Source organism: Chlorocebus sabaeus, chromosome 16 (assembly GCF_047675955.1).
Source record: "Chlorocebus sabaeus isolate Y175 chromosome 16, mChlSab1.0.hap1, whole genome shotgun sequence".
Lineage (NCBI taxonomy): Eukaryota > Metazoa > Chordata > Mammalia > Primates > Cercopithecidae > Chlorocebus > Chlorocebus sabaeus.
The window spans coordinates 6,988,601-7,104,136 of record NC_132919.1 but is presented as its reverse complement, the minus strand read 5'-3'; the positions used below and the strand labels follow the sequence as shown (position 1 = coordinate 7,104,136).

Genomic DNA, 115,536 nt, shown 5'->3' with positions numbered 1-115,536 from the left:
TCAAAAAAAAAAAAAAAAAAAAGAAAGAAAAAAGAAAATTTGTTGAACAGTGAATGAAAATATTATTTATTTGCAATTTATTCATTCATTCTTCAAATATTTATTGGTGATAAAACCCAGACAAATCTCTACCCTCTTGGAGCATACAGTACAGTGGGGACATTGATACTGAATAAATAAGCACATAAAGTAAATATAGTATTTTCCAACTGTGAAAAGAGCTTTGAAAGCAAAGTACTGGTAGCCGTGAGAGTACTATGCAGATGACCTGACTCAGTTTGGGGTGGGGTGGTCAGGCCAGGCTTTCTAAAAGAAGTGATATTTGAGGGATAGCTGAAGGATGAGTTGGTTAGCTGGATAGAGGAAGGTGGGTGGGAGTGGCTGGAGAAGAGCTTCCAGACCCAGAGAACAGACTGTACAAAGGCAATTCAGTTGGCAGAAACAGAAGTGTGGTTGAGGCCGTCAGGTCAGCCATGGTGTGGCACTTACTGGCGAGAACACGAGTGTCACTAAAAGATTTTAAACAGGAAATGACAAAGCTCTGAGTGGATAAGAAGCGGTCACTCCAGAGAATAGAGTTTAAAAGGATCAGTGTGGAAGCAGGGAGATCAGTTTGGAGGCAGTTGCCGTGTCCAGCCTTGGGCTGGTGTAGGGTGGCAGCAGTGAGTTTGGAGAGAAGCCGCATATAGTGATGACAAACATTTTCCTTAGAGCTCAAAGGAAAATGTTCAAGAAAATCTCAGCTGGTCTGAAGGTAGTGAATTATTTCAATTGATTGCTCACAATCAGTTACAAATGGAACTTCTTTTTCTAGTCTTGTCCCCTTCTCACTACTGCACCTGACATGTAATCCCAGCACTTTGGGAGACTGAGATGGGCAGATCACGAGGTCAGGAGATCAAGACCATCCTGGCTAACATGGTGAAACCCCGTCTCCACTAAAAAAATACAAAAAAATTAGCCGGGTGTGGTGGCGGCGCCTGTAATCCCAGCTACTCAGGAGGCTGAGGCAGGAGAATGGCGTGAACTCGGGAGGCGGAGCTTGCAGTGAGCCAAGATTGAGCCATTGCACTCCAGCCTGGGAGACAGAGTGAGCCTCCATCTCAAAAAAAAAAAAAAAAAAAAAGGAAAGTCGGTTGCGGTAGCTCATGCCTGTAATCCCAGCACTCTGGAGGCTGAGGCAGACAGATCACTTGAGGTCAGGAATTTGAGACCAGCCTGGCCAACATGGTGAAACCTCGTCTCTACTAAAAATACAAAAAATTAGCTGGGCGTGGTGGCGCGCGCGCGTGTAATCCCAGCTACTCGGGAGGGTGAGGCAGGAGAATTGCTTGAATCCCAGAGGCAGAGGTTGCAGTGAACCAAGATCGTGCTACTGCACTCCAGCTTGGGTGACAGAGCTGACAGAGCGAGACTCTGTTTCAAAAAACAAACAATGCCAGAACAATGATGACACACGGCTGTAACTGCAGCTATTTGTTGGCGGGGGGCGGGGGGAACATCCGTTGAGCCCAGGAGTTCAAGGCTGTAGTGAGCTGTAATTGCACCACTTCACTCTAGCCTGGGCGACTGAGTGAGACTCTGTCTCTAAGGGTACATTAATCCAGAAAAGTCCATTAATCCAAAAATACAACAATAAAAATGAATAACAAAGAGTTCATGGGTGGGAGTGGTGGCTCACGCCTGTAATTCCAGCACTTTGGGAGGTCGAGGTGGGTTGGGATCACCTGATGTCAGGAATTCGAGATTGGCCTGGCCAACATGGTGAAACCCCATCTCTACTAAAAATACAAAAACTGGCTGGGCGCGGTGGCTCACGCCTGTAATCCCAGCATTTTGGGAGGCCGAGGCAGGTGGATCACGAGATCAGGAGATCGAGATCATCCTGGCTAACACAGTGAAACCCTGTCTCTACTAAAAATACAAAAAATTAGCCGGGCATGCTGGCAGGTGCCTGTAGTCCCAGCTACTCGGGAGACTGAGGCAGGAGAATGGCGCGAACCCGGGAGGTGGAGATTGCAGTGAGCCAAGTTCGCGCCACTGCACTCCAGCGTGGGAGACAGCGAGACTCCGTGTTAAAAAAAAAAAAAAAAATTAGCCGGGCGTGGTGATGGGCACCTGTAACACCCCAGCTACTTGGGAGGCTGAGGCAGGAGAATCACTTGAACCCAAGAGGTGGAGATTGCAGTGAGCCGCGATCACGCCATTGCACTCCTGCCTGGGTGACAAGAGCAAAACTCTGTCTCAACAACAACAAAAAAAGAGTTCATGAAAGTCTTCATTTTATACAAAAGCAGGTCAATTAGCTTAGTGTAAGGGAGACTTTAATATGTTTAGCGAATAAATGAAGGAAGGAGAGAAATGTTTGAGAGGGCAAAAAAATAAAAATAAAAAACGTGAGAGAGTTGAGGTAAAACACGGAGAGAGGAAAATGAAATGAGACAGAGCCAGAATAAACAGGGTATGTGAGAATCTGAGAAGTAGGAGGAGGTTGGAGGGTAGTAGGAAGATTGGGAGGAAACTGGGCAGGGTGGGTGGGGAAAGTGCAGCGTGCACCTAAGAAGGGGAAAGAAAGAGTAATTGCTGATGCTGGGTTCCAAGGAGACTGGAGACAAGGCACAAAGGTAAACGAAACGACAAGGAGTGGGCTGGGTGCGGTGGCTCACGCCTGTAATCCTGCACTTTAAGAGGCGGGGATGGGGGGATTGCTTGAGTTCAGGTGTTGGAGACCAGCCTGAGCAACACGGTGAAACCCCTTCTCCACCAAAAATACAAAAACTTTAGCTGGGCGTGGTGGTGTGCACCTGCGGTCCCAGCTACTGGGGACGCTGAGGCGGGGTGATCGCTTGAGCCCGGGAGGCGAGGCTGCAGTGAGCTGAGATTTGCACCTCTGCACTCCAGCCTGGGTAACACAGACCCCTCCCCTCTCAAACAAACAAACAAACAAAAAGACAAGGAGTAAAATAGGAAGCTCCAAAGCAGGAAAGGCAGGAAGGGGAGATGTCCAAAGATGAAGGAGGAAGGAGCAAAAGGCTGGAAGGGGTGCCAGGAGGAAGGAGGGAGCAACGCTTTGGGGAGACAGAGCAAAACTGCAGGGTGAGGGACCATGGACGACCACCTTAGAGAGCCAGATTATAGGGAGGACGGAACAGTGAGGGCGTGAGGGTGTGCACAGCAATAGGCAGTGCTCGGGAGGGAAAGAGAAACGGGCGAGTGTGGGGGAGGGGTGGGAAAGGTGGAGGATAGGTCTGAAAAGACTCAAAGGGAGGGGAACGATGGGTGTGGCCAAGACTCTGACCTAGCCCTCACCCCGCTCCCCACCCTCGGCCGGCTTTCGGTCCCAGTGGTTTCTTCCTCCAGTTAGGATCCTTGATGCCGGAGGGGCTAGTGGTAGGTGGGGAGGTTGAGTGCAAAGGGTTCAGGCTGTAAGTCATGTCGGGTTGGAATGGGGGCACAGGAAGGTGGGGCTGTTGGGGAGCCACGCTCAGAAGTCGGGTGTCTGTAGCAGAGCCAGAGAACCGGGACAGTGAAGCGGGTGCTGAAGGGGGCGACTCTCAGAGATCCGGCCAGGGCCCCCGAAGGTGGAATCGACTAGGGTAGGAGACAGAAGAAAAAGGAGAGCAGCGGGTGGGGGCGAAAGCAGGACCGGGGAGAGAGCACTTTGGACAGAACCCGGCGGGGAAAGGGCGGCGCGGAGGCTGGTCAGGGGCTCCCCGCAGCGTCCCAGGCGCACCTGTTGGGAAGAAGGGAAGGGGCATCCCGGTGTTCGAGGGAAATCCAGTCCGGAGGGGCTGATTCGGAGCTTGGGACTCCCGGGGAGCCACCGCCTCCTCCCCAGCGGCGGTCAAAACCGGGCAAGCGAAGGGGCGTGACCCTGGTGCTCAGGTTTCTTCCTCCTCACCTGGGCAAGGAGGGGTGGGGGCCACGACTTCCGGTTCAGGTGAGTGTCCCTTCGGTGACGTCAGGTCACCCTCGGCCGCCCCTCCGGTCCCGCCTTCCCCTCCCGCGCTCCCGGGGCCCGCGGGCCGCGCCCCCGACGCCCTACATATACTCAGGTGCGCCCCACCTGTCCGCCCGCACCTGCCGGCTCGCCTCCGAGCCACCCCTGCTGCGCACCGCAAACTCGGACTAACAGCCCAGGATACTTTGGGACTTGCCGGCGCCCAGAACCGCGCCCAGACGGCCCCTCCACCTTTTGTTTGGCTAGGGTCGCCGAGAGCGCCGGAGGGAACCGCCTGGCCTTCGGGGACCGCTTTTGTCTGGAACCACCCTCCCGGCGTATCCTATTCCCTCTGCTGCGAGGCCTTCGCTTCACTGGAGGGGTCGATTTGTGTGTACTTCGGTGACAAGATTTGCATTCACCTGACCCAAACTCTTTTTGTCTGTTTGGGTGACCGGAAAACTCCACCTCAAGTTTTCTTTCGTGGGGCTGCCCCCCAAGTGTCGTTTGTTTTACTGTAGGGTCTCCAGCCCGGCGCCCCCAGTGTTTTCTGAGGGCGGAAATGGCCAATTCGGGCCTGCAGTTGCTGGGCTTCTCCATGGCCCTGCTGGGCTGGGTGGGTCTGGTGGCCTGCACCGCCATCCCGCAGTGGCAGATGAGCTCCTATGCGGGCGACAACATCATCACGGCCCAGGCCATGTACAAGGGGCTGTGGATGGACTGCGTCACGCAGAGCACGGGGATGATGAGCTGCAAAATGTACGACTCGGTGCTCGCCCTGCCCGGTAAGGCCGCGGGACCGACGGGGCGGACGCGCCCCGGACCGAGGTGGCGGGGTGGCGCGCGTGGGAGAGCCGAAGCCCCACGCTGGGCGCCCTGGGTTGCCGTGGAGCTGCAGGACGGGGAAGTGGTCGGGTGGGGGCGGCGAGGCTGGGCGGGAGCGGGCCGGGGTTCTGGAGGCTGCACGTGGGCGCGCACCTCGGTCGCCCACGATCCTCTTCCGCCCCCCAACCCAGCCTAGTCCCTGGCTCCGAGCAGCGGTTCTTAGGCCAGAGCCGTCCCCTCCCCAATCCCTGGGCAGGCCACGGCCTCCGTCATCTCCCGCCCTTTTCTCAGACAGAAACGACCCCGGGACGCGGAGCACTGGGCGCGCCGAGGGCCGAAGGGCGGTGAGGCTGGTCACAGTGGGCCGCCGCCTGCGGCCTCTAATCTTATCGGCCGATTAGCCGAAGCCACAAACCCGGTGGCCTCGATAGCGGGCTCAGAGCAGGGCCGCCGGCTGGCATGTGCGCCGCGCGGGGCTCGGGCCACCGTCTCGGCTTCCCTTCGTTGCCCCTTTCACCCTTCCCCCTATACAGGGCAGTTTCACCGAAACCCCGGCGCCCCGGGCGGATCCTTAAGCGGAGAGGGCGGGGCGGGAGCAGGAAGGCCGCGCTGTTGGGAGGGGCGGGGACCTGCCCGTTTGGCCCAGGCCTCGGACACCTGGGCGCCCCTGGCCCGCGGCAGAACACGGCGCCGGACAGACGAGGTCCAGGGGTTAGTGGGCGCGGCCGGAGGCACGAAGGCTGGAGCCACCTGCATTTCCAGCAATGACGGTGCCCTTTCCCCTCGCCCGCAGCGGCTATGCAGGCCACTCGAGCCCTAATGGTGGTCTCCCTGGTGCTGGGCTTCCTGGCCATGTTTGTGGCCACGATGGGCATGAAGTGCACGCGCTGTGGGGGAGACGACAAAGTGAAGAAGGCCCGTATAGCCATGGGTGGAGGCATAATTTTCATCGTGGCAGGTGAGCCCCAAGGTTCTCCCATCTGGGACGAGCGAGGCTGGGCAAGGTGCCCGTTTGGGGACCCACTATACCGAAACCCTCATTCTCTCTCCAGGTCTTGCCGCCTTGATAGCTTGCTCCTGGTATGGCCATCAGATTGTCACAGACTTTTATAACCCCTTGATCCCTACCAACATTAAGTAAGTCTGGGAACCCTGCCTCCTAAGGGGACAGGTCTGGGGTCCGGGGATAGGGAGGAGGGCAGAGGCAGGTCAGGGTTTCTAACCACCCCTTTCTCTTCACAGGTATGAGTTTGGCCCTGCCATCTTTATTGGCTGGGCAGGGTCTGCCCTAGTCATCCTGGGAGGTGCACTGCTCTCCTGTTCCTGTCCTAGGAATGAGAGCAAGGCTGGGTACCATGCACCCCGCTCTTACCCTAAGTCTAACTCTTCCAAGGAGTATGTGTGACCTGGAATCTCCTGGCCCCAGCCTGACAGGCTGTGGGCGTGTCTAGATGGCTGAAAGGGCCTGGGGCTGAGCTCAGCCTGTGGGCAGGGTGCCGGACAAAGGCCTCCTGGTCACTCTGTCCCTGCACTCCATGTATAGTCCTCTTGGGTGGGGGGTGGGGAGGGTTGGTGGGAGAGACAAAAAGAGGGAGTGTGTGCTTTTTGTACAGTAATAAAAAGTAAGTTTTGGGAAGCAGGCTTTTTTTCCCTTCAGGGCTTCTCCTTTCCTCCCTTCTGGATCCTTGCAGGGAGCTTGGAACCTTACTGCACCTACTTCAGTTCAGAACACTTAGCGCCCCCGTGGCCTGCACACCATTCCTGGCCCCCAGACTCCATTGACAATAGACTAAAAGATGCAGGTGCTTGTATCTTGACATCCATTCCCACTTCCCTTATTTAAATAGCTACCAAAGTATTTCTTTTTTAATACAAAAATAAAGATTTTATTAGGTACGGGGATGTTCTACTCTCACATTATCCCGTGTCTTCATCCTACCTTCTGTCCTGATGAGACGCTGCTTCCTGGCTCACAGAGCAGGGATCCATAGACAAGGGGAACCAAGGTGGGGTAGGGACAGGGTAAGGCTAACACAAACAAGAGAAAGATGGTTCTGGGCCCAAAGTCTTCCTGCGCCCCCTCCAATGACAATCTAATCAAATCTGACCAGTCAAATATCTAGGTCGTCATCTGGGTCTTCTTGGTCCAGGTCATCATAAGCATCTGGCTCATAGAAAATGTGGCTGGTAGCCTGGCCTGGCCTAGGCCGCAGGAGAGCCTGCTGTCTGAGAAGGGAAGATTTGGTGCTGGTGAGGGTAGCTGACAGGTTGGGTCTGGATACTTTCTTCCAGGTGACTGTGACTCTCATTGAGGCAACCTGTTAGGCCTCCATGTCATTTTCTTGGTCCAAGTCCCTTTCTCTCACCTCCATGTTAGAGCTGAAGCACCATTTGGTACTGGAATAGATACCCTTGTACTGCTCTCCTAATAAAACCGTAAGTTCCTAGCAGCTTGGGGGCAAGGATCTTGTAGTCTTGCTTCATCCACCCACACACTGGGCACAGAACAGCAGGCATGCACTAAGCTCTTGTTAACCAGCCTTTGCCACGCCCATATAGCCTTCTGTCCTCCTAGCACCACTGCCTAGGGATAGGGCCACCTCTCAAGGGTCTGGTCTGGCTCAGCCCAGGCCCAGGGTGCTCTGGGGACAACTGGAGCTGTGACCCAAGGGTCTAAGGGAGAGAAAAGAGACATAAAGGCCCTCGGCCATTGTAGGGGGAATGGGTGGATCAAGAACTTGGACTTGTCTCTGGAGGTGGACTTCAGCCCCTATAAAGTCAGGTTAATCAATAACCTGCTGTTGCCCCACCTCTCCGTGGCCCAGATGCTGGGCTCTACTCAGGGATCCATGTACCCAGGTCCCGACCTTACTTTTCAGAGCTGAACTGGAAGGGCAGGATCAGGCTATCTCTGGCTTCTCTCTCTTTCTTGGACAGTTGAAGGTTAAAGGTCAAATGAGTTGTGGGATCCACCTGTAGGTACAAAGGATGCTGCCACTCTGCCCCATCCCTAGAATCCCTGACCCCACCCCCAACCTCTGCAGCTTTTATTCTCTCCCCTTTGACCAGACCCTAAACTACATTTCCTTATTCTGGCCCTGGCATTCTTAGATACCGGGGGTATATGAGGATCGGAGCAGGGCTGGGACTCTACAGAGGGTCCCTCTTGGAGATCCAGGCTGAAGTCTGGAAGTATGGAGAACCACTGAGTCTGGAGAGAAAAAAGAAAAGAGTTTTTTCATCTTACTGAAGAAACTAGAGAGACTCTAGGACCTCACATCCTCAGCCCCCAGTCACCTATTTCACTGCTTTCAGCCCCTGCCCTCAACTTTTAATTTTTTTTTGAGACAGGGTCTGGCTTTGTTGCCCAGGCTGGAGTACAGTGGCGTGATCTTGGCTCACTGCAACCTCCACCTCCCAGGTTCAAGTGATTCTCCTGCCTCAGCCTCTCGAGTAGCTGGGATTACAGGCACGTGCTACCACGCCCAGCTAACTTTTGAATTTTTAGTAGAGATGGGGTTTCTCTGTGTTGGCCAGGCTGGTCTCGAACCACTAATCTCAGGTGATCTGCCCACCTCAGCCTCCCAAAATGTGGGGATTACAGGTGTAAGCCACTGTGCCCAGCCTCTATTTTATTTTCAAAAGTGAAAGCAAGTTTATTAAGGAAGTAAAGGAATAAAAGGATGGCTACTCCTTAGGCAGAGCAGCCCCACTTACTCTTTTTTTGAGACAGAGTCTCACTCTGTTGCCTAGGCTGGAGTGCAGTGGCATGTTCCTGGCTCACCTCCACCTCCACCTCCCAGGTTCAAGTGATTCTCCCACCTCAGCCTCCCGAGTAGCTGGGACTACAGGCACCCACCGCTATGCCCAGCTAATTTTTGTATTTTTAGTAGAGACGGGGTTTCATCATGTTGGCCAGGTTGGTCTTGAACTCCTGACCTCAGGTGATCTGCCCACCTCTGCTTCCCAAAGTGCTGGGATTACAGGTGTGAGCCACCTTGCCCAGCCCCACTTACATTTTTTTTTTTTTTTTTTTTTGAGGAGTCTCACTCTGTTGCCCAGGCTGGAGTGCAGTGGCATGATCTTGGCTCACTGCAGCCTCTGCCTCCCGGGTTCAAGCGATTCTCTTGCCTTAGCCTCCAGAGTAGCTGGGACTACAGGTGTGTGCACCATGCCCGGCTAATTTTTTTTTTTTTTTTTTTTTTTTTTGAGACGGAGTCTGGCTCTGTCGCCCAGGCTGGAGTGCAGTGGCCGGATCTCAGCTCACTGCAAGCTCCGCCTCCCGGGTTCCCGCCATTCTCCTGCCTCAGCCTCCCGAGTAGCTGGGACTACAGGCGCCCGCCACATCGCCTGGCTAGTTTTTTGTATTTTTTAGTAGAGACGGGGTTTCACCGGGTTAGCCAGGATGGTCTCGATCTCCTGACCTCGTGATCCACCCGTCTTGGCCTCCCAAAGTGCTGGGATTACAGGCTTGAGCCACCGCGCCCGGCCGCCCGGCTAATTTTTGTATTTTTAGTATAGATGGGATTTCACCATGTTGGCCAGACTCGTCTCAAACTCCTGACCTCACGCAATCTGCCTACCTTGGCCCCCCAAAGTGCTGGGATTACGGGCGTGAGCCACCTTGCCTGGGCCCCACTTACACTTTATAATCTTGGTAAGTGACTTAAATTTAAACCTCCCTGGGCCGCGTGCAGTGGCTCACACCTGTAATCCCAGCACTTTGGGAGACCAAGGCCAGAGGATGGCTTGACCCCAGTAATTCAAGACCAGCCTGGGCAACAGGGTGAGATCCCACCTATATAAAAAACTAACAAGCTGGCTGGCTGTGGTGCTACGTGCCTGTGTTCCCAGCTCCAGCTACACCAGAGGCTGAGGCAGGAGGATCACTTGAGCATGGGAGGTCAAAGCTGCCGTGAGCTATGATTGCACCACAGCACAGCAGCCCGGGCCACAGAGTGAGACCTTGTCCAAAAAAAAAAAAAGAAAAGAAACAAGGAAAAAAACCCCTCCCTGTATTGGCTTTACCACCTGAAAAACTGTGATAATAAAACAATCTACCTTACACCATAGCTGAGAAGATTAAATGAGGTAAGTGATGGAAAACACTGAGAGATACCCAATCAGCTTTTTTTTAAAAAAGGTCTCCCTGAGGGCCGGGCACACTCACTCACATCTGTAATCCTAGCACTTTGGGAGGCTGAGGTGGGAGGATCACTTGAGCCCAGGAGTTTGAGACCACCCTGACCACCACAGTGAAACCCCATCTCTAAAAAAAGTTTGTTTTTAGTGTCTCCTTGAAATATCAGCATTTTCATTGTTCTTCCCATCGTGCCACTCCTTTCTCTGCCCCCAATTTCCAGTCCTTCCCTGTTGGTTCTTCTGACCTGGTCAGTTGGGCGCTGTCGGGGCCTCCGACACAGGATGTGGGCCGAGGCCTGGCCCTTTGTACCGCCCAGGGTCACCTCAGTCTGCGCAAGGCTGCTGAGAGCTCCCACAGGGCCTGGTCCGTGAAGCTCTTCATGTAGCAAGCCCAGCACACTCACTTTCCCCGCCGGGGAGCTGTCACCTAGAGACGGACAAGACATGTAGGATAGTAGGGAGCATTCAGGTTGGTGGCCTGGGAGCAAACAGTGAAGAGAAAAGGAGAGAGCCCCACAATTCCATCACAGTGCTGCCAAAATCCTGACTTCCCTTGGCCAATCTCACTACCGTGCTCTGAGCCTCCTCCAGCCCACACCTTAATCTCCTCTATTATCCCCGTGTAAAGCTGATCAAGGCACCGCTCTAACTTCTATCCTTCAGCAGCTCCTCCGCCTTCAGGATGGAATGAACACTTCTAGCAGGTGGTGTCCACTTACTTTCTAGCCTCATCTCTTACACACGGAAGTACCTGTAGTTTCTGGAACTTCCCAAGATCTCAGTCAGTGCCTTTAGAGGGTGTCAGGCGCTATGCTAAATGCTTTAACACAATGTTTGAATCCTTACAAAGGTCAGCATTTTTAGGTTAAACCATATGAAATCACTGACATTTAACAATTTTTTTCTTTTTTTTTTGAGACAGAGTCTTGCTGTCACCAAGGCTACAGTGCAGTGGCGCAATCCTGGCTCACTGCAACCACTGCCACCCGGGTTCAGCAATTCTGCCTCAGTCTCCCGAGTAGCTGGACTACAGGCGCGCGCCACCACGCCTGGCAAATTTTTGTATTTTTAGTAGAGACGGGGTTTCAGCATCTTGGCCAGGCTTGTCTTGAACTCCTGACCTCATGATCCACCTGTCTCGGCCTCCCAAAGTGCTGGGATTACAGGCGTGAGCCACCGCGTCCAGCCGAGAGTGCCCTTCTTTAAGGTACCCTGTGCATGTCCTATATCATCATGGCCTTTATCAGACCATCTTGTAACTGCCTGTTTACTTATCTCCATCTTTTATGGGACTTTGAGCTCCTGGAAGGCAAGGACCCAGCTACAGTCAGTCTGTATTTTGCCATTATCTAGAATTGTACCTGACATATTATATGTATTTACTATTGATTTGTTAAATAAATGAATGAGTGAAACAAATGAGTAAAAAAATAACTTGGAGGAAAAAAAGCAAATGGTAGATGGCATTAAGGGGAAGCAAAAAAAAAAAAAAAAACAGACAAAAAGTTCAAAAAAATGAAAAAAGGTCTGACTGGAGAACCCAGACGTTTCTTCTAGGGTAGAAAGGAAAAGGGGCACACTCCTTGGCAGAGGGAGATACATGAGGGGAAACAATGAAGGAGAGGTCTCACCAGGACAGGAGTCCTGATGGCTCACAGCATGCAGGGCCTGGCAGACTGTGGTGCAAGGAAGGTGAAGCAGCAGCCAGCTGAGTGAATCGAGAGCAATGGTGACAGGACCGGGATCTGTCCTCTTGCATATGGCTCTCAAGGCTCCCAGCGGCCCCCCAGGAAGGGCCTCCTCAGTTTTTGACCAGTTGAGAGGGTCTCTGAAGAAGTCATGGTAAACCAGCCTGCAAAGGGAAAACACGACACAATATAATATTGCTCCTTCCCCCCAGAGGATCACAAAGTTCATCCTCTGATCTTTGTGGTTCTGTTTTCTCCATTTTCATGAATCTCCTAAATATTAGTGAAAGAGTATTACTGAGAGATAGCAATGATTGAGAGCACAGACTTTGGTGTCTGACAGCCTGACCTCCAAGCTTGCCTTTGCGACTTGTTGCCCAAGGTCAGCTAAATGATAAATTATCATTTAGACTCAGTTGCTTCATTGGTGAACTGAGATGCCAACCTCTAAGCACTCAGCACAGTGCTTGACACATAGTGTATGCCTCATAAATGTTAGTTATCACCATCATCACATATTTCCTGAGTGTGGCACCTAAAGTTTATCACTCTGGATAAAAAATGAGAAAGCAGAGGACATGAGACTTGGTTCCTGCCTGTAGAACAGCTTAAAGAAAGTAAAAAATTAAGTCATGGAGTACCAACTACAGAAAAAAATAACAGCTCAGAAAAGGTAGACCAGCAAAGATAGCAGAACTTTTTTTTCCCCCAGATATCTCTTGTTTATCTTCTGGTTCTCTTGTGGAATGCCCTCCTTTTTTTCTTGAGACAGAGTTTCGCTCTTGTTGCCTGGGCTGGAATGCAATGGCGCGATCTCTGCTCACCACAACCTCTGCCTCCCAGGTTCAAGCGATTCTCCTGCCTCAGCCTCCCGAGTAGCTGGAATTATAGGCATGTGCCACCATGCCCAGCTAATTTTTTGTATTTTTAGTAGAGATGGGGTTTCTCCACGTTGGTCAGGCTGGTCTCGAACTCCCGACCTCAGGTGACCCACCCGCCTCAGCCTCCCAAAGTGCTGGGATTAAAGGCGTGAACCACCACACCTGGCCATGGAATGCCATCTTAACATACACCACCACCTCTATCACAACAATGGCTGATGCAAAATTAGATAAGATGTAAACTACTATCATTATCCACTGAGTTGCCCAGACTAGGAAGTAGAAAGCATCCTACTAATGGTTCTTAATGTCTCCTGATCAGGCATATGGCTGGGTTTAGGGACTTCCTTATCTTTTTTTTCTCCCCCACATTAGTCAATAAATCCTGGAAATGCTACCCACTAAAGTCCTTTACATGTGTTCTAAACTTTCCATCTCTAATGCCACTGCCTTAAACCAGGCCTCTATCACTTTCTACCATTATTCCCTAAAATTCATTAGGCCAGGAACAGGTCTGTCTCATTCACTGCCAGCTCCAGTATCTTGCACAGCACAGGGTTTATAGTTGGTGCTCGGTACATACGAACCTTAATAGTGAACCTGGATTAATGGATTACTGCAATACCCTTCCCACATGTTCTCCCTATCTCCAGGCTATTTCTCTCTCAACTTCTATGATCTTTGCTTTGGATTCCCCAAATATTCATCACTCCTCATTACTCCTCTTACTAATTCTTGCCTCCTGAAAGACCCATATCTAATTCTTCAATGAATATTTAAGGAACTGCTACTATATACTAGGTTCTGCGCTTGTTATAAATAAATTTCCTTAGCAATAGACGTCTCCAATTTAATCAAATCTTTTCCAACTGGTACTTACCGATTGTTGATATCAGAGTCAAAACCTTCACGAAACTCTTCCTCGCTCACTTCACAGCCCAGGATATGCACTTGCTCCCCACTAAGGCAGAGATGAGGGGGGACTGTCAAAGAGTGGGCACAGGTTCTCTATCCAGGGTAGGCTGAGGAGACACCGTGGGATACTCACCACAGTGCAGATTTCTTGACAAGCGCCTTCAAGAGACTGCGCCCCTCCCACTCCACGGAATCTGCACAGCGAGGGACGGATAGAGTGTGAGGGCGCTAGGATTACCACCTTCGCGAACCCGTCGCGATCTCCACACCTAGCCTGTGACCCATGGCCCTCCTCTCCACTTCCGTCCCTTCAGCCAGACCCGAACCCCCCTGTGCCGCTGGCTCTCACCCCGAAGCAGCACCAGGCCGCCCAAGGATAACAGCGAGTCCAACATCCCCAACTCGCGTCCGGTCCCTGCTCTGGCGCCCTCTGATAGCGTCACGACCCACTGTCCCGCCCCCTCGGGGTGAAACGGGCGGGGCACTCGGGCATCCTCCCACCATTAAGACCTAACATAGTCTGGAATGAGAGGTGATTATGTTCACTATTCCCAGGGGGGGCGCTCACGAGGAGGGCGCCCCTCCCCGAGCCCTGGCGCACAGTCGTACGGACAACGACCCCTTCTACATTTTCACTGTGACCGGGACAGGAAGAGCAGTTGGGGCAGTTGTCAGTGGGAGGGGGAAGAGGACCCACAAACCCCCCGCGAGGGTCCTAACTGCGGGGACAAGTGACGGCCTCCGCCCCGCCCACGCAGTTCGAGGCGGGGCCTGCTTTGCCTCAGGCCCCGCCCCGCGGCCACCTTCTGCGCGTGCGCAATACTGCAGCCTCGTTCGGAGTGCTTCTGACTTTCCTTATACCTACCCCCATAGACCGCGCAGGGGGAACTTAGTCCCGGTGAACCGAATACACGTCACCACCGGAAGCAGTGTCAAAGGGGAAGAGAGGGGGAAAGACAGGAGGAGGGAGTCCTTTGGGCGGTAAAATGGCGCCTGTCAGAGTGGGAAACCCAGCTGCAGAGGCTGCAGCCCCGCTCCCCAGCGGCTAAAGGACCCCCAAGCTCGGGGAGGGGGAGGCCGCTCCGGCCAGTGCTCCGCGCCCTTCGGCTCCCCCTCCCCCTCCTTCCCTGCTCCTTCGCTCTGCAGGGCCGTTCTCCGCTGCCGCGGCCCTTTGCGCGCCACTGCCCCCGCCCTCCCCGTTCCTGCGGGCAGCCCCCTAGCGCGCCTGCGCAGCGGGCCACTCTCCGCTTTCCCCCTTCCCCTCCCCCTCCCTTTTCCCTTCCTCCCTTTTCCCTAGCCCCCTCCCCCACTGCCCCCTCCCCCAATTATCCTTCCCCTTCCCTCCTGGTCTCGGAGGACCCCATCCTAGCCCGACCTGTCTCGGCCCGCAACCTCCCCGAAGCCGTCGGTGCCACTCCCAGCCCATGTGGGCCCCCGCGGGCTGCCCACGCCTGTCCCCCAGCTCCCCGTTCCGCTGGGCTTTCCCCTCGCCAGGGGTGGCTTTCTGAGCCGCCCGCTCCGTGCCCCTCTCTGCAGCCTCTCCTGCCACTCGGGGCCCCCGTTCCCCCTCCCGGCGGCGGGGGGCTGCCCCCGGGGGGCTGGCGGAGCTGGGCCGCGGGGGCCCCGGGGCCGGCGGTGCCGGGGTCATCGGGATGATGCGGACGCAGTGTCTGCTGGGGCTGCGCACGTTCGTGGCCTTCGCCGCCAAGCTCTGGAGCTTCTTCATTTACCTTTTGCGGAGGCAGATCCGCACGGTGAGCCAGGGTGGGCGCTGGCGGTGTTGGGGACGTCTGTCCGTGGTGGTCAGGGGTTTTCGGAGTGTCGGGCTTCTGTTTGGGCCTAGGAATGGAGTCCTGGCTGGGGCTTTTCTCGCCAGAGAATTGGGCACCCTAAGCGGGGCTTGGGCTGGGGAGGACGGAGACCCTTGTAATAGAACCCAGCCTTTGGGGGTTTTGATGGGGCTAGATGGGTCAGGATTTGGTAACTCTTGGGGGCTAAGGTGGTGGGTGGGGCGCTCTTTTCAGAAAGCTGGAGTTGTTGCTAAAGAAACCGAGAGGCGGGGAACACCTGTTTGATGACAGCCAGATCTGTTGATGTGGGCTTGTGAAAGACCCTGTTTGGAACCTCGGTGTTTGGTCCCATAACAAGAGACAGACAGACTTGTGTGTCAAGGGTGGAGGTGGGTGGGAGGACTTGTTACAAACAAGGACTGGAACTTGGCCCTGGGTGTGAAGGAGAAACCCGAGGTTCCCATTAAGAGAACTCTTCCAAAAAGACTGAAAATTTATTTCATAGTGTGAGTGTAGGTATCTGGATTTATAGAGGACTAAAGCAGATGCTTTTATGATGGGCCTCTTTAATTGTGGGAGGAAGTTCAAGGTGGGTGCTGTGCCCACCATTAAAGTTTGGGTGTCAGAGAACAGCACTGGTCAGTTGTAAGGCTTGAATCTGAGGACATGTTTGCTTCTCCAGGAGAGCCTAGCATTCTGAGGGATACTGTCTGGATGGACCCAAGCATCTCTGGGTCCCCTCCCCCTTAGCTTTTCTCCAAGGTCAGAGCTCCTTCAGCTAACAGCACTTTTAAATGAATGTGCTCTTGTGGTCTCACCACCACCAGGGAGAATCCTCGGAAGGAGTCTGGGGAGAATTTAGTAAGCAGAGATAAAGGTTCTGGGTCTGTACTCTGGTCTGTATCCCTTAGCATACCTCAATACAGTTTGAAAGAATAAACCCAGGTTGGGGTGACCTGGGGTCCAGGGAATTTCCAGAAAGCCCTCAGTGGTAGTGGTGGTTGACTTAACTGATTTGGGAGAATGGGTCTGGTCTTGGATTCATTCTCTCCTTTACCAGTCTGCTTCCACTTCCTGATTTAGGGCGTGAACACTACAGGATGGTTGTGTCTCTAGGTTGTGGCCCGGAGACAAGAGCTAGGAGCCAAAAAAAATTTAGAGTCAGAGATGCTGGGATATATGTGGGGCTATCTCCTGGGGTTTTCTTTTCTTTTCTGAGACAGTCTCGCTCTGTCGCCCAGGCTGGAGTGCAGTGGCGCGATCTCGGCTCACTGCAACCTCCACCTCCTGGGTTCAAGCGATTCTCTTGCTTCAGCCTCTTGAATAGCTGGAATTACAGGCACCCACCACCACACCTGGCTAATTCTTGTAATTTTAGTAGAGATGGGTTTTCACCATGTTGGCCAGGCTGGTCTCAAACTCCTGACCTCAAGTGATCTGCCCGCCTTGGCCTCCCAAAGTGCTGGGATTGAGCCACTGTGCCCGGCCTCTTGGGGTTTTCTTTATGGGTTGACTGCCATCTTCTCTAACGTTCTCGCTCTAACACATCAGTTTTCTGGGTATAGGGAGTGGTGCTTCAGCTCATCCACAGGTTACTTCCAAAATTGCTCTCCTTTGGGCAGCACTGACCCCACAGTCTTTTGTCCTCCCTTCCCTTCCAATCTGGTTTCTTTCCCCACCCCCTTTCTGGCAGATGCTTGGAGCATTCCCCACATGCCCAGCATATGCAACCCGAGATAGCAAGGCTGGACACCGGAGCTGTTTCGGACCTCATCATGGCCCAGGGAGAAAAGAAGGGCAGATCTTGACTAGCGGGACAGAGCCCTTTGGGTTTACAAGGGAGAGCCTGGTTCTGGTGTGGCTTGGGGCCTAGGTATGCACTGAAGAGGCTTTGTGCCTTTGAAGAAAAGTGTGGAGGAGGGAATTGCCAGGCTTTGCATAGGGAGATGTGCGTATTAGGAAATAGGAACCCCTAGAGAAGGCTTGGAGAAGCAGAGCTGGAAGGATGAAGTGGTGACGTCCTTGTCCCTTATTCACCTCTCACTTACGGCCCTGACTTCACTCTGGCCTTCTCCAAACCCTGCCAGTCAGCCTGGCAGGGGCTTTCCAGTGTTCTTTGCCTCGCCCTGGGTACCAGGATAAGGGGACTGTTCAGAGGGCTGAGGTTCTCTGAACTTGTGACTTGGCTAGAAGAGACAGAAGTGGACAGGTGGCTGGTTAAAATAGGCCTGGTGGCTTCTAGCCAGAGGAACTTAGCTGACCTGACAACCTCTGGATTCCCTTATTCTATATTCCCATTAAGGACCCAGGAATCTCCTCCTGACTCCTACTCCCTGTGCATAGGGAGTCTGAGGCTCTCAGTTCCCAATGTGAGATGATGGTAGTTGCTACAAATAATTCTTGGGGTGAAGGTTGCATTGTGGGGGTCATTTCTTTGTTCAGTGTAGCAGGATAATATCATAGTTAAGAGGGCAGGTTCAGCCGGGCCAGGGGTTCACACCTGTAATCCCAACACTTTGGGAGGCCTTAAAACAGGAATAACAGTAGTATTAGGGTTGTTTTGAGGATTACATGAAAAAGGCCAGGCGTGGTGGCTCATTCCTGTAATCCTAGCACTTTGGGAGGCCAAGGCAGGAGGATCACAAGATCAGGAGGATCACAAGGCAGGAGGATCACAAGACCAGCCAGGCCAATATGGTGAAACCCCATCTCTACTAGAAATACGAAAATGAGCCAGGCGTGGTGGTGGGCGCCTGTAGTCCCAGCTACTAGGGAGGCTGAGGCAGGAGAATTGCTTGAACTCGGGTGACGGAGGTTGCAGTGAGCCGAGATCGCGCCACTGCACTCCAGCCTGGGCAACAGAGCGAGACTCCATCTCAAAAAAAAAAAAAAAGAAATAATCCTAAATTACATACACAGTACCTGTGGTAAATGTTCAGTATGTGCTCCTTGTTACTGTTACTGGGGAAGACTTCCTTATCAAGGGTTTCAATCCTCTTTTGTGCTATTTGTAGGTAATTCAGTACCAAACTGTTCGATATGATATCCTCCCCTTATCTCCTGTGTCCCGGAATCGGCTAGGTAAGTATGTGGTGGGAAGCCTCCTTTAGGGTGAAGTAGGGGCCAGCTTTGGGCCAGAGGTTGGTCAATATTATTCTTCCCCACTGTGGTTCAGCCCAGGTGAAGAGGAAGATCCTGGTGCTGGATCTGGATGAGACACTTATTCACTCCCACCATGATGGGGTCCTGAGGCCCACAGTCCGGCCTGGTACGCCTCCTGACTTCATCCTCAAGGTGTGTGGTGGTGGGGAGTGATGAAATGGTTCCATCTGTTCCTCTGCCCAGACCTGGACTCCCTTTCCCAGTCCCAGAGCATCTGTCTCCATCCACTGGCATCAGTGTCAGTCTGGAGGAGGGAAGCAGGTAGGTGGGGCATTTTCTAGGCCTGGGTTGTGGTGGTCATGACTTCCCCCAGCCCATCTGTTCTTCTATAGGTGGTAATAGACAAACATCCTGTCCGGTTTTTTGTACATAAGAGGCCCCATGTGGATTTCTTCCTGGAAGTGGTGAGTTTTGGAGAGCTAAAGGGGGCTCTGTAATGAAGGGATGGTTTTAGGGCTCTGGGGATTCGGAGGATTTGGAGGAAGGCGTGAGGAGAAATGGGTAAGAGCAGTTTTTGAGAGGGGAGGATGTGGAATGGTGGGGAAGTAGCTTTCAGTACTTGGGGTTCATCTGTTGTGCTGATGTAATTCTTTTCTGCCAGCATCTTTCTCTTTTGCTTGCATTTCTGAATCTTAAGAGCGTAGGATGCCTAACACTGAGTTTGGAGGTTTGGGTTGGGGGTTCAGAATTTCATGTTCTCCGAGACATTTGATGTTGATGGAAGGCCTGAAGGACTATGCTGTTGCCCTTCTGAAAGATAACTATGTCTAAAGGAATCATCACCTTGTATGGCATCGCCCTCTCCCCTAATCTATTTCAGGTGAGCCAGTGGTACGAGCTGGTGGTGTTTACAGCAAGCATGGAGATCTATGGCTCTGCTGTGGCAGATAAACTGGACAATAGCAGAAGCATTCTTAAGAGGAGATACTACAGACAGGTAAGCTAGAATCCCAGTCTAAGAGTGTGACTTGGGAGGGAGGCCACCAGGGAGGGATCTGGGTTTGAGGAAAGTATCCTGGAGAGAGGCCTACTACATAATCCTCTGCCTTCCAGCACTGCACTTTGGAGTTGGGCAGCTACATCAAGGACCTCTCTGTGGTCCACAGTGACCTCTCCAGCATTGTGATCCTGGATAACTCCCCAGGGGCTTACAGGAGCCATCCAGGTACGGGGGAAGGTGGTAAGGCTGGCAGGACCAGAACATGGTTCTGAGAAGGTATTTTCCCAGGAGACCTGGGCTTTGGTCCTTGAGAGCCGGGATTGCCTAGATCATCCCTAGTTTGCGAAAAGTCCAAATGCAAGTTATTTTTCTGTTTCAAGTGAGATACCATATATGTCCATTTCATAAGTCAGATTTCTTATATCATTTTTTTCTTTTTTAAAATTTATTTTTGGCCGGGCACCGTGGCTCATGCCCGTAATCCCAGCACTTTGGGAAGCCAAGGCAGGTGGATCACCAGGTCAGAAGTTCGAGACCAGCGTGACAAACATGGTGAAACCCCGTCTCTACTAAAAATAGAAAAAACTAGCCAGGCGTGGTGGCATGTGCCTATAATCCCAGCTACTCGGGAGGCTGAGGCAGGACAATCACTTGCACCTGGGAGGCGGAGGTTGCAGTGAGCCGAGATCGCACCATTGCACTCCAGCCTGGGTGACAGAGCGAGACTCCGTCTCAAAAAAAAAATTAAAAAATAAATTTTTTAATTTTTGAGATAGGATCTCACTCTGTTGGCCAGGCTGCAGTGCAGCATCATGATCATAGCTCACTGCAGCCTCGATCTCCCAGACTCAAGTGATCCTTTTGCCTCAGTCTCCACAGTAGTTGGAACTATAGGCGTGCACCACCATGCCCAGCGTTATTTATTTATTTATTTATTTATTTATTTATTATTTACCAGATGGAGTCTCGCACTGTTGCCTGGGCTGGAATGCAGTGGCATGATCTCGGCTTACTGCAACCTCCGACTCCCAGGTTCAAGCGATTCTCCTGCCCCAGCCTCCCACATAGCTGGGACTACAGGCACCTGCCACCACGCACAGCTAATTTTTTGTATTTTTAGTAGCGACGGAGTTTCACCATGTTGGCCAGGCTGGTCTTGAACTCCTGACCTTGTGATTCGCCCGCCTTGGCCTCCCAAAGTGCTGAGATTACAGGCGTAAGCCACCACCCCGGCCAATTTTTTGATTTTTAGTAGAGGAGGGATCTCATTGTGTTGCCCAGGCTGGACTCAAACTCCTGAGCTCAAGTGATCCTCCCACCTCGGCCTCTCAAAGTGTTGGGATAACAGCTGTGAGCCACTGCGCCTGGCCAAGTGTGTTTCAAGTGAGGCACAATGGCAGTTAGTTTGACTAGAAGCATCAATAAGTATGAGACCTGGTGATTAAAACTTAATATTGGAGCATAAATCAGGAAAGTTTTACTTAGGTTGTTGACTTCCAGTAGTGGGAAGTATATGTTTTTAATAATAATTTCTCCTTCCCTCCAAGAAGATAAAAACACCCAGTCTCTTGAATTCTGTTTCTCCTCATCTGCATTTTCACCCACCCTAGACAATGCCATCCCCATCAAATCGTGGTTCAGTGACCCCAGCGACACAGCCCTTCTCAACCTGCTCCCGATGCTGGATGCCCTCAGGTAAGGGAAGTGGGCTCTGGACACTTGGATATCTGAAGAAAGGAGGAGGTGGGGGATCCTCAGAGGGAATAAAAAACGTTTGTCCTGTTTTAACTCTCTTCCCTTAAGAATTTAACATTTGGAACCAGGTCTTCTTACCTAAAAGCTCATCACTTTAGCGAGTAGGCTGTCGGCAAATTGAACCTATCTAATCATGAATATGGTGATAATTTAGGTCCCACATCTCCAGTGATGCCGCCTTACATGAATGTTGTGAGGGTATCAACTATAAGGTACTCTACCAATGCAAGTTATTGTCACCCCAGGTTCACCGCTGATGTTCGTTCCGTGCTGAGCCGAAACCTTCACCAACATCGGCTCTGGTGACAGCTGCTCCCCCTCCACCTGAGTTGGGGTGGGGGGGAAAGGGAGGACGAGCCCTTAGGATGCCGTCTGATGCCCTGTCCAATGTGAGGACTGCCTGGGCAGGGTCTGCCCCTCCCACCCCTCTCTGCCCTGGGAGCCCTACACTCCACTTGGAGTCTGGATGGACACATGGGCCGGGGGCTCTGAAGCAGCCTCACTCTTAACTTCGTGTTCACACTCCTTGGAAACCCCAGACTGGGATACAGGCGGAAGCCTAGGAGACCGAATCAGTGTGTGTGAAGAGGCAGGACTGGCCAGAGTGACAGACATACGGTGATCCAGGAGGCTCAAAGAGAAGCCAAGTCAGCTTTGTTGTAATTGGATTTTTTTTAAAACTCTTGGACAAAACTGATCTAATTCTTCACTCCTGCTCCAAGGGCTGGGCTGTGGGTGGGATACTGGGATTTTGGGCCACTGGATTTTCCCTAAATTTGTCCCCCCTTTCCTCTCCTTCTATTTTTCTCTCCTTAGATTCCCTCAGACCTGTAACCAGCTTTGTGTCTTTTTTCCTTTCCTCTCTTTTAAACCATGCATTATAACTTTGAAACCAAAGCGGCCCCAGGTCCTTCTCTGGGGTTTTGGGAAGTGAAGGGAGGGAACTTTGTTTACATGCACCCTTTCCCCCGGGCAGAGGGGGAAGAGACTGCTGTTGGACTCAAGGGGCAGGGGGAAAGGTGGTGTTGAGTATGGGCATGCAATAATGAATGTGGCCACCAGATGCTTTGGCGGGAAGGGCCGAGGATGTGCGCGCTGGTGGGGAGTGGAAGGATACCTTCGGAGCAGCAGGCTAGAAAGCAAGAAAGGAGAAACCTGGACGGCCAAAGGGCGTAGAGCTGGAGAAACGTCGGGCTTCGTCTGGGGTACTGACGTGGACAGGCTAAGCGGGCGCTGGCCCCACTAGGCTGGCGCCCCGACCTCCGCTGTCCGGAGAGGCGTCGGTCCCCACTCTCCGCCGTCGCCCAGCCGGCCCCGCCTCCCCGGCGCCCTCCCAAGCCGGCCCTACTTCGCGCACCCGCCACGTGACGCTCCGCCCTCTTTGAGATCACATGATTACACTCAGCAACCCTGCGGTGTTCCTCCGCGCTGGCGTAGTCCCTACCCCTCCAACCTCCTCTCCAGTCCCTATTGGTCTACTCATTCTTGGCACTTAAGCGTTCTGTACATCTCTCCAAACATCTGTTTTCTTTTTGACTTCTTTCTTCTGGAGATCATCTCCGCTACTTGGGTACTACTTTGTTTTGGTGTCAACGGCCGCCTTCAGCGTAGCAATACGGTTCGTGAATAGCTAACCTTGTAATTGTCTCTGCTGTTCCTCTACGTTGTTTCCGAAAGGAACTTGGAGAAGCAAGTCTCGTATGATGATTACCATATCTTACTCCTCTTCAGCCCCAGCTTCGTTGAGGGGAAGGTTGGGGAACAGGTTTAGAGTTATTTTCGATGACCAAAAGCCAACCGTCTTTGCTACGTCACCTGCGTAGCCCACAAATTGATTCCAAAGCGATTACGCTAATGGCGTGAGGGGGCCGGTCAGTGGGTGGTGCTACGCTAGCAGCGTTAGCACCGCTGAGGTAGTGGCGTATCTTAGTGGGGGGGCCGTCCCCGATAGTCAGGGGCGGGGTTGGTGAATAGGGAAGTGGCGCAAATTCGTGGATCGCTCCGCTGAATCCGCCCGCGCGTCGCCGCCGTCGCCGCCGCCCCCCGTCCCGGCCCCCCCGGGTTCCCTCAGCCCAGCCCGGTCCAGCCCGGTTCCCGGGAGGATGAAGTTCGTGTACAAAGAAGAGCATCCGTTCGAGAAGCGCCGCTCTGAGGGCGAGAAAATCCGAAAGAAATACCCGGACCGGGTGCCGGTGAGGACAGAAGCCAGGGCCGAGGGCGCGGGACGCTTACGCTGACGCCACAGCCTGGCCTTGGATCTGGGACGGGCAGCGTAAGGATCAGGCTGCTGGCTGTGTTGGGGTTGGGAGCGAGCCTGAAACTGCTGTCTTTGGGACCGAGGATGAAAGGAGTGGGGTAGTGATGGACATGGGGTTGAGAGGGATGTGGACAGGAGAGAGAAACCTTAGCATTTGTGTGAGTGGAGGCCTTAGAGAGTTTGACAGCCTGAGCCTCAAATGGCCATACCCCCAACTAGCTAAGGTTGCGAGATTGAATCACTAGTGGACCCAGACAAGTCATCTCCGTCTGATTAAGATAGTTGTTTATGGTGACGCCCTATTCGGTGGATGGATCTTGGATATTTAAATAAGCTCCAGTCAGTGAGGTCAGGATCTCTGGGACTCAGTGCTGCACCGCGTGTACAAAGACAAAGAGATGAGTCTGGGGTAGATTTAGGTACTAGGAATATTGTTACTTGAGTTCCTGACAGGTGCAGCTTTGGCGCTGCATTCCTTCTGTCTGCTAATTTTCATCTCTTTATCAGGTGATAGTAGAAAAGGCTCCCAAAGCTCGGATAGGAGACCTGGACAAAAAGAAATACCTGGTGCCTTCTGATCTCACAGGTGGGAACCTGACCCAAGGCTCAGGCTTGCTTCTCGTGGGTGGGAGTGCAGTCTCTGCGGGAGAAGGCTCCACCTAGCAGCTGTTCTTTTGAGGGCATTTTTGATCTCTGTGACTTTCTTGCACCTTGTATCTTTTGCAGTTGGTCAGTTCTACTTCTTGATCCGGAAGCGAATTCATCTCCGAGCTGAGGACGCCTTGTTTTTCTTTGTCAACAATGTCATTCCACCCACCAGTGCCACAATGGGTCAGCTCTACCAGGTATGGTGACTGGGAAGTGGTGGAGGCTTTGGAGAGGAATCTTGGAAGAGCGTGAGGGGAAGAAAGTGTTGTTACATCAGTAGTTTTGGACTAGCTTCCTCGCTTGCCTTAACATTTCATAATAGCCGTGGTTTGGGGGTTGGGACAGAACAGTAGGAGCAGAGAGAAGGAAAGAGAACAGTGAGCTAGAGAAACTGTTCGGGACTCTTCCCAGTCTCCCTCCCCATTCCAAAGCAGCAGAAAACAGTTTGAGGCCTTTTTTGCCCAGGACTGCAGAGATTATATTGCTCGTGTGCTAGGCCTTGGAGTCAGTGAAGGAGTCGGGCACTGGTTTCTGGTTCTAGAAGAAAGTGTCTGGGTCGTGGTTGGTTTAAGTAACTGGAGCCCTGTTGCTGAACAGTTTTCTGCCTTCATCCCAGGAACACCATGAAGAAGACTTCTTTCTCTACATTGCCTACAGTGATGAAAGTGTCTACGGTCTGTGAAGCTGCTGTCCCTGAGCTGGAGGGGGGTCTCATTCTACAAAGAGAGAGGTGGCCCCCTTTTCTTGACCTCCTCCTCCTTCAAGCTCAAACACCACCTCCCTTATTCAGGACGGGCACTTCTTAATGTTTGAGGCTTTCTCTCCAGCCTCTCTTAGGAGGGGTAATGGTGGAGTTGGCATCTTGTACCTCTCCTTTCTCCTTTCTTCCCCTTTCTCTGCCCGCCTTTCCTATCCTGCTTTAGACTTCTTGATTGTCAGTCTCTGTCACATCCAGTGATTGTTTTGGTTTCTGTTCCCTTTCTGACTGCCCAAGGGGCTCAGAACCCCAGCAATCCCTTCCTTTCACTACCTTCTTTTTTGGGGGTAGTTGGAAGGGACTGAAATTGTGGGGGGAAAGGTAGGAGGCACATCAATAAAGAGGAAACCACCAAGCTGAACTGAATTTTGCCTTGTGTTGCTCCCCTCGTCCCGCTGATTTTTAGTCTTTCCCAGGTGTCAGTGGGTTTCAGTGGTGGGGAAAGGAGTATTGGGTACAAGCTGGAGGAATAGAAGTATATTTTGGTTTATTCTGTCCATGTTGGGCTTTTCCCTGTCTGCAAAAAGAGGGTGCTTTTTTGTGATGGAATGGAATACTGAGGATTATTTCATGAAACTTTAGTTTTATAACATGTATGTGAAACTGAATGTTAAAAATGCTCAGGTAAAACTTTTTTTTTTTTTTTTACTGTGGGTTCCTGTGGAGAAAGTTCCAAAGTACCTGCTTTAGGTGAACATCCACATTTGCTAGAACATTCTAATTAAGGAAGATATTTTCATGTGTGTAAGCTAGTAAAACGGCTGTTCTCAGTTGCATGTCACTTGGCTAGACTTTTGCCGGTGTGTGGGATTCGGCAGAGTGGAATCAGGGAGGGAGAAGACTGGGACGGGGAGCCATTATCGCCAGGAATACTTCATCTCCCAGCAATCATTTCTCCGGCAGGCCGGAAGTGGGGTGGTCCCTCGGGGGAGAAAGAAGCTGCAGAACGAGGCAGTATGGTGGCCGAGAGTTCTAATCCCTTCTTCCTCTTCTTTCTTGGTCCCGCCCAGCCTACATCTCCCAGGGGCCTGCGCGCGCACTTCCGCTCTCCCCTCTGGCTCCCGGTCTCCCCGCCACTCCCCGGGGGAGGGGAGCGGCTTGGTGCGCCTGCGCCAGCCTGTGGCTTTCTGGGAATCAAAGTTCCGGAGGCTCATGCGGTCCCTTTTCCGCTGTCCCTGGACGGACTACAAAACCCTTGGTGCACTGCGCCTCGGCGCCGGCGGAGGGAGGAGGGAGAGAAGAGGAGGGAGGGAGGAGAGAGGAGGAGGAGGAGGAGGAGGAGGGAGCAGGCGGCCGGCGGCGCGGGGGGAGGGGGCCCGGTCCGGGAGTGCGGGAGGCAGTGGTAGAGGGAGGTGGCGGCAGCGGCTAGCGGACTCGAGTCTCAACCGGGCTGAGGCGGACACTTCTGTGGAGCGAAGCAGTGGGAGCATCGAGCACTAGAGGCGGCACCGGGATCCCCGGCTCCGGGGAGGGGGGCGCCGGACCGGGAGGAGGGGAGGGGGCGATGCTGGAAGCCATGGCGGAACCCAGTCCCGAAGGTGAGCTTTCGACCGGCGCGGAGCGCTGAGCCGGCGGGGGGGCGGACGAGGAATCAATTGGCAAACTTGGAGGTCGAGCCCCGAAGCCCAGCGGGGGAGTTCGGGGAGGGGGTCGGGAGGTTGGCCCTGGAGGTGGGAGAGCGACGAGTTGAGAGACCTTGGAGAAAGAGGAGTGGGAGACTGGGCTGGGGTAGTTGGAGATCAGACGGTGTGGGGGTGCGGGGGATAGGAGCTTGAAATCCGGAGCCTCGGGGGTTAGGGCCCGAAAGGGCCACCGGCAGATTGGGGCCCTGGAACTGGAAGGTTGGGGAAATCCAGTGGCCGGGAGTTGCTCAGGAGGGAGGACGTAGAAGAGGCTGAGTGAGGGGCCCGGTAGTTCGCCGAGGTGGGGTAGTTTGTGGCGGTGGTACGGGAGCTCCGAATAGTTGCCGCCGGAGAATGCCCGGTGATTGTCGGAGGGGTGGGCAGGTAGTTGTGGGGAGAAGAGGGGGTCTGGGTATTGTCTACGGCAGACGGACCTGTACCGGGGGGTAGTTGTGGAGAGAGCGAGCCAGGAAGCGAGGCGAGCTGGGTAGTTGTAGGGGGTGGTGGGGCGGGGTGGGGGGGTTAAGACCGGCGACTTGCGGGGGGGTTAGGGTTGGTCCGCGAGGGTTAGAGCCTGGGAGTTGCTGAGGGTGAGGGGGGCATCGGTGGCAGCAGCGGTGGCTGCTGTGGAGAGAGAGTGGCTGGTTGGGGGGAAGGGGCTGGAGTTGAGGGTCCATAGCCTAGTGACTGGGTGGTGAGTACGGGGGCGGAGGGGGGGCGGCGGCGGCCGGAGTGGGCTCGGAACAGGGCCGGGGGGCCCGGCGGGGAGCCCGGGGAGCTCGAAACGAGGAGGGGCCAAAGCCCCGGATGGGGGCGGAGGGACGGCGAAATTGTGGGGAGCGCGGTATGGGGGGGGCAGGTGGGGCCGCGTCCGGGTTAGAGCTCCCGGGTCTGTCCCGGCCGTGAAGTAGCGTTGGATGCGTGTGCCTGTGTGTGTTTGGGGTGGGGGTGAGGGGCGCGCCGGGCCGCGTGCTCGAGTAGAAGGGGCCGGAGGGCGGGGAGCGGTTCGGCGTGGTCATCCTGGACCCTGGGGGCCGGCGGGCGGCGTGTGCGGTCTCGGAGGGCCTGAGGCGGTGGAGCGCGGTCGGGTAGGAACTCGGGGCTCTGGACGCATGTGAAGGACGGGGGCGGCGGGCGGCGGGCGGCGGCCCGGACGCGGACCCGGGAGCGGTAAGGTGGGGTGGGGCGCTGAGGGATCCGAGTAGACTAGAGTGGAGAGAGACCGTGAGTTGGGGGGGGGGGGCGGGGCGCCGGGCCTCCGGTTGGGGGAAGGGGAGCGCTATAGCGAGGCCTCAGAGGGCGCCGCGCCCAGGCTCCGCCCCTCGCGGGGCGGAAGGGGTAGCAGGGGCGGATCCAACACAGCTGGGGGCCTGCTGGCCGGGCAGAGGGACCTGGGAGAGCCGGGGGTTCACTTAGGAACAACAGGGTTTAGAGGAGGAATTTTACACAGACTGTTTCCTAGTGTCTTGACTCAGCTTTTATTGCTTTTCCAGATCCACCTCCGACCCTGAAGCCAGAGACTCAGGTGAGATTTCCCTGATCTTTGCAGCCTAGTAGCCTTGCCTGACAACGCCCCCGCCCCCCTTTTCTAGACGCCTCACTTGGGGACTGTGTCTCTGGGAATGCCCTTCTTAAACTGTGTGGCTTTCCATGTGATCCATGTCTCCTTCCTTTCAGCCACCAGAGAAACGGCGGAGAACAATTGAGGATTTCAACAAATTCTGCAGTTTTGTTTTGGCATATGCTGGTTACATCCCCCCTAGCAAAGAGGTAGGGGCAAGAGAATTACTGACTTGAGGCTGGTGTCGTGGGACTAGAGAGTGGCTGTTGTTCAAATAGAACTGTATTGCTTTAGAGGAGGAGGCCCCTAGACATATGTAAGACTAGAGGGAAGTTGGAGATTCTTAGGACTGTGGTAGGAAAGCTGGTATGCAGGGAGTGGATGGCAGGGCTAGCTAGCTTGAACAGCAGTGAAAAAGCAAGGGGGATCTGGAGTTGCTGGTCGAGATTTTGGCAGCCTTGAGGTGCTGTGAATAGGTGTTTATGGATAAATTTTAGGGAGATGAAAATGGTAACAAATGAGGCTACACAGAAAAAGAGCTAAGGACATACGGCTCTGGTCTGGGGGACACCGTGTTCCACAGGCCCTGGGCGGGGCAGCGGTGAAATATCAAGACTCGAAGGTGGAGGTAACACGGAGTGGTCACGAGGACATGCTGATGGGAATTGGGGTGGGGAGAAGTTTTGGGAGTACAGTGGGATTTAGTGGTTGAGGTAGACGACATTTTGGGGTAAATCTAGTCACTCCTTTTCAAGCTGGGTTTGTGGAGGGGCTGAGATGACACGGGTTCCGCTGACCCTGGTCTCTTTCCCCTTTTAAGGAAAGTGACTGGCCCGCCTCTGGCTCCAGCTCTCCATTGCGAGGAGAGAGTGCGGCCGACAGTGATGGCTGGGACTCGGCCCCCTCAGATCTTCGAACCATCCAGACTTTTGTTAAGAAAGCAAAGTCATCCAAGAGAAGGGCAGCCCAAGCAGGTCCCACCCAGCCAGGACCCCCAAGGTCCACTTTCTCTCGTCTGCAGGCCCCCGACAGTGCTACCTTGCTTGAGAAGATGAAGCTCAAGGACTCTCTCTTTGATCTGGATGGGCCCAAGGTGGCATCTCCTTTGTCCCCCACATCCCTGACACATACCTCCCGGCCCCCTGCTGCTCTTACCCCCGTGCCCCTTTCCCAGGGGGACCTCTCCCATCCTCCTCGAAAGAAGGACCGAAAGAACCGAAAGTTGGGGCCAGGAGCTGGGGCTGGCTTTGGGGTGCTTCGGAGGCCTCGGCCAACTCCTGGGGATGGGGAAAAGAGATCTCGAATCAAGAAGAGCAAGAAGCGGAAGTTAAAAAAGGCAGAACGGGGGGATAGACTCCCACCTCCTGGGCCTCCCCAGGCACCCCCCAGTGATACAGACTCTGAAGAGGAGGAGGAAGAGGAGGAAGAGGAAGAAGAGGAAGAGATGGCAACAGTGGTAGGGGGTGAAGCCCCAGCCCCTGTGCTCCCAACACCCCCCGAGGCTCCTAGGCCCCCTGCCACAGTGCACCCTGAAGGAGTCCCTCCTACTGACAGTGAAAGCAAGGAGGTGGGCAGCACTGAAACAAGCCAAGATGGAGATGCCAGCTCCAGTGAAGGCGAGATGCGGGTCATGGATGAGGACATCATGGTAGAATCAGGTGAGAGGTTTGGGCTGGGGCGAGGGGTTTGAGGGTGTTGTGGATCCAACAACTGCTCAGGCAGAATACCAAACAAACCTTTTTTCCCCAGGTGATGACTCATGGGATCTGATCACGTGTTACTGTCGAAAGCCCTTTGCAGGGCGGCCCATGATTGAGTGCAGCCTGTGTGGGACGTGGATCCACCTCTCCTGTGCTAAGATTAAGAAGACCAACGTCCCTGACTTCTTTTATTGCCAGAAATGCAAGGAACTGAGGCCAGAGGCCCGGCGGTTAGGGGGGCCTCCCAAATCTGGAGAGCCCTGACAGCACCAACTTTAGCCTGGAACTTCCAAATGATAACATGATTTGGGAACTGAGTCTCAGGGTCCTCAGCCTACCCCCTGGAGCTTGGATACTGTCCGCACTTCAAGGCAGGAATTCCCAAGGGAGACTTGTTTGAAAATGAGTGTCTCACTTTCCTACCCTATCCGTCCTCCCCACTCTGAACTTGAAATTGAACCCATTACGGTTGCGGGTGGGAGGCTGTGTCTCTAGACACCTAATCTCTGTCTCTTGGACCTGCCACCATCACTTTCTGGGTCAGGATTGGAATTGGGATGGAATGGGACAGTTGTCTATAAAACTCTAGTGTAAATATTAGCACTCCCCTCCCTCATCTTTTCTTCTATTTCACTCCCCATTTATTTTCTTCTACACCGGTTGTATTTTTAATTTTGGACTTCCCCTACTGGGCATGGCAGCTCAAAGGTGGAGTACTAGAGCCTGGCCAAGCAAGGAAGGAAAGCAGAAAGGTGACGATTCTCACTCACCTCTTTTGTTTTTAATAATATTGGCCGCTGTTTGTACAGACAGCCTGCGTGTTGTAAATAAAGCAGAGTGGGCTCTTTTGTGTTGATAGCCCTCACTGTCCTGCTTGGGAGGGAGGCTTTGGTGGCTGAAGACTAGCTGGACGTGGTGCTGAAAGCCACCTCTCACCGTCCAGTCTAAAGATGGCACAGCACTGGGCCTCTCCCACCCCAAGATACTTGAGTAAGCCACCTCAGAGCTTCCATTGTATTTGGCCCTCCCCACTCGAGTCTAGGAACCCCCACAATCCCCACCTTCACTCCCTGCACGCACACTTCTGCGGGTCAGAGTTGCTTGGCGCTCCCGCCGGGGTGGGGTAAAGCCGGGTGGGAGCCGACTGTCCGCTTCTTGAGGGCACAGGCCAGCTTAGCCTGGGTGCTAGGAGGACCTCGGCTGGGGTACACCTTTGGGGGCTGGGAGACCGTTGCTGAAGGCAGCGATCACGTGGCGGGGGCACTAGGAGGAGTCACGCGGTCACGTGACTGGGAGGTGGTCACGTGACGGGGGCGGCTGAAGAGCGCGGGGTGGGCGGGTTTAGGTCACGTGACATGAGGAGAGGTGGGCGGGGATCTGGAGGACGCTCGCGTTGTCGGTAGCGGTGGCGCGCGGCGGCCGCTGAGACCGCGGCTTTGAGTCGCACCTCGCGGCCCGCCCCCCGCCGCCACCCTTGCCGACCCCTGCTTTTTTCTCTTTGCTTCTCTCCAGTACTGGGTCCGTCCTGTCCGCGCTGGCGCGTCGGTTTGCGGGTGTGCGCAGGCGCGGCAGGGGCCATTAGCCCCTTGGGTGGGCGGTGGAGCCCGGGAGCGCGCGGGCGAGACCATGGCGGGCAGCAGCGCTGGGGGCGGTGGGGTTGGGGAGACGAAGGTGATTTACCACCTGGATGAGGAAGAGACTCCATACCTGGTGAAGATCCCTGTCCCCGCCGAGCGCATCACCCTCGGCGATTTCAAGAGCGTCCTGCAGCGGCCCGCGGGCGCCAAGTACTTTTTCAAGTCTATGGATCAGGATTTCGGGTGAGCGCAAGGCCTAGATAGGACCGACGGGGTCTTTGCTAGAGTGGATTGGGCGACGTGGAGGGGCACACATCTACTTCGGGCCACACTAGGATTTTCTGGCCTGTGGTGGAGCAGATTGTACCATGCTGAGGTAGGTTGACTCTCCCAGGGTGGACAAGGTTATGCTTGGATAGATTGAGGCACACGGACAGACTAGGATATCCTAAACCAGATTAGAGAAGATTAGGCTCTACTGGAATAGGTGGGGGCATACCGGTTAATTTTGGAGTGTTCTAGACTGTACTGAGTAAATTCATCTATCGTCTGGTCGTTTAGTACGTTCTCAGGAGTCCTGTAACGCCTGTAATCTCAGCACTTTGGGAGGCTGAGGCGGGCGGATCACGAAGTCAGGAGATCGAGACTATCCTGGCTAACACGGTGAAACCCCATCTGTACTAACTAAAAATACAAAAAATTAGCCGGGCGTGGTGGCGGACGCCTGTAGTCCCAGCTACTTGGGAGGCTGAAGCAGGGAGAATCGCTTGAACCTGGGAGGCGGAGGTTGCAGTGAGCCGAGATCGCGCCACTGCACTCCAGCCTGGACGACAGTGCAAGACTCCATCTCCAAAAAAACAAAACAAAACAAAACAAAACAAACTTGGGCCATTATGGACTCTACTGGGCTGTATTGGTTAATCCTGGTTTCTCTTGGGGCAAGACATGGTTTTATTGGAGCACTCAGTATGGGGGCAGACAAGGCTGTTGGTGCCCATGCTAGTACAGGTAGCTGTATTGGGGTATTCTAGTCTATATTGGTGCAGACAGCTGCGTGTGGGGACATTGTAGGCTGTGCTAGAATAGATTGGGCTGTCCTAGGGTAATTTGGACATTAAGGGCTGTCTTGGACTAGATTGGCATGTAAATAATGCAGAGAAAACCCTTTTGTGTTTATGGTTTTTGGGGCTGAGCCCTCTCTGGGTCCTCAACTTCCGCTTTTTTTTTTTTTTTTTTTTTTTTTTTTTTTTTTTGAGACGGAGTCTCGCTGTATCGCCCAGGCTGGAGTGCAGTGGCCGGATCTCAGCTCACTGCAAGCTCCACCTCCCGGGTTTTTACGCCATTCTCCTGCCTCAGCCTCCCGAGTAGCCGGGACTACAGGCGCCCGCCACCTCGCCCGGCTAGTTTTTTGTATTTTTTAGTAGAGACGGGGTTTCACCGTGTTAGCCAGGATGGTCTCGAACTCCTGACCTCGTGATCCGCCCGTCTCGGCCTCCCAAAGTGCTGGGATTACAGGCTTGAGCCACCGCGCCCGGCCTTTTTTTTTTTTTTTTTTTTTTTTTTTTTTTTTTTTTTTTTTTTCTGAGACGGAGTCTCGCTCTGTCGCCCAGGCTGGAGTGCAGTGGCGCAATCTCGGCTCACTGCAAGCTCCGCCTCCCGGGTTCACGCCATTCTCCTACCTCAGCCTCCCGAGTAGCTGGGACTACAGGCGCCCGCCACTGCACCCGGCTAATTTTTTTCTATTTTTTAGTAGAGACGGGGTTTCACCATGGTCTCGATCTCCTGACCTTGTGATCCGCCCGCCTCGGCCTCCCAAAGTGCTGGGATTACAGGCGTGAGCCACCGCGCCCGGCTTTTTTTTTTTTTAAAGACAGAGTCTCGCTCTGTCGCCCAGGCTGGAGTGCAGTGGCTGATTTTCGGCTCACTGCAAGCTCCGCCTCCCGGGTTCACGCCATTCCCCTGCCTCAGCCTCCCCAGTAGCTGGGACTACAGGCGCCCACCACCACACCCGGCTAATTTTTTGTATTTTTTAGTAGAGACTGAGTTTCACCCTGTTAGCCAGGATGGTCTCGATCTACTGACCTCGTGATTGGACCGCCTCGGCCTCCCAAAGTGCTGGGATTACAGGCGTGAGCCACTTCGCCCAGCCCAGCCTCTGCTTTTTTGAAGGCAGGCTGGATTAAGTTGAGATAGCATGGGTTTTAGAAGAACTGAACAAACTGGACTCTAGCTAGAAAGATTGTTTGATATGAGAAGGGTGATACTATCTTGGGAGTTATCTTGGCTTTAAGTCAAGGTTCTTCTAGTCAGCAATGCAATCTTGGACAATTAATTTAAATTTTGTGTCTTGATCTCGTCTGTGACATGGAGAAAATCACAGAATGAAATGGTTAGTTCAGGTGTGGGGTACATGGTAAATTCTTGGTGAATGGTAATTGTCATTAGTATTGAGGCTGACTACTCTATAAAGGTTATGGTGATACAGAGTAATTTGTCTTAAGAGTGGACTGAGCTATGCTGAGATTGTGTTATGTTGGGAAGAATCCTACATGATGCTGAGACAGATTGGTAGTGACTGGGCTGTGTTGTCACACTGACAGCAAATGGATTAAGTTGATATATATCCTGGCTCTTATGACCATATTAGGCTAACGGGTTAATTAGACAAGGTGTCCTAATTTGGCGGCAAGGGTGTGTGTGGAAAGAGAGAGAAACAACCCGGGCAGAGAGTCTGATGCTTTATACGTTTATTCATTTAGTTGACAGTATTTGTTAATGCCTAAGTGTCAGTGTGTGGTGTGTGGCCAGGACATGGTGTTGATCAGAGCAAGTGTTCATGGTTTGATGTCGTGGTCAAGAAGAAGGGGCAAGTCCAGTCCACCACAGGGAACCCATTGGAGAGATGACCCCAAGGCTGGGCTTTGGGATCTGTCAGGCTGAGCAGATTGCTTCATGCCGAATTTTGTGCCAGATGAGGCACAGGGGAATGGGAGCGCCACCTTGCTCTCTCCTTGGGAGCTTTCAGTCTAATGAGGAGCTTCCATTGTTTGTTTGATCTAATGGGTGGTTTTGTTTTTTGTTTTTTGTTTGTTTGAGGTGGAGTCTCACTCTGTCACCCAGGCTGGAGTGCAGTGGCGCAATCTCGGCTCACTGCAACCTCCGCCTCCTGGGTTCAAGCGATTCTCCTACTTCGGCTTCCGGAGTAGTTGGGATTATAGTGTGCACCACCGTGCCTGGCTAATTTTTGTATTTTTAGGAGAGACAGGGTTTCATCATGTTGGCCAGCTCCTGGCCTCGGGTAATCCACCCACTTTGGCCTCTCAAAGTGCTGGGATTACAGGTGTGAGCCACTATGCCTGGCCTCTAATGGGTGTTTTTACTCAAGAAAGGACAGTCTTCTGGAAATGAATTAGTGAAAACTAAAGGAAAGTATAAAAGTAGAGACTTGGTTGAGGACCGAAGCCTTTTTTTGGAAGGTTTTTTTTTGTTTGTTTTTGTTTTTTGAGACATTCTTGCTCAGCCGCCCAGGCTGGAGTGCAGTGGCACAGTCTTGGCTCACTGCAACCACTGTCTCCTGGGTTCAAGCGACTCTCCCGTCTCAGTCTCCTGAGTAGCTGGGATTATAGGCACCCACCATCATGCCTGGCTAATTTTTGTATTTTAGTAGAGACGAGGTTTCACCATGTTGGCCAGGCTGGTCTTGAACTCCTGACTTCAGGTGATCTGCCCACCTCAGCCTCCCAAAGTGCTAGCATTACAGGCGTGAGCCACCGTGCCCGGCCTTTTTGGAAGGTTTGTAAGGAACAGGGATGGGGTTGAGAGGAGGCTACCAGCCAGTCTCATTAGATAGGTATCTTAGGCAGCTGCATCAGCATAGGGGATTGCCTTCGAAATTGTACTGAGAGGTTTGAATCAGACTCAATCAAGTCTTTGGAGCAGCACTACACCCCTGAGGGTGCGTTAGGGAGAGGAGAAATAAGGAAAGGGGATTGAGTTTGGAGATTTCTTAGGTGTCAGAGTGAGTTCTTTCAGTGTAAGAGAAGACCTGAACAGGGTGGGAGAAAGTCAGCATCCTGGAGCCGGGTGAAGATTGGGAGGAACTTTGATGGGGGTGGGGGTGGGGGTGGTTGGTCCAGCTCACTGACCTCCACCTTGTCACTTGGCAGAGTGGTGAAGGAAGAAATTTCAGATGACAACGCCCGCCTCCCCTGCTTCAACGGAAGGGTGGTATCCTGGGTAAGAGGTGCAGACGCCGAGGGCTGGGTCCCCTCTGCATTGCCAAGCTTCCCCAGGCCTCAGTCTGTTTCTGTAGCCCTCTCCCAGGCCAGGTATTAGCAGCCCTGGCTCTTTACCTCCTATCTGTTTGGAGAGCCAGCGAGAGGCCCTCAGCCTTCTCCTTCTGGAGTCTCTAATACTTGCTAGGTTATTTTGCTCTTCTCCAGCTCTCTGAGGCCCTTTCTCATTCTTTCACTTACTGCAACCGGTCACACCCCGACTCCCAGGTGAGCCACTGTTTATTGTTTGCACCCTTCTAGCTGGTGTCCTCAGATAATCCCCAACCCGAGATGGCTCCTCCAGCCCACGAGCCTCGGGCAGAACTGGCGCCTCCAGCCCCACCTTTACCCCCTTTGCCACCGGAGAGGACCAGTGGCATTGGGGACTCAAGGCCTCCATCCTTTCAGTGAGTCCTTCTGATTCTTGACTTCGAGGGAGGGAAGTGAGGAGGGAACCCAGGCCTTTTGGTAGGGTACGCCTGGGATCCGGAACCCTGTTCTCCTGATGTGGATTGGAAACCATCTCTGCCTGTCCAGCCCTAATGTGTCCAGCAGCCATGAGAATCTGGAGCCTGAGACAGAAACCGAGTCAGTAGTGTCACTGAGGCGGGAGCGGCCTCGCAGGAGAGACAGCAGTGAGCATGGCGGTGAGGGGCAGGCCTGGGGGCCGGGAAGGGCTGGGCCAGACCCCAGCCTTGGTGGGGTGAGCAGGGGGAAGCTTGATTCCTGAGCTTCCTGTCCATATGCAGCTGGGGGCCACAGGACTGGTGGCCCCTCAAGGCTGGAGCGCCACCTGGCCGGATATGAGAGCTCCTCTACCCTCATGACCAGTGAGCTGGAGAGTACCAGCCTGGGGGACTCGGACGAGGAGGACACCATGAGCAGGTAGGGCTCCGCACAGCTCTCCCCAGCGCGCCCAGCCCCCTTTCTTCTCCTCCAGTCAATCCTCTCGTTCTTTCTCTTTGCCCCGTGACCACTTTGACCTATGTTTGCTTTCCTTCCAACCTCCTGGCAGGTTCAGCAGCTCCACGGAGCAGAGCAGTGCCTCCCGCCTCCTTAAGCGCCACCGACGGCGGAGGAAGCAGCGGCCACCCCGTCTGGAGAGGGTGAGGGGTTCCCACGGGAAGGCTGGTGCTGGGAGAAGGTGGGGCATAGGCTTTGGTTTGGGTGGTGCCTGGACACTGGCAGCACCCCAGGGTTGACCCTGGGTTATTGAAGGGCACTCTAGCTCCTTCTTTTCCCACCACAGACATCGTCCTTCAGCAGCGTCACAGATTCCACCATGTCTCTCAATATCATCACAGTCACGCTAAACATGGGTATGGGGAGAGCCTGTGGCTAGGGCGTGGGGAGGGCCTGGTCTCTAGGGTTCCAAGGGTCCTGCGGCTGGGGCTCCTCTCCTCACATGGCCTCTCTCTCTAGGGTTCTGGGGGTCCTGCCGCGGGGGCCTCCTCTCCTCACATGGCCTCTCTCCACAGAGAAGTACAACTTCCTGGGTATCTCCATTGTGGGCCAAAGCAATGAGCGGGGAGACGGAGGCATCTACATTGGCTCCATCATGAAGGGTGGGGCTGTGGCGGCCGACGGGCGCATTGAGCCAGGGGACATGCTTTTGCAGGTGTGCTGGGGTACGGCCACCGAGCTGCCCTGCACGGGAGCCCTCAGCCTCTCCCACCATGCCTCTGACCCACTTCCCCTGCTTCCAGGTGAATGACATGAACTTTGAGAACATGAGCAACGATGACGCCGTGCGGGTGCTGAGGGACATTGTGCACAAGCCTGGGTAAGTTGCCAAGCAGGTTGCAGGTCCTCAGTCCTCTTTTTTTCTCTTTTATGTTTTGTTTTGCAATTTTAATAAGTAGTAAGGCGCAGTGGCTCATGCCTGTAATCCCAGCACTTGGGAGGCCGAGATGGGTGGATCACCAGAGGTCAGGAGTTCGAGACCATCCTAGCCAACATGGTGAAACCCCTGTCTCTACTAAAAATACAAAAATTAAGTGGGTGTGGTGGCGAGCGCCTGTAGTCCCAGCTAGTGAGGAGGCTGAGACAGGACAGTCACTTGAACCCCAGGGGGCAGAGGTTGCAGTGAACCGAGATCACGCCGCTGCACTCCAACCTGGGCGACAGAGCGAGACTCCGTCTCAAAAAAAAAAAAAAGTGCTAAGACATAACGTTCAAAGTACGTGAAACAAATGCGTGACGTATCAAATACTACTAGAGTGAATATCCGTGTCACTGCCACCTAGACCATCAAATAGGAGATTGCTGATACTCTAGAACTTCCTCCCCAGATGTCCCTTCCTGCTCCCAAATGCCTCCCTCCCCCGGGGGTGGTCACTCTCCTGACTTCTTTGGCTATCACCATAATAGAGGAGAGCTTTGCCTCTCTCGATAGTTACCACTCTCCCGTGTATCCTTGAACAGCACGGTTTCATTTTACCTGTTTTTGGTCTTCCTGTGAATGGAATTGTACAGCGTGTACTCTCTTGTCTCATTTGGCAGTATGTTTTTAAGAGTTTTCCATGTTGATGAGTCATCCGCATTGTGGTGCCTTCCACCCTCACCTTCTCTAGCCCAGCCGCGACGTGCTTGCTTCTCCCTCTCTTTGTGTCTCTTAATCCATCCTTGCTTCAGGCCCCGACTCTCCTGAGGCCTCCTCTTCCCCTGCGCCCTTGACTGGACTTCTCTTCCCCGTAGCCCCATTGTGCTGACTGTGGCCAAGTGCTGGGATCCCTCTCCTCAGGCCTATTTCACTCTCCCGCGAAGTGAGTGACACTCAGGGAGGGGGCCTGAAGTTGGGGGTGGGGGCTGGCCAGGAGGCTGGGGCTGGACCTCTGGTCATGGGGAATGGGTGGGAGGAGGGTCCAGGCAGAGGTGGAACAGGAGGCTGAGTCAGGGAGGGACTGGGCTGGCTTTTGGGGACTGAGAATGGGTCATTTTGGTGCCATCTTTGTCCCAGATGAGCCCATCCAGCCAATTGACCCTGCTGCCTGGGTGTCCCACTCTGCGGCTCTGACTGGCACCTTCCCAGCCTATCCGGGCTCCTCCTCCATGAGCACCATTACATCTGGATCCTCTTTGCCTGATGGTGAGCCACCAGCCCACCGCATCCCACCCTGCCAGCAGAAGGCTGTCCTGCAGTGGTCTGACCCATTGCCTTTGTGGGAGTGATCCCTGACTCTGATTCCCTGTGGTCTCCTCTGCCAGGCTGTGAGGGCCGGGGTCTCTCCATCCATACGGACATGGCATCGGTGACCAAGGCCATGGCAGCTCCAGAGTCTGGACTGGAAGTCCGGGACCGCATGTGGCTCAAGATCACCATCCCTAATGCCTTTCTGGGTACGACTGGGTCCTGGGCAGGTGGCTGGAGAAGGGGAGGAGGAGGCAGCCAAAGCTGGGAGTGGCACAGGCAGAGGCGAGAGCAGGAGTTGGAAGGAGAACCTGAGGCCTTTTTCCACTGTGGATGCTCCCAGGCTCGGATGTGGTTGACTGGCTCTACCATCACGTGGAGGGCTTTCCTGAGCGGCGGGAGGCCCGCAAGTATGCCAGCGGGCTGCTCAAAGCGGGCCTGATCCGACACACCGTCAACAAGATCACCTTCTCTGAGCAGTGCTATTACGTCTTCGGAGACCTCAGTGGTGGCTGTGAGAGCTGTGAGTCCCTCTGCCCCAACTCTGGGAGTGTGGCTTTGCCTGCCTTGTTCTGCCTCTCCAACCCTAGACCTAGCCCAGAAACCGCAGCCAGGGCCACCATGGATGGTCGAGCAGCATGTGTCCCACACTAGGTCCTGCACTGGCCGAGGATGGGGGCTGGCATCCATCCATGCGCTGCTGGACAAGCCACGCGCCAGGTGCAGGACTGTGTCCACCGGGGGAAGGTGCACATCCTCCTGAGTCACACAAAGACTTGGGCTAGTGGTGGCCCTGGCTGTGCCCCTGCCCTCATGGCAGAAGTAGATGGGAGTTTCCTGTCAGAGACCCCTGTGAACCCGTTTTGAGCCCCATCGTGGGTGGGTCTGGGAGAACTTTCCAGTTCTTCTCCATTCGGTGTCTTGGGGCCTTAGCCTCTTGAAGCAGTGATTTCTTCCTCGCTTCCCTTGTTTTCCAGACCTAGTCAACCTGTCTCTCAATGACAACGATGGCTCCAGTGGGGCTTCGGACCAGGATACCCTGGCTCCTCTGCCTGGGGCCACCCCCTGGCCCTTGCTGCCCACTTTCTCCTACCAATACCCGGCCCCACACCCCTACAGCCCGCAGCCCCCACCCTACCATGAACTTTCATCTTACACCTTTGGTGGGGGCAGTGCCAGCAGCCAGCACAGTGAGGGTAAGTCATCCCCACATACCTGTACGGCCAGGGTCTGAGGGTGGATCAGAGGGGAGCCAGGGAGGAGCCTGGGTGAGGACTCAGTTGCCCCTCCCCTCCCTCCACAGGCAGCCGGAGCAGTGGGTCGACACGGAGTGATGGGGGGGCAGGGCGCACAGGGAGGCCCGAGGAGCGGGCCCCCGAGTCCAAGTCCGGCAGTGGCAGTGAGTCCGAGCCCTCCAGCCGAGGGGGCAGCCTTCGGCGGGGTGGGGAACCAAGTGGGACTGGCGATGGGGGGGGCCCTCCTCCATCCAGAGGCTCAGCTGGGGGTGCCCCTAATCTCCGAGCCCACTCGGGGCTCCATCCCTATGGACCACCCCCTGGCATGGCCCTCCCCTACAACCCCATGATGGTGGTCATGATGCCCCCACCCCCACCTCCAGTCCCTCCAGCAGTGCAGCCTCCGGGGGCCCCTCCAGTCAGAGACCTGGGCTCTGTGCCACCAGAACTGACAGCCAGCCGCCAAAGCTTCCACATGGCCATGGGCAATCCCAGCGAGTTCTTTGTGGATGTTATGTAGCCCACTGTGGGGCCAGGCTTGGCCTGGCGCTCCTGGTGTGTGACTGGGTGTCCTGGCCATCATGTGCTTGCTCTTACAGTGCCTGGGCTCAGCCTAGCAGCTGCTGCCATACAGGAGATTGTGGCCACTGTGACTCTCACCAGCAGTGCCTGGTTCCTCCCCCTTCCCTCGGGTAGACAAGGGACCTTTGATTATTTTTAGCTTTGTTTTTTTTTATAAGTCTTTTTTGGGGGTTAAAATAGAGTTTCTTACATTTTTGGGACTTTTTAAATAGGCATTTTCTCTTTTATATGAAGAATCCCGTCCGTTGGGCCCCTTCTAACCCCAGAATGTGACCTCCTCCTCCAGTTACCCATAGCCCTGCCCTGTGCAGGTTTGGGGGTGGTCAGTGGTACCCTGGGGTTAGGCACCCTAGACAGCAGCCTGAGGAAGCTGGGAGATTTGGGCCATGTAGCTGCCTTTGTTACTCTATTTATTTTAGTCACTTGTATAAAACACCAAATAAAGCAATAGAGGCAAACTCCCCACGCCTCTGGCTCCTTTCTTTGGGAGGGAGGCAGGCAGCAGAGGGAAAGAACGGACACACAGGAGCAAAGCATGACTGGTTAGAAATTTTTATTATTTGCGAGGCAGTAAGTGCTCTTGAGAGCAGGCACAGTCCTGGGAATACTAGGCCCCCTCCAGGACAAACCAGGGCCCTAAGGAGAGGGGCTTTGGCTTGAGGGAAGGCACATAACCAGGCCAGGCCCTGGCCAGGAGTATTCAGAAGCCAAGTGGGTTGCTGGTGACCACACCACCCCGCTCCACCAAGGCCTTGGAGATGCTTTTGAAGTTGCGGTAGAGCTCATGCTGCCGGGGGTCAGACTGCAGGGCGGCCATGCCCTCTCGGATCCGGGCTGCAGCCTGGGGAGAGGGAAGGAGGATTAGGCCTGCACCTCTAGCCCTCACCTGAGCTTGGCAGCCCCGAGTCTCACCTCGATACACCAGGTGTCACAGAGCATTTTCTCATGCTGGGCCGTGGGGTGGCCCTCACTCAGGGATCTTGAGGCCCTGGCAGGAAGCAGGAGATGAAAATAAATCTGGGCTGGCTGGGATCCAGGCCCAGGCTCCCTGTGGCTCAGGCATTCCCCGCCTGCCTCCTCACCTCGAGAGAACCACCACCATGGCATAGAGGTCGATGGCCCCGTCTGCCAGCCGCTGCAGCAGAAACTGCTCATCTGCCGGGTAGGTGGGGTGGGGGTGGGGGCATTAGTCTCAAGGAGAGGAAAGGGAGGGGCAGAAGGGTGTAGAGCTCACTCACTGACAATCCCCTTCTTGTATTTTATCAACTTGGCCTCCACCACAGTGGCAAACTGCTCCAGAGCCTGTACTGCCTGAAGAGATGGGGACAGTGCAGGGCTCAGAGGGGCCGTCGGCTACAGTCCCTGTCGCAGGTTCTCCTGGACCCCTGGCCACTTACCAGCTCACCACTCCGACTCAACTCTGGGTGGACAATTCCACTGAGACTCAGGCCGCTGCCCAGCCCTGCCCGCCTGAGAGGAAGAGGGAGAATGACTGGTTAGTTGTCATATACCACCCTGCCCTCCCCTGGCCCTGACCCTAAGCCTACCGCCTTAGCTGTTTGCCTGCCTCTCCCAGCAGGAGGCCAGCATTCCCAAAGGGGTTCTTTAGAGCACTGCCAAGCCCAGAGAGCTCCTTTCCTTTGTCCTATGGGGGAAGAGGGTCCAGCAGTCAGGACTCACTGTCCTCCCCACCTCTACCCCCACCCAATTCTCCCTCTTACCATACAGCCCTGCAGAGCCACAAACAGCCGAAGGATGTCATTTGTCCCCTCAAAGATCCGGAAGACGCGAAGATCTCGGAGCACACGCTCTACTCCAGGTTCCTAGCACAGGGCCACACAAATTATATGCCCCTGCTGAGATGTGCCTACCCACCCCTGGCCCAACTGAGGCTCAGAAGACCGTCCTGTACCTTCATGAAGCCCATACCCCCCATGATTTGGATGCATTCATCTGTCACCTTCCAGGCTGCCTCCTAGGGACAAAGAACAGATGAGACTGGTTTTGGGAGCTGAGCTCCCAAACTGGACTCCCTCCCAGCATGCCTGGGACCTCACCGAGCCAAAGATTTTGCTGATGGCGGCCTCTATCTGGAAGTCCGTTGATCCCTGGTCCATGTTAGCACTCACCATGTAAGCCATGGACTGAGGTTGCATGGTTGGGACATGGGAAGGAAAATTGCAAAGGGCTTTGTCAGACTTGGCTTCATCACCCAGATCTCCAAGATTAGGGATGACCTAGCTTGTTAGGTTAGGCAAATAGTTGTTCTGGGTCAGTTCATCAGGCGCTTCCAGGTATTTGTTTTTTTTTTTTTTTTTTTCCCCGGAGTCTCGCTCTGTCACCCAGGCTGGAGTGCAGTGGCCGGATCTCAGCTCACTGCAAGCTCCACCTCTCGGGTTCACACCATTCTCCTGCCTCAGCCTCCCGAGTAGCTGGGACTACAGGCGCCCGCCACCACGCCCGGCTAGTTTTTTGTATTTTTAGTAGAGACGGAGTTTCACCGTGTTAGCCAGGATGATCTCGATCTCCTGACCTCGTGATCCGCCCACCTCAGCCTCCCACAGTGCTGGGATTACAGGCGTGAGCCATCGCGCCCGGCCGGTATTTGTTTTCTTAAAAGGGGTGGACGTAAGGGATGGGGTAGAATTAACTTCTGGTACTGCTGGCAGGCACCTGAGGAGAACATCATTGCTCTCTTCCTTCCGCAGAAGCTGAGCTGACTATGCCTCCCCGCATCCCCTAGGGCATTGGTGTAAAGCTGGAGACCCACTGCCCCAGGTGCTGCTGGGGGTTGTAGTCTGACCCAACTGGGAAGCAAGCCCCAGGGCTCCAGGGAGAGGGGCTTGGGAGGCCCTCACCTCAGTTACATACTGCAGCATAACCATCCGGGCCAGCTTCTCCTGGATCAGCCCAAAGTTGTGAATTTTCTCCCCAAACTGGATACGATTAGTGGCATAATCTACCTGGAAGAGGGTCCATGTATTCCACTTTGGTTCAGTGTGGTTCTGCAGTCTCCCTAGAGAGGGGCTGGGCTTGCGCCACAGGGATGGGCTTTGCATACAACCAGAGTTCAGTCTATGCTGGATGGAGACCTAAGCTAACAAGTGTGGGGCTGCTGGTAGGGGAGAAGTTTCTGGTGTAGGGAGTGCCTGCAAGTGATCAGGGACACACGGCAAGGGGGACAGTGAGACTACTGTTCAGGTTACCTGGGGACTCAGGCAGGGTACTCACCGCCTTAGTAATGATGCCTCTCATGGTACCTGCCAGGGCTGCAGCCATGCCAAACCTTCCATTGTTGAGGATGTGCATGGCGACCTTGAAGCCACTCCCAACCTCACCCAGCACATTCTCCGATGGCACCCGTACTCCATCAAAAAACACCTCTGCTGTGTTTGAAGCCTTGATGCCCATCTTCTTCTCAGGGGGCCCACTGTGTCAGGGCAGTGTGGGAAAGCAGAGGTGTGTTCAACAGGTTGTCAGTGGGGAAAAACTGCTCCTTCGCTCTTTATGCACTAGGGAGGAATTACAACTCCTAGACTATTAGAGGCTACAGCCAACACTTACCCCGGCCCTGAAGGCTAAGGAGGCCTGGCTATGTCTTATTTTGTGTTGGACTTGGTTGCTGGAGCCAGAACTTTAGCTCAGTTGCATACATATTAGTCCCAAAGGCCACAATCAGTCCACCTGCTTTGGCTTTTGCACACATCCCCGGGTGACTTGCAACAGCCATCTGCCCAGGAACCCAGTCCTGCCCCTCAGTTCTAAGCTCTCCCAACCCAAATTCACTCACTGGGTAACACCCCCGAAGCCCCTCTCCACCACAAAAGCTGTGATCTTCTCCTTCACGGCCCCCGTGGCTGGATCTGTAACTGGTGTCTTGGCAAAGACTGTGAAGATGTCTGCCAGGCCCCCATTACTATGGAAGAATGAGGGACATTCAGGGCATGGAGGACGGGGAGCAGCGGGGTCTGGAATTGGGCGGAGGATAAGGGGAGAAATGGGAGGCAGATTGCCTGATCCAAAGCTTGCTTCCATTGAGGGTATAGTATTTTCCACAGGGGCTGGGCACAGCAGAGGTTCGGATGGAGGCTGCATCTGACCCGCTTGAGGGCTCGGTTAGACAGAAAGCGGCCAAAGTCTCCCCTGTTGGGGAGAGAGCTCCTTTACCCCAAGTTCTGATGAGCTTCAAAGTCCCCTTGGCCCACTTCCCCATCCCTCCAGCAGGCAGTTCCCCTTTAACACCTGGGAGTATCCAGTTTTCTTTTGCATGTCCCAACCAGCACACCGTGATGCCTCCCCAGAATCTTCCCCCGACTGAAATGCCCAGCCATCTGATAGTCTGAGTGCCAACTGGCCTAATCTGTGCCAGGCTCAGTATACCCCCCAATCCTTGGGTCTCCTAGGGTTGCCTCACCAGATGCCAGTTTGGGGAGGTATTTTTCTTTCTGGGCCTTCGTTCCAAAGAGTAGGATGCCTTTGAAACCGATGCTCTGATGGGCCCCCAGGGTAATGCCCACGGCAAGGTCATGCATGCCCACGATCTCCACCAAACGGGCGTACTGGAGGGGAAGCAGGGATCTGGGGCTGTCACTGGCTGCAGAGGGACCTGACCTTAACAGGAGAGTGTGGGCAACAGGGCAGTTCCTGACCTAGGGCAGTGCCTGACCTGGGCCATCCCCAGTGTGTGGAAAGGAAGTGGGGCGTGCAAAGGGCACAGAAGAGAATGTTGGTCTGTCTTAGGTTTAGGTAGGACAGCGACTTGCTACTAGTCTATTGTTAGGCAATCCCCAACTTAGTGATTTGTAAGGACTTGGGAACCAGGGTGAGGCCCATGGTTCAGCCCTAGGGGACTGCATGTAAATTGTGTTATGTTTGGAGAGTTAACATCCATCCCACAGGCACCCAGAGCAGATGCTTAGAAGAGACCTTGACCCTAGAGATGGCAAAGGAGCTGAGTCTGCCAAGCTGGAGTATGAGATACTGGGATGTGGCGATGGGGTGCCCTCACCTGGGTGTTGCAAAGGCCCACACCACCCAGCTCACTGGGCACTTGCAGACCGAAGGCCCCCAGCTCCTTGAGGCCCTGCAAAGTGGTCTCCTCCACCATCTCCAGAGTGTCATTCTTGGCAGGATCGTTCACTTCCTGAGGAAGGCACAGGATCCCACATCCAGGCTCCTTTTGAGCTTAACATCTCCATCCACCCCACCAGGGACCATGCCCCGAGTCATTCCTTACCTCGAAGAAACGGGACACAGGCTCCACCAGCTCTTTAAGAAACTCTGTCTGCTCTTGGTTGAGCACTGGGGTGGGGGACAGGCTGGTCAAGCCAGGCTGGCAGGGGAAACCACCCTGGCCCCACCCAGCTCTGATTACCCCTTCCCTTACCGGACGGGTATGGGAACACCTGATCTGTGGTGAGCTGGCCTTTGAACATCGCCACAGCAAAGGACTTAGATTCCTGGGCAGAGAGAGGCGAGTTTCAGGACTCTGGTTGGGGCTGTGTCTCTGGCTAAGGCCCACCTGGCCTTGGGGGTACCTACCGCTTTGGCCGGTTTTTCCTTGTTCAGAGCGTCAGAGAGGTGGGAATCTGACTTGTCCAGAGCCAGCTGGGAAAAGAGATGGTTAGCAAGTCCAGGGAAGGGACTTCCGCTGTGCCAAGGGGAGCACAGGCGAGACCACGCGGGGAGGCGGCGCGAAGCGGTGACCTTTCCCCTAGTTTCGCCCTAGGGCACCCTGGATTGCCCTTTCCCCTACTTTCGGCGACAGAGCCGTGGGCAGGTGCCTGGCACCAAGAGGGAGACCCCTGCCGACGGCGGGAGGTGGGCGCCTAAGCGGACCGCTGCTCCCACACCCCCTTGCCAAGGCTGCCGCGACTTACCTGAGCGGCACCTCCGGCATAGGGCCGCCGGGCAGGGCCGGGCCGGGGCTGCCCCAGGAGTGCCGTGGGTCGCGAGCTGTGGGGAGTGGGGGTTCAGTCCTGGCCCGGTGCCCAGGGCCGCTGCCCCCCAGTCCCTCTTGTCCATACACAGACCTTCCGCCCCCGAGCCTCAGCAGCTGCCGCCCCAAGCTCGGGGCTATCCGAGCCGCCTGCATCTCCGAGTCTCTCCGGGCGTCGCTGGACGGAGCGCTGACCCAGCTCTGGCGTCCTGTACGCCCAAGTCCTGGAGCTCCTAGCCCTGACTCATCGTCCAGAGTGCACCGGGCGGCGGCGGTTGCGGGCCCCGGGGCATGCTGGGAGCTGTAGTTTCCTGGAGCCCGGCCCTGCGTTCCGCTGACCTGGGGGGATCTCCAAGCGTCTCTCGTCTCCCCCAAACTCCTTAATCCCGCCCGTCCGAACTAGAGTCTAGTCCTCCGACGGGGTGATGGGATAGGATCCTCCGACGGGGTGATGGGATAGGATGAGACAGAAGAGGAAGGGGCTTAAGTCACTGCAGCCAGAGGGATGGAGGTGGACTGAAGGGAGGGCTTCTCCAGTGGGGTTAGAAGAGAGAAGTAGAGAAAGAGAAGTGTAAGGTAGATGGCAGAAGTAGAGGCACCGAAAGACAGACTCTAAGGTTCCTGATGAAATCTGTCTCGGCCAACACAAAAGGGAGGGCACGGTGGGCGGAGGGCACCCAAGCTAGGGTGTGAGTGCCCTAAGTGTATTCTTCTGAGACATAAGCCATTTCACTAACTCTTGAAGCAGCTACAGTTTCCCAGTGGGAAGGCCCTGCCAGGTTCATTGCGCTTCCCTTAATAAAGCCTCTGAGATCTTCCTGAACATTCTCTTCTGTCTCTGCCCTCTGTTACTTCCAGAGACCATGTGCCCAGGCAGATGGAATCCTCCCAAGCCTGAGAGGAACTGCAGGAATTCTCCTGCCTCTTACCTGTGAAACCCCAACTTCTCTAGCCCTAGGTCAGGAAGTTCCGAACAATTTCTATCCCTCTTTCTGCAATTCTCATTGGGGTGAGAGGAGGCCTTGGAGGAGAGAGAGCTGGGGTCAGCTTCTTTTTGAGCTGCTGGAGCCCTCTGTGAGGAGGCCCTCTTTGCTGGCTTCTCAGGAGAGCCTGGCTAGGTTCTGCCTGCCTATGGGGAGACGGGCCAGGGTGTGTGCAGCAAGATGGTGGCGGCGCTGGTGCCTTGGGACCTGGGGGAATGGGACAGCTGGTCGGTTCAGAGATGGCCTACTTTACTCACAGCTGGAATTTAGTGGGGAGAAGCAGCTCAACTCCAATCCTGGAGGATTAGGGAGATTAAAGTGAGAGAAGAGAGAGATGTCCCAGAGACCAAGAGGTGAAAAACAGGGGTCCTTGTGGAGGGGAGGTCTGGGATTGAAGTGGGGGGCTGGGGCTCAGGGATCCTTCTCCCCGAATCTTTCCATAGGGCTTGGGGTGAAGGGCACAGGCTGGGGAGATGAAGTGACAGTGTGTTCGTCTTCCTGTGTTGGCCTCTTCCCTGTCCCAATTCTCCTTGCATCGCACTAGCTCCCAGGTCAGCCCTCTGGCTCCTGGCACCCCCACTGCTGCGGTGGGCACCCCCCCTCCTCACAGTGCTGCATAGCGACCTCTTCCAGGCCTTGCTAGGTGAGTAGCCCGTTTTCTGAGGGACCTGGGCCTCCAAGGGCTGTCCGTTACTGAACTTCGGGGGCTGTTTGGGAGCCTGGAAATCATTTGGTCCAAGCTGGAGCCCCATGCAGGGTCATGCCTATGGTGTCCTCCATGAGTGTGGACCAGCCTTGGCTGAAAGGGCTCCTCCCTTGCCAGCCAGACAGCAGCGGTGATGACAGGGGTGATGTGTCTGGAGAGGCCTGGGATGGGGAGGTAACTCAGTTCTGTTCTGTGACAGACATTCTGGACTATTATGAGGCTTCCCTCTCAGAGAGTCAGGTAAGGAGGTGGGGGCGAGCGCCTTACTTCCTGAGGGGCAGGCAGGGCTGGAGGGGGTGAAGCAAATATTGCTAATATTACATGGAAACTTGGGGGCCCTGCTGACGAAAGACTGAGTCGGTGGCCCAGGGACATGGGGCACCGAGAATGCACTCTCTGTGGTTCTGTGCCCCCTCTCCCTTTCTTCCTCCTTTTCTTTGGCTGCCTCAATTTCAGGCACTAAAGAGTCTAAAGCTTTTTAGGTTTCCCCCTGAGAAACCTGAGGGAGAACTAGGCCCCCAGGGATTGCCTCCTGCAGCCCCTCCCTCATACCCGACCCCCTACCGCCTGCCGTGGCCTCCCTCCCGTATTCAGATAACCATGGGTGCTCCCAGCCCAACTATAGGTGCTTCCTTCTCTAAGAAATGAAATCCAGCCTCATCGTCTTTGCTGTCATCGCTGGTGGCTGGCCAGGTCTCCATGTTTGCCTCAGGGCCTCTGTGCTTCTGCTTCTATCTCCTTTCCCATTATCCGGGTTCCTGCCAGCACGGAAGGAGTTAACTCTGCCAAGGCACCCCCCCCATTCTGGCTCCTAGCTCCCTCCCTCCCTCCCCCTGCTTCCTCTCTCCTCCTCTCTCCCCTTCCCTCTTCGGCTCCACGGCTCCCTCGGCCGCTGCCGTTTCCAACCCCCCCACCCCACTCCCCCGCCACGGCCCCTAGCCCCTGGCCGTTTGGCAAGACCCCCCCCTACCCCGGGGCTCCCCGAAATCCAGTTCCCCTCCCCCACCCCAGCTCATGCCCCAGCCCCCGAACTCCGGGGCTGCCAGCCCCCGGTGCCCCCGCCCCTCCTGAGAATCGGGGTGTGCTCCCCAAGCCCCCTCCCCTCCATTGGGGAGCCCCTTTTAGGGCCCCCTTCCCTCCCCTCCCACGCTCCCCTCCCCTTCCCTTCTCCAACCCCCTCCTTCCCCTCTCACCCCTCCCCCCATCCTGGCCCCCCCTGCAAAAGTGGGGTGCGGAGGGGGGAGGGGTGAGAACCCACGGAGGGGAGGAACGAAACTCCGATGAAGTCAGAGCCCCTTACCCGCCGCCGCGGCCAGGCCCCCCAACATGGACTGTCTCTGTATAGTGACAACCAAGGTAAGCATGATGGGGGGGCTATAAACTGGGGGGAGGGCATGAGTTTGTGGGGAGGGGTTAGTAGGCCTTATCTGGGACTGGCGTCCCTGGAGTGGCAGCATCAGAAGTAAGATGTATTTGGGGGTCTTCATTTAGTTTTGGGGTTCACATCTGAGAAAATGCTGGATTTGGCCACAGGTGCCCCCTGGAGTGATCCCTTTGTACCTGTAGGGAAATGGAAAATTTAGGATATTCCATGGTTTGGGGGGCCTGGCGGGTTTCAGGGTTCACTAGCGCTGTTTGAGGGAGACTTATTTAAGGAGAAGCCTGGCTCACAAGGAAGTCCTGCTGGTGTATGTGGGAAGGTGGGCTATGCTGGGGGGGGTTCCTCTTTCCTCCCCAGGGAAAAGCTGGCTTCCAAGGGCCTTGTCCAGTTTTGGGGGGCTCCTGGCATGGGGTAAAGGTTATTGGTTGTGAGTGCCTGACTGGTCTGGGGTGTTAGCTGGCAGGGAAGGGGTGGGCCTTCAGACTCTGGAACAAGCATCTTGTGGTGGCTGCATTTAGGGATGCTCTCTCAATTTGAGGGAACTGTTAATTTAGGGTTCAGTCATATAGAATGGAGGTAGTTAGAAGTTGTCAGAGGGCTGGGGCCCTGGCATGGGATTACCTGAGGGAATGGACCAGGTGAGGCAAGGATGTGGGGGTATTCCCATAGGAGGCAGAAGATTGCAGCAGCCGAGCTTGCCAGCCTCTGAGGAGGAGGATGAGAGGCTTAGGGAGAGAGGGGATTTGAGGAGGGGGACCGGGTGGGTGGTGCACAATTTGGGGGTGGCCCAAAGGCAGGTGCCCAATGTCCCCATCTCCTCCCACACTGTATCTAGCCCTGGTCAAGAAAGAGGGAGAAGAGCAGATGGGGGGACTGTTCCAGATACCCCTGACGCTTGGGATCAAGGTGGGGGAGGACACCAGGATTTAAGGGTCCCTGAGGACTTATGACCGAGGGTACTGAGGTTACCGGGGTGAAAAGGTGTAGGAGGAGGGCAGGGCTGGCAGCCGTGGGGATCTGTGCAAGAGTGTCCCTCTGGTTGGAGCCTGGCAAGATCTTGGATGGAGCACAGGCGAGCTCCTGGTGGGATGCGGATACCTAGGCTCTGCTTGGAGACTCTGGGACTGGAGAGCTGGATGCCTGGTGTGTGGAGGGAGGCTTGGGCGGGTGGCAGGCAGCTGGGGGCTGGGGGGTGGGACAGGAAGTGGGGGCCGGGGGAGGCGGGGTCCGGGTGAGTCACAGGCTGGGGAGGGGGTTATATTTAGTGGGAACTGCAGCTTTTCATGGGAGGGAGCTGAGGACAGACATGTTCCCTACCACAAACTCACACATGTGTGTACACATGCATGGTGCACGTGTGAGGATGGTTGGAAGAGATTGGGGGCTGAGGACCTTTAGATTTGGAGCCCCCACACTCTCTCCACCAGGGCGACTTGCTTGTCCCTCATTCTGTGGGCTTCGGGCTTTTTCCCAGGCTGCCTCTTCCCCACATCCCTGTAGTTTCGGTGGATTTTTATGCCTCAGTTTCTCTGGCCTGGTTTCCTCTGTTCCTGCTGTCTCCTGCCCTTAGGCCTGCCACTTGGCCTTAGGCTCCGTGGCTGTAGTCCCCTGTATCCAGGTGTAAATAGAAAGCCCGCTGGAATGTGTGGGCTCTGCTTCCAACACGTGAACACACAAATGGGAGCGAGGGTGAGGGGCTTGCCTGCACTGGCAGCTATTCTGGGTGGGTGGGTGGCCTTATTTCTTACCCACTCCAGACTCCTACTTCTTCCATGGAGCCCAGGGTTGAGCATCCCTGAAGGAAGGAGGCTTACAGAGCAGATCATGCATTTGGGGTTTACAGAGGCGTGGAGACCCAGGCTTGCCACATTCGTTGGCTGGAAAACTTGTCAGCCTCGGGATGACGGGGACTCCAACTCCCATAAGGCCCTGAGGCACAAGATCCCTCAATGTTAGAGGGTTGCTGCCCATGGCGATGTTGGGAGTTGTGGTTCATCTCTATCCAGGGCAGCCAGCGGAGGATAGCCCAAGAGGAGCCTGCAGGGGGCACATGGCTCCTGCTTCCCCAAATGCTGGATGGGGTAGGGAGTGCTCAGGCTTTGCGGTCGTTGAGCTCCCCAGCTCTGCCTGAGTCTTCCATCTTTCATTGCCTATATTTAGACTCCTGCCGCAGTAATTTAAGGAACATTTATTGAAAGCCTACTATGTGCTAGGCCCTGTGTTGTATGCAAACTCCACTCTACAGCGATCACTTTGCCTTTCTTGGTGCCTTTATCTCTGCCAGCATCTCTTGTCTCTGAGCATCTCTTTCTCCCACTCCGCCCCCGTCCCTCCCCCTTTCCCCGCGCTGCTGCCGCCGTTGCCATGGTAACCGGCGACGACTGAAGCTGCGTGGCGGGCTGGAGGGCCGGGCGAGGGTGGCGGAGGGCGGAGCAGAACAAGTGGGGGTGGGGATACAGTGGGGGAAAGACTGAGGCTATTTGCCAGAGCCCCAGGAGCGAAGCGGTTAAACCCTCCGGGTGGTCCTTATTGGGCAAAGCCGAGATGCCGGGGGCGGGGCAGTGTGGCCGACGGCCTCATTCATTGGCCGGCAGGGGCGTGGCGGAGGGACAGTGTGGGCGAGGCAGGGGGACCGAATGGGCGGGAAGTGGACGGAGGCGGGGCCTCCCGGGCAGGTGGGCGGAGTCTGGCTTACTCCTATCGAGGGAGGCAGTAACCCTCGGAAAGAGGAGGAACCTTGGGGCTGGGTTACCTGACCGAAATGAGGGCGGGGCTGACCCGGGATGGGCGTGGCGTGGTCCCCCGTGCGTAAAGGAGACAGGGTTTAAGGAGCTATTGTCCAAGTAACTTCAGGGCGCGGGGGTCCTTGGAAAGGAGAATCCGGGGGTTGGGAAGTCTGACGTCTCAATTTTCCTAAGATGGAGGTCTGTTCAGATTTCATCAGAGCACCCCTCCTACCTCAGCTCTGTGTTCCCAGGAGACGGTTGCTAGGCGACAGCAAAGTCCTTGATTGCTGCGTTGCCAGGCAACAGAGAAACGGAAAATGGAGGGAAAAGGGAAATGGGGGATGGGGAAGGGTCTTTATGGGCCATAGCGCCCACTGGTGGATAAGCAGGGCCTGTTAAGTTTTCTATTCTATAAGGAATTTTGAGTCCAGCCCCTTCTGCACTGACTCCTTGGATCCTCTGGTGATCCAAGCCTTCCTACCAGATATGAAACTAGGACATTGGGGGTCATCTTGGGGGCGCATGTAACAGATGCCGATCAACGGGGTCAATCTCGCTTGGGTGAGATTCTAGGGAAGTCGTCATTTCTACCATGTGTGAGCATTTTATAGAAGTCAGCCGATTTGAGGAGACCCCTCACTGGGTTTTAAGAGCTGGAAAGGTGGGCCTTCAATGGGAGAACTGGGCGTTCAATTGGAAGAGAGGCTTTCAGGTTAAGTTGTTTGGGAGAAAATGGAAATCTCTGAAGAGAACTGAAGGAGGAGGTTGGGAGTGTTCTGGACGACTTGTGGGTAATTGCAAATTGCCGGCCATATCTTTGGTGTGTATTTTTTGAGGCCTGAGTGTGGAGAAGATATATTTGGGAGCAATCTACCGACAAAGTTGGAATTCAGAATCGTGGAGGAGATGTTCTGGGTAGCCAGAAAAGGGTGTAATCTATGAACCTCAGGGTTAAAGAAAAGGAGAGGAGGGGCCGGGTGCGGTGGCTCACACCAGCATTTTGGGAGCCCGAGGCGGGCGGATCATGTGAGGTCAGGAGTTCGAGACCAGCCTGGCCAACATGGCGAAACCCCGTCTCTACTAAAAATACAAAAAATTAGCCGGGTGTGGTGGCGGGCGCCTGTAATCCCAGCTACCCGGGAGGTTGAGGTAGTAGAATCACTCGAACCCGGGAGCCAGATGTTGCTGTGAGCCGAGATTACACCATTGCACTCCAGGCTGAGTGACAGAGCAAGAATCTGTCTCAAGAAAAGAAAGACAAAAAAAAAAAAAAAAGGAAAAGGAAAATACTTTTAATTAATTAATTAATTTTTGAGACCGAGTCTCACTCTGTCGCCCAGGCTAGAGTGCAGTGGCGCGATCTCGGCTCACTGCAATCTCTGCTGCCCAGGTTCAAGCGATTCTCCTGCCTCAGCCTGCCGAGTAGCTGGGATTACGTGCATCTGCCACTGCGCCCGGCTAATTTTTGTAGTTTTAGTAGAGATGGGGGTTTCACCATCTTGGCCAGGCTGGTCTTGAACTCCTGACTTCGTGATCCACCTGCCTTGGCCTCCCAAAATGCTGGGATTGCAGGGATGAGCCACCGCGCCGGGCCAAATTTTTTTTTTTAATTTTTTTTTTAGAGGTGGGATCTTACTGTGTTGCCCAAGCTGGTGTTGAGCGCCTGGCCTCCAGCGATCCTCCCGCCTAAATTTCTTTTTATAAGGGTTTTGGAAAAAAATGACGAGATTGCAATTGAATTTGGAGGATCTGCTTTAAAGTAGATTAAATATTTCGTGAAATTGGGTTCTGGTGTGGAATTGGAGACTGGCACATTAGGAAGTCATGAGTATCTTACTAGATTCGGGGGTTTGGACAGGGTATCCCAAACAAATTGGAGGACTTGTTATTTGGATATTTATATTAGAGCAAGAGTAATATTTGCACTAACTGCAAGGTCCCTGTTAGTGGATTGGGGGATAGATGTGATATGAAAAGGGATGATTTAGCATATACCAATTTGGGGGCACAACAAGGATCTGTGGTTCTTTAAACTTTTGAAGAATCATGGGCTGCCTATCAGGTGGGGCTGGACTGCAGGGGAGAACTATGCTGGTTAGAATAGGAGGTGCCTTGGAATCTGAGGAGATTGGGGGGTTTGGTGGGAGAAGCAGTGTAGATCCCTTGGGGGTTCTTGTGAGAGAAGTGCTGTTTGCTTCCCTGGACTCTGAGAGTCCAGTAATGACGAGATGCCCAGTGAGGTTTCGGAATGGTTAGGGGTCTCGCGATGTTGGCGTTGGGGCATTAGATGGGATGGAATAAGGAGTCCCCGAGAACTAGAGAGAGAAACTGGCAAATTTAAGTCTGTCTCTATTTGTAGAGGGGTCAGAATAGAAGTACAGTGGAAAGTGAAGTCCACAGAGAAACAGTATGAACCAGGGGAGTTGGTGGCTAAGAGGGTCTCCCCTCACCCCTCTCTCTCCCAACGTGACGCTCTCCCTTACTGCGCAGGCGCCGTTCCCCCCCTCCGGCCGCAGCCTCCTGTCGCCGCGGCCGCCGCAGCCCCCGCCCCTCTGCCCCTCCCCCTCCCCCAACCCCGGGACCCTTGATATTCCACCCACCCCCTTCCCTTAGTCCCCCTCCCCTTCTCCATGTCGGCTCGGAACAGATTCGCCTCCATGTGTCTCTGCGTGGTACGTGCCGCGATATGGGCTCCGGCCCCGCTCCCCTCTTCCCGGACCCCCGCAAATATCAGGGTGCAAGCTTCAAGCGCTGTCGCTCTTCCTTCTGCTTGGTGCGGGGTCTCTGGGTTGCAACTTCTTGCGGACCGGCGCTGTGGGTCGCCCCTCTTATCATTCACTTTGACTCACACCCCTATGTTTTGGGGGTGCAAGCCTCGGTTCCAGGTCATTCTGTGCAACTGGGGCTCCGGTGAGGAGGGGGCCAAAGGGGAAGGAACAACAGCGACTCCGTCCGTGTCCCCCATTCCCCAGGCGTTTTACTTGTCTTAAGCCCTAATATATTGGGGGTGCAGACATGTCCCAGTAGCATCTGAGTTGTCGTGGGTTAGGGCCCTGAGTCCCAGTAGGATAAAGGGTGGGGGGGGGGTCCTCCTTTCCCGTCCTGCTTTAATTGCCCTGTAATCCAGGACTGAGAGGTGCTGATCCGCCACCTCCCCAGCCCCCAGTATGCAGTTTCAGAATTACTCTCCCCCACCCCGACCCCTCCAGACGTTTCCCCACCCCCCACACGTACGTCGAAAATTTCCAGAGACTGAACCTAGTCCCTAACCTCTTCCAGCCACATTCTGGAAACCCTGGTACCCATTTCTTGTTCCCCATTTTCCCCATGTTGCCTCCCAATCCTGAGGAGCCTTTTCCTCAGTGCCAGACACCACCCTCCCTCCATGGGGGTGGGGCAGGGAGAGATACTGGGGGCTGGCTGAGATGTAAGTTTCCCTTCATTTCCTCCCTAGAATAAATGATGAAATGGCCCTCCTCATGTTTCCATTTTCTTCGGGCGCACGCTGACATTTCCTCCTCAGATTCAGGAATTTTCTGAGGTGGAGTGAAGATAGAGGTGCACTGGACTCAAACCCTACCCCAGACTCCAAAACTTGGGGCTTTGGTCCTAATTTACCTTGCAGGGAATCGGAGGCCTTGTGAAGAAAGAGTGGATAGCAGAGAGTGGCTTCCACCCCTTCCCCCAGGTCTCCTCAATTCTGGGGCTTGCCCCTCAGCTTGTGCACTGCCCAGGTAGAAGACCACCTTCTCAGGATGTGGAATGACCATTCTCTGTCGGTTCATAGAACTCCTTTATTCAAGACAGCTCAGCCTTTGAGCAGGGCTATTTTGTGTGTTCTATTTTCCTTCTCTACTTTTTGTGCCCATCGGATTGAAATCTGGAGTTCAGGATTCCCTCTCCAAGTCTGTGGCCCAGAGAATAGACTCAATCTTGCTGAGCCCCTGTTTTCCTTCTTTAAGACTCTTTAAATGTATCAGGGTGCTTCTTGATTCGCGTTGTCTCTGTCTTCTGGGTTTGAGAGTTTTTGTGCTGACAGGACCACTTCCCTTCTCCCATTCTTTTATTGTACCCTTACTCTACAGCCAGAGTTGTGTTATATTCTCAGCCTTGATTCATCATCCTTAACATTTTCAGAATCATACTCTAGGATTGGCCATTGACCTTGATAAGCTTCCTCCCGTTTGATCTCGCAGCTGCTGCCCTCTAAGTATTAGGGCACTCTCAGCCTCTCAGAAACTTTTGGGAGGGAAATTCTGCTCTCTCTCTCTGTCTCTCTCTCTTTTTTGTTTTGGAGATGGAGTCTCGCTCTGTCGCCAGGCTGGAGTGCAGTGGCATGATCTCGGCTCGCTGCAACCTCCGCTTCCCAGGTTCAAGCGATTCTTCTGCCTCAGCCTCCCATGTAGCTGGGATTACAGCCATGTGCCACCACACCCAGCTAATTTTTGTATTTATAGTAGAAATGGGGTTTCACCATGTTGACCAGGCTGGTCTCTGACCTCAGGTGATCTGCCCACCTCGGCATCCCAAAGTGTTGGGATTACAGGCATCAGCCTCTGCTCCTGGCTTCTCTGTCTTTTTGAGACACGGTCTTACTCTGTTGCCCAGGCTGGAGTGCAGTGGTGTGATCGTGGCTCACTGCAGCCTCCAGCTCTTGGGCTCAAGCAATTCTCCCACCTCCGGTTCCTTAGTAGTTGGGACTACAGGCGTGTACCACCATGCCTGGCTCATTTTTGTATTTTTTGTAGACGGGGTTTCACCATGTTGCCCAGGCTAGTCTCCAACTCCTGGGCTCATGCAGTCTGCCCGCCTCAGCCTCCCAAAGTGCTGGGATTACCGTGCCTTCTCTTTTTACCCATGTGTGCTGGGCGGTGCATTCTGTCTTCTTCAGTCCTTGAGGGAACCCTGCATGTGATACCTTCCCCTTCCTGAACCTGAAGCTTGGAGGGTCTGTCTCTGTGGAGGCCCGTTCCAGAGGAGAGGAGAAGGAGAGGGCAGAGGCGGACGTGGAATGGCCCAGGCAGAATCGCTGTCTTCTTCTGCTGTCTCCATCTGCCCTTTTCCTCCTTCTCTGGCCCCCAGTTAATCTCATTTTACTGTTGTCCCTATTAAGCTAGCACAGGAGGCCCTTGGGATGGCAGCTGATTAACTGGGCAGGGAATCAGGGGCCATGTTGGACCTTTCACCCCAAAAGACCAGAGGGAGACCAGGAATTCACTCTGAGGCTCAGCATGCTACCCTCCTCTCCAACCAGGGAGGCTGGCACCCATTCTTGCCCCTGTCCTGAGCCCTGCTGTCTCTCTTCTTCCCCTTCCTTCCCCAGCCCGTGCCCTTCTAGCATATCCGGATTAGCTGGCTGGGCTGTGGGCTGTTGTAGGGGTAGGGCCAGACTCCCGGGGCCCCTCTGTTGACTGCTTGGAAACCAGCAAGGGCAGTGAACTGGACAGGTTTAGCCTTGTCCTATCTTGGGGGCTGATGCCAAGTACCTTCTGGTGGAAGGGGCTGACTTCAGTCTTTGCCTAAGGAGTGCAAGGTAAAGGAGAGCCAATCACCTGTGGGGTAGAGGCTGCAATGGGGAGACTGAGGCCATGGAGGTGGGGTGCGGGGAGGATGCCATGCAGAGTAGGAGCAGCCAGAGGGGTAGGGGAGGGGAGGCTAGAACAAGAGTGAGTTTGAGATGGTGAGAGAAGCAAGAAAGTGGGGGACTGGATGCAGAGAATGGAGGTGTGAGTGTCGGGGGCTAGAGCTCTGAGAAGCTGGAGGGACCTGAAGATGAAGGTGGCAGGGAAAGGGGTGAAGACACAGATGCTAGAGGGGCTATGCCCGCCAGAAGGCTGGTGTCCCAGGATGTGAAGAGTAGGAGTTGGGGGATAGGATTAGGACCTGGGATTGATTGGGACCTGGAATTGATGAGAGGTGCTGAGGCCCTGGCGGGAGAGGGGGCTGTCGGGAGAGTGGAGAGAGGGGAGCCAATGGACTAGAGGAGAGGGAGGGGGAGGAGCTGGTCAGGCCCCAGGGCCTTCCGCACTGCACTGGCTGGGGGAAGAGGCGGCGGCCACGGCGGCCAGCCTGGAGCCTGAGGCACCGGGCCGGCCGCAGTGACACCTCCGTCCCCATCCCCAGAAATACCGCTACCAAGATGAAGACACGCCCCCTCTGGAGCACAGCCCGGCCCACCTCCCCAACCAGGTAAACGCCCCCGAGCTGGTGCACGTGGCGGAGAGGAACTTGTCCCACCTCGAGGCTGGCCACGGGGTCGTGGGCCACGCCCACCTCTCCCCCTTCAAGGTAGGAGACCCTGGTGGCCCCCTCCCCAGTGCGGCCCTCGGAGCCTCGGAGCTGCAGCAATCCCCAAGGGCCGGTAGGGTGAGAGAGAGCCGTGGGGGGGGTGGGGGGGATGCTGGAACTGGGGGTGGGGGTTTGGGACGTGGGCTCCTGGGGCCTGGGGGAGGGGGCGTCTGGGGGGCTGGAAACACCTTGGTCCCACAGAGGAGAAACAGGCCAGGCCAATGGGAGTGGATGTCAAGCCTAAGGCAAGAATGTGTGTGTGCACGCGTGCCTGTGCCTGTGTGCGTGTGCTGTATGTGTGTGTGTGCCTGCGCGTGTGTGCACGCGTGCGTGCCTGTGCGTGTGCGTGTGCTGTATGCGTGTGTGTGTGCGTGCGCTGTATGCGTGTGTGTTGAGGTGTGTGCATCCCCCAGGAAACCCCCCACGCCTGGGACCTCCTCATTCCTTCACACTCCCAACCTCCGTTTCCATTTTCTGTGTCCAGAGCTCTGTTCCAAGCGCCTGCTGCCCTCATTTGCTCTTGTCCCTTCCCCGCCTCCTCCCCCTACCTCCGCCTCTGGGCCTGGTTCGCCCTGTCCCCGAGTCTCCAGCCCTTTCCATCTGTCTGGCCTGAGACTTCACATGGTGGGGCCTTGCTGCCTCGTCCCCTGCCCCAGCCTTTGCTCCACTCCTGAGCTCTCTCCCCGCTCTGCAGCCTTTCCTCCCTGCTGGCTGACTGGCTGGCTCTTGATGCTGTCTCTCTCTTCCTCCCACGCATTCTCCTCTCCCTCTTCCTGATCCCCAGCTCAGGCCGCTGCGGCCTGATCAGTCCTTTCCCTCACCAGTCCTCTCCCTCCATCAGCCAGCTCCCCTTTCCCATGTTCCCTCTTGCCTATTCATCTTCACTTTCTCTCTTTTCCTCCTCCCCTCTCTCATCCTCTTGGGTTCTCCCTTCTGCATATCTTCTTTCTGTCCCCCTCTGCCCCCTCCATCATCCCCCACCACCTGTTTCCCTTTCTCCTCTCTGCTCACAGCGTCCTCCTCTCTCCAGCCCTGGGAGGCCTGGTTTCTGGGAACTTCCATCCTCCAGGCCACTTTCCATCTTCCCCTTCCTCCGTCTCCTCTTCTGGGGACACAGGATGGGGAGGACTGGAGAGCACCAGGCAAGCTGTGAGATTGAGAGGACACCGTGGGGTCAGGGTGGGGATTCTAGGATGTTGTGGGATGCTCTGGGAAGGGGGAGGTTGCTGACATTTCACCAAGAAGATGGATGGGGAGGAGGTCTCTGAGCCTAGGGAGCGGGCAAGCAGGTTCTGGAGTGAGAACTGGCAAGACAGGAGTTGGGGAACAGGAAGGTAAGAGGTCCTGGGTCAGGGGCCGGATAGGGATAAGACTGTGAAATCAGGGTGGTGAATGGAGCTGACAGAGCAAGGAAAGGAAGGCCCTGGAGACAGGGATGGTACAGAGTGTTTGTGTGAATTCTGTGGATGCTAGGAGTGAGGGAAAGAAGACTAGAGATGCTTTTTGTAAGGCAGGGCCATTAAATCCCTGAGCAGGGGGAAGAGGAGGTAGGGAGCCTGAGGGGTGGTAGTTAGTACAGAGCTACTGTAGATCAAAGCTTAGGAGCAGAAGAGGGTGGAGGGAGAGAGTGTTGGAGGCCATAAGCATGGGGTGGAGGTCTCAGGACAAGGCCTCACCTGGGGAACAAGAGAAGCCCCAATTTTCAGAAGAGAGGGGGAGTTGATTGAGAAGTGTAAGATTGTTACTTGAGAATAATCTTGAGGGTATGAAGGAAGGGTAAGGGAGAATGGTGATACACTCTCTGGGGAATCAGAAATTGAGATGGAGTAGCTGGGTGCAGTGGCATGTGCCTGTAGCTACACAGGAGGCTGAGGTGGGAGGACTGCTTGAGCCCAGGAGTTCAAGGCAGCAGTGAGCTACGATCACACCATTGCGCTCCAGCCTGGGTGACGCAGCGAGACCCTGTCTCGGGAAAAAAAGAAAAAAAGAAATTGGGATGGAGGATGAGGCCACGACATTGGTAAGGGATGGGGCTGGAGGGTGTGATAGGGCCAGGGAAGCGGATGGAGAATGGAGGCTGGAGGCTAGGGTTGGAAGATGGATGTTGAAGGGCGAGACAGGGATGGAGATGGAGCGTGTGGGATGTGGGCAGAGACAGGGATGGGAAGTAAATGAATGTCGTAGTGGATGAAGGTGGGTGTGCTGGGAAGGAGGTTCCAGGATAGGGATGGGATGGGGATTGAGGATAGGCTATGGGATGGAGGATGAACACGTGGATGAGATTTTGGCAGTCAGTGGCTGTTGGTTGGACAACAGCATTTGCTGAGATGTGAAGGGTTGGAGGGTGGTGGTAATCGATTTATGGGTGTGAAATCTGTGATACAGCTTGAAAATGGTTGGTAGTTTGTAGGCTTGGGAAATAGCAGTAGGAGAGGGGAGGGACCCCTTTGGACGGGGAGAGCGGGAAGGAGACTGGGGAATCCTTGCGCTTGGGCTACTGCAAATACATGTTTCTTTAAGGAGGAAGTAGGTTGGGGACCCCGGAAGGAGGCTCTTGGCGGCCTCCCCCCATTGCCATAGAGACGTGGCTTCGGTTGCCCTGGCAATTGGGGAAGCCCCTAGGACCGGCCTAAAGCTGGCCCCGCCTGGGAGTCTAGAGACCAGGCGATTGACGTCAGGGACCTGGGCACGCCCCACTTTAACCCCTTCCCGAATGAAGTTGGGGGAGGGAATGGATGAGCGGGATAGGACCCGGATGTCTTTCACCACTCCCCCTTCCTGACGTCCTTTGCACTGCGTAGGGTGAGGGGCGTAGGGGAGCGAGGAAGGCAGGTTATTCAGAATGCGCTGCGCCCACCAACCTCTTCAGCCCGGCCTCCTCTCGGCCTGGCTAACGCTGGGCGGGGCCCAGGGCAGAAGAGGCGGGGCTAGCGGAAACCTGCGCTCAGGAGTTTGGTCGGCCTCAGGCCACGCCCCACCCCCCTGTTGTCCTGACGACGGGGCCTCCTGGAGGTGGGTCTCCCCGGGTCTTGGTTGGTCCTAGATACCGTTGCTAGGCAACACGGTCCCTAGAGGAAGGGGTGAATTGGACGTCTGGTTGGTGAGACCAAGGGAGGGGTCTGCAGCTGGGGGAACCCCGGATTCCCGGGGTGCAGGGTTTAGGGCAAATGTGTGTGAAGGTGAGGGACAAGTCTAGGGGAGGGTTATGAAAATATCTGGGTAGATACGGGGGGATTGGGGGGGATGGGGCAGGAAGTGGGTACCAGGACCCGGTGGACATGATCCCTGGGTTGTCCATGTGTAGCACATAAGGCATGTAACACCCTGTGGTGTTACATCCGGTGAGAAGCTCCCTTCCCCCAAGCCTACCCCCCTCTCCCCACTCTTTGCCATCTGCTGCTCCCCTCTCCGTCTGGCTGTCTCCCTTCCCGCTTCTCCTACACCTCCTTCCACATGCAGGGGGCCCCGGGCTGGGCAGAGTTAGATCCATGTGCTTGTGCATCTGTGCGTGTGTGTGTGCGTGCGCATGTGCACGCGTGTGCGTGTGTGTGTGATGTGGAGTGAGACTGGGCCCTTGAGCAGCTCTCAGCGTGGCAGAGTGGGCTTGGCTAAGAGGCTGAAAGGGTAGCCACGCTGATGGGACCCTCCGTTACGGGCTCCCTCTCGAGTCAAGGCTCAGGTGGCTTTTTGTCTCTTGTTTCCCCAAACAGGCCAATTCTCCCCCTGTGATTGTCAACACAGATACCCTAGAAGCCCCAGGATATGTGAGTTGTTTAGATTTTGGGGCTAGGGCCATTGCAGAAGGGAGGAGGGAGTAAGGGAGGGCAGCAGATGACGGGCAGGTTGTGAGGCAGGAATGTCTGTCTCACTGCTTTTGTGTTTCTGTCCCGTGCTGGAGTTGCAGGTGAACGGGACCGAGGGGGAGATGGAATACGAGGAAATCACATTGGAAAGGGTGAGCAGGCTCCTCCATTGGCAGTTCCCTTGGCCCCCCATCTGTACCTTTCTTTCTGCCCATGTGGTCTGCGTGGCCAGCCCCTCACCCTATCCCTTCCTGCTCTGGCTGCTCCAAACCATTTCCCACCCCACTTGCCTTGCCAGACTAGGGCAGTGAGGGGAGCTGACCCTCTTCCCCTCCTTCGCCCAGGGTAACTCAGGTCTGGGCTTCAGCATCGCAGGTGGCACTGACAACCCACACATCGGTGACGACCCGTCCATTTTCATCACCAAGATCATTCCTGGTGGGGCTGCGGCCCAGGATGGCCGCCTCAGGTGAGGAGAGGATACAGGGGTTAGGATGCTTGGTCCCTGGAGACGGAGGGCCAGGGCAGCAGGGAGCTCTTGGCTCAGGCCCACCTTGCTGCTCCCAGGGTCAACGACAGCATCCTGTTTGTAAATGAAGTGGACGTGCGCGAGGTGACCCACTCGGCAGCGGTGGAGGCCCTCAAAGAGGCAGGCTCCATCGTTCGCCTCTATGTCATGCGCCGGAAGCCCCCAGCTGAGAAGGTCATGGAGATCAAGCTCATCAAGGGGCCTAAAGGTAGTAACTCATTTTGTTCCCACCCCCATCCCAACTGTCCTGTGCCCCCAAGCCTGCTTCCTGGGCACCTGGGCACCCACCTCTGGCCTCCCCTCCATCCAGGTCTTGGCTTCAGCATCGCAGGGGGCGTAGGGAACCAGCACATCCCAGGAGATAATAGCATCTATGTAACAAAGATCATCGAAGGGGGTGCTGCCCACAAGGATGGGAGGTTGCAGATTGGAGACAAGATCCTGGCGGTGAGGACCCCATCTAGCCCATTTTCTAGCCCAAATCTGGGTCTCACCTACTAGCCCTGGCAGGCGCAAGTTCATCACTTCATCCCAGTCCATCTGTCTTGGGCCATTTGTGGCTTTGTCTGAGCTTTGCTTTCCTTGACTCCAGGTCAACAGTGTGGGGCTAGAGGATGTCATGCATGAAGATGCTGTGGCAGCCCTGAAGAACACGTATGATGTTGTCTACCTAAAGGTGGCCAAGCCCAGCAATGCCTACCTGAGTGACAGCTATGCTCCCCCAGACATCACAACCTGTGAGAGCCCTTCAAACGCCAAAGCTCCCCATGACCCATCCCGTTTAACCCATGACATGCAGTCCCATGACATCCCTGTAGCTGTCCCTCTTCAGATATTCCCCATGAAAGAGCCACAACCTCTGATCCTTGCTGTTGTCAGAGAAGAGAGGGAAAATCAATTACCATAAAAGAACTAGAAAAGATCATCAATGATCTCTCCTATGGAAGGCACAAAACCTGTTTGGTTTTATGGCTAATTTTATGAAATTCTCAAGGAATAGTTAATTCTTCTGCTCTTCCAGAGTATAGGAAAGATAAAAGATTTCACATTTCATTTTATAAGGTCAGTTCAAATGGTCACAAGGATAACGTAAAATAAGCAGAGTATAGACCTGTTTTGCTTCTGAATAGAGATACAAGACTTTATAATAATATAGTAACAAACCAAACATGGCAGCATGTTAAGGAAATAACATAGGATTTGTTTCAGAAAACTAAAGATGGCTCAATATTAGGAAATCTCTCAATATGATTCATATATTAAAACGTTAAGGGAGGCCAAGTGTGGTGGTTCATGCTTGTAATCCCAGCACTTGGGAGGCCAAGGTAGGAGGATTTGAGACTAGCTAGGGATTTGAGACCAGCCTAGGCAACATAGCGAGATCCTGTCTCTACAAAAAATAAAAAAAATTAGCACGCGCCTATACTCCTTGCTACTTGGGAGGCTGAGGCTGGAGGATCGCTTGAGCCGAGAGGTTGGAAGCTACAGTGAGCCAATGATTGTGCCACTGCCCACCAGACTGGTGAGAGAGCGAGAGGAGAAAATGATACGATCATCTCAAATAGACGTGAGAAAGGCATTTGGTGAAATTGACCATCTCTTTTGGATGAAAGCTTTCAGTAAACCAGGAACAGAGGAATTTTCCTTAAGATGGTGAAGACTAGTTATCAGGAACCGGTAATGAACATTTTATGATACAATTTTAGCAGTGTGTCCATTAACTTATTTTTACATTTAATTTTAATTTTTATTTTGTTCTTGAAATGGAGTTTTGCTCTTGTTGCCCAGGCTGGAGTGCAGTGGTGCGATCTCGGCTCACTGCAACCTCTGCCTCCCAGGTTCAGGTATTTCCGCCGCCCCAGCCTCCCAAGTAGCTGGGATTACAGGCACCTGCCATCACGCCCGGCTAATTTTTTTTTTTTTTTTTTGAGATGGAGTTTCGCTTTTGTTGCCCAGGCTGGAGTGCAATGGTGCGATTTTGGCTCACCGCAACCTCCGTCTCCCAGGTTCAAGTGATTCTCCTGCCTCAGCCTCCCGAGTAGCTGGGATTACAGGCATGTGCCACCACCCCAGCTAATTTTGTGTGTGTGTGTATATATATGTATGTATTTTTTTTTTTTTTTTTTTTTTTAAAGACAGAGTCTTGCTCTGTCGCCCAGGCTGGAGTGCAGTGGCACGATCTCAGCTCACTGCAAGCTCCACCTCCCGGGTTCATGCCATTCTCCTGCCACAGCCTCCCAAGTAGCTGGGACTACAGGTGCCCACGCCTGGCTAATTTTTTGTATTTTCAGTAGAGACGGAGTTTCACCATGTTAGCCAGAGTGGTTTTGATCTCCTGACCTCGTGGCCCACCAGCCTTGGCCTCCCAAAGTGCTGGGATTACAGGCATGAGCTACCGTGCCCGGTGGGCCAAACTAATTTTTGTATTTTTAGTGGAGGCAGGGTTTCACCATGTTGGCCAGACTGGTCTCTGGTGCCTGACCTCAGGTGATGTGCCCTCCTCGGCCTCCCAAAGTGCTGAGATTACAGGTGTGAGCCACCGTGCCCAGCCTCTGTGAACTTACGAAGAAGGCAAGGATGCCTCTTCCCACTGCTGTTATCCTTCATTGCTATAGAGCAGGGTTTCTCAATGTTACTCCTGGCATTTTTGGACCCAATAACTATTCATTGTTGGGGGTTGTTCTGTGCCTTGTGGGATATTAAGCGGCATTTCTGGCCTTTATCATATGACAGTGGTACTCCTCCCCCTCAGTCATAGCAATAAAAAATGTTGTGACAGAATTGCCCCAGTGAAATTATGGTAGTTGAGAATCACTACTTTAGAGATTTCAGACAGTGTAACAAGACAAGAAGAATAGTTACATTTGGAAGGGAAAAAAAAAGTTATCTTTATTTGTAAATTATACTACTGTGCATCTAGATCAAAATGTAAGTGAATTAACTGAATACATATGGGAAGTTAAAATGTGGCTATTTGTTGGCGGGCGTAGTGGCTCAGTCCTGTAATCCCAGCACTTTGGGAGGCTGAGGCGGGTGGATCACCTGAGGTCGGGAGGTTGAGAACAGCCTGGCCAACATGGAGAAACTCTGTCTCTATTAAAACTACAAAAAAAAATTAGCTGGGTGTGGTGGTGGGCGCCTGTAATACCAGCTAATCCTGAGGCTGAGACAGGAGAATCCCCTGACCCTGGGAGGCAGAGGTTGTGGTGAGCCAAGATCGTGCCACCGCAGTCCAGCCTGGGTGACAGAGTGAGACTCCATCTCAAAAAGAAAAGAAAAAAATAAAAGACCAGGTGCGGTGTCTCACGCCTGTAATCCCAGCACTTTGGGAGGCCAAGGCTGGTGGGTCACGAGGTCAGGAGTTCAAGACCAGCCTGGCCAACATGGTGAAACCCCGTCTCTACTAAAAATACAAAAATTAGCCGAGTGTGGTGTACATGCCTGTAATCCCAGCCACTCGGGAGACTGAGGCAGAGAATTGCTTGAACCTAAGAGGTGGAGGTTGCTGTGCGCTGAGATGGCGCCACTGCACCCTAGCCTGGGCAACAGAGTGAGACTCCATCTCAAAAAAAAAAAACAAAACAAAACAGGCCGGGCGCGGTGGCTCACGTCTGTAATCCCAGCACTTTGGGAGGCCGAGACGGGTGGATCGCCTGAGGTTGGGAGTTCGAGACCAGCCTGACCAACATAGAGAAGCCCTGTCTCTACTAAAAATACAAAATTAGCCAGGCATGGTGGTGCATGCCTGTAATCCCAGCTACTCAGGAGGCTGAGGCAGGAGAATTGAACCTGGGAGCTGGAGGTCACGGTGAGCTGAGATCGTGCCATTGCACTCTAGCCTAGGCAACAAGAGCAAAACTCTGTCTCAAAAAAAAAAAAAAAAAAAAAAGGAATGTGGCTCTTTGTAAGATAAATAACAGGAATTAGTAACTTCTCAGCAATAAGAAGATGTAGTGAATAAAAAGACCCCTTTTGCCATAGAAAAAAATTCTATAAAATTATTAGAAATAGAAACTTGACAAGAAATGTAAGATTTATATGAAGAAAATGGCAAGACTTTACTGAAAGACATAAAACAAGAGTGGAAGGGGTGAAGAGTCACACTGTGTTTCTGGATGGAAAAACTTAATATGCTAAAGATCCCAACCGGCTCCAAATTAATCTCTACATTCCATTCAATCCTAATCAGAATTTTCATGTTGTTTCCCTGCTGGGAACTTGGAAGGTTGATACTAAAATTCAACTGGAAAAATTTGTGTGGGGGAAAAGCTAAGACATTTTGGAAAAGAATAATGAGGTGTGGCAGCCCCTACAAAATATGAAATAATACTGTAAAACCATATTAAAATCACATGGTACTGTTCCTAAATACCATAACCTACCAAAAGGAACCTGGGAGCGTCGGAAGAAGGGTCAATTTAAAATCTTTGGCAATAAATGTATAAGATGAGCTTCTAACTTCTTTCATACTAGAGAGCAAGGAAGGTATCCAAGACTAATAGGTTCTCAGCAAAGACGCAGGATCCAAATTGAAGAGGCTTCTACTGGCCAGTGAAAACTCATTAAATATATTAAAATCGTTAAGGTAATAATAATACTTAAAAATATTTTGGCCGAGCATGGTGGCTCACGCCTGTAATCTCAACACTTTGGGAGGTCGAGGCGGGCGGATCACCTGAGGTCAGGAGTTCGAGACCAGCCCGCCCAACATGGCAAAACCCCGTCTCTACTAAAAACACAAAAAATTAGCCGGGCGTGGTGGCGGGCGCCTATAATCCCAGCTGCTCGGGAGGTTGAGGCAGAAGAATTGCTTGAACCTGGGAGGCAGAGGTTGCAGTGAGCCGAGATTGCACCACTGCACTCCAGCCTGGGCAACAGGAGTGAAACTGCGTCCCAAAAAAAAAAAATTTGTTTTTGGAGGATGCTAGGCAATCTCATTCATTCTGAAATTGGTGAATAAAGGGAGAGAGGCATGCATTTATCCTCCCTTTAGTGTGCAGACTACCTCAGAGAGTAACCAATAGGTTGACAGGGCTGGGTTTTTTTTTGTTGTTGTCGTTGGAGGCAGGTCTTTCTTTGTCACTCAGCAGGCTAGAGTGCAGTGGTATGATCTTGGCTCACTGCAACTTCCGCCTCCTGGGCTCAAGCGATCCTCCCACCTCAGCCTCCCGCGTAGCTGGGATTACAGGCGAGTGCCATCATGCTCAGGTAACATTTAACTTTTGTCTTTTGTAGAGATAGGGTTTCACCATGTTATCTAAGCTGGAGGAATTTTTTTTTTTTTTTTTTTTTTTTTTGAGAGAGTCTCGTTCTGTCACCCAGGCTGGAGTGCAGTGGCACAATCTTGGCTCATTGCAACCTCCGCCTCCTGAGTTCAAGCAATTCTCCTGCCTCGGCCTCCTGAGTACCTGGGATTATAGACATGAGCCACCACGCCCAGCCAATTTTTGTATTTTTGGTAGAGACGGGATTTCACCATGTTAGCCAGGCTACTCCTAACCTCAAGTAATCTGCCTGCCTTGGCCTCCGCAGTGCTGGGATTACAGGTGTGAGCCACTGTGCCTGGCTAAGATTTTTCTTTTTTTAAAGAAGAATTCCCACTAATAAATGCTCCCCACTCCAAAGAAACAAAGAAGTAGAATATCATCATTTTGCAGTCCCTGATACATATCAGAACCAGGCGGTGATTGTCAATGTGGCTAAAACTCACCTGAAAGGCTGATGGGGCGCCATATAATGGATGGACAGGGCTGACGACCCTGAACCTACCATTAATCTTACCTGACAGAAAGACAACCAGACATTGTATCCTGTGGTGATGCCGTAGGAAGAACATAGCGCTACCTATTAAGTATACAGGACTTACTAAAAAAACCCTCTGAATTGAACTTGAAACTGATCAAGCCTCCAGGATGAACTGCCAGTTTACAGGAGATGCAGGGTCAGAGGCATAGGCTAAACAAACCACAGGAGGGTAAGCAATAATTTCCCTGTTAGAATTTCCCTCATAGGGCCGGGCGCGGTGGCTCACGCCTGTAATCCCAGCACTTTGGGAGGCATAGGCGGGTGGATCACGAGGTCGGGAGATCAAGACCATCCTGACTAACACGGTGAAACCCCGTCTCTACTAAAAATACAAAAAAATTAGCCGGCCGTGGTGGTGGGTGCCTGTAGTCCCAGCTACTCGGGAGGCTGAGGCAGGAGAATGGCGTGAACCCAGGAGGCGGAGCTTACAGTGAGCTGAGATCGCACCACTGCACTCCAGCCTGGGTGACAGAGCAAGACTCCGCCTCAAAAAAAAAAAAAAGATTTTCCCTCATAGGCTGGTCAAGGTGGCTCACGCCTGTAATCCCAGCACTTTGGGAGGCATAGGCGGGTGGATCATTTGAGGTCAGAAGTTCAAGACCAACCTGGCCAACATGGTGAAACACCATCTCTACTAAAAATACAAAAATTAGCTGGGTGTGGTGGTGCGCGCCTGTAATCCCAGCTACTCGAGAGGCTGAGGCATGAGAATCGTTCAAACCTGGGAGGCAGAGGCTTCTGTGAGCCGAGATCACGGCACTGCACTCCAGCCTGAGACTCCTTCTCAAAAAAAAAAAAAAAAAAAGAATTTCCCTTATAAAATGTGGGAAATTCTTTTAGAGAAATGACCTAGTTTTTTTAAACAAATGGATGGCAAAGAGTTGGGGGGGGAAGAGGAAGAAGAATTTTATGGATTTAAGAGATTTGAGTGACACAGGAACCAAAAGAAAACTCCCAAAGCGTAATATTAATGTTCCCTTTGACTTCCCCGTCCCTGGCATACTGAGGACATATAATGTTTAAATTCTTTATCCCCTAGGACAACCAGCCTGTGATGTCACCTCTAAATTCCTGAGCCCTGACGTCCCTGTGATCTGATATCCCCTTACCACCCCACCCCGGCGTCTCTGAGAGAACAACTTCCCTTCCACCTGACTTTGGCTCTCCTGGCACCTGGGAAGAAGGTTGGGTGGCGGATGCTGTTTCCCTCCAGGCACTTTCATCTCTGCCCTGTGTCTTCCTCAGCTTATTCTCAGCACCTGGACAACGAGATCAGTCACAGCAGCTACCTGGGCACCGATTACCCCACAGCCATGACCCCCACTTCCCCTCGGCGCTACTCCCCAGTGGCCAAGGACCTGCTTGGGGAGGAAGACATTCCTCGAGAACCGAGGCGAATTGTGATCCACCGGGGCTCCACGGGCCTGGGCTTCAACATCGTGGGTGGCGAGGACGGTGAAGGCATCTTCATCTCCTTTATCCTGGCCGGGGGCCCTGCAGACCTCAGTGGGGAGCTGCGGAAGGGGGACCAGATCCTGTCGGTGAGGGAAGGCCTGCCCCTACCTGCACCACCCCCTCCCCTCAGGGCAGAGCGCAGAGCTCTTGGGGAGGGGCCTGGGTGGGCTGCAGCCGAGTCCTCTTGCGGGACCACTCCCTGCTCCACCTGGACCCAGAAGTGCTGCCTTCTGTCTCTGGTGACACAGCCTGTCTTCCTCTCTCTAGGTCAACGGTGTTGACCTCCGAAATGCCAGCCACGAGCAGGCCGCCATTGCCCTGAAGAACGCAGGTCAGACGGTCACGATCATCGCTCAGTATAAACCAGAAGGTACCAGGCCAGAAGTCCTGTCTTGTGAGCTAAAATGGCCCTTAGAACTCTGCCTCCTCAGCTGATGGCTTCAGTAGGGGAGGACAGGGGTGGCAGTAGGATGGGGACAGAGCTCAGGAACCTCCCTGTCCTTCCTCAGAGTACAGCCGATTCGAGGCCAAGATCCACGACCTCCGGGAACAGCTCATGAACAGCAGCCTGGGCTCAGGGACTGCCTCCCTGCGGAGCAACCCCAAAAGGGGTTTCTACATCAGGTCAGAGGTTCCCTGGGCTGGGCTCCTCAGCACCTCTGCGTTCCTGGGCACTCTGTGCCTGGCCCGGGCCTCAGCCGCTCCTCCTCTCTACCCTGCCTGCTCTGACTCCCCACCCCAGGCCTGAGGCGCAGCGGGGGTTCATGGGCTTCGCTGCACAGGTTAACGTTTGAAATACTCCCTGTCGATGAGCAAATAGCCTCTGCCCCAAGTATCCCAGTTGCCTTCTAGCCCCTGGTCATCCCAGCACTTCCTCGGGACTCCCAGGCCACCGCACAATTTGGCATCTCGAAGGTGAATGCTTGGTGGAGCGTGGTCCTCTAGGGTATTTGGAGTGTTGCCCCAGCCTTCACGTCCCTGTGGGCAGTTCCGGAGAAGGGGGCTGCCGCTCTGTGGGGCCTACCCCCGTCTCTCCAGTGGCATTTTCTCCCCTCTTAGGGCTCGTCTCCATTGACTCTTTTTGTGGCTTAGGTTTCTGCCAAAGCACATCTCCGTCCTGCCCCCGCGGGTCACCCCCCACTTCTCTCCCCGTCTGGCCCTGTGGCTTGCATGGCCTCGTCTGCCACTCCGCTCTGCAGATGTCTCTCGGAGCTGTTGGCCCTGGCTGACCTCTTTCTGGAGGTCAAGACCTGCACTTTTGGCCATCTGCTTTCTGGCTATCTCCACTGGGATGTCCCACAGGCATCCCACACTCAACATGTCCCACGCTGAGCTCACCATCCTGCTGTGGAACTGTGTTCCGTCCTTCTGTGCCAACAGTTTCCCTCTTGCCGAATGGCATCACCGGCCACCCGGACGCGGGCTCCCACCTGAGCCCTTGCTCTGCCCTTCCTCCCTGCTTGGGGCCAGTTGGTCCCCAACGTTGTTCTGACTCCCAGTGACCACAGGGGTTGTGTGGTGGCTCCCAGGGGGAGCATCATGTGGTTGTCACACTCCCAGGGGGCCCGGGGTCTCCTCCCTCCTCTCCAGGCCCATTGCTTTCCTCCGCATCTTCATTCCTTCTCTGGTTCTGACCCCAGGGGTTGTGACTTACTGATAGAGATTTGGTACTGGTAAGGGTAAGCATTAGTTGGAAACACGGGACCTTTCTTTTCCTTATGAATTTGGGCAGATTGAAGGTTACCCTGTGACTTTTTTTTTTGAGATGCGAGTCTCGCTCTGTCACCCAGACTGGAGTGCAGTGGCGTGCTCTCCGCTCACTACAAGCTCCGCCTCCCGGGTTCACGCCATTCTCCTGCCTCAGCCTCCCGAGTAGCTGGGACTACAGGTGCCCGCCACCACGCCTGGCTAATTTTTTTGTGTGTGTGTATTTTTAGTAGAGACGGGGTTTCACCGTGTTAGCCAGGATGGTCTCAATCTCCTGACCCCGTGATCCACCCGCCTTGGCCTCCCAAAGTGCTGGGATTACAGGCGTGAGCCACCACGCCTGGCTGTACCCCTGTGACTTTATGACGTGCATGTGTACTGCAAGCTGCTTTCTTGAGAGGATTGAGTTCGAGCCCTCCCTCTGCAAACTGGACTCCGTGTGGACTGAATGATGGCTAACAGTTGTGGTGATTATGAGTGATAGTCAGCGTTTGGTCCCCACACAGTTTTGGGTTCCTCGGCATCCATTGCACTCATGGGAGGGCCATCTGCAGACCTCTGTCACCGAAGGGTGACTGGGGCATCCTTCTTGGAGTCTTCAGCTGGGCTCTGACCAATAGCCACTTGCCCTCCAGGGCCCTGTTTGATTACGACAAGACCAAGGACTGCGGCTTCCTGAGCCAGGCCCTGAGCTTCCGCTTTGGGGACGTGCTGCATGTCATCGATGCTAGTGATGAGGAGTGGTGGCAGGCACGGCGGGTCCACTCTGACAGTGAGACCGACGACATTGGGTTCATCCCCAGCAAACGGCGGTGAGGCTTCTGGGCTCTGTAGCCTTCTTGCCACAGGCACTGAAGTTTCCAAGGTCCCCCAGGGTGGGCAGCCAACAGAGGATGGGTTTGCCCTCTGAACTCCTAGCGGTTTGTCTGCTGGGCCCTCCTGGGGACCCTGGCTCCCATGAACCTTTGGGAAGGACAGCTCCTCATTGAGGAGCACAGTGCCCAGTGCTGTCAGCTGGCCTGGAGCGTGGGGGCAGCAGGGTTCCTCACTGGGCATTCCCCTACCCGCCTATCTCTCCATGTATCCCACAGGGTTGAGCGACGAGAGTGGTCAAGGTTAAAGGCCAAGGTAGGTGGAGGAGGGCGTGAGCCTGGGTGGAAGCGTGAGGGCTCATGGAGGTGAGCTTGTAACTAACCCCGTGGCCTGCTTTTTCTTCCTAGGACTGGGGCTCCAGCTCTGGATCACAGGGTAGGTAGTGTCAGTTCGGGAAGATGTGGGTGAGAGAAGCACTGAGCTGCTTTTGATACCCTCAAGGGGGAGACAGGGCTCCAGGTCCCCTGTTTCAGAGCCCCTTGCAGATGCGCCACCTCCCACCAGGTCGAGAAGACTCGGTTCTGAGCTACGAGACAGTGACGCAGATGGAAGGTGAGCCCTGGCCCCTGCCTTGACCCCAGCTCCTGCTGCTCCCCCATCCCTGTGCTCGGCCTAAGCCAGGCTCTCTCCGCAGTGCACTATGCTCGCCCCATCATCATCCTTGGGCCCACCAAGGACCGCGCCAACGATGATCTTCTCTCCGAGTTCCCCGACAAGTTTGGATCCTGTGTTCCCCGTGAGTGCTGGGGCCTTGGATGGAGGAGAAAGTGGAGGTGGGGGTGGGACGGAGGAGGCCCATCCCTGGGGCCATAGGTAGAGCCTTTGGGGGATTGGTGTGTAGGGGGATACAGGATGTCTGCAAGAAGGGGTGCTTCTCAGCCACCCTCTCATTTCACAGTACCCATGCCCAGGCCAGAAACTTGGAGGCCCTGGAGGGTGCTAGGGGAAGCGGTTCTGGCCCTCTGCAGTCTTGGTCTCCCTGGAAGCTCCCTTTCACCAAAGGACCAGCTGGGCACTGTGGGGATTTGATTGAAGTAGGCAGGATTTAAGCTAGAGGGATGGTGGTTAGATCTTCGGGGGGTGGGGTGACTTCCTGGCAGATACGACACGGCCCAAGCGGGAGTATGAGATAGATGGCCGGGATTACCACTTCGTGTCATCTCGGGAGAAAATGGAGAAGGACATTCAGGCGCACAAGTTCATTGAGGCCGGCCAGTACAACAGCCACCTCTATGGGACCAGCGTTCAGTCCGTGCGAGAGGTGGCAGAGCAGGTAGGACCTGGCGGGCACCTGGTCCTCTTCCTTCTCCCCTCTCCCCACCCCACTACCTCCCTCCAGCTCTCTCTAACTCTCTCTCTCTCTGTCTCTTTCCCTGCTGGGTCTCGACTCCGCTCCTCCACCTCCTTCTCCTCTTGGGCAACTCTGACCGCCTGCTCTCTGCCCCTGCTCTCTCCCCCGCCTCCCTCGCTTCCTGACCCCAAATTTCCCATCACCATCTGGCCTCTTTCTCTCCCCACTCCCTCCTCCTTGCCCCATTTCTCCTCTCTTCCCATGGCCTTGTCTTTGGTGGCTTGGCCTTCCCCACTGGGTCCCTCCCTTTTTCCTGACTCCCCTCTGGTCCTCTCCCCTGCCTCACCCTTTCCTGGGGCCCCGCTCCCATCTCCCACTCCTCTGCTAACTCCTTTCCTTTCCCCACTGCTCCCCACCCTGCCCTCCCTCCCTCCACGGTTCCTTTCTCCATCTGCCTCCCTCCCTCCCATCTGTCTCCTTGTTCCTTCCATCTGTCTGTCCTCTGTCCGTCCTCCCCTCCCTCCTCCCTCTATCCTACTTCCTTTCTCCTTTTTCTTGGCTTTCCTTCCGGCCCGTGTCACCTCTGCCTTACACACCCCGCCCCACTCGCTGCTGCCCCGGCTCTGCCACCATCTCTTGGGTCCCTGTCTGCCTGGTGCTCCTCCCTTCCTCCATTCTGTCCTGTCCCTGCCCTTTCCCCGTGCTCTCCATCTTCCCTTTCCTTTCTCTGTCTTTTACTCTGTCCCTGTCCTCTTCCTGCCTGACTCTCTGCCCCCGTGTTTCTTGACATCCATATCACTCCCCTTCGGCCAACCTCCCATTCGCCACCTCTCCCTCCGGCACTGCTGTCTGTCCTTTCCCGCCACCTGCTGGCCCCCCTCCGCCCACCCTGCCTGCCCCCAGGGGAAGCACTGCATCCTCGATGTCTCGGCCAATGCCGTGCGGCGGCTGCAGGCGGCCCACCTGCACCCCATCGCCATCTTCATTCGCCCCCGCTCCCTGGAGAATGTGCTGTGAGTATGGTCCTGGGGGCCTCCCCTCTGCTCCCCCAACACATGTGGCTCTGGGCCTCACAAGGCCTCTGCAGTCAACTCTCCCTTCAGAACGCTGGACAGCGGTTTCAGCAACCCCAGAGGGGGATTCCTGAAACCCAGCAGAACCTGGAATCCAGGAGACCTGGAACCCAGAGGATGCGGGGAATCGGGCCTTTCCCCTCCTCTCCTGCCTTGGGCTAGACGGGACTACATCTCCCAGCAGCCCCTGGGGTATACCAGCTGGGGCGAGTCAGGGCCTCCAGGGCTGTTGGGAGTTGGAGTCCGAATCCCATCTCTGGGGCTGAAGGCTGGAAGGATGAAGCTCTGGAAATGTCCCTGGAGTAGCCACACCTGGCTGGGGTGGTTGCGGGTGGGGGTCTCATCTGTGGCCCCAGAGGATACTGGGAACTGTATTTTTTTTTTTTTTGCTATGTGCTCCAAATAGAAGAATACTAGTTGTAACTTAACATTCCTAGATAGAGGAGGTAAAAGGTAGGGTCAGGTGGGCCCAGTCTCAGGCCTGCTCTCCCTCCCTCTTCACAGAGAGATTAACAAGCGGATCACAGAGGAGCAAGCCCGCAAAGCCTTCGACAGAGCCACCAAGCTGGAGCAGGAGTTCACAGAGTGCTTCTCAGGTGAGGCCACAGCAAGGCTGTCGCCAGCACGTAGGGTGCCTTTGCTCGGATTAGAAAGAGCTCCCCCGCCACTCCCAGTGGATGGTTTAGAAAGAGGTGCCCCTGTGGGCGTGGCATGGGGGCTCACGCCTGTAATCCCAGCACTTTGGGAGGCCAAGGCAGGTGGATCACCTGAGGTCAGGAGTTCAAGACCAGCCTGGCCAACATGATGAAACCCTGTCTCTAGTAAGAATACAAAAGTTAGCAGGGCGTGGTTTCGGGCACCTGTAATCCGAGCTACTCAGGAGGCTGAGGCAGGAGAATTGCTTGAACCTGGAGGCGGAGGTTGCAGTGAACCGAGATTGCACCACTGCACTCCGACCTAGGCGCTAAGAGTGAAACTCAGTCTCAAAAAAAAAAAAAAAAAAAAGGTGCCCCTTTGGGCGAGTACAGCCTCATGGCTCATGGCTTGGAGAATTAGAAAGAGGTGCCCCTTCCTCTGGGCTGGTGCCACTCCCTTGGCCAGGTGTCCTCTGGCCCTTCCTTGGCCTTACTCCCTGCTCCACCCCACTCCCAGCCATCGTGGAGGGTGACAGCTTTGAGGAGATCTACCACAAGGTGAAGCGTGTCATCGAGGACCTCTCAGGCCCCTACATCTGGGTTCCAGCCCGAGAGAGACTCTGATTCCTGCCCTGGCTTGGCCTGGACTCGCCCTGCCTCCATCACCTGGGCCCTTGGTCTGGACTGAATTGCCCAAGCCCTTGGCTCCCCCTGGCCTCCCTCCCACCCCTTCTTATTTATTTCCTTTCTAACTGGATCCAGCCTATTGGAGGGGGGACACTCCTCTGCATGTATCCCCATGCCCCAGAACTGGGCTCCTGAATGCCAGGAACCTGGGCTCTGGGGGGGAGCTGGGCTCCTGGTTCCGAGCCCTTGCTCCTTCGGATCCCCGCCCCCGCCCGCCCCCAATGCACACACAGACCCACCGGGGGCCACCTGCCCTCCCCCATCTTCTCCCACACACATTCCAGAAGTCAGGGCCCCCTCGAGGAGCACCCGCTGCAGGGATGCAGGGCCACAGGCCTCCGCTCTCTCCTGAGGCAGGGTCTGGGGTCACCCCTGCCCTCATCGTAATTCCCCATGTCCCTTGATTTCTCATTTATTTTTTCCACTTTTTTTCTTCTCAAAGGTGGTTTTTTGGGGGGAGAAGCAGGGGACTCCACCGTCGGCCCCTGCCTTCCACACGCCCCCACCTTTTTTCTTTGCCGGTTTGCATGAGTGGAAGGTCTAAATGTGGCTTTTTTTTTTTTTTTTTTTTTCCTGGGAATTTTTTTTGGGGAAAAGGGAGGGATGGGTCTAGGGAGTGGGAAATGCGGGAGGGAGGGTGGGGGGCAGGGGTCGGGGGTCGGGTGTCCGGGAGCCAGGGAAGACTGGAAATGCTGCCGCCTTCTGCAATTTATTTATTTTTTCTTTTGAGAGAGTGAAAGGAAGAGACAGATACTTGAAACTCGGTGTGTGGCCTGGTTATTTGGGACCCGGGTGTGGAGGGAGACGGGTGCAGCAGAGTCAGATCCTTCTTCATTCCAAGCCAGAGAGGTTAGTGGTCTAGAAAACGGGCCATGGAGGTAACTGGCAAATCAAGGAACCCGAGCTGGTGAAGACTGGACCTGGGAAGGTCTGGAGCTCTGTCCAGAGTCATGACAGACCAGAAAGGGGAGGCTGGAACTTGTCTGGGGTCCTGCAGACTTAGTCCAGCTCTGATCCCCGCTGGGCTGTCTCAGGCCTGTCGGGTAGCACAACAGTCCCTAAAGGAAAACAGAGAGGAAACTTCATTCATTCATGTTCATGGAGTTGTGGACAGAGCTAGGCTCTGGAAATGATTTTTTTTTTTTTTTTTTGAGACAGAGTCTTACTCTGTTGCCCAGGCTGGAGTGCCATCGTGTGATCTTGGCTCACTGCAACCTCCGCCCCCTGGGTTCGAGCGGTTCTCCTGCCTCAGCCTCTCGAGTCGCTGGGATTACAGGCGCCTGCCACCACGCCTGGCTAATTTTCATATTTTTATTTTTAGTGGAGACGGGGTTTTGCCATGTTGGCCAGGCTGGTCTCGAACTCCTGACCTCAGGTGATCCACCCGGCTCGGCCTCCCACAGTGTTAAGAGTACAGGCATGAGCCACCGTGCCCGGCCTTTATGCCTTATCTCTATGGGAAAAATCTGAGGCAGCTTTTTAAATAATGAGGGTAGGAAAATAAGAATCTAAATGCCAAAGATGAAAACTGGAGAAATGAATAGGAGCCATGAGGGTAAATGTGATCTCTGAGCTTCCTGATAGCCATGGCAAAAAAGGAAATTATCAATTACCTAGTTCTTTATTATAAGGGAGAAAGAATTTTAGTTATTTTAGGGAGTCATATTTTCCTGGCCATAAGTCCTAACTGAAGCTTCTCAGATCCTGCTATGTAGAATGGTGACTCTCAGCTTTCTGCCTTCTTCATGTGTTTGGCAAGCTCTCAGCAGGAAGGCCTCAGCTGTGGCACACATGAACCTTGGAGGGCACCTGCTGGAGTACTATTCCTTTCTCTCTCTGATTTTCAGGGGCTCCAGTGGGTAAGGCTGAGGCAGAGGGCCCTAAGTTGTGGTGGTTAAATCCCAAACAGTGCAAAAGGGCATTTTTTGTAGCCACTCCGGACTAAAGTTGAGAGTTGCATGCAATAGACCAGCCCAGGGGTAGTGATGTGTGGATGGCGTGGCTGTCCAAGCCTAAACTGGTCCAAGAATAGAGGCAGAGATCGCTGAAGGGGTGTCACTTCAACCAGTAGCCATGGATTGCCCTGCAGAATTTTCTATGCAAGACCGAGTCCAACAGGATCCTGGGGATGGGGACCAGGGGTCGGCATTTCTGGAAAGCTCCCAGGTGATTTTGATGTCTCACTGGGTGGAGAAGCACTGCTTCAAAGGATGCTTTTCTTTCCTTTTTTTTTTTTTTGAGATGGAGTTTCTCTCTTGTTGCCCAAGCTGGAGTGCAATGGCACGATCTCGGCTCGCTGCAACCTCCAACTCCTGGATTCAAGTGATTCTCCTGCCTCAGCCTCCCAAGTAGCTGGGATTACAGGCGCCCGCCATCACGCACAGCTATTTTTTTTTTGTTTTTTGTTTTGTATTTTTAGTAGAAATGGGGTTGCACCATGTTAGCTAAGCTGGTCTCAAACTCTTGACCTCAGGTGATCCGCCTGCCTTGGCCTCCCAGAGTGCTGGGATTACAAGCGTGAGCCACCACGCCTGTCCCTGGATGTTTTTCAAATAATCCTTCTCTTAGCTTGCTTCTGTGTAATAGCAGATGGCTTGAGGCTGTGATAATGTTCCCTATCGTGAGCAGAAGGGAGAAATCTAGGAGCTGAGGAAGGTATGTGTAGGTAATGCATCTGTGTGTTAAACTAGAAGGGGCAGAATCACATAGTTGACCTGGAAGGGGTAGAATCACATAATTTTGCATGTATTATTATTATTATTAGAGACAGAGTTTCACTCTTGTTGCCCAGGCTGGAGTGTAGTGGCACGATCTCAGCTCACTGCAACCTCTGCCTTCTGGATTCAAGCGATTCTCCTGCCTCAGCCTCCCGAGTAGCTGGGATTACAGGCGCATGCCACCACACCTGGCTAATTTTTTGTTTGTTTGTTTGTTTGTTTGTTTTGAGACGGAGTCCCCCAGGCTGGAGTGCAGTGGCGCGATCTCGGCTCACTGCAAGCTCCGCCTCCTGGGTTCACGCCATTCTCCTGCCTCAGTCTCCCAAGTAGCTGGGACTACAGGTGCCTCCCACCATGCCCGGCTAAGTTTTTGTATTTTTAGTAGAGACGGGGTTTCACTGTGTTAGCCAGGATGGCTTCGATCTCCTGACCTCGTGATCCACCCGCCTCGGCCTCCCAAAGTGCTGGGATTACAGGCGTGAGCCACCGTGCCTGGCCTAATTTTTTGTATTTAGTAGAGACAGGGGTTTCACCATATTGGTCAGGTTGGGCTTGAACTCCTGACCTCAGGTGATCCACCCGCCTCGGCCTCCCAAAGTGCTGGGATTACAGGCATGAGCCACCGCACCTGGCCTGCATGCATTATTTTGTAAATTACAATTAATACAAGTACCTGACAACAATTCAGATAAATATAGAAATACATATTGTTTTAAAAAAAGTTCCCTCCCTGTTTCCCTCCACACATTATTCCTCAGGGGAAGCACGGTTGCAGCTGGGGCTGTATTCTTCCAAGGCCATGGGAACTCTTCCCTGGCCGCTTGAGAAGGCAATGTAATATAGTGCACTGGAGCCCCAGGCTCTCAAACGACGTCAGTTCAAATCTTGGCTCCTCTACTCCCCACACTTTTTATTTCTTTCAGTAATTACTTACTTGGATGTTCCTTGGAACTAGGCAGTGTTCTAGATGCTGGGAAGGCAACACCCTGTCCTTAGGGAACTTTGGGTCCATCCAGTGGAGATGACAGACTATATAGGGAGTAAGTGAACACAGAGCGTTTAGACAATGATGGGGGCTATTATGCAAAGAGAGTGATGGCCCTTGCTCGTTTAGACCGGGCAGTCAGGGAGGCCCCTTGCAGCAGCATTTGGGTTGAGGCCTGAAGGACAACAAAGACTGGGGTGGTGAGAGTGTGCCAAGTAGAGAGAGGAACAGTCTGGAAGGAATAAATTTGAAAGGTTGAAGGATAGAAGGAGTCCACTGAAGTGGAGTAGGGTGGGGGACAGAGAGAAACAGAAGGTGTGTCAGAGAAGTCAGAGAGGCCTGGCACACAGGACTTTCCGTGGATTTATTCAGAGTGGCATAGAAGCTGCTGGAGGGCTGTGAAGGGAACACGGGTTTGTCCCTGAGCAGGTTACTCTGGGTGTGAAGGGGAATATACAGCAGGGGGCAATGGAGAGCCAGCTAGGCTGTTGCTGGGGTTAGGATAAGGGATGATGGTGGAGTCACTGTCACTTTGGGGAGAGCTTAACCTCTCTAAGCCTCAGTATACCTAGCTGTAAAATGGAAATAACTACCTACCTTGCTGGATACCTGTGAGGAATTAATGGTAAAGTACATGTAAAGCCCTCAGCACAGTGCCTGACGCAGAGTAGAAAATGGTAGCAATGATCGTCATTGGCCTCTTGGTCTATTTTCAGATATGGATAAACCCAAAAGTTAAAGCCTGGAATCATTTGGAGGTTTTACAAGTTTTACCCTCAAAAAGTAGGAAAGAGGCAGGCCAGGCATGGTGGCTCACGCCTGTAATCACAGCACTTTGGGAGGCTGAGGTGGGCGGATCACGAGGTCAGGAGTTCAAGACCAGCCTGGCCAACATGGTGAAACCCCGTCTCTACTTTAAAAAAAAAAAAAAAGCTGGGTGTGGTCGCAGGCGCTACTCCAGAGGCTGAGGCAGGAAAATCGCTTGAACCCGGGAGGCGGAGTTTGCAGTGAGCCCAGATCGTGCCATTGCACTCCAGCTTGGGCGACAGGGTGAGACTCTGTCTCTAAAAGAAAGTAGGAAATAAGTGTAGAGAGGGTCCTGGGTCAGAGAATCCTGGCTGTCCCAAGGTTGAAACGGTGGGTATGCCTGGGGTGGACAGAGTGGTGTTGAGGACAGAGACCCTGCTGGAGATACGGAGCTTGGGCACCCATTTCTGCAGGCCAGCTTCTTGTCAACTGCAGAGACGGGATATTGAAGCTCTTGGGGTGGGTTGTGTCAGCTCAGATTTAAACTTGTGTGCAGAGGCCTGTCTGCTCCTCTCAGCACTGGTGATCCCGCACTTCCCTTGCCCCAGTGCACAGCCCTCCAGCCGGAAAGGTTGGAGGACAACCTTCCTTTTCCTCACCCTCCCCTGCTTCATCTCAACCCAATTGCTGCTCAGCCTTTTCTAGATACGGGGCCATCGGCTGCCCTCTCTGGGAAGTTCGTGAAGAGCCCCTGCTTTGCCCCTCCTGCCTGTTTGTTCAGGTGCCTCTTCTTCAGCTCTGCGGATGTTAGACTCCCTGCAGGCCTGGGAGGACGTCTAGCTTCAGCCCTTGGGTGCACAGGCCCATCCCAACCATGAGGCTGGAAAGTGCTCCGAGAGGGTTGGCAGTGACTGAGGGAGCTCAGAACCCTCCTTCTCCATAGCAGGGGAAGGGACCCTCTCAACTCAGACAACCTCCGGGCTACCAGCTCTGTCCCAGCAAAGTTGCTAACTACCCTCCGGGGTGTGGGGACAGACATCCTCTGCCATCCTGATCCCAATCTTCCCCCTTTTCTCCTCCTCCCACACTGGAAGAGGCCTTGGAGGTCTAATGCAACTCGTGGCTGTGTTGCTAATGAGAATAATGAAACTGAAATCAGCTAGCGCGTGCTGAGTGCCTGGTGGGTGCCGGCACTGCGCTAGGTGCTTTTCACTCATTATCCCGTTTAACCTTGATGAGCACTCTGAGCCGGGCATGAACCCATTTTCCAGATGAGGGCAAGGTGGGGCAGGTCCGGCTGATGGAGGGCCTCAGGCTGGTTTTGCAGCACAAGCATCCTTCCTGGAGCCTCAGGCCTTCAGCAAGCTTCCTGCTCGCTCAGCAGCCAGAGGCCCTCTTGGTTCCAGCCCTTCTCCTCTGTTCACCAGCTGCTCAGGCCTCCCCCAACCTGCAAATACTGCACTCTTCCTGATTTACCCTCATGGGGAGTTCATTTTATTATCTCTCCCTAGCAATATGTGTATATATATATTTGGCTGGGCGCGATGGCTCACGCCTCTTATCCCGGCACTTTGAGAGGCCAAGGTGGCTGGATCACAAGGTCAGGATATCGAGACCATCCAGGCTAACGCGGTGAAAACCCATGTCTACTAAAAATACAAAAAATAAATAAATAAATCAGCCAGGTGTGGTGGCGGGCGCCTGTAGTCCCAGCTATTTGGGAGGTTGAGGCAGGAGAATGGCGTGAATCCGGGTGGCAAAGGTTACGGTGAGCTGAGATCATGCTAACCTAACCCTTACTCACTCTCTCTCTCTCTCTCTCTCTCTATATATATATATATATATATATATTTTTTTTTTTTTTTTTTGAGATGGAGTCTCGCTCTGTCACCCAGACTGGAGTGCAGTGGCGTGATCTTGGCTCACTGCAACCTCCGCCTCCTGGTTCAAGCAATTCTCCTGCCTCAACCTCCAGAGCAGCTGGGGCGCCTGTAGGCACCCGCTGCCACGCCCGGCTAATTGTTTTGTATTTTAGTAGAGACTTGGTTTTACTGTGTTGCCCAGGCTGGTCTCCAACTCCTGAGCTCAGGCAATCCGCCCACCTCGGCCTCCTAAAGTGCTAGGATTACAGGCGTGAGCCACGGCACTCGGCCTCCCGAGCAATATTTAACTTGGTACTCGTAGTCCCCAGAGCTGGCCCTGACGCTTGGATGACTGGCAGTCCTGGGTGCTTCCTCCTGCTTCTCCCACTGGCAGGGACTGTGCTCGGCTGCTTTCTTTCCACTATGCCCTGTCACGGGGCGGGGTCACCACGGGGCACTTTGCCACACCTGGACCTTGCCCACTCTGCTTTCAGAGGCTCCTGCTCACAAGTCTCTTCAGACTCCAGATCCATCTACAGTAGCCTCTGGACCCTGGGCAGCTGTGCCACTGTCCCCCACCTCCCTGGTCTCCTCCTGAGTGCACATTTAGTAGCTACCAGGTCCACGTCATTCCTCTACTGAAGTTCTGCTCATCTGGCCCTCCCCATCTGGCCTCCAGCCTCACATTTTCTCACTGAGACCAACGCAGCAGCCTCCTGATCATCTCCCTGCCTCTGGGCAAACCATCTCTGAGCCATCACCCACCCCAAGGCCAGGCTGTTGTTAAGCTCACAGATCTGACCTCGCCACTGCCCTGACTGCAACTCTTTATGGGCCTTTGTTATCAGCAATACAAAATTAATACATGAGACTTTCTCCACAAGGAAAATCCAAGGTCCATATCCTTTAAAATTCTTCAATATTTGAAAACATTATTAATTTTTATTAAAGAAAATATTTATTTATTTATTTATTTATTTATTTATTTATTTATGTATGTATTCTGAGACGGAGTCTCGCTCTGTCACCAGGCTGGAGTGCAGTGGCACGATCTTGGCTCATGGCAACCTCTGCCTCCCAGGTTCAAGCCATTCTCCTGCCTCAGCCTCCCGAGTAGCTGGGACTACAGGCACGTAGAGAAAGGGTCTTGGTCTGTTGCCCAGGCTGGAGTGAAGTGGCACGATCTTGGTTCACTGCAACCTCCGCCTCCCAGGTTCAAGCGATCCTCTCACCTCAGCCTCCAGAGTAGCTGAGACCACAGGCGTGCACCACCACACCTGAATAATTTTTTGTATTTTTGGGTAGAGACAGGGTTTTGCCATGTTATCTAGGTTTGTCTTGAACTCTTGAGCCCAAGCCATCTGCTTGCCTCAGTTTCACAGAGTGCTGGGATTACAGGCATGAGCCACTGTGCCTGGCCAAAATATTTATTTTATTTTATTTATTTATTTATTTAATTTATTTTTTGAGACAGAGTCTCACTCTGTCGCCCAGGCTGGAGTGCAGTGGCCAGATCTCAGCTCACTGCAAGCTCTGCCTCCCGGGTTTACACCATTCTCCTGCCTCAGCCTCCCGAGTGGCTGGGATTACAGGCGCCCACCACCTCGCCCGGCTAGTTTTTTTTTTGTATTTTTTAGTAGAGACGGGGTTTCATCGTGTTAGCCAGGATGGTCTCGATCTCCTGACCTCGTGATCCGCCCGTCTCGGCCTCCCAAAGTGCTGGGATTACAGGCTTGAGGCACCGCGCCCGGCTATTTATTTATTTTTTGAGACGGAGTCTCGCTCTGTCGCCCAGGCTGGAGTGCAGTGGCGCAATCTTGGCTCACTCCAGGCTCCACCTCCTGGGTTCGCGCCATTCTTCTGCCTCAGCCTCCCAAGTAGCTGGGACTACAGGTGCCCACCACCACGCCTGGTTAATATATATATATATTTTTTGTACTTTTAGTAGACATGGGGTTTCACCGCGTTAGCCAGTATGTTCTCGATCTCCTGACCTTATGATCCGCCCACCTCGGCCTCCCAAAGTGCTGGGATAAAAGGTGTGTTTTCCTGTCACCCAGCCAAAAAATTTATTTTCAAGAAAGGCATTCAAATTTATTAACATACACAGGGATAAACCACAGAGTGGTTACCCTAACCAAGGTATATAATTTTTTTTTTTCCTCCCAAGACGGAGTTTCGCTGTGTTGCTCAGGCTGGAGTGCAGTAGCTGGATCTCGGCTCACTGCAACCTCCACCTCCTGGGTTCAAGTGATTCTCCTGCCTCAGCCTCCCCAATAGCTGGGATTATAGGCGCCCGCCACCATACCTGGCTTATATATATATATATATATATATATATATATATATATATATATATATATTTTTTGTATTCTTAGTGGAGATGGGGTTTCACTATCTTGGACAGGCTGGTCTTAAACTCCTGATCTCATGATCCACCCACCTCGGCCTCCCAAAGTGCTGGGATTTCAGGTGTGAGCCACCGTACCTGGACTATAATCTTTAATTTAATTAAATTAATTTATTTACTTATTTTGAGACAGGATCTCACTCTATCATCCAGGCTGGAGTGCAGTGGCACCATCATAGCTCACTGTGGCCTCAACTCCTGGGCTCAAGTGATCCTTCTACCTCAGCCTCCCAAGTAGCTGAGACTACAGGCACGATGGGGTCTTGCTATGTGGCCCAGTGTGCCTCAAACTCCTGGCCTCAAGCAGTCCTCCTGCCTTGACTTCCCAAAGTGTTGGGATGACAGACGTGAGCCACCAGAGTCGGCCTAACGTGTTCTTAAAGGAATAAATGTAAAGGATGCGTGAATTCTCAGAGGGCATTGATCTACTGCCATTGTGGCGTAGTTTTGTTTTTAGCTACTTTTTCGTTTTCAGTATTATCTCTGGTATTTTGCAGAGGGCCTGGAAGTTAGTGGCCTGGTACATGGTATTATTTGTTTCCCTTCCATCTCTGACTTCCGTTCTAAAGTTACTTGCTTTGCCAAGTGTGGTGGCACGAACTTGTAATCCTAGCTACTCAGGAGGCTGGGGAGGGAGGATTTCTTGAGGCCAGGAGTTTGAGATCAGTCTGGGCAACACAGTGAGACCCTCATCTCTAAAAATAATAATAATAATAATAGAATAAATGTTATTGGCTTTGGAGGGTGTTTTTTAGCACTGATCCAAGCCCTGCCCCCTAATCAATGAGTTTGGGGAATGAGGGTTATAGAGTAGAAATCAGATTTGAAAGTCTCTTACTCCAGTATAATGTGCAAACAGAAAAATGCGCATATCATAAGTGCACAGCTTTCTGCAGTTTTGCAAGCTGAATACCACCATGGTGTAACCAGCATCCAGACCCAGGAGCTGAACTTTTCCATCATCCCCAAGCGCCTCTTGTGCTCTCGGCTAGTCACTATTTCTGCGAGGGAGGCACGGTGGTGGGCACCTGTAGTCCCAGCTACTTGGGAGGCTGAGGCAGGAGAATGGCGTGAACCCGGGAGGTGGAGCCTGGAGTGAGCCAACATTGCGCCACTGCACTCCAGCCTGGGCGACAGAGCGAGACTCCATCTCAAAAAAAAAAAAAATTTTTTTTTTTTTTTTTGAGATGCAGTGTTTCTCTCTGCGCCCACGCTGGAGTGTAGTGGCACGATCTCGGCTCACTGCAACCTCTGTCTCCCAGGTTCAAGCATTTCTCCCACTTCAGCCTCCCATGTACCTGGGACCACAGGTGCCTGCCACCATACCTGGCTAATTTTTGTATTTTTAGTAGAGACGGGATTTTGCCATGTTGGCTGGGCTGGTCTCGAACTCCTGACCCTCAGTTAATCCGCCTGGCTCGGTCTCCCAAAGTGCTGGGATTACAAGCATGAGTCACCGCACCCAACTAGGTGACCACTATTCCGACCGAAATAATGTAGGTTCATTTGCCTGAATAAGCCAGATTGTAAGTGATTATATTAGAGGATGTTTAATTAACAGCCCAACAGTCAACAAAATCATTGGCCATTGTCCCAGCACATGTAAATGACACAGTGGTTGTCAGGACACAGACAAAGGAGGGCACACACGGAGCTGTCATATTTTATGCAAGGGATGTGTTCCTGAATATCTCACATCATTGAAAATTCTCAAAATTCAAGCCTTGTTTTCTCACTGAAATAACTGTAAAGTAGGATTTGGATGACTTCACATTTGGACCTAAAGTGAGACTTATTACCTTTTTTTTTTTGAGACAAAGTCTTGCTCTTGTCACCCAGGCTGGAGTGCAATGGCGCGATCTCAGCTCACTGCAACCTCCGCCTCCCGGGTTCAAGTGATTCTCCTGCCTCAGCCTCCCGAGTAGCTAGGATTACAGGCCTGCACCTGCCTAATTTTTATATTTTTAGTAGAGACGCAGTTTCACCATGTTGGCCAGGCTGGTCTCAAACTCCTGACCTCAGGTGATCCGCCCACCTTGGCCTCCCACAGTGCTGGGATTACAGGCATGAGCCACTGTAGCCAGCTTAAACTTATTATCTTTTTTTTTTTTTTTTTTTTTTTTGAGATGGAGTCTTGCTGTCACCAGGCTGGAGTGCAGTAGCACGGTCTCGGCTCACTGCAACCTCCGCCTCCTGGGTTCAAGCGATTTTCCTGCCTCAGCCTCCCGAGTAGCTGGGATTACAGACATGCACCACCATGCCTCACTAATTTTTGTATTTTTAGTAGAGACGGGGCTTCATCATGTTGGCCAGGCTGGTCTTGAACTCCTGACCTCAGGTGATCTGCACGCCTTGGCCTCCCACAGTGCTGGGATTACAAGCGTGAGCCACTGTGCCCAGCTGAGATTATCTTTAATACTGCCTGATTTCCAAGTGAGCATAATTCAGATTCACATGGCTCTCTCTGAAGCTCCGTGGGACTGTAAGGGACCATGGTTTAGCATCTCTGGGACACTGGAGCCCAGCTGTGTCAACCGGATGGGATCCTGGTTCTGGGTGTAGTTCTGGGGCCTGAACGCAGTGCCTGGAGTCAGGCTGCTCAGGTTCTAGTCTACCCTTTGCTGCGTCCTTGCAGCATGACCCTGGCAAGCTCTTACCTTGTAGGGCCCTAGCTTTCTCATCTGTGAAATGTGATGTGCTCTGGGGATAATGAGAGAAGTTCATGAACGCAGTGACCTGAGGCACAGAGTAGCAGCGAATGGAGGTTTGTTGGCACCAGTCCCAGCGGAGGCTCCCCTGCCTCTTCCGGAACCAAACCGGCCCTCATGCTGCTTGGAAGACTTTACTCCCCAGGAGAGGGAAGCAAGTCAGGCCAGAGCTGGGAAGCCTGGGGCTCGGCCCTGCAGGAAACTGGGGCCTGCAGCTCATGTGCCAGGGTCACAGGCCTGGATTGGGCAAGAGCAGAGAACCGGTTCCTCTGATCCTGTTCAGGGATATTTGGAGACAGCAATAGTTCTGGGGAATTTAGAGGCAGGAAGCGAAACGGGGAGGGAGGGGGGATATGGCAAATCCCACCCCAGCGCCTCCTGGCCTGGCACCCCTCCCAAACGGTGCATGGAAGAGTAGGGTGACTGGCCTGTGTGGTGGCAACATGATCCTCCTCCCTGGGGAGGAGAGCAGAGGCAACCCATCCCCCACTCCCGCCCCCACACTCCCCTAAGTCCCAATCCATTTCCACCTCTGTTTACTGTCCAAAGTCCCGGGCACTGGAGATGCCACGTTTGGCGTGCTTGGACACACAGACACGCAGACACAGAGACACCGGGGCCCAGGGCCCTCCTATGGACCCTGCCCGCTCCCACCCCATCGTCCACGGCTGTCCACCCACCCCCATTCTCCAAGCTTCAGCCCCCCTCCTTAGTCCAGCATCTGCACAGCACTGAAGAACCTGGGAGTCAGACCCTGAGACCCCGAGCAAGTAAAACGGGAAGAGAGGTGGCGGGAGGCTGGTTGGGGGTGCAGGGGTGTGGAGGAAAGCCAGGCTGTGTTGGGGGGTGCTGGTGGGAAACATTAGAGGACAGATTCTGGATGTCAGGCCTGGGGGTGGATGGAGGAAAGAAGAAAGGTCTCGGCTGGGCGCGGTGGCCCACACCTGTAATCCCAGCACGTTGGGAGGCTGAGGAGGGCGGATTGCCTGAGCTCAGGAGTTCAAGACAAGCCTGGCTAACACGGTGAAACCCTGTCTCTACTAAGATACAAAAAATTAGCTGGGTGTGGTGGCGGGCGCCTGTTGTCCCAGCTACTCGGGAGGCTGAGGCAGGAGAATCGCTTGAACCTGGGAGGCAGAGGCTGCAGTGAGCCGAGATCGCCCCACTGCACTCCAGCCTGGGGACAGAGCAAGACTCTGTCTCAAAAAAAAAAAAAAAAAGAGAGAAAGAAAGAAGAAAGGTCTCCATGGAGCCGTCAATCAGATGGGAGTAAAAAGATGGGCCCCTCATTCCAGCTCTAGTCCTGGTGAGCCCCCACCTCAGCCCCAGCCTCAGCCTTGACTCAGTCCCAGCTCCAGCACCAGCCCTATCATGACCAAGGAGTATCAGGACCTGCAGCATCTGGACAATGAGGAGAGTGACCACCATCAGCTCGGAAAAGGTGATGGCCGCCTTGCCCTGCCTCTGCAAGGCAAGAATTTGGCGGTTACTCCACCCCCCAGCCACAGCTCCTACTCTTGCCCGTGAGCCTGGCTCTCTCTGCGTCTGTCTCCCTCTCCCAACACTGAGAAAAGTGTCGGAGCTGCCCCTCTCAAGAGAGGGGCAGGGTGTGGAGTTGGAGTCCCTTTCTTGGTGACAGCTGCCCAAAGCTTTCCTGTGCCTCCTGGCACTCGGGGGTGGACCCAGGGGGTGTGGGAACAGCTGGAAGTTGGAGAGGTCACTGTTGGCTTTCTATGACGAAGTCAGGCCCCTCTTCCTTTCCCCTTCCAACACCACCCAGGGAGCCCTGGTCGTGCGTGCGTGTGTGTGTGCGCGCGTGTGTGTGTGTGCGCGTGCCTGTGTGTGTCAGTGATCAGTTTGGTGAAGTGGGCAAAGGTTTCTGCGAAGGGTCTGAGGATTCTGTGACGGGGGATGAGGGATCTCTGACCTGAGGGAGAACGACACCCTCTTGCTTCAAAAGCAAATTCCCCTTGACCCATTTCTTTGTCCTCCGAGCAGGCGCTTGTTTAGGCTGGGCAAGGCTGAAGTTCTTGGGGGATGGGGTGCAGCGCGCTTTGACGGAAGGAGGGTCCGCAGCGGAGGAGAGCGGGCAGGGAGAGCCCCGGGAGGGTCCCCCACCCTCCACCTCTCAGGACACAGGGCTAACGTGTCTCTTCCCCCTGCTGGGTGGAAGGCTTGAGGGCCTGAAGGGTAGCTATTGCACGTTCTCTCCCTGCACGCAGCCAAAGACCAGCGGAATTCACGGACAGAGAAAGAAACCTCCCGCCTTTTCCCACTTTCAGGGGAAGCAGCGGCTCCGAGGCGCGGGAGGAGGGGATGGACTGAGGCTCCTGGATTGGCTGCAGTGACGCAGTCATGCCATTAGGTGTCAGCAAAAGCTCAGGGCCTCGGTGGGATGGGGCGGCTCAGCGCTTAGCCCCCCTGCCCAGCCCTCTTTTCTCCCCGATTTCCAGTTGCCTCTGGCCCTGCAGGGTCGCGCACCGCCCGCATTTTTTCATGTACGTGGTTCCTCCTAGACTACTAGGGCCGCCTTAACTTGCTCCCCTTTCAGGACCCCGGAGCTGTGCCAGGCTCCCCTCTGTCCCCGCGCTCCTGACACCCCCTCCTCTCGCAGGGCCACCTCCTCCGCAGTCCCTCCTGCGGCGCCTCTGCTCCGGCCCTCGCCTCCTCCTGCTCTCCCTGGGCCTCAGCCTCCTGCTGCTGGTGGTTGTCTGTGTGATCGGATCCCAAAGTGGGTGCCCCAGGGGTGGGCAGGGAAGGGGGCAACATTGGGGGGTGTTGACGGGGTACCGTGGCGAAGGAGTGGTGGGTGCGGTGGTGGTGGACACAGCGCTCCCATTTTGTTCTCTCTGCACCCTCTCCTGGCCAGACGCCCAGCTGCAGCAGGAGCTGCGGGGCCTGAGAGAGACGTTCAGCAACTTCACAGCGAGCACCGAGGCCCAGGTCAAGGGCTTGAGCACCCAGGGTGAGGGCGCTGAGGCGGGGCTGGGGCTGGGGCGGGGGCTGGGGGGCTGTCGGGACGCTGAGCGAGTCTCTCCCGCAGGAGGCAATGTGGGAAGAAAGATGAAGTCGCTGGAGTCCCAGCTGGAGAAACAGCAGAAGGACCTGAGTGAAGGTCAGACAGGGAGAGAGTGTGTGTGTGTGTGTGTGAGAGAGTGTGAGAGGGAGTGTGTGGATGTGTGTGAGAATGAGAGGGAGTGTGTGTGTGAGTCTGTGAGTGTGTGTGTGAGAATGAGGGGGAGTGTGGATGGGTGTGTATGAGAGCCTGTGTATGTGTGTGAGAATAAGAGGGAGTGTGTGAGAGAGTGTATGAGAGTGAGTGTGTGGATGTGTGTGAGAATGAGAGGGAGTGTGTGTGAGTCTGTGTGTGTGTGAGAATGAAAGGGAGTGTGTGTGAGACTGAGAGGGAGTGTGTGTGTGAGAATGAGAGGGAGTGTGTGTGTGAGTCTGTGACTGTGTGTGTGAGAATGAGGGGGAGTGTGGATGGGTGTGTATGAGAGCCTGTGTATGTGTGTGAGAATGGGAGTGTGTGTGTGAGAGAGTGTATGAGAGTGAGTGTATGGATGTGTGTGAGAATGAGAGGGAGTGTATGAGAGAGTGTGTGGATGTGTGTGAGAATGAGAGGGAGTGTGTGAGTCTGTGAGTGTGTGAGAGTATGAGTGTGTGGATGGGTGTGTATGAGAGCCTGTGTATGTGTGTGAGAATGAGAGGGAGTGTGTGTGTGAGAGAGTGTATGAGAGTGAGTGTATGGATGTGTGTGAGAATGAGAGGGAGTGTATGAGAGTGTGTGGATGTGTGTGAGAATGAGAGGGAGTGTGTGTGTCTGTGAGTGTGTGTGTGAGAATGAAAGGGAGTGTGTGTGAGAATGAGAGGGAGTGTGTGTGTGAGAATGAGAGGGAGTGTGTGTGTGTGAGTGTGTGTGTGAGAATGAAAGGGAGTGTGTTTGAGAATGAGAGGGAGTGTGTGTTTGAGAATGAGAGGGAGTGTGTGTGTGTATGAGTCTGTGAGTGTGAGAGAATGAGATGGTGTGTGTGTGAGTGTGAGAATGAGATGGTGTGAGTCTGTGTTGTAAGAAAGAGGGAGTGTGTGTGAAAGAGTCTGTGTGTGTGAGAATGAGAGGGAGTGTGTGTGAGTCTGTGTGAATGAGAGGGAGTGTGGATGGGTGTGTGCGAGTGAGTCTGTGTGTTTATGTGAGTGTGTATCAGTGTGTGTATGTGTGTGAGAACGTGTGTGTGTTAGTGTGTTGCGTGTGTGTGACTAAGTATATGTGTAAGTGTACGTGAGTGTAAGTATATGTGTGTGAATGTGCATGTTATGTGTATGTGCGTGTTGTGTGTAAATGTGAGTTGTGTGTGCTTGTGTGAAAGAGTATATGTGTGTTGTGTATGTGGCTGAGGGTGTGTGTGTGGTGTGTGTAGTGGGTGAGGGTGTGTTGTGTGTGTGTTGTGTGAATGTGTGTATGGTAGTGAGGGTGTGTGTGCCTGTGTGAGGGTGTGTTGTTTTGTGTGTTTGGGTGAGTGTGTGTGTGTGGGTGTGTGTGTTGTATGCGTGTGTGAGAGTGTGGGTGAAGGTGTGTGTTGAGGGTATGTAGGTTAGGGTGTGTTCTGTGTGTGTGTGAGTGTGTGTGTTGTGGGTGTTTTGTGTGTGAGTGGGTGTGTAAGGGTGTGTGGTGTGTATGTGGGTTAGGGTGTGTCTCTGTGAGGGTGTGTTTTTTGTGTGTTGTGTGTATGTGGGTTAGGGTGTGTTATGCGTGTGTTGTTTTGTGTGTTGTCTGTGTGTATGTGGGTTACGGTGTGTGTGTGAGGGCGTGTTGTGTGTGTTGTGTACGTGTGTGTTGTGTGAGTGCGTATGTGGGTTAGGGTGTGTTGTGTGGCTGTGTATGTGTGTGAGGGTGTGTTATGTGTCTGTGTTTGAGTGTGTTCTGTGTATGTGGGTTAGGGTGTGTTGTGTCTGCGTGTGTCATGTGTTTTGTGTGTTGTCTATGTGGGTTAGGGTGTGTTGTGTGTGGGTGTGTTGTGTTTGTTTTGTGGATGTTTGTGGGTTAGGGTGTGTTGTGTGTCTGTGTGTGTTGTGTGTTGTGTTTTGTGTGTTGTGTTTTGTGTGTGTCTGCGGGTTAGGGTGTGTTGTATGTGTTGTGTTTTGTGTTTCGTGTGTTGTCTGTGTGTGTATGTGGGTTAGGGCATGTTTGTGTGTGTGTGAGGGTGTGTTGTGTGTATTTGTGTGTTTTGTGTATGTGGGTTAGGGTGTGTTGTGTGTTTTGTGTATTGTCTGTGTGTATGGGGGTTAGGATGTGTTGTGTGTGTGTGTGTGTGTATGGGGGTTAGGATGTGTTGTGTGTGTGTGTGTAAGGGTGAGTTGTGTGTCTGTGTGAGTGTGTGTAAGGGTGAGTTGTGTGTGTGAGTGTGTGTAAGGGTGAGTTGTGTGTCTGTGTGAGTGTGTGTAAGGGTGTGTTGTGTGTCTGTGTGAGTGTGTGTGTATGGAGGTCTCTCAGGCCAACTCCGCTGCTGTTTGTGGCACTGCGATGGGTGTTCGGGTCCCAGCAGGAGGATGTGGGGCTGACCTCGTTTCCCTCCCCGCGGGTCCCACATCTCCTCTGGCTCCTCTCCGCCGCGTCTTCCCAGATCACTCCAGCCTGCTGCTGCACGTGAAGCAGTTCGTGTCTGACCTGCGGAGCCTGAGCTGTCAGATGGCGGCGCTCCAGGGCAATGGTGAGGAGGCCAGCCCGGCCCGCTCTCTGCCTCCCGCGCGCTCCCAGGCAGCGCCTTAGCCCCTGCGCCCGGTTTCTCCCGCTCAGGCTCAGAAAGGGCCTGCTGCCCAGTCAACTGGGTGGAGCACGAGCGCAGCTGCTACTGGTTCTCTCGCTCCGGGAAGGCCTGGGCCGACGCCGACAACTACTGCCGGCTGGAGGACGCGCACCTGGTGGTGGTCACGTCCTGGGAGGAGCAGGTGAGGACCCGGAGGGTCTGGGAGGCTGGCTGGCCTCGGGGAGAGATCACCACCCGCCTCCTCTCTCCTCAGAAATTTGTCCAGCACCACATAGGTCCCGTGAACACCTGGATGGGCCTCCACGACCAAAATGGGCCCTGGAAGTGGGTGGACGGGACGGACTACGAGACGGGCTTCAAGTGAGTGCGCGCCCTCCCTCGGCCTGGGTCCGGCCGCCTTCCCGCCTGGGGCCCTGGGCAGAGGGGTCTGGAGCGACCTGGCCGCGGGTGCGACCTCCTGGGGCCCACAGCTGGCTCTGTCCCCAGGAACTGGAGACCGGAGCAGCCGGACGACTGGTACGGCCACGGGCTCGGGGGAGGGGAGGACTGTGCCCACTTCACCGACGACGGCCGCTGGAACGACGACGTCTGCCAGAGGCCCTACCGCTGGGTCTGCGAGACAGAGCTGGACAAGGCCAGTCAGGAGCCACCTCTCCTGTAATTTATTTCTTCAATGCCTCGACCTGCCGCAGGGGTCCGGGGTTGGGAATCCGCCCATCTGGGGGCCTCTTCTGCTTTCTCGGGGATTTTCATGTAGGATTTTAAGGGAAGGGGAAGGATAGGGTGATGTTCGGAAGGTGGGGGGCTTGAAATCCGTGGCGCTTTCTGCAGTTTCCACGTTATCATTGTCAACTTTTTTTTTTTTTTTTAGAGTAAAAAGAAATATACCTAAACGTTCTATGAGTTATCTGGTTATTGGGGGTTCGGAAGCAGGAGTGGGCTGGTTGGCATTAGGAAGGCTTGGCGGGCCTTGTAGCATCATGATAACTGTGTGGGCTTTGGGCCAGAATGGCCAGACTTTATTATTTAGAGATATGTGAGTTTGGGCAAATTATTCTGTTCTCTGTGTCCCAGCTGTAAACAAGCCATCTTACTGGAGACCATCCTACTTGGAGCAATACCCCCAGGAACAGAACCACCCGAATTTTTTTTTTTTTTTTTTTTTTTTGGTGAAATAGTCGTGCTCTGTTGCCCAGGCTGGAGTGCAATGACACGATCTCAGCTCACTGTAACCTCCGCCCCCCGGGTTCAAGTGATTCTCCTGCCTCAGCCTTCCAAGTAGTTGAGATCACAGGAGTGCACCACCACACCCAGCTAATTTTTGTATTTTTAGTAGAGATGGGGTTTCACCATTTGGCCAGGCTAGTCTCGAACTCCTGACCTCAGGTGATCTGCCCGCCTCAGCTTCCCAAACTGCTGGGATTACAGGCATGAGCCACCATGCCTGGCAGAACCACCCGAATTTGTTGAGTGCCTCAACAACTTTGAATGAAACTCACTGGTGTCCTTTGCATTCATTGCAGCAAACAGAAGCAGCGTTCACAGACATGGAATTGTGAACAAAAATTGCCGAAGTATTCACCCATAAACAAGACCTCAAGTGATTCCTAAAAGGAACAATGCTCTGACCACAGTAAAATAAGGTTAGAAACGAACATGAAAGTACAGCCAAGAAGAGATCTATCAACATATAATTTTCTCACCGTCTTTTTTTGTATTACTTCCTAAGTAATTCTGAGTTTTTAAGAGAAAATCAAAATGAAAAAGTCAAGCGATTTAGAAATGAACTACAAGAGTACTGTATATGCTGAAACCGTGAGGTGGTCAAAGTAGTTATCGGGAGAAAATGTAGGTAGAGATAAGCACTTTTATTTTTTATTAATTTTCATTTTTATTTTTTATTTTTTTGAGATGAAGTTTTGCTCTTGTTGCCCAGGCTGGAGTGCAATGGCACGACCTCGTCTCACTGCAATGTCCGCCCTTCCAGTTGAAGGGATTCTTCTGCCTCAGCCTCCCAAGTAGCTGGAATTACAGGCACCTGCCACCACGCCCAACTAAGTTTTTATATTTTTAGTAGAGACGGGATTTTTACCATTTTTGTCAGGCTGGTCTCAAAGATAAACACTTTTATTAAAAGCAAGAAAGGCTGACTTGAAATATGCTGTTTCAACTCAGGAAACTTGAAACAAAATAAGATAAATCCCCTAAAGTAGAAGAAAAGAACTTACAAAATTATAAGCAGAAATAATGAACTAGAAAAAATGTACATATGGTCAATAAAAGTAAAATTTGATGCTTAAAAAAGGCAAATAAGGCCGGGCGTGGTGGCTCACACTTGTAATCCCAGCACTTTGAGAGGCCGAGATGGGCGGATTGCCTGAGGTCAGGAGTTCATGACCAGTCTGACCAACATGGTGAAACTCCATCTCTACTAAAAATACAAAAAAATTAGCCGGGTGTGGTGGTGGGTGCCTGTAATCCCAGCTACTCAGGAGGCTGAGGCAGGAGAATTGCTTGAACTAGGAAGGTGGAGGTTGCAGTGAGCCAAGATTGTGCCACTGCACTCCAGCCTGGGCAACAAAGCAAGATACTGTCTCAAAAAAAAAAAAAAAAAAAAAAAAAAAAAAAAAGGCAAATAAACTAAATATGAAGGAGAAAAAAAGGAGACACAGACATAACTTTAGAAAGGAGAAAGATTACATAAGTAGAGACATAGGGGATATAATTACATAACACTTCCCGATTTAAAACAGTAAAGCAAATACAGTGTTTTTCCTGCCATTATTGTAATTTTTAGGCAAATCTCTTAGAAGCCGGGTTATAACTTTCAAACTTATAAGCAGGAAAAAACGAAGAAAAAATATTAAAGGAACAGAATAAAGGAGAAAAAAACTCAGAAGAGATAGATAAGAAAAAACACAAAAGGTTGGTTATGAATCCACGTATGTTGCTGATTTTATTAAATGCAAAATACCAAGTTATCTTGTTAAAAGACAAAAAAACTTTCCAGACAGACTACAAAATAAAATCCAACTATATGCCCAAGAACCACATCTGAAACAGGCTGGAAGCAAAATGATGAAAGACACATTGGTCAAATTCCAACCAAATGACTATCATATGAAGCACACTTTATTTTATTTTTATTTATTATTATTATTTTTTTGAGATGGACTCTCTGTTGCCCAGGCATGATCTCGGCTCACTGCAACCTCTGCCTCCCGGGTTCAAGCAATTATCTGCCTCAGCCTGCCGAGTAGCTGGGATTACAGGCGCCTGCCACCACGCCTGGTTAATTTTTGTATTTTTAGTAGAGACGGGGTTTCACCATTTTGGCCAGGCTGGTCTTGAACTCTTGATCTCATGATCCACCCACCTCGGCCTCCCTGAGTGCTGGGATTACAGGCGTGAGCCACCGCACCCAGCCATGAAGTACACTTTATGACAAAAAGTTTTATTAGAGATCAAGAGGATTGGCCGGGCGCGGTGGCTCACGCCTGTAATCCCAGCACTTTGGGAGGCTGAGGCGGGTGGATCACAAGGTCAGGAGATCGAGACCATCCTGGCTAACACGGTGAAACCCTGTCTCTACTAAAAAAAATACAAAAAATTAGCCGGGCGTGGTGGTGGGCACCTGTAGTCCCAGCTACTCGGAGGCAGAGGCAGGAGAATGGCGTAAACCCGGGAGGTGGAGCTTGCAGTGAGCCGAGATTGCGCCACTGCACTCCAGCCTGGGCGACAAAATGAGACTCCGTCTCAAAAAAAAAAAAAAAAAAAAAAAAAAAAAGAGAGATAAAGAGGATCACTTCCTAATGATAAAAAGTTCAATTCAACAGGAAGATACACCAGTATTAAATATGCATGCACTGAATAACATAGCCACAAAAATATGTGAAACAAAAATTTTAGGGGTATAAGAAAACCGACAAGTTTACATTCATAATAGATTATAAAATATCTCTCTCAGTAATTGATAGATCAAGCAGACAAAACAATAAGGACAAAGATGTTTTGAATCCCAGATTGAACTATTATGATCTAATGGACACATTTAGTACACTGTACTCATCAAATACAAAATACCCCCCCTTTTTTTTTTTGAGATAGGGGTCTTGCTATGTGGCCCAGGCAGGTCTCAAACTCCTGGGCTCAAGCGATTCTCCTGCTTTAGCCTCCCAAACAGCTGGAATTATAGCCATAAGCCCCCATACCCAGTGGAATACCTGTTCTTTTCAAGTATACTCAGACATTCTCAAAAAATTTAGCAAATACTGGGCCATTAATCAAGCTCTAACAATTTCCAAATGGAGGCTTTTCATTATAATGACCAGGAATGTAAAATTCTATTTTTTTTTAAATTGAGACAGAGTCTTGCTCTGCTGCCCAGGTTGGAGTGCAGTGGTGTGATCTCAGCTCACTGCAACTTCTGCCTCCCAGATTCAAGCAATTCTTGTGCCTCAGCCTTCCGAGTAGCTGGGATTACAGGGGCACACCCTCATGCCCGGCCAATTATCATTATTATTATTATTTTTTGAGATGAAGTCTCACACTGTTGCCTGGGTTGATGTGCAGTGGTGCAATCTCTGCTTGCTGCAACCTTTGCCTCCCGGGTTCAAGCTATTCTCCTGCCTCAGCCTCCCAAGTAGCTAGGATTACAGGCACCCACCACCACGCCTGGCTAATTTTTTATATTTTTAATAGAGACAGGGTTTCACTATGTTGGCCAGGCTGGTCTATTGCAGGATCTGGCCAGCAACCCACAGTGCAACGGAACTCTTTCATTGTTCCCAAATGGATTGGCAGGTCGAGACACACACAAGATAGTGAAAGCTGTGTCCAGGGAGTCACTGCCTTCTGGTCCTGTGATGCCGCAAATGCACTGGATATACCAGTATTTGTTATTAAGTTTAGTGAGGGCAGGGGTAGGTTGGTGAGGGATTTAGGGTCATTTGATTATGAGGTGAGATGGTCACATGGGGATGAAGTAATTCTTTAACATAACATCTGTATGCAGAAGTACAGTATACAGAGAAAATAACTTACAATATAGTGTGTGTGTCAGTAATTTCTAACAGAGCCTTAAAACAGAAACACAGTCTATCCCTAACCTATGATGAGCAAGATATTAATCAGCAATAACAGATGCAGCAAAAGCTGGTTGCAAACAATCAATAGAAACAGGACGTGAAGCTAGACAACCGGTTAGACCAAAAATTCTCAGGAGTATGCCTTAATGCTAGAGACCTAGAAGAGCTGTGGCAAGATAAGGGCGTTTATAACCCTATCTTATGAATATGAACAGGCGCCCCTCACGCGTCCGTTTATAGGCTCTACACAAGGGTCGCATTCCATTCCCAGAGCTATGAACATCTGCTTTTCTGGAATAGGAATCTTGGTGATGTGAAACCTCCCTGACTGCGCGTCCATTCATAGGCTCTCTGCAGGGGGAAGCACATCACGCACTGTTGGCTCATTCTGGCAGCCCAACCTGGCATTGTCTTTACACAATCCTGCATGCAATTTTGTATTTACAGTAATCAGGAGCATTTCATCTTTATTCTGTAGCAGTAGTTTCAGGGAATCTCCCTACATTGGTCTTGAACTCCTGACATTGTGATCCACCCGCCTCGGCCTCCCAAAGTGCTGGGATTACAGGCGTGAGCCACTGTGCCCGGCCAATTTTTGTGTTTTTAGTAGAGATGGGGTTTTGCCATGTTGGCCAAGCTGGTCTCAAACTCCTGGCCTCAAGTGCTCCGCCTGCTTGGATCTACATTCAAGTGTTGGGATTACAGGCACGAGCCACCACGCCCGGCCTAAAATTATTTTATCAGATATTAGCCTATCAAATCAAATGCAGCATTAAAAAAGAGAACATGGCCAGGCGTGGTGGCTCACACCTGTAATCCCAGCACTTTGGGAGGCTGAGGCAGTCGGATCACGAGGTCAGGAGATGAAGACCATCCTGGCTAACATGGTGAAACCAACTCTCTACTAAAAATACAAAAAAAAATAAAAAATAAAAAAAAATAGCTGAGTGTGGTGGTGGGCGCCTGTAATCCCAGCTACTTGGGAGGCTGAGGCAGGAGAATGGCGTGACCCCTGGCGGCGGAGCTTGCAGTGAGCCAAGATCGCGCCACTGCTCTCCAGCCTGGGCGACAGAGCCAGACTCGTTTCAAAAAACAAACAAACAAACAAAAATAAAAAAATAAAAAAGATAACTTGTTCAAGTAGTATATATGCCAAGAATTCAAAGATGGTTTAACATAAGAAAAATCTGTTAATGTTAATATAGTAGATTTAGGGAGTACAGAAAAACAGATTAAAGGTGTACACAAGAAAACAATTACACAATGCAGAAAAAACACTCAGCAAAAGTTCAGCTGTGATTTATGATGAAATCTTTCTGGACTCTAGCTGTTTCCACCTTGTTGCTCCATCGTTGCAACCTATGGCTTCCATCACGTGTTCCAGGATTTTTGCCCGTCCTGTCATGACACATTCCATGGAGTGCAATGGCAAAATCTCAGCTCACTGTAACCTCTACCTCCCAGGTTCAAGCAGTTCTCATGCCTCAGCCTCCTAAGTAGCTGGGATTACAGTCGTGCGCCACTATGCCCAGCAAATTTTTTGTATTTTTTTTTCGTAGAGACAGGGTTTTACCATGTTGGCCAGACTGTTCTCGAACTCCTGGCCTCAGGTGATCTTCCCATCTCAGCCTCCCGAAGTGTTGGGATTACAGGTGTGAGCCACTGCACCTGGCCAGCTTTTTTTTTTTTTTTTTTTTTTTTTTTTTTTTGGCGACAGGGTCTGGCTCTGTCACCCAGGTTGGAGTGCAGTGGCATGATCTTGACTCACTGCAGGCTCTGGATCTTGACTCACTGCAGCTTCTGTCTTTCAGGCTCAAGTGATCCTCTTGCCTCAGCCTCCCAAATAGCTGGGATTACAGGTACAAGTCACCATACCCTGCTAATTTTTGTATACTTTGTAGAGACAAGGTTTCACCATGTTGCTCTTGCTGGTCTTGAACTCCTGTGCTCAAGTGATCTACCCGCCTTTGCCTCCAAAGTGCTGGGTTACAGGCCTGAACCATGGATCCTGGCCTGTAAATAGAGTTTTATTGGAACACAGCCATGCTTGTTTGTTTATATGTCATTTATGACTGCTTTTGTGCAGCAACAGCAGAATTGCGTAGTTATGATAAAGACTGTATGACTTGGTAAGCCTAAAATATTTGCTATCTGGCCCTTTATAGGAGATATTTCTGGACCCCTGGTGTAGCAAGAAGGAGATAATTGATATTAGGGGTAATTAGAAGCCTCCGTTTTACTGCTGTTATTGCTGTTCAGAATCATCCTGGGCATGCTAGCCAAACTGTGCAAGACAGAAAAAGACATTAAAAGTTGCAAGAATTGGAAAGGAAGAGATAAAACAATATGCTCATCCATGCAGAAAATCGGCACCATCAACAAACAAAAAATTAGACCTAATGAGAGGCTTCGGCACGTGTATTAGCCTGCTGTCACCACAATAACACATGAAGAACATACAAGAAAAAACTTAAATTATTTCCAAATTAACATATACATTCAATGCAATAAAAATAAAATTTTCAATAGATTTTTTTTTTTTTTTTTGAGATAGGGTCTCCTTCTGTCTCCCAGGCTGGAGTGCAATGGCGGAATCTCAGCTCACTGCAACCTCTGCCTCCCAGGTTCAAGCAATTCCCCTGTCTCAGTCTCTCGAGTAGCTGGGGGTACAGGTGCCACCACGCCCGGCTAATTTTTGTATTTTTAGTAGAGATGGGGTTTCATCATGTTGGCCAGACTGGTCTTGAACTCCTGACCTCAAGTGATCCACCTGCCTCAGGCTCCCAAAGTGCTGGGATTATAGGAGTGAGCCACTGCGCCCGGCCTCAACTGGATTTTTAAAAGCAATGCAACAACTTTTAAAAAAGTATATGTGGCAAGATAAAAGTCAAAATGGGGAAGAAAGGAGAAATTGGAGGAAGGGGGAACTAGCCTTATTAGACATTAAAATAGATTACAAAGCCATAGTAATAAAAATAACACAGTAACAATACAAGAACAGACATAAACCAATGTTATAAAATAAAGAGCTTAGAGACAGAACTGTGCATACATGGAAACTTAATATATAATAAAGGTAACATCTTGAATTGGTAGAAGAAAGACATTATTGGGAAAACTGGCTCTCTATGAAGATAAGTAACACTGGATTCATACCTAACATCACAGACAAAGGTGGATGCTGGATAGATTGAAGACCTAAACATATAATGTAAAATTACAGAACTAGTAGGAACAAAGAAAGAAAGAAAAATCTATACTACCAGTATAGAAGGGCTTCTTCTTCTTTTTTTTTTTTGAGATGGAGTCTTGCTCTGTCTTCAGGCTGGAGTGCAGTGGCCTGATCTCGGCTCACTGCAACCTCTGCCTCCTGGGTTCAAGCAATTCCCTTTCTTAGCCTATCAAGTGGCTGGGAATACAGGTGTGAGCCACCATGCCAGGCTAATTTTTTGTATTTTAATAGAGACAGGGTTTCGCCATGTTGGCCAGGCTGGTCTCCTTCTCCTGACCTCATGATGCATCCACCCCAGCCTCCCAAAGTGCTGGGATTACAGGTGTGAGCCATCGTGCCCGGCTGAAGAGCTTGTTAAATAAGGCCTCCAAGGCACATTCCAAAAAGCCAAAAAAAAATTTGTGAAATTGCATGAAAATGATAAATTTCAGTTCAACAGCAGTGTATCAGGTAGGCTCCCAGCAAGCAACAGATGGCACACCCAAAAATGGGTAAGCGCAAGATTTCATAATATAGGGACTAGCTGCAAAGGTGTGAACAGGCTTAGGGAAGCCATGAGAAATGGTGCAAGAACCCAGGCATCCCAGAGTGGGGAGCTGTTACCACCTCCAGGACTGCAGGGAGAGGACCTCCCAACAGCAGCTGTGATACTCAGTTGCAGGGGTCAGTTAGCCCACAGCCACTCTGCAGGGAGGCGCCGGGGAGTTAATATCCTCACTCCCCTTTCTTCTTGGAACAGGGCTGGAAGCCAGATGGCAAGGGAGCAATTTGATGCAGTCATACAACTCAGCCTCCCAGGCCACAGAACAACCTGGAGAAGGATAGAGAGTGGATCTGGAAGGACAAATGGAAGACATTCAACACAGAAGGAGCCCGAGATGAAGAAGTCCACAGGAACCCTATTGGAAAAGTAGCACCAGGTATAAACAAGCAGTTCACAGGTGAGGAAGCCTGGGGTTCTAATGCGTATATGAAGACATGCTTACAAATTGCTAGTGACTAACCAGAGAAATCAAACACGCGTGAGCCATCTCTTTACACCCATCCAGTTGACAAACATTAGGAGGAAGTCAAGTGCTGTCAAGGTTGTGAGAGAAGCTGCTGATGGGAGGACAAATTGGAATAGACGTTCTGCAAGATATTTAGTGGAATTAAGAGTGCATATTTTCAGGTCAGGTGTGGTGGCTCACGCCTGTAATCCCAGCACTTTGGGAGGCCGAGGCGGGCGGATCATGAGGTCAGGAGTTTGAGACCAGCCTGACCAACATGGTGAAATCCCATCTCTACTAAAAATACCAAAATTAGCTGAGTGTGGTGGTGGGCGCCTGTAATCCCAGTTATTCAGGAGGCTGAGGCAGTAGAATCGCTTGAACCCGGGCGGTGGAGGTTGCAGTGAGCTGAGATCGTGCCATTGCACTCCAGCCTAGGCAACAGAGGGAGACTCTGTTTCAAAAAAACAAAACAAAACAAAACAAAAAAGAATGCATATTATTGGCCAGGCACAGTGGCTCATGCCTGTAATCCCAGCACTTTGGGAGGCTGAGGTGGGTGGATCACTTCAGGTCAAGAGTTCGAGACCAGCCTGGTCAACACAGTGAAACCCTATCTCTACTAAAAATGCAAAAAAAAAAAAAAAAAAAAAAAAAAATTAGCTGAACTTGGTGGTGGGTGCCTATAATCCCTGCCACTTGGGAGGCTGAGGCTGAACTCAGGGGGCAGAGGTTGCAGTGAGCCAAGATTGCGCCATTGCACTCCAGTCTAGGTGACAAGAGTGAAACTCTGTCTCAAAAAAAAAAAAAGGATGATCCCCGAAAATCTTCCAAATATATACACCAGCGAGATTCTCTGACAGGTCCATTATGGCATTATGGAGCACTGTGAAAATATTCACTGCAGTGCTGTTTGGGTAACAAGGAGCTGGAGGCAACCTGGGAGCCTACTGAGAGCAGAATGTGGGAAACATGTTTGATGGGCTACTATCCAGCATTTAGGACGGTGACTGGGGCCGGGCCCGGTGGCTCTCACCTCTAATCCCAGCACTTTGGGAGGCCGAGGCGGGTGGATCACCTGAGGTCGGGAGTTCGAGACCAGCCTGACCAACATGGGGAAACCCTGTCTCTACTAAAAATACAAAAAGTCAGCTGGGTGTGGTGGCAGGAGCCTATAGTCCCAGCTACTTCGGAGGCCGAGGCAGAGCACTCCAGGCTGGGTGACAGATTGAGTGAGACTCCGTCTCAAAAAACAACAACAACAACAACAACAAACAAACCAGTGACTAGATATACACACAATAACATTAATAGACCTAATACTAGCATTAAATGAGAAGTAGAAAACAGAATGCAGTCTAGAACACAACAACATTGATTAAAGTCAAAAGCCTATGCACATAACTCCACTTCATAATTTTCCAGGATCCAGCTATTTTCAAGGACATACATCAAACCTATTCAAATGGATTTTTTTTTTTTTTCGAGACAGAGTTTTACTCTTATCACCCAGGCTGGAGTGCAATGGCGTGATCTTGGCTCACTGCAACCTCTGCCTCCTGGGTTCAAGTGATTCTCCTGCCTCAGGCTCCTGAGTAGCTGGGTTTACAGGCACCCGCCACCACGCCCGGCTAATTTTGTATTTTTAGTAGGGATGAGGTTTTGCCATGATGTCCAGGCTGGTCTCGAACTCCTGGCCTCAGGTGATCCTCCCACCTTGGCCTCCTAATGTGCTGAGGTTACAGGCATGAGTCACTGCGCCCAGCCTCAAGTGGGTTCTTAAGGAAGGGAGGGGAATTTGAGGGTGCAACGAGGATGAAGAGGAAACATGAAAATGAGGAAAGGCCTTGAACATACGAATGCTGAGAGCGCACCTGGAACTGAGGATGGGAGCAAGTCACACCTCACCTCTGCCCAGCAGGAGCAACCCATGGGTGTATCTCAACCCCCCATGCCTGCCATCACCCTTAATGGACAGAGATGATAAACATTTCCACTAAACACAGGATGAAGAGAAGGAACGCATTGTCACAGTAGCTCTGAAGGTCGATCCTGAGAAGAAAATCAGGATAAAAAGATCAGGAAGGAGGAGGTCAGGTTTTGTACATTTGCAGACACTATGTACTTACTATTGTGATGCAGTAGGGACGCCACAGTAACGCCTGGGCAATGTTGTCACAGAACCTTGAACAGAATCTGATTAGCACTACCTACCAGCTTATTGGAAATGCAGTGGGAGGGGAACAGCCGCACAGGCGTGCATGCCGTCAGATCCAGAAGGCGGAAGATTTTACAGCCAACTTATGCTTTCTTCAACAACAAAAAAAATGGTAAGGAAAAAAAAAGAGGGGCCAGGTGCAGTGGCTTACGCCTGTAATCCCAGTACTTTGGGAGGCTGAGGCAGGCAGATCACTTGAGCTCAGGAGTTCGAGACCAGCCTGGGTAACAACCCTGTCTCTGCAAGAAATACAAAAATTAGTTGGGTGTGGTGGCGTGTGCCTGTAGTCCCAGCTACTCTGGAGGCTGAGGTGGGAGGATCACCTGAGCCAAGAAATGTCAAGGCTGCAGTGAACCATGATTGCACCACTACACTCGAGCCTAAGCAATAGAGTGAGACCCTGTCACCAAAAAAAAAAAAAAAAAAAAAAAAAAAAAAAAAAAAAAAAAAGAAAGAAAAAAAGAAAAAAGCAATAGACTCAGATGAAATATTTGCAATATTTATAACAATTAATTAATGTCCAGACTATAAAGAACCCCTACACAATTACAAGAAAAAAAATCAACAACTCATCAGAGAAATGGGCAAAGAATATTATAGTAAACAGTCATCATCTGTATTTTAGACAGCCCCTTATAATGTGCATACTTCAGGGGGCGCCAGTAGCCACAGAATCATATTCTTCATCTCTCCCCGCCCCCTGGTGTATGGGAGGGGGGGTGGCATGTGCCATGAGTATCATCCACCTGGCATTCTCTCCCAGAACATTGAGTCTTGAGTGTATGATGCAAATTTATAGAAATAGTTGGGAGGTCATGTGTAAGATCTTTTTTTTTTTTTTTGAGACAGAGTCTCGCTCTGTCACCCAGGCTGGAGTGCAATGGCGCGATCTCAGCTCACTGCAAGCTCTGCCTCCCGGGTTCACACCATTCTCCTGCCTCAGCCTCCCGAGTAGCTGGGACTACAGGCGCCGGCCATGACGCCCGGCTAATTTTTTGTATTTTTTTAGTAGAGATGGGGTTTCACCATGTTAGCTAGGATGGTCTCAGTCTCCTGACCTCGTGATCCGCCTGCCTCCCAAAGTGCTGGGATTACAGGCGTGAGCCACTGCGCCCGGCGATTTTTTTTTTTTTTTTCAGATGGAGTTTCACTGTCGCCCAGGCTGGAGTGTAGTGGCTTGATCTCGGCTCACTGCAACCTCTGCCTCCCGGGTTCACTCCATTCTCCTGCCTCAGCCTCCTGAGTAGCTGGGATTACAGGTGCCCACCACTATGCCTGGCTAATTTTTTGTATTTTTAGTAGAGACGGGGTTTCACCGTGTTGGCCAGGCTGGTCTCAAACTCCTGACCTCAGACGATCCGCTCGCCTCGGCCTCCCAAAGTGCTGGAATTACAGGCGCGGACCACTGGGCCCAGCCCGAATCTCCTTCTTTACTGCTTCAAGTTACCTGTGCTTGGGGTATAAAGGGAGGAGTCTGAATTTGGGGTGAGGCAGGTAGGGGGACACTGCAGTACTGTGAAGGAGTTACAAGCTTCTCAGAGGTATTACAGAGAGGGTCCACACCCAAGGCTGAAGAATGCAGGGTTACAGCAGGATGTGTGTGTGTGTGTGTGTGTGTGTCTACTCCAGGCCAGACTGGTCCCAGCTCTGCTCAACAGCTGTGTAGAGTGGGTGTGATAGTTTTTGGCAGTGGGGAAACCAACTGGTTCGAGTGATTCTCCTATAAAACTCAATTGCCTCACTATGAGCCAGAATCCCATAGGAGGTCTGCCTGAGTTCGGGTGTCTCCCAAAAGCAGAGCCTGAGAGAAGGACTTGAGGGAGATAGTTTTCTTGGGAGCTGATCCTAGAAAGCAGGAGTGAAAAAGAGGAGGGAGTGAGGTGGGGAAGGAGGCAAGCCCAATAGAGGTGCGTTATCAAGGCTGCTGCACATTTTGGGTGATGGGGCTCACCAGCATCTCCAAGCATACAGAATGGTTGATCTGAAGGAGGGGTGGCTGGAGGATTTACCCACCAGCTTCCATTCCCCATGGGCATGAACTCCCCAGCAGGTCTGAGCTGTACTCGTGTTGGCTGAGCAAGCTTCTATTGGTGTTAGAGAAAGCACCGGGGCAGAAAGTGTGGCTCATGCTTGAGGGGGCTTGTTTTCAGCGCAAGGACCTGGTTGAGTTCTCATGGAACTGTCTACTTCTGCTGTGGCTGAAATCAGCAGGTCAAGGGGGTACAACATGGGACACCACAGGTGCCTACTACAAGACCCCACACTCAATCTCCAGTAAGAATCTGGGAATGCACAATAGCAACCAAACCATAAAACACTCAAGAATGAACTGAAGAAATGTGCAAGATGTGGATGAGAACAACCGTAAAACTCTAATGAAGGCCATAAAAATACTTCATACAGTCAACTTATTCTTGACTACGGTGTCTCCATATTGCTATGATGTCAAGTTTCCCTAGATTGAGCTCTAAATTCAAGGTTATGCAGATGGTTCTTGGGCAATGTCATTTTGGAATCGGACAAAATAAGCCTAACTTTATCTAGAAGACTAAACATGTGAGAGTAGCCAGCAGAAAAAACTTAAACGAACGATAATAAGGGGACTTATCCTGTCAGATATTAAAATAGATCACAGGTTGAAGGGGGGCCTGCCCCTCCACACCTGTGGGTATTTCTTGCAAGGTGGAGACGAGAGGCGGAGAAAAGAAATGAGACACAGAGACAAAGTGTAGAGGAAGAAAAGTGGTCCCAGGGGACCGGTGCTCAGCAAGTGAAGACCTGCACCAGCGATGGTCTCTGAGTTCCCTCAGTATTTATTTATTTTTGAGACGGAGTCTTGCTCTGTCGCCCAGGCTGTAGTGCAGTGGTGCAATCTCAGCTCACTGCAAGCTCCGCCTCTCAGGTTCACGCCATTCTCCTGCCTCAGCCTCCCGAGTAGCTGGGACTACAGGTGCCCGCCACCATGCCTGGCTAACTTTTTGTATTTTTAGTAGGGGTTTCACCATGTTAGCCAGGATGGTCTCGATCTCCTGACCTCGTGATCCGCCCACCTCGGCCTCCCAAATTGCTAGGATGACACGCATGAGCCACCGCACCCGGCCTCCCTCAGTATTTACTGATCACTATCTCTACTATCTCTGCGAAGGGAATGCAATGTGACTGTAGGGTGATGGTGGGGAAAGGGTCAGCAGGAAAACATGTGAACAAAAGACTCTCTGTCATAAAGAAGTTTAAGGAAAGGTGCTGTGCCTGGATGTGCATGCACGTAGGCTACATTTATGTTTAACTTTACATAAACATCTCAGCGCAGTAAAGAGTAACAGAGCAGTACTGCCGCCACGATGTCTCGCCTCCAGCCATAAGGCGGTTTTCTCCTCTCTCAGAATAGAATGTATGCTCGGTTTTACACCGAGTCATTCCATTCCCAGGGATGTGCAAGAGACAGATGCTTTCCTCTTATCTCAACCCCAGAGAGGCCTTCCTCTTTCACTAATCCTCCTCAGCACAGACCCTTTATGGGTGTCAGCCTGGGGGCCTGTAAGGTCTTTCCCTTCCCATGAGGCACTATCTCAGGTTGTCACCATGGGGGGAAACCTGGACAATACCCAGGTTTTCTTGGGCAGGGGTCCCTGCGGCCTTCCACAGTGCACTGTGTCTCTGGTTAATCGAGAACGGAGAATGGTGATGACTTTCACAAAGCATACTGCCTGCAAACACATTTTTAACAAAGCACATCCTGCACAGCCCTAAATCTCTTAAATCTTGAGTCAATACAGAACATGTTTTTGTGAGCACAGGGTTGAGACGAGAGTTACAGATTAACAGCATCTCGAAGCAGAACAATTTTTCTTAGTACAGATCAAAATGGAGTTTCTTATGTCTTCCTTTTTCTACATAGACACAGTAACAATCTGATGTCTCTTTCTTTTCCCCACAATAGATCTACATAATTAAAACACACTTGGCACAGGCATAGGGATGGGCAGAGGAGTCAATGACATGGAATGTACTTCAGAAACGGATCCAGGGAATTAGTTGAGGCTGTCTCGGCTGTAAGTGACAGAAATTCAGTGAGAACTAGCTTAAGTAAAGAAGGAAGTCATACGAAAAAGACACATGGCCTGGGCGCGGTGGCTCATGCCTGTAATCCCAGCAATTTGGGAGGCTGAGGCAGGTGGATCACCTGAGGTCGGGAGTTCAAGACCAGCCTGACCAACATGGAGAAACCCCGTCTCTACTAAAAATACAAAATTGGCCAGGCATGGTGGTGCATGCCTGTAATCCCAGCTACTTGGGAGACTGAGACAGGAGAATTGCTTGAACCTGGGAGGTGGAGGTTGCGGTGAGCCAAGATCGCACCATTGCACTCTAGCCTGGGCAAAAGAGTGAAACTCTATCTCCAAAAAAAAAAAAAAGAAAAGAAGAAAAAAAAGAAAAAGACACACGCATGCATATGTTTATTGTGGGCCGATTCACATTTGCAAAGATACGGAACCAACTTACATGCCCATCAACCAATAAGTAGATAAAGAAAATGTGGTATTCGGGCGTGGTGGCTCACGCCTCTAATCCCAGCACTTTGGAGGCTGAGGTGGGTGGATCACTTGAGGTCAGGAGTTCAAGACCAGCCTGGCCAACATGGCGAGACCTCCTCTCTACTAAAAATACAAAAATTTGCTGGGCGTGGTAGTATGCGCTTATAGTTCCAGCTACTTGGGAGACTGAAGCAGGAGGATCACTTGAACTTGGGAGGCGGAGGTTGCAGTGAGCTGAGATCGCACCACTACACTCCAGCCTGGGCGACAGAACAAGACTCTGTCTCAAAAAAAAAAAAAAAAAAAGAAAGAAGGAAAGAAATGTGGTATATATACACCATGGAATACTACCCAGCCATAAAAAGGAACAACATAATGTATTTTGCAGCAACTTGGATGGCGCTGGAGGCCATTATTCTAAGTGAAGTAACTCAGCAATGGAAAACCAAACACCGTATGTTCTCACTCGTAAGTGGGAGCTGAGTTATGAATATGCAAAGGCATACAGAGTGATATGATGGACTTTGGAGACTCAGAAGGGCTGAGTGGGGTGGTGGATAAAAGCGGGGGTGTGGAATTAAAAACTACGTATTGGATACAATGTACACTACCCAGGTGACAGGTGCACTGAAATCTCAGACTTCAACACTATTCAATTCATCCATGGAACCAAAAGCCACTTGTACCCCAAAAGCTATTGAAATAAAATAGTTTAAAAAAATAAGGGAGTTTATCAGAAAGACAGCAGAACATCTCAGGGGTCTCTGGGTGGGGTTGCAACTGGGCCTTGTGTCAAAATGGGGATGGGTGCTTTTTCAGGGAGCTGGGAAGTCCTCTCTGTGTGTGACCTCTACCTCTTTCAGAGGTTCAGAGGCTCTGCCTCACTTTTTCCTCTTATAGTGAACTGGCTTCTCTGCTCTTCAGTTCAATTTTTTTTTTTTTTTTTTTTTTTGGTGAGACTGAGTCTCAATCACCAGGCTGGAGTGCAGTGCTGTGATCTCGGCTCCCTGCAACCTCTGCCTCCTGGGTTCAAGCGATTCTCCTGCCTCAGCTTCCTGAGTAGCTGGGACTACAGGCGTGCACCACCATGACTGGCTACTTTTTGTATTTTTAGTAGAGACTGGATTTCGCCATGTTGGCCTGGATGGTCTCCATCTCTTGACCTCGTGATCCACCCACCTCGGCCTCCCAAAGTGCTGGGTGTGAGCCACCGCGCCCGGCCTCAGTTCAAATCTTTACAACACTCCTGAATTTTTTTTTTGCTTTTTAATTTTTTCATCCAACCCAAAATGTCAAATTCTTTAGTTTTATAGCTTGCGGATTTTCCCTACTCCCCCCACCTCTTTTTTAAAATTAAAGTGTTAGATTTATTTTAATACACCTGAATTGAGTGTGGAAAGGTGAAACAAATACACAAGAATATAGATGCAGTATTTCAAAGAGGAAGTCTTTTCAAAAACGATGCTGTAGAAGAGATAAAGGATGTAATAATGGGGAATAGTTTAATCAAGAAGTTCTTATGATATTTGATTTTAAACCATATGTAAATACAGCAGTCTCTGAAGAATTTGGCAAAGATTTTTTTTTCTATTTTCAGTCTTTTAAAGTAGATACAGATTTGCTTAGGATAAAGCTGACTTTCAGAGCACACAAAAGTTGAGCACAAAGTATAGGATTAAATTCAGAAATGCAGAGTGATGAAGAGGAAAAGATATGGAGTAGGTGCCTTCAACAGAAAACTGACCATCCAAGGTGATTACCTAATAGTCTCTCCTCTCTCTCTCTCTTTCTCTTTCTCTTTCTTTCTGTCTTTTCACCCCAAAGTAGTGGGGAAGACACTGATTGGCTCTGTTGGATCAACTGACTAATACTGGCATGATTAATTGCAGCCAAAGTCATGCCATGGCTGCTGTGGTGACCGCATGTGAAGGAGGGGAGAGTTCACAGAAACGTGGAGGCAGTGTTGGGGGTGGGATGTGGGGGAGGGAAAGCCAAACAGTAGCCGTCTCCTACATGCAAGTGCATATAGGAATCCAGTAGCTCACCAAAGAGGAGTTTCAACTCAGAGGAGAAAAGATGAGTTAATGGTGGGGCGTGGGATATTGCTATCCAATCCATTGATCCCAACACTTTTTTTTTTTTTAACATTTGATGACGATAATAATGTATTTCTTATGTGTGATCTTTCTCAGTTCTAAATGCCTGGGATAATACTTCTCAAAAATTCTTTTTTTTGAGATGGAGTCTCGCTCTGTCGCCCAGACTGGAGTGCAGTGGCACCATCTTGGCTCACTGCAACCTTTGCCTCCCAGGTTCAAGTGATTCTTCCGCCTCAGCCTCCCGAGTAGCTGGGACTATAGGCGCCTGCCACCACGCCTCGGTAATTTTTGTATTTTTAGTAGAGATGGGGTTTCACCATATTGGGCTGGCTGGTCTCGAACTCCTGACCTCGTGATCCACCCACCTCGGTCTCCCAAAGTGCTGGGATTACAGGCGTGAGACACTGTGCCCAGCCAAAAATTCTGGCTAAAGGGTTATACTTCATACTAACTGAATAAAGAAATGGTAGAATCAGTACAACGAGCTATGGCTCCTTTTCTATGAAATAAGAACTCAAGAACTTCTTCCCTCCCCACCTAAAGTCGCTTGCTTTTCCATAAATAAACACTTTGAAACAGCCACTGAATGCATAACCTGTATGGTGGAAAATGTTCTGTGGACAATATCTTAATGCTTTGCTAAAATGAACCATTCCATGATATATTTCTACCAGTTGGTTCCCCAAAGCCCTTCCCACTAAATACAATGCCTTCAGCACAACAGATACTTTTAACATAAATTCATTCTATATTCAGATTTTTCAATTATAGTGCTTATGCTGTCATTTTTGTCAGGATAATAATAACAGGTATAAATAGCTCTCTTTCTGTAATCTAAAACCAACTGTAAAAGAAAGTAGACACCAAGATACCAAAAATATTTCATACTTAAAGCCAAATGCATTTAGTTCTTTTCCATGCAGCACGTCATAACAAAGTATCTATGCACTTACTGTTTCTTTTCCAAAGCAGCAGTTTGGGCCAACCTTTGAGGATCTACTTGTCCCCCATGGTGAGTCATCTTACAATTTTTTTTTTTTTTTCCTTTGGAGACAGAGTCTCACTCTGTTACCCAGGCTAGAGTGCAGTGGCACGTTCTCGATCTCGGCTCACTGTAACCTCCATGATATGGTTTGGCCGTATCTCAACCCAAATCTCATGTTGAATTGTAGCTCCCATAATCCCCACAGGTGGTAGGAGGAACCCAGTGGGAAGTAACTGAAATGTGGGGGCAGGTCTTTCCTGTGCTGTTCTCGTGATGGCGAATAAGTCTCAGGAGATCTGATGGTTTTATAAATGCCGAGTTCCCCCACACAAACCCTCTTGCCTGACGCCATGTAAGACGGATCTTAGCTCCTTCTTTGCCTTCTGCCATGATTGGGAGGCTTCCCCAGCCATGTGAAACTGTGAGTCCATTAAACCTCTTTTTCTTTATAGGTTAGTTTCAGGTATGTCTTTATTAGCAGTGTGAGAACAGACTAATACAGTAAATTGGTACTGGTAGAGTGGGGTGCTGCTGTAAAGATAGCTGATAATGTGGAAGCGACTTTGGAACTGGGTAACAGGCAGAGGTTGGAACAGTTTGGAGGGCTCAGAAGAAGACAGGAAAATGTGAGAAAGTTTGGAACTTCCTAGAGACTTATTGAGTATCTTTGACCAAAATGTTGATAGTTATATGGACAATAAAGTCCAGGCTGATGTGGTCTCAGATGGAGATGAGGAGCTTGTTGGGAACTGGAGCAAAAGTGACTCTTACTGTGCTTTAGCAAAGAGACTGACAGCTTTTGTCCCTGCTCTAGAGACACGTGGAACTTTGAACTTAAGAGAGATGATTCGGGGTATCTGGTGGAAGAAGTTTCTAAGCAGCAAAGCATTCAAGAGGAAGTATTGCATAGAAGTTTGGAAAATTTGCAGCCTGACGATGCAATAGAATAGAAAATCCCGGCTGGGCATGGTGGCTCACACCTGTAATCCCAGCACTTTGGGAGGGAGAGGAGGACGAATCACCTGAGGTCGGGAGTTTGAGACCAGCCTGACCAACATGGAGAAACCCTGTCTCTGCTAAAAATATAAAATTAGCCAGGCATGGTGTCACATGCCTATAATCCCTGCTACTCAGGTGACTGAGGCAGGAGAATTGCTTGAACCCAGGAGGCAGAGGTTGCAGTGAGCCAAGATGGTGCCATTGCACTCCAGCATGGGCAAAAAGAGCGAAACTGTGTCTCAAAAAAAAAAAAAAAAAAAAAAAGTATAGAAAAACCCATTTTCTGGGGAGATATTCAAGCCTGCTGCAGAAATTCACATAAGTAACAAGGATCCGAATATTAATCAACAAGACAATGGGGAAAATATCTCCAGGGCATGTCAGAGACCTCTGCGGGAGCTCCTCCCGTCATAGGCACAGAGGCCTAGGAGGAAAAAATGGTTTCCTCGGCCAGGCCCAGGGTCCCCCTGTTGTGTGCAGCCTAGGGACTTGGTGTCCTGTGTCTCAGCCACTCCAGCCATGGCTAAAAGGGTTCAAGGTACAGCTCAGGCTGTGGCTTCAGAGGGTGCAAATCCCAAGACTTGGGAGCTTCCACATGGTGTTGAGTCTGCTGGTGGCACAAAAGTCGAGAACTGAGGTTTGGGAACCTCCGCCTAGATTTCAGAGGATGTATGGAAATGCCTGGATGTGCAGGCAGAGGTCTGCTTCAGGGGCAGAGCCCTCATGGAGAATCTCTGCTAGTGCAGTGTGGAAGGGAGATGTGAGGTTGGAGCCCCCACACAGAGCCCCCACTGGGGCACTGCCTAATGGAGCTGTAAGAAGAGGGCCACCATCCTCCATATCCCAGAATGGTAGATCCACCAACACCTTGCACTATGAGCCTGGAAAAGCCGCAGATACTCAACAGCAGCCCATGAAAGCAGCCAGGAGGGGAGCTGTACCTTGCAAAGCCACAGGGGCAGAGCCATCCAAGGCCATAGGGACCAACCGCTTTCATCAATGTGCTCTGGATGTGAGACATGGAGCCAATGGAGATCATTTTAGAGCTTTAAGATTTGACTGCCCCACTGGATTTCAGACTTGCATGGGGCCTGTAGCTCCTTCATTTTGGCCAATTTCTCCCATTTGGAACGGGTATATTTACCCAATATCTGTACCCCCATTGTGTCTGGAAATAACTAACTTGCTTTTGATTTTACAGGCTCATAGGTGGAAGGAATTTGTCTCAGATGAGACTTCAGACTGTGGACTTTTGAGTTAATGCTGAAATGAGTTAAGACTTTGGGGGACTGTTGGGAAGGCATGATTGGTTTTGAATTGTGAGGACATGAGATTTGGGAGGGGCCAGGGACAGAATGATATGGTTTGGCTGTGTCCCCACCCAAATCTCATCTTGAATTGTAGCTTCCATAATCCCCATGTGTTGTGGGAGGGACCAGGTGGGAGGTAATTGAATCATGGGGGCAGGTCTTTCCTGTACTGTTCTGGTGAGAATGAATAAGTCTCATGAGATCTGATGGTTTTATAAATGGGAGTCCCCCTGCACAAGCTCTCTTGGCTGCCGCCATGTAAGACAAATATTTACTCTTTCTCTGCCTTCTGCCATGATTGTGAGGCTTCCCCAGACATGTGAAACGGTGAGTTTGTTAAACTTTTTTTTTTTTAATAAATAAGTTATCTAGTCTCAGGTATGTCTTTAATAGCAGTGTGAGAAGAGACTAACACACTCCACTCCCTGAATTCAAAGGATTCTCATTCCTCAGCCTTCCAAGTAGCTGGGATTACAGGCATGTGCCACCATGCCTGGCTAATTTATTTTATTTTATTTATATTTTTTAGTAGAGGTTGGGTTTCTCCATGTTGGCCAGGCTGGTCTTGAACTCCTGGCTTCAAGTGATCTGCCCATCTTAGCCTCCCAAAGTGTTGAGATAATGGGC

General features: G+C 52.5%; 9 protein-coding genes across 19 annotated transcripts; 7 read left to right on the top strand and 2 right to left on the bottom strand.

Annotated features, from left to right (window-relative positions):
• Positions 1-2,892: 2,892 nt before the first annotated feature.
• On the top strand, positions 2,893-6,170 carry CLDN7 (claudin 7). Of its 2 annotated transcripts, none has more exons than XM_037987372.2 (5): positions 2,893-3,940; positions 4,208-4,725; positions 5,559-5,723; positions 5,818-5,902; positions 6,008-6,170. In XM_037987372.2, exons 2-5 carry the CDS (start codon positions 4,503-4,505, stop codon positions 6,168-6,170), a joined length of 636 nt encoding a protein of 211 aa, XP_037843300.1. In that variant the 5' UTR covers positions 2,893-3,940; positions 4,208-4,502. The 2 variants fall into 2 exon arrangements, with proteins under 2 accessions (XP_037843300.1, XP_037843299.1); XM_037987371.2 differs by lacking the exon at positions 2,893-3,940 and adding an exon at positions 3,951-4,055.
• Positions 6,171-6,629: 459 nt separating this feature from the next.
• ELP5 (elongator acetyltransferase complex subunit 5) lies at positions 6,630-14,125 on the bottom strand. The gene is made up of 8 exons (XM_008010104.3): positions 13,741-14,125; positions 13,525-13,585; positions 13,357-13,437; positions 11,539-11,759; positions 10,153-10,334; positions 7,881-7,976; positions 7,638-7,738; positions 6,630-6,991 (listed from the first exon to the last, which is right to left on the bottom strand). Exons 1-8 carry the CDS (start codon positions 13,784-13,786, stop codon positions 6,877-6,879), a joined length of 903 nt encoding a protein of 300 aa, XP_008008295.3. The 5' UTR covers positions 13,787-14,125; the 3' UTR covers positions 6,630-6,876.
• Positions 14,126-14,322: 197 nt separating this feature from the next.
• Positions 14,323-21,935, top strand: CTDNEP1 (CTD nuclear envelope phosphatase 1). Of its 2 annotated transcripts, XM_008010107.3 has the most exons (9): positions 14,323-15,145; positions 18,196-18,262; positions 18,357-18,475; positions 18,676-18,747; positions 19,164-19,280; positions 19,397-19,508; positions 20,894-20,978; positions 21,284-21,340; positions 21,578-21,935. In XM_008010107.3, coding segments are annotated over exons 1-9 (732 nt in total). In that variant the 5' UTR covers positions 14,323-15,043; the 3' UTR covers positions 21,579-21,935. The 2 variants fall into 2 exon arrangements, with proteins under 2 accessions (XP_008008298.1, XP_008008297.1); XM_008010106.3 differs by having other exon boundaries at positions 14,326-15,145; positions 21,284-21,935.
• Positions 21,936-23,015: 1,080 nt separating this feature from the next.
• Positions 23,016-25,061, top strand: GABARAP (GABA type A receptor-associated protein). Its single transcript, XM_008010101.3, has 4 exons — positions 23,016-23,230; positions 23,803-23,881; positions 24,022-24,140; positions 24,560-25,061. Exons 1-4 carry the CDS (start codon positions 23,141-23,143, stop codon positions 24,623-24,625), a joined length of 354 nt encoding a protein of 117 aa, XP_008008292.1. The 5' UTR covers positions 23,016-23,140; the 3' UTR covers positions 24,626-25,061.
• Positions 25,062-26,007: 946 nt separating this feature from the next.
• Positions 26,008-30,437, top strand: PHF23 (PHD finger protein 23). Its single transcript, XM_008010100.2, has 5 exons — positions 26,008-26,238; positions 27,816-27,847; positions 28,000-28,092; positions 28,704-29,541; positions 29,633-30,437. The coding sequence occupies exons 1-5, from the start codon at positions 26,205-26,207 to the stop codon at positions 29,845-29,847; spliced, it is 1,212 nt and encodes a 403-aa protein (XP_008008291.1). The 5' UTR covers positions 26,008-26,204; the 3' UTR covers positions 29,848-30,437.
• Positions 30,438-30,939: 502 nt separating this feature from the next.
• DVL2 (dishevelled segment polarity protein 2) lies at positions 30,940-40,842 on the top strand. Of its 2 annotated transcripts, none has more exons than XM_073004668.1 (15): positions 30,940-31,403; positions 35,327-35,396; positions 35,696-35,841; positions 35,972-36,069; positions 36,184-36,319; positions 36,450-36,540; positions 36,684-36,753; positions 36,913-37,052; positions 37,141-37,217; positions 38,132-38,199; positions 38,394-38,522; positions 38,642-38,773; positions 38,908-39,087; positions 39,542-39,760; positions 39,868-40,842. In XM_073004668.1, exons 1-15 carry the CDS (start codon positions 31,210-31,212, stop codon positions 40,317-40,319), a joined length of 2,202 nt encoding a protein of 733 aa, XP_072860769.1. In that variant the 5' UTR covers positions 30,940-31,209; the 3' UTR covers positions 40,320-40,842. The 2 variants fall into 2 exon arrangements, with proteins under 2 accessions (XP_072860769.1, XP_008008287.1); XM_008010096.3 differs by having other exon boundaries at positions 30,941-31,403; positions 35,972-36,081.
• A 75-nt stretch (positions 40,843-40,917) lies between these two features.
• Positions 40,918-46,558, bottom strand: ACADVL (acyl-CoA dehydrogenase very long chain). The gene is made up of 20 exons (XM_008010095.3): positions 46,414-46,558; positions 46,261-46,336; positions 45,923-45,988; positions 45,768-45,840; positions 45,618-45,682; positions 45,390-45,524; positions 44,796-44,940; positions 44,395-44,524; positions 44,172-44,297; positions 43,613-43,811; positions 43,240-43,344; positions 42,439-42,525; positions 42,294-42,356; positions 42,103-42,204; positions 41,929-42,026; positions 41,779-41,851; positions 41,620-41,692; positions 41,464-41,536; positions 41,294-41,369; positions 40,918-41,222 (listed from the first exon to the last, which is right to left on the bottom strand). Exons 1-20 carry the CDS (start codon positions 46,473-46,475, stop codon positions 41,082-41,084), a joined length of 1,968 nt encoding a protein of 655 aa, XP_008008286.2. The 5' UTR covers positions 46,476-46,558; the 3' UTR covers positions 40,918-41,081.
• Positions 46,559-47,621: 1,063 nt separating this feature from the next.
• On the top strand, positions 47,622-76,350 carry DLG4 (discs large MAGUK scaffold protein 4). Of its 8 annotated transcripts, XM_008010093.3 has the most exons (22): positions 47,622-47,655; positions 47,847-47,945; positions 48,208-48,248; positions 58,239-58,304; positions 62,114-62,167; positions 62,308-62,358; positions 62,551-62,675; positions 62,774-62,943; positions 63,046-63,182; positions 63,328-63,472; positions 69,786-70,081; positions 70,263-70,365; positions 70,505-70,619; positions 72,338-72,514; positions 72,794-72,830; positions 72,923-72,950; positions 73,080-73,127; positions 73,210-73,311; positions 73,676-73,848; positions 74,770-74,879; positions 75,444-75,535; positions 76,092-76,350. In XM_008010093.3, the coding sequence occupies exons 1-22, from the start codon at positions 47,637-47,639 to the stop codon at positions 76,196-76,198; spliced, it is 2,295 nt and encodes a 764-aa protein (XP_008008284.3). In that variant the 5' UTR covers positions 47,622-47,636; the 3' UTR covers positions 76,199-76,350. The 8 variants fall into 8 exon arrangements, with proteins under 8 accessions (XP_008008284.3, XP_072860766.1, XP_008008281.1 ...); XM_073004665.1 differs by lacking the exons at positions 47,622-47,655; positions 47,847-47,945; positions 48,208-48,248 and adding an exon at positions 49,022-49,364 and having other exon boundaries at positions 58,239-58,403; positions 62,114-62,168; positions 62,300-62,358; XM_008010090.3 differs by lacking the exons at positions 47,622-47,655; positions 47,847-47,945; positions 48,208-48,248 and adding an exon at positions 49,024-49,364.
• A 10,840-nt stretch (positions 76,351-87,190) lies between these two features.
• On the top strand, positions 87,191-94,349 carry ASGR1 (asialoglycoprotein receptor 1). The gene is made up of 8 exons (XM_073004662.1): positions 87,191-89,131; positions 90,305-90,421; positions 90,560-90,655; positions 90,734-90,805; positions 93,312-93,398; positions 93,485-93,636; positions 93,709-93,815; positions 93,942-94,349. The coding sequence occupies exons 1-8, from the start codon at positions 89,062-89,064 to the stop codon at positions 94,114-94,116; spliced, it is 876 nt and encodes a 291-aa protein (XP_072860763.1). The 5' UTR covers positions 87,191-89,061; the 3' UTR covers positions 94,117-94,349.
• Positions 94,350-115,536: the final 21,187 nt, after the last annotated feature.

What these genes read in the sequence shown, in the direction of transcription:
- CLDN7 (XM_037987372.2), top strand. Translation starts at nt 4,503, where the DNA reads ATGGCCAATTCGGGCCTGCAGTTGCTGGGCTTCTCCATGGCCCTGCTG. An exon ending in CATAATTTTCATCGTGGCAG is followed by an intron (nt 5,724 to 5,817) that starts GTGAGCCCCAAG and finishes TTCTCTCTCCAG; the next exon opens with GTCTTGCCGCCTTGATAGCT. An exon ending in TTGATCCCTACCAACATTAA is followed by an intron (nt 5,903 to 6,007) that starts GTAAGTCTGGGA and finishes TTCTCTTCACAG; the next exon opens with GTATGAGTTTGGCCCTGCCA.
- ELP5 (XM_008010104.3), bottom strand. Translation starts at nt 13,786, where the DNA reads ATGTTGGACTCGCTGTTATCCTTGGGCGGCCTGGTGCTGCTTCGGG. An exon ending in CCATCAGGACTCCTGTCCTG is followed by an intron (nt 10,335 to 11,538) that starts GTGAGACCTCTC and finishes GTCCGTCTCTAG; the next exon opens with GTGACAGCTCCCCGGCGGGG. An exon ending in GACAGCGCCCAACTGACCAG is followed by an intron (nt 7,977 to 10,152) that starts GTCAGAAGAACC and finishes TTTTCTCTCCAG; the next exon opens with ACTCAGTGGTTCTCCATACT.
- CTDNEP1 (XM_008010106.3), top strand. Translation starts at nt 15,044, where the DNA reads ATGATGCGGACGCAGTGTCTGCTGGGGCTGCGCACGTTCGTGGCCTTC. An exon ending in CTCCTGACTTCATCCTCAAG is followed by an intron (nt 18,476 to 18,675) that starts GTGTGTGGTGGT and finishes GTTCTTCTATAG; the next exon opens with GTGGTAATAGACAAACATCC. An exon ending in CCGATGCTGGATGCCCTCAG is followed by an intron (nt 20,979 to 21,283) that starts GTAAGGGAAGTG and finishes TTGTCACCCCAG; the next exon opens with GTTCACCGCTGATGTTCGTT.
- GABARAP (XM_008010101.3), top strand. Translation starts at nt 23,141, where the DNA reads ATGAAGTTCGTGTACAAAGAAGAGCATCCGTTCGAGAAGCGCCGCTCT. An exon ending in AATACCCGGACCGGGTGCCG is followed by an intron (nt 23,231 to 23,802) that starts GTGAGGACAGAA and finishes TCTCTTTATCAG; the next exon opens with GTGATAGTAGAAAAGGCTCC. An exon ending in GGTGCCTTCTGATCTCACAG is followed by an intron (nt 23,882 to 24,021) that starts GTGGGAACCTGA and finishes TATCTTTTGCAG; the next exon opens with TTGGTCAGTTCTACTTCTTG.
- PHF23 (XM_008010100.2), top strand. Translation starts at nt 26,205, where the DNA reads ATGCTGGAAGCCATGGCGGAACCCAGTCCCGAAG. An exon ending in CCCTGAAGCCAGAGACTCAG is followed by an intron (nt 27,848 to 27,999) that starts GTGAGATTTCCC and finishes CCTTCCTTTCAG; the next exon opens with CCACCAGAGAAACGGCGGAG. An exon ending in ACATCCCCCCTAGCAAAGAG is followed by an intron (nt 28,093 to 28,703) that starts GTAGGGGCAAGA and finishes TCCCCTTTTAAG; the next exon opens with GAAAGTGACTGGCCCGCCTC.
- DVL2 (XM_008010096.3), top strand. Translation starts at nt 31,210, where the DNA reads ATGGCGGGCAGCAGCGCTGGGGGCGGTGGGGTTGGGGAGACGAAGGTG. An exon ending in GGCCACCCCGTCTGGAGAGG is followed by an intron (nt 36,541 to 36,683) that starts GTGAGGGGTTCC and finishes TTCCCACCACAG; the next exon opens with ACATCGTCCTTCAGCAGCGT. An exon ending in CACAGTCACGCTAAACATGG is followed by an intron (nt 36,754 to 36,912) that starts GTATGGGGAGAG and finishes CTCTCTCCACAG; the next exon opens with AGAAGTACAACTTCCTGGGT.
- ACADVL (XM_008010095.3), bottom strand. Translation starts at nt 46,475, where the DNA reads ATGCAGGCGGCTCGGATAGCCCCGAGCTTGGGGCGGCAGCTGCTGAGG. An exon ending in ATGCCGGAGGTGCCGCTCAG is followed by an intron (nt 45,989 to 46,260) that starts GTAAGTCGCGGC and finishes CTCTTTTCCCAG; the next exon opens with CTGGCTCTGGACAAGTCAGA. An exon ending in AGGAAAAACCGGCCAAAGCG is followed by an intron (nt 45,841 to 45,922) that starts GTAGGTACCCCC and finishes CTCTCTGCCCAG; the next exon opens with GAATCTAAGTCCTTTGCTGT.
- DLG4 (XM_008010093.3), top strand. An exon ending in CCCTAGAAGCCCCAGGATAT is followed by an intron (nt 62,168 to 62,307) that starts GTGAGTTGTTTA and finishes CTGGAGTTGCAG; the next exon opens with GTGAACGGGACCGAGGGGGA. An exon ending in GTTTGGATCCTGTGTTCCCC is followed by an intron (nt 73,312 to 73,675) that starts GTGAGTGCTGGG and finishes ACTTCCTGGCAG; the next exon opens with ATACGACACGGCCCAAGCGG.
- ASGR1 (XM_073004662.1), top strand. Translation starts at nt 89,062, where the DNA reads ATGACCAAGGAGTATCAGGACCTGCAGCATCTGGACAATGAGGAGAGT. An exon ending in GCAGAAGGACCTGAGTGAAG is followed by an intron (nt 90,806 to 93,311) that starts GTCAGACAGGGA and finishes GCGTCTTCCCAG; the next exon opens with ATCACTCCAGCCTGCTGCTG. An exon ending in TCACGTCCTGGGAGGAGCAG is followed by an intron (nt 93,637 to 93,708) that starts GTGAGGACCCGG and finishes CTCTCTCCTCAG; the next exon opens with AAATTTGTCCAGCACCACAT.